The sequence below is a fragment of the Oryza glaberrima genome, chromosome 2, assembly GCF_000147395.1.
Source record: "Oryza glaberrima chromosome 2, OglaRS2, whole genome shotgun sequence".
In the NCBI taxonomy this organism is placed as follows: Eukaryota; Viridiplantae; Streptophyta; class Magnoliopsida; order Poales; family Poaceae; genus Oryza; species Oryza glaberrima.
Window position 1 is genome coordinate 22,430,064 of NC_068327.1, and position 106,366 is coordinate 22,536,429.

Sequence of the window (106,366 nt, forward strand, 5' to 3'; positions counted from 1 at the left end):
AATATATACAAAAATTGGTGGAGTCGGGTCGGCTGACACAACAACGATTAGAGCCCCAATCGTCATAATTTTCGTCACTACGAACACACTCGCCTACGCATAGACCTATAGTCCCGATTATTTCAACTTAGTCCCGGATTGGATGTTCCGGTTTGTAACCTGGGACAAAAGGGGTTACAAACTGAGATTAAAGATAAGTTCCCTAGCAGTGTTCGGCCTAGGCCCTCTTACGAAAATCAATTTACTGATGTGCTCTAAATGTTGTCCCATTTTTACATCCATACATCAACTAGGTCATTAGTAGTTGGTGCAGTTCATGCGCCTAACTCCTGTCTGTGCTTATTTCTCATCATTTTCAGATGCCCTAAAGCTAATCGAAAAACACCGTCAAACTATATCCAGAAACATATATAGTTACACACCCCTCACTATACGATGAAATAGTTTCAAGAGAATTAATTTCTAAGATATGCAAGTGTTAAAGGAGGGCCACAACAAGCTCTATCTTGCCATGTGCAGCATGCCTTTTGCAAGTTAGAGTTCATGTTGTTCATGACGTAATACTATAGCTAGCTTCATCGTTTAATTAACATTGGAATAGTGGGCATTGGAAATGGAGCTGTTAGAGATACATTGGATTTCCGTATAATCCACCGGACAATTGGTAAAGCTGATAACATGATTGTACTTAGCGAGGGGGCCGAGTCGAAGGTCGGTGCTGGTGTTGAGAGGCCATGCTCAAGGACCCCAAACACAACGAACATTCATGTACTTTGCCTGTATTCCAAAACATATAGCACACACAAGATATGATACACAGTAAAAACCTGATTAGAGCTAAGCTTGATCGATCGAACTAGGTATGTCTAGGGGTGTGGGAGGTACTGGGAATGCAGTCAATCCAACATATACAAAGATTGGTAAAGTCGGGTCGGCTGCCACAACAACAATTAGAGCCCCGATCGCCATAATTTTCATCACCACGAACACACTCGCCTACGCATAGACCTATAGTTTAGTTGAATGGCTGAGCACGTACGGAGGGAATACATCGTTCACCACTCTCCGTTGCCGATTGCAGTGAAGGGGATGACCGGTCTATCCACAGTGGTTGTTTGAGATGTGATTGTAGGGCAGCCAAATTTGATTTTTTTTTTTTTGTTTTAAGTTAGATTTGTGATTTTTCTTCTGTTCACTTGTGAATGAATGAACATGGGATTCTGGGATGTGATGAACTGATACGATAGCACTTGTGATTAGGATTTAGTTTGTGCAATTGTAGTAATTGAGCCGGCTAATAACTTCTTTAGTGCCTCCGGGGGCATCGGTGCCCGTTCTTAGGAATCATTGGTGTTGGTTTGGACACTTATAACCGGCATCTATAAACACTATAGGTGTTAGTTGTGTAACTGGCACTGATGATGTTTGTCATCAACCCGCCTAAGGGGTGCCAGCTGGAAATTAAAATCTAGAAACTATGAGGATTTCTCAATCGACACCAATATGCTTTTCCATACTATTGCCCAGGGACCTTGGATATACTCTGTCCTATAACATGCCATTGGAAATACAATGATTTCTTTAGTTTTTTACTTATGTTTATTTCCCTCAGAATTAACTAAAACATACCACTGAAAACACCATGAGCTTTTTAATTTAGTTTTTATTTTTCTGAAATTTAATAATTTCTAGATATGAAACTGTATACCCATCTTGGGCTATCACACTAGTACAAAATGATTTTTGTGAATACCCCTTTAGTTTTACAAGCGGACTAAAAAAAGACCTATTTGTGAAAATTCACTGACGATATTCCACTACTGGAGAACCGATCTTTGCCCGGATGGCAAAAATCACATTCGTCCCGGTTTGAATAGGAACCGGGACTAAAGGATTTTTAGTCCCGGTTCAAAAGCCCAGCGGTACTTTTTGATCTTTAGTCCCGATCAGTAACACCAACTGGGACTAAAGATAATTTTTAGTCCCGGTTCAATAGCTGTCAGGCCCTCAACAAACTTTAGTCTCAGTTGGTATCACGAATCGGGACTAAAGATCATATCTTTAATCCCGACATCTCTTGCTCTCTCTCTCTCTCTCTCTCTCTCTCTTACTTATCTCCTCAGCATCGGCAGCCGCGTGCACGCCTTCTTCTTTATCCCCTCCTCGTCCACCCCTCTCCTCCGATCCCCTCCTCCCCTTCCCCTCTCCCTCTACGCCGACAGCGGGCAGCAGCAGCGCCCTCCCCTCTGCCGGAGGGGAAGCGGCAGGTGGCAGCGCACGGCTCGCCGAGGGCCCTCCGCCGGAGGGGAGGCGGTAGTCGCCGGGCGCAGGGTAGGCGGCCAGGTGCGCGCGGAGCGGAGGCGGTAGGCGGCGGCGCACGGCTCGCTGAGGGCCGTCCACCAGAGGGGAGACGACAGCCACCAGGATAGCACGGTGCGGCGGGCGCGCTGGCCGGGATGGTGCGATGAAGGCCAGTGCAGGCGGCGACGACACTGGATGGTTTTGTTGATGATTTTGTGGATGATTTTGTGATGTAAATTTGTGGATGAGTTTTAGATCTTTTTGTGAATTTGTAGATGATTTTGTGTTGTAAATTTGTGGATGATTTTTAGATGTTTTGTGAATGTGATGATTTTGTTGTTGAGTCGGTTCGAAATCAATATGCAAGGAGAAAAAACATTGAAAAATAAAAGAAAAAACCTTTAGTCCCGGTCCCGGTTGGTAACTAAAGATGGTAGCGCCAGCCACGTGACACTACCATCTTTAGTCCCGGGTTATTTCAACCTGGACTAAATATGCCCATCTGTAGTCCCGGATTGGACATCCTGGTTTGCTACCCGGGACTAAAGGGGTTGTAAACGGGATTAAAGATGAGGTCCCCAGCAGTATTCTGTGTTCGGCCTAGGCCCTCTTGTGAAAATCAATTTACTGATGTGCTCTAAATGTTGTCCCATTTTTACATCCATATATACATCAACTAGCTCATTGGTAGTTGGTGCAGTTCATGCCCCTAGCTAACTCCTGTCTCTGTTTATTTCTCATCATTTTCAGATGCCCTAAAGCTATCCAAAAACACCGTCAAACTATATCAAGAGACACAGTCTACCTCTCCTTGTTACACACCCCTCACTATACGATGAAATATATAGTTTCAAGAGAACTAATTTCTACAGAGATGCAAGTGTTAAAAGAGGGCCACAACAAGCTCTATGTTGCCATGTGCAGCATGCCTTTTGCAAGTCAGAGTTCATATTGTTCATGACATAATACTATAGCTAGCTTCATCGTTTAATTAACATTGGAATAGTGGGCATCGGAAATGGAGCCGTTAGAGATACATTGGATTTCCGTAAGATCTACCAGAGAATTGGTACAGCTGATAGCATGACTGTACTTAGCGAGGGGGCCGAGTCGAAGGTCGGTGCTGGTGTTGAGAGGCCATGCCATTGCCGGGCATCGAGGGCTCAGATTGGAGCGTTGAGCATGGCAGCGGCTGAGGATGGAGGATGGAGAGGGTGTAGCGCACAAGGTGCCTCCAGCCCTTCACCGTGAACAAGACGGACGACATCACCCGGCAGTCCACGGTAGCAACGCCTCCATGCCTTGCAGTTGTGTGTTGATCTTCGTTTTGAGTCCAGCGCATATGCAACAGAAATCTTGTCCAATGGCAGCCCCAGAAAACCACAAGTTCAGATGTATACAGATTTAGGCTGATGAAGTTAAGCCGATGCCATGATGTGTCATGTTTATCGCTCATTACTTGTGTAAAGTAAGGCAAAGAATTATATAAAGCCACTAGAGAAAACCTCAACAAGGGATGTTGGGGAATAACCCCATACTTAGAGTGTTGTATAAACTAATGTATAAAGAACTAAAATACCCCCAAGAGGAGGTTGTACATATATAGCAAATCAAGGGTAAGAATGTAATTTCCCGTTACATATGAATAAAATGAGCCCTTCAAGGGCAAGAGGAGGGGGATCTCTCCCCATTCTATCCACCTCTCTCAGCCTTCATCCCCTTTCTCTATCTCCTCACAGGCCAAGCTTGGGCTCGCTCCCTTTGGAGGGAGGCCCTTGCCATCCTTGTTGCGCTTTGTTCCAACAATGGACATAACCCTCATAAGATGCAATAAGGAAAACATGCATGAACCCAAGTAATAAAAGAAGTTATCATTACTTTTATAACCCCTATCTGTAAGATATATAGCTATGGGCTATGAACTAATACAATCTTTTCTACTTACCATAACCTCATCAGCCAGCACAATTATTATATACCTACCCTCCTATCCTCTCCTCTCTTAAATATGTAGGGCTATTTTGGTTTGGATACCCTACTAAAATTTGTTAAAAGGGTAACAAAACAAACAGCTCCATTAGAACATTGATTTGCCAAAATTTTGATGTTTCCACGAACTTGTTTCTTATAGGCACATTTTGGCTTTAACCAAAACATCTAGGGGTGGGAGGTACTGGGAATGCAGTTAATCCAACATATACAGAGATTGGTGGAGTTGGGTCGGCTGCCACAACAATGATTAGAGCCTTGATCGCCATGACTATCATGACCAAGGAGGCAGTCACCCTATGCATAGACCTAACTGATGGCTGAGAGCGGAGAGAATGCATTGACCGTAGTGGTGGCGTACGTTAGTCGATGACAATCTATCACTAAATGTATGCCGTTTCTAAAAAATAAACTTTTTTCTCTTGTACCTTAATTTTCTAATTAATGATACTGATACTGCTCTTGTATGTACATATTTGAAGTAAGGTATAGTTTCCAATATGAAATCCTACAGACTCACAAAGCAAACCATGTGCCAGTTCCTTCTGATGGCCTTCATGACGAGCAAACCATATCACCACAGTTGTATTACACAGACTATTCTCTGCCGTTGAAGTTAAGCCACCATCATGATATACCCTTTTCTTTCACAAATTGGCCATTTTCAAAAACTTTTTTCGAAACTAGTCCTTGCAAAAAACTTCAACCAAAAATAGGCCGCGAACTTAGCGCCATGGATCTTGGCGCTAAGCTCTAATCCGAGGTGGCATGAATTTGCTGACTCATCATTGATAATACAAAGTTTCTACATATCTATACAAAGTATATACACACGTATATATATTTTTAATGTGTACAAAAAAATGACATATAAAAAATATACATGTATATAAACTTTGCATACACATATACAAGCTTTGCATACGTGTATACAAACCTTGTATATGTACATATTAAAAACCAAGAGAAAAAAACACGAATACAAACTTTGTATGTGTACGAGTACAAAACTTGGTATACATACAAATACAAACTTTACAAACATACATCTTAAAGAAAACCGGAAGAAAAAAAGAAAGAGAAACCCAACAAAACCGGAAAAAACCAAAACAGAATGAGAAACCGAAAAAAAACAAAAAAGGGGAAAAACTCCCTCCGTGCGACGCGCCGTCCACCGTACCCTCTCCGTGTGCGACACATGTCTAGTCGCGCAGGGGAGGGCGCGCGCGACTGGCTGCCAATTAGCGTTTTCGATGTTTGGTGGAGCTACGTACTAAGACAGGGCACGGTCTTAGTACTAACCATGTACTAGAGTCGTTGTACGCACAATGTCTAGAGTCTAGACGTCTTGGTTGAGTAATGATATGCATTTCTACGCTAGGCTCAGACCGGTGCAACTGTAGTTGACCAAAAGACCCGCAGCTTGATGGTTCGGTCCATGGCATAGAGATTTGTCCTGGCTCAGACACGGCACGACATGACCAACCGTTGAGTCGTGCCTGGACCTCTTCTTCAACATGGCGTGCCGGCCCAGCATGTCATGGCCCAATGATCCCCCCCCCTCTCCCCCCCTCCCCCCCTCCCATGGCCATAGCCTATCGGCAGCTAGCTGAAAGAGATGAGGGATGAAAAAATAGACTTATTTCTATCATATTAAGGCAGTCTGCAGTCTAGATAGGGCATGCACCATATGTCACACAGCTTACACCTCAACATACCTTGGGCCTAGGAAGCATGGGGAATACTGTAGCCGGGATGCAATATGGTCACCAAGAACAATTGATATGGAATATGCCCAGATCACCTCATCTCCCAACATTACTCACCCTTGTGTCCAATGTATGAATGAATGGCGAGCACCAAGCACGCAGCACAAGACATTGCCGCCCTCACTAATGCTGCCTACGGAGACAACACCAAGCCTAGGTTGTCTTTGGCTCTGTAAATCAGCCCCAATCCCCTTGCCGCTCAGCAAGGTTTATTAGGTTACGGTCGATGAAAAAATTACGAGGCTATAATTATGGTCAAGGAAAAAAACAACAAAACAACATGATATACAACACGGCTATAAGCTGAAATTAAACCACCGTTGTATAACATTGGTATATATATTTATACTCGGTACTATTTCTTTCAAAGTAAGGAAGATGTTATTAGATCCTTAAAGGCTTGTTTAGTTCGTAGCCATATATTTTCACACCAACCTGTAGGCATGTTGCATGTGCTACAATTTAATATCCCGGTTTTTGGTTGGTTTGTTGAAATTTGATGAAGCTATACATGTTGCATTGCTAGTATAACTAAGGACCCATATATATATGTGATACACTCAATTAATTTCTAGCTGAATCATGCTACATACTTGTGACCAACAATCTACACTTTGTGTGCAAACCTAACAGCCAGCCTCCACATCCAAAATGCATATAGCCATGGATTTTGAGTTTATAAAAAAATAGTCTTAAATCAGTACGTACAACATGACTTTTGAGTAAAACATGCACTAAATAATTATGTGCTAATTAGTTTTGCTGTTAAATTTGTAACCCCTTTTACGGTGGACTGGTAGTACGAGTCTTAGAGCAGGTACAATAGTGAGCTTATAGCCTGCTTATACGATTTTAGCACGTGTGGCAGAGAAAGAAAGCTTGCAAAGAGAGAAGCGAGCGACTATTAGGCCTCCTTCAATGGTTGAGCTAGTGCACTAGCTCATGCTTGTCCACCTCATACAAGAGATAGCAAAAAGTCTACCTTTTAATAGGTTGTCTCATAGCACATTGTTCAAAATGCTTTGGGTTCCACAACCCCTCTCACATTTTGTTTAGGAGCTTAGCTCTTGAAGAAGAGATAGTGCACTCTCTCTCTCCTTATCTTCTCTCTCTTCTACATCATACAAAAGCTGATGTGGAGATTTATGAGCTAGCTGACTCATCCTTGTTGGAGGAGGCCTTATGTCTAGCTCTACACGTGAGTCTAGCTAGGCACTTTGCCTGCCATGGGCCCACCTGCCCTCACAACAACCAACGGAAAAATGAATAGACTTAAAGTAATGGCTGGTTTCTTGGGAGTAGAGATTAGCTTCATTAAAAGATGAAGTATTCGCTGCTCTTGTATGTTGTTGCATGCTGTACTACTGTCCAGTACTTAATTCTCAGACTTTCAGAACCAACATGACTAGTAAGCCCCCCGTTCTGGTCAAGGCAGCTTCGTGTATAGATAGCCATATGGCCCGAGGCCCACGGCCCAGCCCAAGTCACGTTAATTTGGTCCGGCCCAAGCACAGCACGGCCCGATTGGGGTCGTGCTCGTGCCGGCCCAGCCCGACAGCCGGGCCGCGCTTGTGCTGCTCTCTCGGCACGGTGGGCCGGCACGCACGACACGATCAAGAAAAATAGTAGAGGCACGTAAAATACACTTAATTAACCATATGAGGCAAGGCCCAAAAACATGAGAAATACAAAATAGACTTATTTTTCAGTCATATGGACACAACCTATAGAGTTTAGGGAGGAAAAGTAGACTTATTCTGTGGAGAAGAACGATGAGCTATCGTGCCTTCAGGCCAGCCCGGCACGTCCCGAGTCTTACTGGGCCGTGTATGCAGCCCGTGGGCTGGCACGACATGGTCTGGCATGTAGGTCGGGCCGTGCCGGTCCGACTGACCTCAGCCCAAGCCCGTATCAGGCGGCCCATTTGGCCATCTTTAGAACGCATCCTCTTCAGAGCAATCGATCGAGCTCCAATGTAACTCGAAATGGCTCGCTGATCATGATGCTGGGCAAAGCTTCGTCTTCCACCCTGTGCAATATCCTCATATTAACTCTACTTCTTAGCCTAGCTCTTAGCACTTGCATATCGTCAGCCGAAGAGCAGTATGTATATTTACCCAAACATATAGACTGATCAGCCCTGATCAACGTGCTCAACACATCCAAAACTCAGATACACACATTCATATGTTATGTGTTTCAGATTTACTACTACTCTCTAATTCTTCCATACGAAGAGAGCATACAATACCATATGCATCAGCGACAAATATTTCTTAAGATAACGAGAAGATACGAGGAAGAAGGCCAACGTACAGGAGACACAAAAGGCCTATACATTGTGTCCACAACCACAAGTGAAGAAGCAAGCGCCTGTCGATCGATCGCGAGCTCCCTCGCTCCATGGACACAAGCCACACAACTCCAACGGCGAGTACCTCTCTCCGGAGCCATCCGCCGATCCATCCACACCAAACGATCATCATGATCACTGCGCCACTGGACCGGCTCCTGGACAGCACGCAAAGTGTCTGAGCAGTTCTTCACCAACACAGAAGTTCTTGTAGGCGGTCATGTTGATTTGTGTGATTCTTTGATTCCCAGTGCCTCCTAGTCCCAGTGAATGGAAAATGAGCATGTACGTACACAACTGTGATACACTTTTGATCGATATTTTACTTCACTTCACCCTTTTGGCCATCTACTGTATATAGTTTTTGTTGGATATATAGAGTATATATCACATGTAACTGCGTGGTTGGTTTTTGTATTGGGAAGAGAGGATCGATCAGAGAGCGTGTGTAATAAATAATGCTAAGGTTATGGTAGCTAGAAAGGTAAAGGCGAAGCGAGCTAAATGTACATAGCTTCACTACTAGAACTCACCATGTCCCCTATTGTTTTTTCTAGTAGGGAATGAGCTGAAACTAGTAGGAAAACAAGTTCCCTAGGCCTTTTCGTAGGGAAAACTTCCATGGGAAATTATTCGCCGGGAACTAGATGTGCCCTACGATTTCAATTGTAAAAGCGCAGGGAACGAAAAGGATCCCTAGGATTTGAAATGGTAGGGAACTTGGCTGACATGGCATTGTATCCAGTATGTAAAGTAACTTCCCCTAGGTTTCTAAAACTGTAGGGATCTATTGTTTAATATAAATTTCTTATTTGTGCCATATCACAATTATTTCCCTTCAAAATGTTATAATAGTAGGGATATTCGTTTATATGCAATATCTGAATTTAAATTAAATAGGCAATCCACTCAAATTTGAAATAATTAAATGGGTAATGTAGATCACTAATCTGAGAAACCAAATCAACCCAAGCTCACACAAATTTTCCATGAATAACTATTACTTTGATAAGTCACATGCCACATAACCAAATTCATGGAAAATAGAGTCATAGTTTCATAGAAATTCAATACATAAGAAGTCATAGCCTCCATCAGGTTCCAAAATAGAGGGCTTGCAGCTAGCTAATATGAAACAAAACTATCCAAGAACAAAGAAGCTGCATTCAACACTTGCATCAAGGTTCACACTTCGGTGCAATTCTTCCAAACATTCTAAAATCAAAATGGGCCAAGCTCTTCCAAAGGAGGAGAGTAGTTTCCACCTGCACTGCCAGATGCATTAATATGCCCTCCAAACATGCCTAGAGAAATTCTGGCCAAAGTTTCTTCTGGATTATCTTCGCCAACTGCAATACCACCATTATTCTCCTCTCTAGCTGCAATCCCACCATAATTCTCTTCTCCGGCTCCAACAGTTGCAGTCCCAGCATGATTCTCTTCTCCAGCTCCAACAACTGAGCCACTACTACGAGCCTATCCAACACAGAAATTTGAAAGCACAATGGATGAAATTTAATGGTTTTCATGTAATTGTAACAAATGGTATTGAACAAAACATTGATTTGCAGTAGTAAGTATAGAATAAACTAGACGATGAGCATAAAGACCACTGAGACATTACACTATTAGTATCAATTGATAAATATGACACTGCTACACTTGAATGGTTGCATATGTATAGTAAACAACACTAAAATGACATTGAAATTGCTGGATATTGCAAGTAAACAAAAATCTATCTCTAGGACACATATGCAATATTAATAGAAACATGATCACATACATTCACCGTAGATTGATCTGCAGAATGATAAACTCCGTATGTAGGTGGTGGCGGCGGCGGCGGTGGATGTGGAATTGCAACAGGTAGAGGCATTCCAGTATGCTGGATAACACTCTACAATTCAAATATTTAGCACACAAAATTAAAAACTAATGCTTTAGAACTATGCTAATAAAAATGATAGGTATATGACAGATTGCACCTCAATAATAAGTTTTATAGTGTTGTTGTAGCTGTCTTGGCCACTACTCCACTCCAGCACTCGTTGTGCATATTCCTTTGCTATACGAGCATCCTTGATCAGCCTTGCTCTTTCATGGTCATCTTCTTCTTGTCGTCGACGCTTGTTAGCTGTTGAAGATGTAGATCTTCTCTTGATCTCAGCCATGGCCTCGCTATCATCAACCATCCCATTAAATGTTGCCCATTTTCCATGTGGTCTACCGCAAGAACATTCATATAAGGCCCTTGAGTCAACAGGGGAGTTCATCCAATCAAAGTCTGGACCATTCAACTCCGTTGCCTTGGTTTTATATCGCTCCTGTTCAGGTAACCATCAGTTTTTAAAATATTAGACTGTAAATGTGGAAACTATTGAAAATTTCAGAAAATTACCAAGCATAAAGTGGCTTCTTCTGTGTTCAGTGTGTTAGTATCTTCAGGATTTGATCCCCTGTGTGTATGAACCCATGCCTCAATTGTAGATACTTCTCTCCCAAATTTTTTGGACTTCATAATCAAGGTATCAGTGTATAATGCATAAAAAACCCACCATCATAAAATGAATAAAAGTTTAAAAGTTACCAGTTTTTGTCGTACTGTAGCAATAGAGTTGGATCCTCCTCTATGAGGCTTAAATTTAGGGGTCTTGCGGTTGGCTCGGTTTGTTTTAGATTTTTCGATCCATTCAGGATCAACCCAAACAGTAGCCATTGCATCCCAAGCCATTTGATCACACCACTCAGGTTGATGTGCCAAGTATTCTTCCTTGGAGAGGTATCTTAGCCCTGCTCTCTTGTCACAGATCTGCACTCCTTCAACCTTACGACAGTGATCCATTATGGCTTGAATTCGAGCATAATACTTAAGCCATCCCAACAACACACCGCAACACTTATGAACATGCACTTTTGCAGCACGCGCCTGATCTTGGCTTGGTTGATGTTTGAACCTTAGCTGAAACAAGACAAATATAGAAGCACCAAACCTTAGAACATGTTTTAGCTAAATCTTGCATGCATACAAAAATGCAAAAACTTTGAAAGAGGAACCTATACAGCCATAAATGATATACTATCCTGCAGGACATTTTTTTTATGACAAGTCTGCTGTCTACATATTATTTTAAAACGAAATTGTCTGCATATGTTTAAAACAGTAATGAGAAGATAGTAGGAGTAACAAATAGAGAAGAAATATAATAATACCCAAAAACCTTCTTCAACCACATCAGCTTTGCTTCTCCCATTTGAGTCCTTGTCTGCTTTGTAGTGATTCCAAGTTGTAGCAATCACTGACTTGCCTTTATATTGGACTATGCCAGGATAGTTCTTCTTTAGTAGGCAGGATAGAACACTTGCTGGCCTTCTTCCCTTTCCTAAGGTTGGAATTTCATGCCATTGTCTACAAAAGCAAAATAACTTCTGTTTAAACAGCAGAGATAAAGCTATGTTCCAGAAAACACATTGCATGATGAAACCTCACGTTTTCCCTTCAGGTTCAATCAGTGGACGGTCTTCTATGTTGGGGATAATAGGTGGAAGTTCTGAACAACCTCGCAAGTGAAAATTCATCTCATCTTCCACTTCATCTAAATTGGGATCATCGTTCTCATTTGAAATTGCAGGACTATTGGAAGATGACCGGCTTCTTCTTGAGCTTCTTGTATTTGAAAGTGTCATCCTGTGTATTTTAAAAATATTACTCATAAATAACTTCTGTAAATAAATGTCATAAAACAAAAGAACAAAAGCGCACATAATAATCATGCAATTAGAATTGGGAAATGGAATATAACACTGTATACATATACCTATTTATTTATTTATTTATATATATATATACAGCAAACTTAGAAACCATCAGCTTCTTCTTGTCGGTAATAGTAATCATTCATTTCAGGAATTGATTCATTGTCGTCTTCACTTTCTTCGTCTTCAGATACTAGGTCATTGTCTTCACTCATATCAGTACTCCGATTATTTATTGTTGACAGGTCTTGTTGATCAGTGATCTCATCTACATCAGTAATGACAATATTATCCAGACCTTGGCCAATGTCTATGATGAATTCACCTTCTAAGCCATCTTCTTGGAAGATATCAACACAAGATGGGTCACTGCTGTTATAATCATCCAACGAGGTAATAGGCAAGCTTCCTAGGGGTCTTACTTTGTATGCAACCCACCATGCATTGAGATTAGGACCAGTTGTACATGCGTATGGAACATAATACACCTGTGATACTTGACTAGCAAGTACAAAAGGTTCATCCGCGGGATTGCATGATGCATGTGCAACCTCGACTAATCCAAATTTTTCTAAACGGCGTACTCCATTGACAGGATGAAACCAATGGCAATCAAATAAAACGAGCTTGAAATTTTCATCACCATCAAATTTCAATTCAATAATGTCCATTATAATGCCATAGTACTCTAGCTCTTTGCCTGTGTTATCATCGATTCCAACAGCTAGCACCCCTGTGTTGACAGTAGTTAGATTTCCTTTGGATTTCTCATACTTTTAAGACCGAAATTTATACCCATTAACTTCATAAATATCATATGACTTGACCTTTAGGCCAAATCCACGTGATAAACGACGCAAATCATTATGTATACTAGCGTCCTTGGAACACTGCAAAATTACAAACAAAAAGTAAAAAACCTGACTTTATCTTAGTTGTAAGTTGTAAATGTGTATCGATAGGTTACCAATTTTTTGAACCTCCAATAAGTTTGGTTTTCCATTACCAACTCCGTTCCATATTAATTTATCTAGCTCCTTCTGATTTGGTGGTCTTGAGCACATCCACTGTTCTTGTTCAAACTTCCTAATAATGATGCATTACGAAACACATTTTATAGCAGAATTAATATCTTATTTACAAATTTAGAATACTTACTCAACAAATCCATCCATTTCACTCATGTTTGTGTATATGTATATCATTGCTTTCTTTTGTTCTTCAAAAGTTAAAGTTCGAGAAATTCCTCTACCGGTCTTCCACCCTTGAACTTGGAACAGGCTAAGGTTGCTTTCACTAGCAGGGCCAACTTGAGCATACCGATGTGGACGATTGCGTGAGCTAGCAATGAGATCAGGTAAGAACAGTGATGTAAAGTGCGAGATCTCCTCTACAAGATAAGCCTCCACTATTGACCCTTCAACACGAGCCTTGTTGCGAACCTTTTGCTTCAGTTTTTTAATAAATCTACATAACATGACATGTTAGTTTGTCACCTAAGATAAAATATGACTTTAAATTGACAACATGTGGAATTTTAGTTACCTCTCAATTATATACATCCAACGATACTTTACAGGACCTCCTACTCTTGATTGGTATGGCAGATGTATGATTAGATGCTCCATATAATTAAAGAAGCATGGTGGAAATAATTTCTCTAGTTTGCATATTAGAATTGGGATATTTTTTTCCATCTGAAGCATTTGAGTTGGATCGACCTCTTTAGCACAAAGTACCCTATAAAAATAGCTTAGCTCAGCTAATGCTTCCCACACGTCTTGATTGACAAATCCCCGGATCATCACAGGCAGCAGCCGCTCAATAAATATATGGTAGTCGTTACTCTTAAGCCCATGTATTTTCAGTTGCTCCATGTTGACCCCTCGTCTTATGTTTGCTACATACCCATCCGGAAATTTGATCCCCATAAACCACTGCATGATTTCCTTTTTTTGGGCTCTTGTCAAGCAATACTGCACCATTTGGCTTACTCAACAAGGTTGAGGTGAACCCTACTGCACATATATACGGTGCTCTAGGTTTCTCCCATTTACCATTTGGCTTCTCAACAAGGTTGAGGTGAACCCTACTGCACATTAATTCTTGGTCAAGGCGAGCCTTCACATTATCCTTAGTCTTGTCACTAATGTCAAGACAAGTACTCCAAATAGCTTCAGCGACATTTTTTTCATTATGCATGACATCAATGTTATGGCGTACTAGAATTGTTGAGAAATATGGCAACTCCCACCAGATCGGCATGTGAGTCCAATTGTGTGTAGTCCCATAACCTTCAAAGGAATTATCAAATGTATTCTTAATGTAAGCTTCGACCTCTTCCCCTGTCAATCTACGTGGAGGGAGGTCATGCATTACTGTATCCTTACTAAATGCATTCCTTTGACCTCTAAATGGATGATTGGGTGGGAGGAATCTTCTATGACAATCAAACCAGCTATACTTGTGCCCATTATGTAACCAAGTTGTATGAATATCTGCCATACATTCTTGACATGACAAACCACCATGTGTTGACCATCCAGAGAACATGGCCAATGCTGGACCGTCATGGATTGAAGTATGGTAGGCTGCCCTCATGTTAAAATTCTGCTTCACAGAACTGTCATAAGTGACTACTCCTTGCCATGCTTGCTTGAACTCATCAACTAAGGGGCGCATGAAAACATTCAAGTTCTTACCAGAATGGTTTGGCCCTGGGATCACTAAGCTTAAAAAGATGTTCTCATCCTTCATATAGAGGGTTGGGGGTAAATTCAAGGGTATAATAAAAACTGGCCAACAAGAATATTGGGCCCCAAATCCAAATGGATTGAATCCATCTGTAGCTACTGCAAGACGAACATTTCTAGCATCTAGTGCAAAATTTGGATTGTGTCTATCAAAGTATTTCCATGCTTCACCATCAGATGGGTGTAACATGGTGTTAGGATTGGCACGAGTACCATCCTTGTGAAACCGCATGTGCTTGGCTGTTCCGCGTTCCATGTACATCCGCTGCAATCGTGGTATAAATGGCAGATAACGCATAACTTTGCGTGGCACTAGTTTCCGTTTTCTCCCTTTATGTTCCTCTTCAATAGCTACATAACGATTTTCATTACAAATATCACATTTTTCTTTAAGTGCATCCTCTTTGTAGTATATCATGCAGTTATTTATGCAAACATCTATTTTGACATATGGCATTTTTAATCCACTAAGAAGATTCTTGCACTCATACAAGTTGGCTGGCATCTTGTGACCTGATGGCATTATATCACCAATGAGACTAAGCAAATTATTCATGCACTCTGAAGATATATTATGCTGTGATTTAATTCCCATCAGGCGTGTGACTGCTGTTAGGCGTGACACTTGAGTGAAACTATGGAGTTGCTCTTGTGAAGCAGCCAGCATGGCATAGAATGCCTTGGCATCTGCTGTTGGTTCGTCCTCTGAAAAATCTGTATCCATTGCATCACCAAAATTGCCTAGCATGTCACCTAGGGGGTCAGCTATGTTATAAGTCTCCTCTGGTTCAAACAACCTCACAGGATGCTCTCCATGCTTGATCCATCTAGTGTAATCAGGCATGAATCCTCTTTGACAGAGATGCATACTCATCACTTCTTTCTTTCTTCTAATTCTATTACGGCAAATTGAACAAGGACACTCTACTCCAAATTTTTCTGCATTTTGTACTCTGCCAAAAGCACGATCAACAAAAGCATTTGTGTTGCGCACCCACTCTTCAGAATGGCAACCATTATCATTCCATCCACTATACATCCAACTACGATCTTCAACTCCCATTGACATGATTAATTTTACAGCAACAAACTGGAAAAAAATATTTTTTAGCTACATGTGCCATAAACAAGACATATTTTTTTAAAGATTATGGGAAAGACAGATTATTAAAAAAAATTTAGTTGTGTACACAGAAATCAACATGTGCCAGCTATTATTCTATCAACAACTTGTACTAGGCAAAACATTACTTCTTTTTAAAAAGAGACTCACTGCAATCCCAAAGAATAATTATTTACCAACTTCATCAGACCCAAGCATAGAGCAAATAAAATATGACAATGGAGATCACAGAAAATATTTCAGTTTCGATAAAAAAAAATATTTCAGTGGATGCATACTTACTTCAAGGTTCGGTTGGTGCAGAGCTTAGATTAATCTGTTGTTGACTATCTACTGTGTCTTCTCTTCTCTTGGATTTCTTCACCTCTTCTTTTTGGAGAGGCAGTATGCTGCAGCCTGCAGACCAGCAAGACCTTCTCTTCCCTCGTACGTGCTGTCTCCTCCTGGATTTGCTTGGGGACCTAAGGGATTGCACAAGAAACCTGCTACTAGTTGTTGATTTGGATTTTGCCTATACGCTTAGTGGATGGGAGGGGATATGGGGATGGTGAAGAGAGGATTTAGGGGTACAGATCGAAAGTGATTTTTGGGTGGAAAGTTTAGGGATTTGATGGAGGGGAGCTGCGGGAAGCAGGGACGACCTCAACTGATGGCAGGTGGTGGAGCATGGCCGCTGATTTCGCCGGAGAAGGGAGAGATTTGGTGGCGGCTGCTGATTTCGCCGGAGATGGGAGAGGCTTGGGCAGGAGCAGCTGTGCCTGTGGAGAGGAGAGAGTGGAGAATAGATAGGAGTAGTAGGAAAAATAGAATAGTGAAAAAAAATAGAGTGGAGACCTGGGTAGTGGAGGGAAACGAAAAAATGGCGGGGACACCAATTTTTTTGGAGGCAATTTATTTTAGAGCTAAATTTTATTGGGTTAGTTCCTTATGGTTTTCAATCTTGTCGTAGGGAAACATTGCCACCTAGGATCTTTCTCCCTGCTAATAAAGAAAAGGGCAGAGCATGGTGGGCCCTCCAGTTGTTTGCTCCCTACGAATTTTGTAAAATCCTAGGGAACAAAAATTTCCCTACGTTCATGGAATGATCCGGTAGGGGTATGTTTATTTCCCTTGGCCTCCCCACACACTAGTAGGGAAACAATTAAACGGTAGGGAACATGGAGATTTCTAGTAGTGCTTCTCAATCCTTATTATCTTTTTTTTTTCGTAGAGCTTTTGTTTAATCCTTTTGGCATGACACAGCTATTAATCTGTAATCAGTAATGGTACCTAAAAGATCTCAAGATCAAAGTCTTCACTTAATTAAATGCATATCGACCAACACTGGCTCCTAATTCAGATTTCAGGCTCTATTACTATTAGTACCACCTGCTTACTCATGTGCTCTGAATATTTTTCCCATCTTTACATCAGTAGGCTAGCTCTAGTGAATTAATCTGTAGTTGGTGGCTTGGTGCAATCCCCCCCAACCCCACACACACGAACTATATCAAGAACCAAAGCCTACCTCGTCTCCTCTAGTTACACACACCCTTCACTAATATGATGAAAAAGATTCAAAAGAATAGTGAGAGATACAAGTGATAAAGAGGAGCTCTATCTTGCTGCCATGCTATGCCTGTTGTGCAAGCTAGAGTTCAGATAGAAGCCAAACATAATGCTAGCTAGCTTCATCGTTCCGTATAGGAATGGAAGGCGTTGGAAACATAGCCATTAGAAATGCCTCCGTGTTTTGGTAGAATCTCCTAGATATGGTACACATGACAATATAATGTCGAGCACTTAGCAAGATCCTAGTGCTGGGACCAGAGATGCCATGGCAATAGCTTGGGATGAAGGTTGTAGTATGGATCGAGCCTAGATGTGTCGTGGATAGAGCAAGGAGAGGGCCGGCCGAATAGTGCACGAATCGCGCGCCTGCACCAAGAACAACACACATTGGGGCTGATCGTTTGTGCTGGCTACAACACCGCAGCTGCAGCCAGCCAGCTCTATGCAAGCTGATTTGATGTAGCAGCAACAGGACGCAGCTTGCTGGCTGCAAGTACAAACGATCAAAGCCATTGTTTGTTTGCTTGTCAGTACATCCATACTAGACATGCCTTATAGTTTGAACATGTTCTCCATTTCGAGTTGAGTGATGTCAGTAAATTAGGAGACAACAGACAAGTATATTTCACTCATCCAGGCAATAATCCACTAATCCCTACAGGATGTGTTCTCCGTCCTTCTTATCGCTTGTTCCATGCGCCCATCACTTTTTTTTCTATGGCAGAGAATTACATCCTAGTCGTTGTGTGTCTAGAATATGGCTGTGTTTAGTTGATGGCAAAGTTTGGATTTTGGTTGAAATTGGGGATGATGTGACTGAAAGTTGTGTGTGTATGACAGGTTGATGTGATGGAAAAGGACTGAAATTTGGATCCAAAGTTTGGATCTAAACACAGCCTATATATAGAGCCCATAGAGAAAGTCTCGACAAGGGACAATAACTCTCGTGAGATGCAATAACCACAGCATGCACCAAATTAATGACTATATATAAACATGTGGTGGTTACTTTTGTTTCATTTCATTAAGGTACGAGGGCTTCTTATTCCACGAGAAAATAACAAAAACACATTTTCATTCTTTCATATACTAAGCATTTTTAATTAAAAAAGAAAATATTCCATGCTAAAGGATTCGGGTCCATAACTAGAAAGTGCCCTGCCCTTTTTTATCCAATGCCGATGACCTATGTATAAAAAAAGGAGAAAGTTATTTTTCATTTTCTATTTAGTTTTTCTTAATGAAATTGAAAATTTAAACTAAAGGGCAAATACAAATAAAAACAACTTTGCTGCCCATGATAGATTTTTATCTAGACGGAAGAGTCCTCTTAATATTTACCATCTTTTCCATCCTATATTTGCCACTAAAACCTCAGCATACATATATGCCTGATCTCCAATCCTCTTCTCTCATAGTATATACAGACACCAAACATGTGCTTCATGGGATCAATAAAAAAAAAATCTAGTAGCTGTCCAGAAAGAAAATAAAAAGGTCAAGTAATCTTGTACTACAGTTCTACAGACACCCCTGATCCTTCACTGGGACTAGGAGGCACCAGGAACCAAAGTATCACCCATAAAGAACTGATCAGCTGCGAGGCGACGTCTCGATAATCTGTACTCAGCGGATACGCTAGTACTCGTCCGGGCTTCACGAGAACTATGCCACCGGCTGGCATGACGTCCGGCCTCCGCGGCTTCTGTTCTTGCACCGATCCGTGGGAAGATCTGCTAGCGCCCTCCGCCGCTTGTATATGTGGACGTTGTGACACGACTGATCGATGGTTGCTTGCATTTCGGTGACGGGCTCAAGAAATAAAGAACATGAAGTTGCTATCTTTGTCTCGGCGAAGTTACTGCTCTCTCCGTTTTATAGTATAAGTTGTTTTGATTTTTTTCATTGTTAAATTTTTTAAAAGTTTGACCAAGTTTATAGAAAATATAGCAATATTTTTATATAAAATAAACGCATTATCAAAATATATTCGATGTTACATTTTATGAAATTAATTTGATGTTATAAGTGTTACTGGGTTTTTCTATAAATTTGATTAAACCGCAAGAAATTTGATAAAGAAAAAAGAATAAGAAAGACTTAATTATGATATGAAACATAGGGAGTATTTCTTTGTGGTCAGTTATGGCCATTGAAAATTTCAAGATTAAATTTTTGCCCTAATTAAATCCATATCAATCATCACTAGCTTGTTCTTCAGATTTCAGGCTCAGTTAATTTTAAGGAGAAAACACGCCAATCAACAGAGCATAAGATTTAGGGTCATTAAAATAAATACTCCATATTAGGCATTATTGGTAGAGACCTAACTGTTGTATGAGTTGTTTAGATGGTTGGCTCTTGATGATGTGGAAATTAGGCTTAGTACTTTGTGATGGGCATGCTCTTATGGTTATCCATAAGTTAATTAGCATAAAGATATAGTTGGTGCAATCCTTCTTGTCAGTGCTTTTTCTATCACTTTAAGAGGTTCTGAAGCTAGCCGAACCACCAAATATTAAGAGGCACCACTTATGTATCTCCTCTCCTCCTTGTCCGGCCGCCTTTCACTATACCCAACACCCAGTGAAAAATATCCAAAATAGCAATTAGGAGATATACAAGTGATATAACGAGAAAGAGCTAGCTACTCTATCACTCCATGCACATACCTTGTCTCAAGCTTGAGTTCAGATACACTACTCGACGTATAGTAATTGTTTCATCCCAATATCGTTCGATATAGGAATGGTAAGCATCAGAAATGCAGCTGTTAGCCCAGCAAGAAAACAGTGGAGAACCCCTCTTCGTATGGCACCCGTAATGGTTTTATGTCTCGCTCAGCGAGGGCCCTAAGCAGAGTGTTACGAGGGACTGGAGTAGCAGCGGTCGCAGGGTGCGACTATAATCGATCGAATTGCTGATCCTCCTGCATCGAGGACAAGGTGACAATAGTGGACCGTCCTCCAACGCCTTGATTTCATTTGGGGCCTTGGGGGCTCTCCGCTCAAGATGATCATAACCGGCGCATACGTTTGTCTAGTAGAGCAGGCACAAAAATACCACGTCAGATTCTTTGGTGTGTTGAAAGAAAGAGAGGGTAAGAGCAGGTACAATAAACGGTTTAAGCAGGCGATACCCCATCCAACCTGGCCAAAGTGATGAGCTGGATGGAAAAAACCAGGAGAGTGGGTGGTAGCGGACGACTATATCACCGACTACACACAAACTCCAAGAAAAAAGAAACTGTAGAAAAAGCTTATCCCATAGTTCCGTGTGGGTCTACGCGAGGCAATGCGCGGTACAGACGGATTAGGCGTAAAAAAATAATAATCAATTCATTGGTGCTTGTGCGTATAACCAGCAGCTGTACATACACCCATCTTCTAGTTATCTCTATCGCTGATGTGGTGTTTTTTACCGCCGGTAGTCGCCTGCTTTATTAAACCTGCTCTAAGAGAGAGAAGGAATGCGGGCGACAAAATAAGCGCTAGCTGCATCACATTCCTCCACACCTGGTGAGCCCCATTTCATGTTCAGCTCTTAATTTGTGATTGGTGAAACCATGTTAGCCTGCGCACAAGTGTTGGCACGCGAAATTGATCCGCGCAACAACACGATACTGACCGTGCTTACGTGACGATCACCGGATGCTTTCCGAGCAAAGCAATAAAGATTCCTCACTTTCGTGGAGGAGAACCGACCGTTTTCCAGCGCAAAACGGCAAAGATCCACCAAACCCTAGAGCTTGGCAGTAGAGAGAAAAAGCACGGGAAAGAGAAAACAGAATTAGATGAAAAACTAAATAAGTAGATTAATTTTGTTCGATTCCCTCCTTCCAATCAGCCATGCACCTGATATATATACAGGCGTGCTCCGGTCTTTAGCAGATGTATTCAGCCCACGTATATAGAAAGTACCAAGTAGCGATCAATTCTCTAAGCCGAATACAAAACAAACCAAATCAAACAATGCCTTATCTCAGCTGACATGCGTGCCACCTTGTATTCCCTTCCGTATAAGCTTCGGCGTCAAAACAACCAGCCTCATCTCTGCACGATCCATTGGTCTTGATATAGCCCAAACCCATGTTGTTCTATGCATGATCCAATAGGCCCACTCAACTGCAGCATACGTATACGGAATCATACGGCAAAAAGACCCGCATAACGTATATGCACCTCCATACAGATATACAGTACACGCACAGCCTTGTGAAGCAGACCATCATGCATGAATCTTCCAAGCCATCAATCTGCTGCTGCTCTCCAGATAATATAGCATCATACCTGCACTTAGAAAACAAAACCAAACTCCTAAAGAATATATTCAAATCATCTAACTACTCATTAAAAATAATCTGGCCATTTGAACTACCTAATCGGCCAAATTACATTATTAACAACAAGACAGGAGGGCAAAGAGAAAAAGTAGGAGGGAGAGAGGAGGGTAGGACCCACTGTATAGTCAATTGTATAGTGAAGAGATTAGAGATATCTATTGTAGAAATTATCTCTAAAACTATCTATAGATGACATGTATAAAATTATAGCTTGTAACTAATTGTACTATTAAACTTGCTCGTAGTACGCCATAAACCAAAAATTGTAACTCGAGACTCCCGTAGTCCCGTATGTGTCTAGCTTTTCAGCAAAATTATTGATTAGTGAGTTCTAACATGTGCAAACCTGCAGCAAGTTCAGGCTGTGTTTAGACACAGAGGTGTAAAGTTTTGGCGTATCACATCGGATATACGGACACATATTTAAGGTATTAAATGTAGTCTAATAACAAAACAAATTATAGAATCCGCATGTAAACCACGAGACGAATTTATTAAGCCTAATTAATCCGTCATTAGTAAATATTTATTGTAGCACCATATTGTCAAATTATGACACAATTAGGTTTAAAAGATTCGTCTCGTAATTTATATGCAATCTGTGTAATTAGTTATTTTTTCGTCTGATCGACGGCTTGTGATGTGTTTTTTCCTTTGTCCAAAAGCTTCTTTTTTTTAGTAAAAAAAAAGCTTCTCTTTTTTACCAATACTGGCATACATAAATTCTCTTGCAAACTTGTTACGAACACTGACATGGAGCCACGTCGTGTCTGTGTCTTAATTCTTCATTAAATCAAAATCTTGATATTTTTGTTCGTAAGAGCACTGCTCTGCAGTAGCCAGTCAATCAATGCTATGTTATTATTCATATTATTGGATTTTCAATCAGCCGATATGACATCTCAGCGGCGTTGTCCTGCAGTATGCTAGTTTTGCATCTGTGATTTGAAGTCGTGCACCCACTTCTCATAGCTCTACTGATAGTAGAATTAATTTGGAATCTTCGATCTCATGTGAACAATTTTGTGAGATGTGTGATTGTTGTTCCTACCACGCAAGTTTTTCTATGGAAAAAGTACGAATTACCCCCCGAACTATCGCGGTCGTCCGAATTACCCCCTGAAATACAAAACTGGACGAATTACCCCCCTCGACCCAATCCGCAGTGGTTTTGATCCTACGTGGCAGTCCAGTCAGCAATTTATTTATAAAAAAAATAGGTGGTCCCACCTGTAAGTTTCTTACTCTTTTTCTCTCCCAATCTCTCACTCTCTCTCTCTTTCTCTTCAGCTGGGCAAGGGAAGGGCGCCGAGGTGAGGCTGCGGCGGCGAGGCGAGGCGGCCGCAGCAGAGGCAGAGGAGGCTGCAGCGGCGAGGTGAGGCGAGGCGAGGTGACGGCGGCGCAGGAGGCTGTGGCAGCGGAGGAGGCGAGCACTAGCGGAGGAGGCTGCGGCGGTGAGGTGAGGCAAGGGGAGGCTGTGGCGGCAGAGGAGGCTGCGGCAGCGAGGTGAGGCGAGGAGAGGCGGCGGTGGCGGAGGAGGCTGCGGCCTCGGAGGGGAGACGAGCACTCCGGCGGCTAGCGCGGAGTAGGCTAGGTGGAGGACTCCGACTCCACCGCGCTCTTCCGCCGCCCCCTTGCCTCCTCCGTCGCCGCGCTTGCCTCCTTCGAGACGCGACGGCGGCATCACGCGGGCACACTGGCGCGGGGTGACGGCGACAGACGGCACGTGAGCGGGGCTCGAGGCGACGGCGATGACGGACGACGGCGCGCGGTGCGGGCGGGGCTCAAGGGGAGATGGCGACGGCGCGCGGCGCGAGTGATGGCGATGGCGACCGCCCCTCCTCGAGTTCCTTCGCGGGATCGACGAGCCGCCGAGCAAGCTCGAGCTCCTGCATGCGGGATATACGAGCCACCGCTGCATCCTCCCCGCGCTCCGCCACCGCCCGCACGCCGCCGCCGCCACGTCCTCCCCCACCGCCGCCGACCTGTTTGAGAGAGAGAGGAAGAGTGAGAGAGAGAAGAGAGAATGAGGAGATGACAGGTGGGTCCCACATTTTTTTATAATAGAGTGGTGACTGGACTGCCACGCATACGCCACGTAGACCAAAACCACCGCAGATTGGGTCGAGGGGGGTAATTTATCCGGTTTGCATAGTTGGGGGTAAAGGATGTCCGGTTTTATGGTTCAGGGGATAATTCGGACGACCGTGATAGTTCGAGGGGGTAATTCGTACTTTTTCCTTTTTCTATCTGCTCCACATTACTCCTTTGCTTGTCTTTAACCTCTCTTAAATTGAAACCTACTCCACTTGATTTTCCGAAACAAAAAAGGCAAGATATTTGCCTCACTAGTCCTCTTTCTCACCTACTTCAACTTCAAAGTCATCAGCAGCTATCCATCTGCCTCTTCTTCCTACACATACACCTAGTTCTGCATCTTTTCTAAACGGAAACCATTCCTTGATACAATCTTGAGCCGAAATAATCTTCAGTTCTCACAGACCACACGAGCTGGATTGAGGTTGGGAGGCACCGAGAATGCACCTATCAGCTAAGCACATCATGGGAGCGCTTACTTCTAATCTGTCCCCATAGGGCATGCCAATCCAAAAACACCAGGCATAAGTCCTTCCTTCGCATCAACTAGTGTTCCTTGAGATGGGGACATGCCATGCTACTAAACCAGTAGCATCTTCCTGCTTGGATCGACCGTTGCAGTTTCTGGCGATGGATGTTGTTGTGTTTGAAGCGAGACAAGCTGGGGGTACTGTACGCGTTGTTGCTCTTTGCTAGGGTGTTTGACAACGATGGAATGATTTCTATGCCTTGCCTCGTAGCTTTCGGCATGTGGTGCTGGGAACTAATTTCATACTCACGTAAAACGGAGTAGTTAATTTTAAATATGATTTTCTAAAGCAACTTTCGTATAGAATTTTTTTTAGAAAACGTATAGTTTAGTACTCAAACGTATAGATTAGTACATTTGGGAAGCGTACAGACAGAAAACGAGCGAGCTTGAGTTTGGAAGATAGAGCAAAGAACAGGGATCCTTAACCTCCGCCTTCGTTCTCAAGATATGGATAATGTCTAGAGGTTTATAACGAGTACGTCTATGCTCAAGTAATGTTGTTGCAGTTGAACTCGTAAAAACAAGATCGAGTTGCCGTGTAACTAAATATGAGAGAATCTCGTATGCCACTGAAAATTGTCCTAATTCCTTATATGCTATTGGTCCAAATTTCTACATCCTCTTATATCACTCCTATCTGTTGACTGTGTGTTGACCGTTAACTCCTAAGTAAAAAAGACATATTTGTTCTTCTGAGTATATGAAGCTGGAAATGCATAGTCACTATTGGTCCAAATTTCTACACCCTCTTATATCACTCCTATCTGTTGACTGTGTGTTGACCGTTAACTTATAAGTAAAAAAAAACATATTTGTTCTTCTGAGTATATGAAGCTGGAAATGTATAGTCACAACTATCAAGGAACTCTATAGTCCACAAAATCACATATCGGTCCATATTCTGTAACATTGATTTTTTTCATAAGCAGTAAGCGCCGCCACCACCATCCACAACAGCAAGAGCACTAGCAAGCTCTGGCACAAACGTAATTCGATCATCAATGGCTTGGAATCAGCTCCTCTTATAGAGTTACGGGTAGTGGCGCGAGTCCCTAACTGGTGGGGCCACCCTTACGGTCCCACATGTCGGAGGCACATGTCCCTACGATACGCCAAAGGTGCGTAATCACAATGGCATACATGATATTATATGAATTAAAAACAAGAGCAGTAATACACAAACTATAGACAAAGTCCCACATGTCGAAGTATGTTTGTCATGTTCTCTCAGCAACTTGAAATCAGTTTTCTAGGTAACACTTTGTTGTAAATATATACTCCATATTTTACTAAAGATGAATAAAAATCGATGCTCCCATTTGAGGCTCAAAAAATAATCATCATGTGCCAATTTTCGGAGCAATTTTTACAGTCCAAATTCCAAAAAAATAAATTAATAATAATAATAAAGAACACCTTGATGCAGAGTTCTCACTTCTCAGCCGAGAGAGCAGAGCAAAGCAACCAACGGTCAAGAACTCCAAATCCCCAAACCTCATACACGTGGTCCATACACCGGAACAATCCCTGCCGTCCATCCCTCTACGGACGGCGAGATGCTGCTCTCGGTCCACGGATCACGCCGTGCACCGGCCATTTCAAAACGCGATAAGAATCCCCCGCCCACGCGCCGCCTCTCCTGGTCTCCCCCCCTCCCGTTAGTTAGAGCCCACAGCCATAGCCATAGCCACCTCCAAGCTCCAAACCCTAGGGATCTATTCCACCATAGTTAGGTGATTCTATCGTAGGGGAGTTAGTAGTCGCCGCGGGGCCCGGATCGGAAGGAATCGGAGAAGAGCCGAGCAAATCGTAGGTTGTTTTCGCGTTTTTTTTTTTTTTGGTTGGGTGGGGTGGTGTTTGTTTTCTTGGGTTTCTTTGGGCGATTATTTTCTTTTCCTGATGCGTGATGGTGTGATTCTGATCTTTTGCAGATCTGCGGGAGGGGATAGGATTCGCGTGCGGGGGGTTGCAGCGGCAGGAATCTGAAGGTGAGATGGCTGAATTTTGGGAGATTTGGTTGGTTTTTTTGTGGGGATTCGTTGGTTCGTGTTCGTTTCCCCCAAACCCTTCTGTGTTTTTTTTCTGGGTCATTTAGTTGCAAATCGATGGGGATTAGAGGATTTCAGGACGAATCTGAGTTGAAAAAACCGGAGCTTAGATGTTTTCTGGTGTTTCTTGGGGGCAATTTCTTGTCTTGGTGGTTTTTTTTTTCTTTTTACTTGGAAGAGGCAGGAGCCAAATCTGAGCCGCGCAGAATTTGTGCGAAAAATCTTCATTCCATTAGTTGCTCATGAGTTCTTCTCACAGATCTCCAGGATGCCTGAAGTGAGGAATTCCGGCGGTAGGGCGGCGCTCGCCGACCCCTCGGGTGGTGGGTTCTTTATCAGGAGGACGACGTCGCCGCCGGGAGCCGTGGCGGTCAAGCCGCTGGCTCGGCGGGCCCTGCCGCCGACGAGCAACAAGGAGAACGTGCCGCCGTCCTGGGCTGTGACCGTGAGGGCTACACCCAAGAGGAGGAGCCCCCTGCCCGAGTGGTACCCGAGGAGCCCACTCCGCGACATCACGTCAGTCGTCAAGGTGATGAACCATTCCCGTAGGCTGTGTGGTGGGTTGGATGTGCTCTGAATCCTGTGAAATTGGTGTGGTCGTTTTTTGTGTGCTGATATCATGTGTAGGACTTCAGGTTTTTATTATTTTGATGCATGGTGTGTTCTTGAGGATTTGTGTCAGTTATCATGTTTAGGTAGGGTATAATTGGTGAATGGTATGTTCTTGAAGATATGATAGTGCTAAGATTGGTGTGCACGTGATTCTGGAATTGTGGTGGTCTTGTGTTCGAGGTTGAATTCTTTACAGATAGTGAATATCACTAGCAAGAGTAGCAGTCTAGGAAATTAAGGTGTCCTTCGACTACTACTGATGATAAATATGCATTTCTTTCTGCTTATCGCAACAAAGTCCCTGAATTTTGTTAGTAAGCATTTCAATCACTAAAATGAGGAACACAATTGCTTGATACTATAATCAATTAGTACCTTTTTATACTTGCAAAATCATATCAGACTATAAATGAATTAGCAATGAGGGACTTCACCAACCGATGCTTCTTCGCTCTTTTTTGTATCTTCTTCGATCTGTCTATCTTATTTTAGGTGATCAGTAATTAGATGACATACTATGCAAAATTTCAGGGAAGTTCAGTGAAATAACAGGCTTAAACTTTGAATGCTCTTCTGATGTGAGTAATCAACTATGACATGTCTAATTTGTTGTACTTGTTTGGTTGTACACACTTGGGGAATTCGGTCTGTTATAACATGAATCATCATAATTCATGACAAATTTGCATTATATGTCGTGTAGCCCACTCCATGATATCACATCAGTCGTCAAGGTGATGAACAGTTCCCATGGGCTTTGTGGTGGATGTTCTCTGAATCCTGTAAAATTGTGTGGTCATTTTGTGCTAATATCATGTTTTAATACTTTAGGTTTGATGCATGGTATGTTCTTGAGGATTTGTGTCAATATATTGTTGTGTTCAGGTTAGGTTATATTTGATGCATGATATGTTCACGGTGATATGGTAATGCTAAATGTTGTGCACATGATTCTGAAATTGTGATTAGGCTTGAGTTGAGGATGTCTTGGTTACCTATTGTGAATATTACTAGCAATAGTTGCAGTCTAGCAAATTAAGTGTCTTCTGGCTACTGCTGGTTATAATTGGGCATCTTTTCTGTCACTGCAACAAAATGGCTGAATTTTGTTAGTAAGAAGCAACGAGGGACTTTCTTCTGAACAAATGGTGTTTTTTTGTTTTTTTCTTTATCTGTTTTGATATGCCTATCCGTCATTTTAAGTGACCAGTAATCAGATAAAATACTGATTAATTTTCTGAAAAGTTCAGTGAAATAACAGGCTTAAAACATGTAAATGTGCCATTCATCCATTTCATGTCTGTTGCATTTCTTAATGATCTTCTGATCATGTGAGGAATCAACTATGATATGTGTGATTCGTTGGACTTGTTGGTTGTACACTTTATGGACTAAAACTAAAGAGCCACCAATTTGGGGGATTGGGTCTGTTTTATCATGAATCATAATTCATGGCTGCTTTGCATTATAGAGGTAGGTGCATTTTTTAGTTATATACATTTTTTTCAATGGTGTGCACCGAAGGTAATAGAGGATGAGGAAATACCTCAATGTTGGAATTTGTGCTATATAGAACCTTGGCAACAGCCTAACTTGCTTGCCTTGCCAGTAGTCATATCTTTTGAGATTCACTTAACCTGAAAAAATTGAACTAAATGTATTCATCAAGCTGTAGTTTACCGGGTGCGATTTCAGTTTGGCTTTGCTACAGTGCTTTCTTCTGTTCTTCTCCTGTTAAATTTTACTCAGTGTTCGATAGTTTAACAGATACTTTCCTGTTAAACTTTAAGGATAACTTTTTGAAGTACTTTGATTGGTACATATTCAGTACTCCGGCTTGTTGTGTATATAGCTGCTTAAATACAAAACAGCTCCTTTTTGGCCTTGATGAAATTCTTGCTAGCTGATATATTAGTCCTTATCTTCATAGCAAAAATAAGTGTATTTTCCGCAGTGTCAAACAACCAGAGTTATATATCTCATTTTATTATAATACCAGTTAATCCAGATTTCACATTTTGCTTCAATGTTGTCATTGGGGGAAAGAGAAAAGGGGTTTTGTTGTTCATTTTGTTGTACATAGTTCTATGTCATTTTTATAGTTATTCATGCCTTTTTTTCCCTGTAGTTGTATTTATGCTCATATGTTGAACATATGCTTGTGCAGTACTGAGTCGTAGCAGGATAACAATGCTGATACATCCTTCAAGTTAATGGATATAATCACGCATCCATGACAATATGCTTATAATTTTACCTACCATTTGCAGGCAGTTGAGAGGAAAAGTCGCCTCGGAAATGCTGCGGTTCGGCAGCAGATCCAGTTGAGTGAAGATTCTTCACGATCTGTGGATCCAGCAACTCCAGTACAAAAAGAAGAAGGTGTCCCTCAAAGCACACCAACACCACCAACTCAAAAGGCCCTGGATGCTGCTGCCCCTTGTCCTGGCTCAACCCAAGCTGTTGCAAGCACATCAACAGCTTACTTGGCCGAGGGCAAGCCGAAGGCATCATCTTCTTCTCCATCTGACTGCTCCTTTCAGACACCATCCAGACCAAATGATCCAGCTCTTGCTGATCTCATGGAGAAGGAACTGTCCAGCTCCATAGAGCAGATAGAGAAGATGGTAAGGAAGAACCTCAAGAGAGCTCCGAAGGCTGCTCAGCCTTCCAAGGTGACCATCCAGAAGCGCACCCTGTTGTCCATGAGATGAGATGAGATGAGATGAGCTGATCACACTGTCCAGAGGAGAGAGTGAGGCCTGCTCAGGCCTGCAACTGCGAGGTTTTCCCACTTGTCTGCTGCTTTCTTAGCCGCTAGTCCTAGCCAAACCCTTTGCATCAGCTGCTCTTCTTCCATCCCTGCTGTGATCCTGGGCTTGTTGAGGCATGGTGCTCAGTTTTGTGTACCATTGAGGGGGATCTCTGCTTGAGGACCCTGGGATATGGGGGGGTAGCCTAGCTCTCTTCTTGAGGGCATAGATAGGATTAGCTGTTGATAATACCATTCGTCGTACTGGTACATGCTTACTGCAGCAGACCTTCAACTGTGTATAGCTTCTGTATATTTACTGCACGCTCCATTGAGACATCGACAACTGTTAGTAGCTAACAAGACAAGATTTTCTGTGACTGTTATTGTATTAACTACAGTATGGCACTTCTGTCGTAGAACATAACTTCTCTTTGGTGTGAACATTGTGACTCGTCGCATAACGTCCTGATTTACTTGATAATACAGTATTGAGCAGTAGAAATCATCAGAACTTTGCACGTTGTTGGTGATTTCCCAATGGAAATTATACTGCTTTACTAGAAAATCATAGAGGCCTATCTCAGTTTTGCATGCTTCCAAGCTGGTAGCAAGATTCAGTCTTTAAGATTGTCTTGGTGATCAACTGTCATTTTTCCCTTTTTTTGGTTGAAAAGGTACCACGATCTAAATAAAGATGGGGATTTTATTTGGGAGAAAAGGCGGCATTGAAATATTTTTTTCCGTAACCCCAATTTTCTGTTTCAACCAATGATTTTTCATTGAAATATATCTCACTCGAAACGATTTTTCTTAGCTATCACTCGATTTTTTTTTACCGTATGATACACGCTGAGATGTGTGCTAGATCTGTTATTTATTGCATCATGGCATGGCAAGCATGGGTATATTTAGCACAGCTCCAATTCCAAGAATCAACAATTCCAATGGAAAAGATGATCAAAATGACTCGAACACCTCAATATATGATTTTAATTCAGGTAGGAGGAACACCAGTCTGATTTATCTAAGTTGAAACAAGCATACACTGATCGTATCAGTTTTTTCCATATGTTAAATAAGCAAACACAAAAGATACTGAAAATGAACAAACACAAAAGAAGTGGTCTAATGTGCACATGGGAATCACTTCTTCTTTCTCAGCCTCCTGGATGGCAGGCTTCTCGTTTCTCAGCATTTCCACCTGTTCAGCTTCATACACCTTCCTAGCCTGCCTCCTCTATCAAGGACCCCAATGTCCTTTGCTTCTCAATCCTCTGTGTTCCCTAGTTGGAGTTGGGAACATTTCCAACGATTTGGCATGATTAATTAAGTATTTTCTATAGATTTTCTTTTTGCAAAAAAACACATCATTTAGCAATTTGGGAAGCGTGCGCGCGAAAAAATGAGAGAAAGCAGACTAAAGAACACGGCCACATGCAAACACCATTTCTTTGTAGAATTCTAGATTCTCGAAGAAGTGCCCTGAAGGATCCGATCTTCATATTTATGTGCATCAGCTTTTATAGCTCCTCTGTTGAAAACAGCTGAAACAAACATGCTTTGACCTATTGCTGATTTGCACTTTCGGAAGGGGAAAAGAAAATTTGGGGCACCCATATTCTGAATTTTGGGAGGTTTCAGGATTTTTATCACGATTGTTGAACGAAATTTTCAAACAATATTTAAATCTGGGCAAAAAAAAGGGAAATTTTGTCCAGATTTAGCAGCAGATCACATCATCCTTTTTGCTACACAAGAGAAGGGAAGAGCAACCGAAGCAGAAAATAGTGACTGGCAGTTGCTGTTAGCTAACACTACGATGATTTCATGCTCTCTAATAAAAGAGGAATTATTCGCATGGGCGAACAAAAACAAGGCGAATACTTTTTGAAGGCGGAGGCCACCTGGACACTGGCGGTGCTACAAGATGCACCTGATAGTGTAGTGACAAGTGGTCTATAATTTCAACCCTAAAGTCTCATGTTCAATTCTCGACACACTCATAATTTTTCTTTAAAAAAGTATTTAGAGGGGTGTCTCTCACTCCAAATCTCGTTTTTCCCTTTTCACCAGCGGTGAGCCGGTGATACCATGCGCCCGGCCACGCAAGAGACGGTTGCCGCCGTGCCGGTGCCGGCGCCGGAGACGACCGCCGCACGCATTCCCCTACGCAACATCACCAACATCTTTGCCATTGGATTTTGCATGCAGCGTGTGCTCTCCACACGATTACACTGGCGCTCCATGTCAGGCCTCCACGGAGAAGGGCGCACGCTGCGGCAGAAACTGATGCAGGGAAGGAGCCGCTCGCTTCTGATCAGAGCACGGAAACGGAAGCCTGCGCACTATACTGACTGATGCCTGCTCGGCTCAACCTGTCGAAATCTCTGTGCCATCTCTGCCGCCTCCGGTGAGAGCTGTCCAGGGCCTCCTGGCTCGGTGAGCATGCATCCCCCACACCGCCTCCTTTGCTGACCGCCACCCCAACGGCGCCGCCGGCCAGGAGCCCAGGACAACCACGGTCTGGATCAGCAGCGGCATCAACCGCACAGGATACATGTTGGCACTAGGTTATGTATAATCTAGTACCAGTATGTTATATTTTGGAACGGATGAAGCAGTTCATTATACAGTATTACATCCAGGAGATACACCGACATTGCGAGAAACTGGGAAACACAACTTATGTACGATCTACAGAGATAGGGAGTTCAGGGAACGGGGGAAATCATGTACAGGTAAGCGAACCTTCAGAGCCCGTAGGAGCATGCCATGAAAGTACATACATGGTCGGTTGCAACACAGAAATCTGTCGCCCACTTGGAGGCAATGCACTGGCAGAAGATCGAATCATGTAACGCCAAGAGATTTAGTTCTTTTTGACCGGTCGATCAGGTTGGGAGCCTCTGTGGTGGGACCAACAGATTGTGCTCCCATGCGGCTGATCATTCTCCGATGCAGGACGGCCCACGAGCTAATGTAGAGCACTGTGACTGCATTTGGAGATATTGTCTTGGAGGCAAATCAAGATTGTTCCATGACACCGCTACTCCGAGTTTTTGATAGACTCTTGCTTTTGCGATAACACGAGCAAAGATGAAAACTGAAGAGGATAACAAGAAGTTAACTTTTGCCAACAGACTCAGATCTGCAACTGATGCGTAATGCATATAGCTTTCCCAATTATACGCCGAGATGGAGGTCATTCTAGTAACCGAAGATGGAAGGGAACTAACCTGAGTACCGGCAAGTATAGTATGACAGAAGGGATGTGCTGCACAGGAAACAACTCTCTGAGATGAAGGAATAAACTTGTTTGCTGCAGGTTTCTTTTCATCGGAGCCTCTTATTTCCTCACTGAAACATGGAATGCCAAGTGAGAATAAAGACCAAAGAAGATTGTTGACAAAATGTATGATTGTGTAAATTAAGAAGAAAAGGAAAGCAAATATCAGCTCACTTGTAGTCGACATGGCATGCTGAACTTGTATCTGGATGAAAATCCAGTAGATGCATGCCAACAGTATTGGAGGCAGATCCAACTGCATAAATCTGGATAATGTAAAGTGTATGTTATGCATCTAGCTCCAATGTGTTTCAATGCCAGATGAGATATTTATTATTATGACTACAGTGATAAATGAAAGTGCCTTATTCAGCATTATTGAAATCCTTTTCACCTTGCAACAAGATATGCAGGTTTCAAATTTAATAAAAAGAATTGCATGTGATCTATAATATTCTTACTGAAGATGTCGGCAACCAGGTCGGTTTTCTATGTAGCTTTTGCCACATGAAGTTCATGTGCTCCCTAGTAAAACAAACAGAAGAGAACAACAAAACAATAGGTCCAATTAGCAAAGGTTACTTTGACTAAGAAGATTTGTGAAGGCAGAAATAATCTACTTACAACCAATCAGGAGGAGGGCAGTGCAGGTGACTCACACTGAGGGTGTTAATGTTCAAGGCTCCAGACCTAACATGCATATGGAAAAGATAGTCACTGAGATCTAGACCATAGCACAGAACACTTAAACAAGTAGAAGAGTAATTAAATATGTCACCCGAAAGGATGGTGGATGGAAAATTCCAATAAGTCAACAAAGTAACCTTGCTTTACAGTCAGATAATTAATAACAGTGCAACACACTACTTACCAGCCATTGTCAAGATGGAAGGCTAACTGATATGAGCAACTAGGGTTGAAGTCTATTGAAAGAATTTCACTCGACACAATGTTCGTTTGGTCCTGAAGACAGTGATCAAATATGTTAAAAGAAAATAATATATATAGTAGCAAGGAAACCCCCATTAGATGATATACCATCTATCTCACATATAATGAAGGTGCCAATTGGAGGATGAGTTATAATAGCTTCAAACAAGCCGTAGAAACCATGCCCTCCATTTCATTACTTGAGATGTGTCATTTTGTTGTTTTCCCTCCATACTAATTTTAATCCCAATGGCAAGAAATGAACTTATTTTAGGACAACAGAAGTATGTCCAGGGTTTAGGTACTTCCTGATATGGCAAAAACTAAGCAAACTGCCAGTTCGCAGCAAGAATACATAATCTGACTGGTTTAAAGCACTAAATAAATCCCCAGTGACCTCCCTTTTCAGCTAGATGTGCATAATGACTGTTAGATTTGTTCCAAATATCAAGATTTCAAAATTTTCAAAAGAAAAAACTTGACCCAAGAGAATTGACAAGTTAACATACATATAGTTTTTTTTCTGGTAAACAGTTTTCAGAAGAGTAAACAAGCTCAAGAGGGATATATCATTGCCGTTTGGCGTTCTATATTCTACTGAGTTACCGCAAGTCAATATCATCAAACTTAATAGTTGCATGCAAAACAATAGCTAGCATTAATTCTAAATTTGGGTATTTAATAAGTACTCTATATGAATTTGATAATTCACATCTCACCGATACTGTGACTACATGAAACATCTAAATGCTCACAAGAATGGAAACTTGCAAAAGGAGAAATTAATTTCCTCATGCGCAATCATAAGTTTGTTTTTGTTTTTCATACCTTTAGCGATGGAATTTTGCCCAACAAAGTTGATATCTTCACTGATGATAATTGTTGAACCTAGACCCAAAAGAAAAAATCATGAACAGAAGTTTGCTATTCTGAATATATGATCATAAAAATTATCAAAATGAAGATCAAGTAGGATGGTGCGATACCGCATAAAAATGAGGAAGAGCTAGCAGAGTACCTCATTATGGCTTTGAAAAGCAGCTGATGCCCTCCCTCCACGGAGATCCCAGGCATGAACGGTGCCCTCTTTAGTTGCAGCAAACATGGTCTAGAAAATAAACTGTCAGCCTCCATCTATGAATGGCCCAAACTTTAACACAAATAACCAAACTTCTTTTTACATCTCTAAAATTCTGTAACACTAAGTTCAATTTACAAGCCAAGTTGGAAACTCAGAATCTTAAACAGAGATAGGTCGATATGAGAACATAATTCAGAAAGCTAAAGAGGCAAAGAGCTTGACACTGCTAAATTAGCGTACCCGGTTATCTATATTTAGCTTGACACTGCTAAATTGAGATTCTGGATGTCCTATGAGCTCAAGACAGTGTTTTTTACTTAGCCGCATGTCCCACATGAAGACCGCTCCATCAAGGCCAGATGCAAATAACCTAAGGAAGGAGCACAAATAAGCATAGCATATTAGTAACAACATTGTTTCATTTAAAAAACAAGAAGAGGGACGCTGTTGGCAATCTCTGTAGTAGCTTGCTTTTACAAACCAACAACCACCATAAGCAGAATCCAGTCAATCCACATACCCTGGCTATAATCCTATTTTCTATATTAACATACCCCATGCCCACCCAAACAACAAAAGAAATATCATTGCAATGTGCAAAATTTGTAGAATTCCTGGGTTTACATAGTATTGTATGTACAATAGGGGTTAAAATTATCCTCAACTTCTAAATTAAGAAAGAACACAATATGCTGTCAATCACAGCCAAGCTTTACATCAAATACTAGCTAGCAATAGTTTATGCATTTACGGTTGCATTATTTAAAAGAAGCAAACATAATTGGCATGCCAAGGGTGAACAATACAAATTTTGTCACATACCATGACTTATCATCTGAAGAAAAAGCTACATCAGTCAAACCTTTGCGGAATTCAGAGAGCACAGGATATCTGGATCTTCCTTTCCGTAAAATCTAAATTATTAATAACAGAAGGTCGGTGAGTTAAAATTGGCAAACAAAGCAAAGCAAAAGTATTTGATCTAGAGTTACTAGAATACAGTTCTTGTAATGAGAGAAGACAAAACGAACTATAAATGGGAAAAGGGCACTTACTTCAGTTGGCGTGGACGAGACACAGCCAATATCAAACAGGAGAACCATGTCAGTTTGTCTAGATACACAAACTATCTGCAGCATGAATGCAATTATAAGAGATAAATGATGGAGAAGAAGATTTGCCACTGATGGGACATAGCCAATATCAAACAGGTGTCCATGTTATTTGGTATACATGTACAAACTATCCTCAGCAGGCATACAACAATAAGAAATAGAATGACAGATAATACAAGACACGGTTCATCCTTACAAAATGAACCCATCAATGTTAAATCGACAAAGTACTTTCTGATCTGAAATAAGCTAGAAATCTAAAATACCACACACATAAAGATTCAGCTTGTGCACAATTACAGACCTCATCTTGATTTGCTGGATTCCATCGGACAGCACATAGGGGCATTGAGTTTGATATATGTAGCAAATAGTTTGATGATTCATCTGGCAAACCTACCAACAAACAGTAAATTGCAGAAGGATTATGATAAATACAAAGGCAGAAAGTTATGGAGAACCTTACAAAAAAAAGCAACTTATCAAGAAATTATAACAACTTTTGAGAAAGAACATTTGGAGTGCCACCTCTCACTCTATCCCTTCTCTTAGAGTATGTTGTTGGAAAATGAAACAATGCATTGTTCTTGCCTGGTTATAAACTTTGTAATTGAAACTGTTTGTCTCTTTTCCTTTTTTGTACAAATTGTTTACCCAATTTATAAAATTAACTGCTGGGTGCGCCTAACTGTAGTTTCATTCCAAAAAAATGGAAATGATGCATTGGTCACCATTGCAATTCTTTTGGTGTGCTCTCAGATGCATATATTCCAACTAGATGTGTAGAAGTTTGAATGCTGAATTGCATCATTTTGTACCAACAATAATGCAGTAACAAAAACTACAGAAGTGTACCCATATTCTTGGAAAAAGAATTAAGTCCTTAACTTCAATATCACATTGACAAGAAAAGGCAGGTCTATCTCAGTGACAAGGAAAAGCAATTTTATAAACACATAATGGTTTGTGCTAGAAAGGAAATATCCACATTTTAAAACTACACTCACACTCTTGGTCTGCTTATGTATAACGGTTTGAGTACTTGCTTATGTATAAGGGGATTCCGACATGTCTGTGGACTTGATATAATCCAATTTAATCTCTTAGATGGTCAAGTTGGGCTCTGTTTTAACTTACCCCGTGATGGACCATATGTGGAGCAGTATAAGGTCTCAAAATCATGCACGGTTAAACATCCCGAGGCTGTAACTGATGCAAGGTATATTCCCTGCCAATCAGAAACACAAGAAATGTGTGTAAACATTTTATATAGGAAAAATAGATAAAATGTCATTTCAAACATTATAGTTTAGATATTCCATCACAAATTTATGCTTAGAAACATGCCATTACAAAGTTGATGTGTTCACCATATGCCATTGGATATCCAAATTGACCTATTTGCCCCATTTTTCTTGCTCTCTCCTCCCTTTCAGTCTCTCCACCATCTCCCATGTTCCCACAGTTTCCACATTTCCTCCACTCCCATCTCCAGCACACCTCTTGAGCATGGGAGGTGTGCTGGAGACATGAATTGGATCCCTCAAAGTTGGAGGCTGCCGTTCAAGATGTGGACGGCCTAACGCTACAAGACAAATTGGAGTTAACATGGACGTGCTGCCAACAAGGGAGCCACAAGGACAGATCTGCTAGCAAAGTCCATGGCTGCCGGTGCTGCAAGGAAGGTGCCAGCACTTTGCAATAGGTGCGTTGCATGCAAAGGACCGTCGTCCACCCTACCCCAATGGTGCTGTCGATCCTCCTCCAATGCTGCCACTCTATCTCAGCCACCTCCTGCTAGACTCAGATGACAGATCTAGTAGAACCAGATGGCAGAGGCAGCTGCACTATCGTAGTGCATACCGTGGGCATGGAAGCCAAGTAGAGAAAGGTTGGGAGGAAAGCAACGAAGATGGGGTAATTAGGTAAAATGTGCACACCAGTAGCTCATAATGGCATGTCTCTTACTAGAAACTATGCGATGGCATTGGCATGTATGAAAAAGGAAACTTTTAATGGCATTATTCTAAATTACAACGTATTATTGCATAAATATTGTTTTTCCTTTTACATAACAATATGTAACAATAGTCTTCAAAAAAAAATATATGTTCCAGCCTACAAGCAATTGCAGTAGGCAGTCATGCTAAACAAGGAAAATTGAACTGACATTTCAACGCTACCTTTTTATCAAATTCCATTGCTGAAATCCCCTCTCTGCCAAAAGAAAAAAAAAAGGCAAGGTTATTAGTGTATTAAAAGGATGGCTACAAACAGCAGAGTGAAACTCTAGGAAGGAGATTATAGCAACTAGCCAACTACTTTAAAGTTTAAAATTGTGCTTTTATAATGAAATACAGCAAATAACATAAAATAAAAATGCTGACCTTACTGCTTGAAATCCCAGGACTGAATCGTTAACAACTCGATTCATCTGATAGGAGCAATGGTAGAACTCATCGGTCAAATAACGAACAGGGATTCAACATTACAAGGTACATAATGAGCCTTGTCGGTAGAAATAAGGTAGGGGAGAGGCACACTAAAAATGATTTTTAAAAAAGCACAGGATGAGCATTACATATGTTGTACATCGCTCCTGGCCTTCCATGTAGTAATTGTGACTGAAGGTCCTTATCTTCCCAACATAAAAATAAATAAATTAATCAAAATCCAATAAAATATATTGCAATAAAACATGAAAATGGTTTTCCTTAAAAAAAAGAACTGGAAAACTGGCATAGTAACAACTAAAACCACCCTCCTTGTTGTCCTGCAGAATTCAAAACTAAAACCCTGCTATGATGGCATACACGGTTCTGCCATTCTCAAACAAAGATACTGTGCTAGGATAGTTAATAAAGTACATGTCATAAGCTCTATTTCAAGTTATACCTTTATGCTACAGGCTGATTCATATTACATCTATAGAATTGTACACGAGTTGAGATGGTCTCTTAAACAAAATTTTCCACATCTCCAGCAGCGAGCATAGAGCCATAAGCACCAATTTGAACCTTGGAGGACATTGACACAAACTCTTGATCTACTAAATCAAAAAGGGCCATAGCTTTGTTTTTTCGAGAATGCGCAAAATATTTGCGCATCTTTGTATTACGATTAGGAATAAAGTCAACAACTTACAAACCAACCCGGACAGAAAAAAGAAACAAAGAGAAGGTTACAAAGGTGATATCTCCCGGCATAAATTTTGCGACCCTAATGCTGATTGTCAACTCCGGGAGCAGACCTGCCGATCTCCACAAGGCAGCCTCCTCTGCCGCTGCCCTAGCTACGTCCGGCCACGAGTGCTGCTGCTGATAGAACACCCTGTTGTTCCTTTCCTTCCAGATGGACTAGGCAGCAAGCACGACGACGGTATCGAACCCGCGCCTAAGCTGTTAGGGACCCCTTTCCTGATGCCTGACCACCAGCTCAGGAAAGAACATTGAGCAACCGGAAAGAGATCAGGGCGACCAATGACATCCTATAAGTGCTACTTCGCAAGTTCTAGCACTTCTACCAGCTTATTGCAACAGAAGAAACATAAGGGAGCAGCTTTGCTATTGGAATCTACAACCTATGATTAGCATTACTAAAAAGAAACAAAAAAGTAAATATGTCGTTAGCCGCTCTAGAGAATTCCAGTTCCAGTGCCTAACTCATATGCAGTAATCCCAGTAGTGAAAACAACTTCGTAATAACCAACACGGAAACAAAGCAAATGCTCTTTTCCGAGATTTCTGTCACCTCGGAGAACGAATCGCGCAGGCGAACGGACTCCCGGTGCCGAAACCTAGCGTCGATGCGGCCGTCCAGCTCGGCGGCGACGCGGCTCCACCGGTGCCGTCTGCGGATCGAGATAAGGTCAGAGAAGCGAAAAAAAAAACGCAATCCAGTTCAGTAACGGGTGTACTGAGATCGGGGAAGGGGGGAGCACCTCGGAGGAACCGGTGCCGCCGGAGCATCGCCGGAAGGTGGAGGCGCCGCCACGAGGAACTTCTCCATTTGGTAGGGGCTTAGCTTTGGGAAGGAATCGTCAAACGAAGGCTTCGATTTCCTGCGGCGAAGAAATGGTTGTAAATGGAAATGGAGCAAACCAAAAAAAAAAAACAAAAATCATCGAAACGGAGGCAGCAAAAAACATCCAATCCAACCTACGCGCGCAAGACCAAAAGGAAGCCGTCCGCCGCCGGCGCTGCCGGAGCTCGAGCCGCCGGAGCCCACGCCGCCGGCCGCCGCTGAGGCCGCGCCGCAATGCGGAAAGCCTAGGGCTGTTTGGAGCCTAGGGCTTCGTTTGAATTTTGGAAGGGAGGAAAGCAAAAAACCCAGCAACACAAAAAATGGGAAACAAAAGAAAAGGATTTGAAAAATATAAAATGTATGGATGGACTGTAGAGCGGTATTTACAACATTATATCAATTTCAGGTTTTTATTTTTAATTATTAATTTAGATAAGCAAAATGCAAAGTCCTAGCTTCTACATCAACTATGGTGCACTAATAGAATTTGCCATCAATTAAATATACCTGAACAAAAACGAAAAGGAAAACTAATGTAGAGGTAATCTTAAAATAGAGAATGTAGTTTAGTCACAGTGGTCGTTGTTCCAAATAGCGGGATAGAAAAGAGAAACAAAGAATAAATATTCTCCCGTTTTAATTGGAAAAAATGTATTGTAAACATGATTTTACCGTTGTTAGGTGTTTTTGCGCCAAAATAACACGTAACAAATAAAAAGAGACAAGGTATTATTGTTATTAGCATATTTTAAAATTGACTTGTCACTCTATTGAGATTCAACGGTATTTTATCTATGATTACATCGACTTATTGATCTGTTCTCCCACGCTCCTATTTCTTGAGTAAAACATACCGGAAATGAATAACCACCGCCTCTAATTCTCCATCCTTCGCATACACAACGAGTATCACCTCACCTAATCATAAACAGTTACAAGATACAATAAAAACCCCTTTTATCCCTGTGCGTTATCACCTTTAACTCATTTATCACATATATGCACCTCACTGCCACTCATATCGTCACTAATATATATTAAATATGATTGTACCATAGTTTTGAGTTTTCGCGCCAAAATATGACTATGTATTATTGCTATTAGCATATTTTTTAAATCATTTTTTCCATTCTATTGAGATTCAACAATATGTATCTATCGTTGTATGCACTCATCAATCCGTTCTCCCTAATCTCACTTCCCTCCTGTAAAACATACAGCTATCCATCATTACTTCACCCCTTCCCTATGCCCTGCCACATATTAACCTCTCTACATGCCATGGGATCACTGAGAATTTACCGTGCCACGTCAGCATTTTTTTAAAAAAAAAACCCTAAGTTTTTATTAATAACATATTGGTTCTCACCAATATTGTCCGTTCGATCTCGTAGTAGGGTCGATCTAACCATCCATGTTCCTGCTGTGGCGGCCCTTTCTTAGTTCGTCTTATATACCACCTCAATGCCACTGATATCGTCATTACTCACTCTATCCCGAAAAAGATAAATATAGAATTGAATGTTACTCATTTCCCTTCCCTCATGTAAAACATACAACCAACCATCACTACTTCCACCATTCCCTGTCTCCGTTTTATATACCACCTCAATACCACTTATATCTTCATTACTCTATCCCGAAAAAGACAAATATACGATTATAAATGTTACGATTTGTTGTATTATGTTACAATCATATTCAGTTATAAGTTGTTTTTTTTTTACGGAAGGAGACGGAGCAATCACTCTTATTAGATCATACCTTCACTATCGTTTGCATACTTGAATCTATAAGGGCATCCACAATGTATACCATATAGGGGATCTTAAGCTTCTAGAGTGGGCATTATACATTGTAGAAGTAGTCCTTATAGGTGCTCTTAGGATGAGCTATCCTTATGCATAAGGACCACCCACAAGGAATAAAAAAATTTATCTTCTTTCCTCTCCTGCTACTGTCTCTCTGTCCGGTTGGTTGCTAGTGGGGCCCATTATAGGGTGCAACCAGGTCTTACCATTGTGACATCTAGAAACAACTAAAGAGTTGGTTGCTAGTGGGGCCCATTATAGAGTGCAACCAGGTCTTACCATTGTGACATCTAGAAACAACTAAAGACTACTGACACAGGGCCCACCTATAAAGACCACATCTTCTATATACATTGCTGATGCCCTAAACCTCGTACTCCTACCGACACCCACACTCCATAGGGATGTCCAAAATCTGGCCGAGCACGCTGATATGTTACTAATCCGCTATTACCTTGTTTTGTTGCGAAATCGGCCATCTGCTTTTACTGTTTGCAACCACAGCAATCGCCCTTCTTTTATCAGATCATCTTGTCTTATACACTAATGCTGCAGATCAAACTCATACATGCTTTTTTGTTTAAATCAATATATCCGTAAACAAGTTGAAACAAATTGTAAACAACCGAAACGTTAAGGGCAACTCGTCAGCATTGCACCGGCCTAAGCGGCATGCATCAAGCACTGAAAGTTAAATAAGTTAACCTCGCGGAAACAAGCAAAAAAAAATATCAAATAGACACCAGTACACAACTTGCAACGCAATAGCTTAATTATGGCTCAAATGTTATGCATTGCACATTTGAGTAGGTACGGTAACCATGAACCACCAAAGTAGATAATCCTTCTCTTATCTTCTCATAATATTTGAGAGGCAGACTTCAACAGAAATGGAGAGTTCACTACCCGGGTACAAAATTCAGAAGTACAGAAACACACTAGGCAAAAAGACTTCCTCAGAACTTGAAACTTGTACCGACTAACTTAGAATGTCATCTCATGGGGCTTGTCGCCGTCCCTGAGAGAGAACCGGGCACCAAGATAGGATTTCAGGTCTGGGACAACCTCGATAGCCTTGATCAACGCAGCATCCACAGCCTTCTGGTCATCCTTCTTGAAGTCGGGCAGATTCTTGGTTGCCTATAAGATTCAACAGAGAATGGACAGGTGAGTTAGCATTGGAGCTAAACCGGTAACTGGCCATGGAGGAATGCCATACAGAATCAAGACATACCTCCTTCTCTGTCTCAAAAAGTTCACCCTCGGTCTTCTTGGCCTTTGCCTTCTTGTCCCGGGCAAAGTACTTGTCATCAAACTTATCCACCTTAACACCAGAGATGTCAACCTTCGTAGATGTGGCAATGACGTAGGCCTGGTTCACACGGCGGATGGGCACTCCATTGATCTTAAAAGGTCCTGAAGGAGAACAATAAGAATTTAGGCCAAAATCCAGTGCTTTGATTGTAAAAATCTGAACCCAACCAATTCATTGATTGTAATCAGAGCTTAACCAATTTCCTGGCTTAGGTCAGATCCCATCAAAATGAAATTAACTTGATTAAAACAAAGTGAGACTATTACATTCTACTAAAAACATCTAAATATGCCAGAGGGAGAGTGGCAAAAATATACAATTCCCTTTTTGCATTCAGTGTGCATGTTATATGGAATTTCCATTACAAAAAACAGCACAATCCATTTTACATCTTTGTATTACAGATGCAAATTTCAGCTCAATCTATATCAATGAGGCAAAAGATTCCTAACAAAACAATATTTGCCAAAATACTATGATGGATTGATTGTCCCTGCTTGTTTGAAAGACCAGCTCTTATGAGCAATTCAGAGTAGGCACTAAAATTGCGGTTTAGAGAACATAGTAACATCAAAAGTTTAGTAGTTTTAGCCCTACATTTTTTTTTGAGTTATTTGGTTTTATTTCTTAATAATACAGTTGTTACTACTAACAATTAACATGACTCAATCGCATGGATATGAATAATACAGTATCTATTAGGGAAATGAACACTCGATTATAAATTGGGTAATAAATCTCACATTTGCATCAGATATAAATCGACATAAGCTACAGGTACTGATTTCACAATTCCCGAACTAAATAACAAACGAAGTGCAACTATACAAAATCAATTCATAGATCCGCACACTACAAGCTTCCCAGATGGCACCGCCACAAGCCAAAATCAATCATCGCAGTATCACAGGGACGGGGAGAGGCGGGAAGGGGTTTACCGGTGATGAGGAGCAGGCCGGACTTGAGCTGCTTGAGGAACACGACGCGCTTCCCCATGTACCTCCCGGCGAGCAGGATCAGCACTGTCCCCGGCGTGATGGTCGACCTGCATCACGGAAACAAACAAACAAACAGATAAAAATCACTCAGGAACACCGATCCATAGATCACGAGCAGCCGATAGTTGGTCGGATGGCTGAGACCTGAGCTTGGTAGGGTTGGCCTTGCGGGTGCTGGGGGCGCGGGGCTTGACGTCGTCGGCGGGGTAGAACTTGGGCTCGGCGGCGGCGGCGGGCTTGCCGGCCTTGGGGAAGGCGCCGCCGTTCTTGGCCTTGATGGCCCAGAGCCCGCGGCGGTGGTAGGTGTGCGACCGCGACGCGCGCTTGATGCCCTGCGACAGCTTCGACGTCGGCGCCATTGCTGCGGGGAGGCGCTTCGCTGCGGCGCGAGAGAGAGGGTGGAGGCGGCGGTGGGGTGGGAAGGAGAATGGAGGGGAGGGTTTGGTCGCAGGTTTATATACGTGCGGCGGCGTGGAGGCGGAAACCCTAGCTTCTTGGGCTCTCCTGGATTTTGGTCTTGGGCTCGTTTAACGCAGCACGTATGCACGCGGTATGTTTCGGCCGTGGAAAAAAAGTCCACTTGACGTCCCTCGAAAAGTATTGATTGCTTGACTCTTAACCGCAAAACTGGGTATGCCTCCAACTTGTAAAACTAAGTACAAAATGGACGTAATCTATATTTGGTTTACGGTTGAGGGATGCAAAACCAGATATAGAGTATACTCCAACTCGTAAAACTAATGTAAAATAAACGTTTTTTTTATATGATTGAGGGATGCAAATGAAACTCAGACATATATCAGGGACGCACATGAAACTAATCCGTCCGTTTTGTTTTGCTAAGTTCACAGCCCATAATAAGAGCGAAGCGTTTGCTCTAGACAGATTTTTACGGGTAGATGTTTTCCCCCTCGTTATTTTGACAAAAAGTAATTTCAAATATTTTTTTATTACCTCACGGCTATCCTTGGTACTTACTTTCGGTTGCATGATCTTGTCTGATAGGGCATAAAACGACATATAAGCAACAGAAGAAAAAAGATTTGTTGGTAAACTTTATGTTTGTGTTATTGCAGTTTAAAAACCAACATAAAAAATAAACCTATAATCAACTTCAAAATTAAGTTTTTAAATTTAAACTTTAGAACTGACTTATGAGCAGAGCGCCAAACGATGGAAAGTGACTCTTTTTTCCCCTTCCTATAAGCTTGCTCACATCGGGTCCTCGTTTTCGGCCCTGTTTGGGGGAGCTTGTCCCAGCTGCAGCTTTTCCCAAAAGCTGCTTCTGCTAGAAGCTTGTCCCAAACAATCCACAGCTTCTGAGAATCTATAGATACAAATTCTAAAAAATGAACTAAGAAGCCAGAAGCTGACAGCTGCTTCTCAGAATCTTAAGCTCCCCCAAACAGGCCCTTCAAATTGTATTGTGCCAAAAACATGGTAAAACAGTGGTAACAAAAAAACATAACAAGCAATAAGCACATATAAGTCTACTAATGCGAATTATACTTTTAAGCACGAGACGAGATGGAGTTAGGATAGGACAATAAAATCTTATTCATGTAAATAATAGACTCATGGTGTCATACAAGAAATTCCACGAGATATAGTAAACAAAACTCGTGTCGGGTGACAGCGAGAGCAACTAGTTTAACGGGGGTTGATGGTTCAATCACTATAGCTGAACTAGTCCTCCCCTTTCCAAAGTTCAGCAAATTCATCAGGCTCCAGAGTGTTCTCCATCTCGTGCATCTTCCTCCTCACCTTAGCCTTGACCTTCTTGGCATACTGGCCGGCCTTCTTCCGCTTCTCTAGTGCACGGATCTGATGAAGATAACAAAATAAACATATGAACTACACGTGCAGTCGTGCAACATGAGGGTAAATGATTTGTTACAGTTGAATCAAAATCACAATGCTTAGACCAATCAATGAACAGAGCAAACACAACAGCAAAAACTTTTGTTGGTCCATTTAATGATACACAAAAGAAAGCGTAAGCATGACCAGAACAAACAAACCTAGATTGCTTTAACATTTTCAGGTGCTCACCTAAGATGCTCAGAAATATGTATTGTACATACACAGCAATCAATTGGTGGTAAAAAAGGGATACCTGATTGGGAGACACATAGAATGGATTCTCGTACAATGTAGGGCCACCGAAACTACCGCCAAATATTTTGATTGGGTTCAAACAGAACCTTGGGCCAACCTACACAGCAAGTTCGATCTCAAAACTGAAACTAAACTTGGAAACATAAAAAAATATTATACAAATAGAAGCTATGCGCCTTTACCTCAACAAGTGTCATCTTGTCCAGACCTCCTTTATCAACCTTGTCAATCTCATTGTGGGGAACAGAAATCTGACAAAGTTGATCATACGGTAATATTCAGACAATGCTAGGAACTTCTATTGCTTGTAACTGGCAGGAGTTAATGAAAATTAAGAAAACAAACAGACTAATATATTACCTGATAATTTCTAAACCAAACATGGTCATCAACGATAGAGAAGACAAACACATGGTCATGAAAAGGCTTTGCCTTTCGATGATCTTTTGGAGTAGCAAATATCTGCAGAGCACATAATAGTTAGTTTCTTATGTTTTTTAGGGCAAGTTTGTTTCTCAACTGCTTTACTAGAAAAGAAGCATGTATAACTTCATCACGGATTGCATTCCCCCAGTTCTCCATAAAGTTCATAACATGTGAAAGCTAAAACAACATTCATATTGGCATCATGACCAAATATTAATTCTGAAAACTGACAGCATTAAGAAAAAGGTGTATGATGGAAAGTACTAAAAAATTGTGAAGTCTAAGAACCAGATTTTTAAAAGGATTACACTTTCTTAATCAAAGTTATCAACATGTCAAAAATGGATGTAAAGTGTTTCATGTAGACAGTACAGCAGATACCTACAGGCTAGTCCATAAACAACAGAACACTCTCAATACTTGTGAATTGAATTCACAAACTGGGTTCTACAAGTACAATAAGACATTATCAAAAAACATGTATTTAATTCAACTACTCAAGTTTGAACGCTGTTACCAGGCAAAAAACCAAGACTAAAGTCACAATAAGTTGATAAAGATTAGTTATTTAGTCTAGTGCATGATCAACTTGTTCATTGATAAGAATGCATGTAGAGCAAAATAACATATCAAATCAGTCATGCACCTGGGTTAGCATTTCTTTCACAAGCTGCCAGTGAGGTTGCCCATCAAAATTTGTAGAAAATGTTATAAGAGGCCGTGACCCTTTCAGATGGTTCCCTGTAAGTTTCAACTCCTCCATGGTGTGAACTGCATGTAGACATTACTGGACATTTAGGCACTGATGGAATAATGTCCATAATCTTGTACAGATTACAGCTCACAAATACTTGACATACTTACCAGCATTAACTAGAAATTTCACTGATGGTCCTCCAGGGGACTTGACCATCCAAAGGTAAAGATCCTTCTGTTTTCTGCACTGTAGTATACATATAGAAGAAGTTCCACCATCAGAATTGCAATACTAAGGTCTAAACTGAACAGAGAATTTGAAGCTCCAAGCTTTATTATCATAGTGAAGTAGTAGCTCAGTAATCTTCGCAGCAGAAAAGAAATATAGAATTACTAAAGAGTGAAATTGTTTTAGCGCTAGAACTACAAATCACTAGCTTAATGCATGTTAAGAACAGAAGTACAGAACGATTCAACAGCTAGTGATAATCCTATTGCATGCTTCTCCTATCAAGCACGCAACCATCAGCGCATCAAAGATGAGGCCTGAAGCAACTTGAGATCGTAGCAGTATATGTGTAAATATATACCTCGAAGAAGAGGCAGCTGGAGCAGCTCCTGAGCTCGAGCAGCTCGTTGAGCGCATTGCCCTTGCTCTGCTTCGACTCGACCTTGCTGTCCTTCTTGGCGTGCGGCAGCAGCGACACCACGTTCTGCATCAGATGCCGATACCTACGAGCAAAACCCACCACCCCAATCCCCCCACAAAAACAACACATCCACACATCAATCGATCTATCTGCCGCCACATCACACCGAACGAAAAAAAAACGAGCGCGCGGTGCGGCGCCACTCACCGGTAGTTGATTCGGCGGGAGCAGGTCACGAGCACCTTCTCCTTGTTGCGGAACGGCGCCGCGGCGGCGGCGGCGGCGGCATCCTCTTCTCCCTCAGAGGCGGGCTTGACCTCGGCTTCCTCGTCGTCCGCGGGCTTCTCCTTGAAGCCGAAGAGGGTGCGCTCCGGGCGCTGCGGCGCGAACTCGTCGGACTTCTCCACCGCGGCCGCCGCATCGGAGGAGCGCTTCCGCTTCTTCGCCATGGCTGGGGCTCGAATCGCGGCGGCGGTCGCAGCTGCTTCGGCGGCGGCGGCGCGAGGAGGAGAATGGGGGTGTATATGCTTCGCGGAGGAGGCGAGCGGAGGGTTTAAGGTCAGAGACCTGAATTAAGTGGGCCTAGCCCATGTTCGCATCTAGTTATGGGCCGACGCAGTGCGGCCCACATTTTACGGCTGGGCTCCAACCCTCTCAGGTCAATGGGCCACCACGGCCCATATATGGTCGACACAGCGCAACGAACGAGAGGGGGAATGTGGTGAATAATCCCACCTCGCTGGCCGGAGGAGATGCGGGGTGCGGCTGGTGCTATATAAGGTGGGTGAGGTGCAACGAAAAAACTTGCCTTAAACTAATGAGTAAGGAAAACAAAGCGGTGCGGTGAGAGCCGCTCGCGGTGCGGGACTCTAACCCTGCACGGCAATTTTTGCGAGGGGAAGAGGCTCGCGCGGGTATTGACACTGCTTACTTCTGCAGGACTTGCCTGTGCGGGCCTCCCTACCCACAAAATACCAAATCTAAATTTAGCTATAGTTAATTAAATAGAACTCTTTTTAAAAAATTTCAAATTTGATTTGTAATAAATTATAGTAACATTTAAAATAAAAACAAACATTGTATTAAAATATGTTTAATATAAAATAAAATTAAATTGTAGTACTTCCTTCAATTTAATGTGAGTTATTTTAGCATTTTTTATATTCGTATTGATGTTAATGAATTTAAAGAGATTTATATGTTTAGATTCATTAATACCAGAGAAAATGCTAGAATGACTTAGATAGTACTCTCTTCATCTATTTTTTATATTTTTTATAGTCATATTTTATCTTAACACACTGATTAGGAATAAGTAATTCTACATATTTATATTTCTCGATGCCCATAAAGCCAATCTTGTGTGTAAGAATAGAGATTTATGCATTAAATCCGAGAAAGTCATTAACATGATATGTTATTGAATTGAAATATACCTATCAAAAATATTTTTTTAATTGGGAAATATGACTATTAAAAATAGATGGAGAGAGTAATATTTTTAATAAACAAATACTATATCTAAATATATTTAATTTTAAATTTAATGATAATGAAACTAACTTTGTATCGTACTCCCTTCGTCTCAAAAAAAGAATCTAGACTGGATGTGACTAGAATAATGAATCTGGACAAATGTATGTCTAGATTCGCAGTACTAGAATGTGTCACATCCAGTGATAGATTGGTTTTTTATGGGACGAATGGAGTAGATGTTAGCTATTTTTTTCTATAAATTTGATTGAATGAATGTAAGCTAGTTTTTCTATAAATTTGATTGAATGAATGTAAAGAATTTTGACTAAGAAATAATATGACACGGAGTAAAACGGAGAGAGTACTTTCTCTCCGAATTGGTTTATTTTGCTGTAGTTAATACTTTTTCTTTAAAAATTGTTAGCTTGATATTTTTTACCTCCTTAAAAATCATCTCTTAGGTAACCTTAAACTATAAATATTCTTTTCCCAACCCTTAATCTAACATTGAATAAAATAGCTATTATAATTGTTTGAAAACTATTTTTTATTTTGAGCATTTCTTAAGCTATACTTATGCTTTCTTATTTATAAATGGTTAAATCTAGTTGAAGATCTTCACTGCTCACTGCGGGTGTAAGGGCATGTTAGGTTGATATTTAAATCTGTTAAGCCCATGTTGTTTTGCTGTCACCTCTTGAGCCGGAGAAGTCACATGATCGATTGATCAGTGATTGGTCCGTCCGTCCAAAGTGCTTCAATTACACGTACAAATGTACGATACATGCACCGCTGTAGTAACACCGAATTTGTCTGTGACAGATATAACCCCAACGTTTCGATCTGTCACCAAAGGGGCGTTTAGATTCATGGGTGTAAAGTTTTGGCATGTCATATTATATATACAGACACACATTTGAAGTATTAAATGTAAATTAATAACAAACAAAATTATAAATTATGTCTGTAAACTGTGAGATGAATTTATTAAGCCTAATTAATTTGTTATTAGGAAATGTTTATAGTAGCACCATATTGTCAAATAATAGAGCAATTAGGTTTAAAAGATTCGTCTCACAATTTACCTATGAATGTAATTAGTTTTTTTTATATTTAATACTTTATATATAAGTTCGAAATATTTGATGTGACAGAGTGAAAAATTTTGTCAGGATCTGGACAAGCACAAAGGCAAACTACACTGCAGCATCGCACCGACGCGTTGCCTTTTTCACGAAGCTTCGCACCTCTGTGTTTGTCTGTGGCTCTGTTTCATTCTCGATTTGCGATGGGGCACCCTGTGGTACCCGATAACAACATGCTACCAAACCCGAAAACCGTGCACCACCATGATTTGGTTGAGGTTTCGAACGTGAAAGTACCGGTCAACCGCAAGTAGTGGCAAAGAAACAAGTGCTCCCAAGATTTTAAAAGGGATTGCCAGGATTTCAAATATAAGAAATTAAGAATGTTGCACTTGTGTTCAAGCCTTTCAAACTTAAAATCAAGTTTTAGAAGGTTGTTAACGAGCGTTCGATCACCGTCAATTTTCAACGCAAGTTTAATCGTTTAACCTATAACCAAGTTTCTCATATGATCTATGGGAGATTACCGTTACCCCACAATAAGACGGTTATCACGGTAACCGTTTGGTTACCGCTAAAGACCATGTGAATTTTATCTTCTAAAATTTAAATATCAAAATTTAAATCTTATGACAATATCGCGATTACTGTGGTTATGTCGTGGCAATCGCAGCACGATAAGGCGTGGTAAACATGCTCTTTTGACTTAAATAAAAAGAAAATCACGGGAAAAAAACCACGTTTGACAATAGAAATATATAATGTCTACAACTATGATGATTATAGCATTCACATATAACATTCACGAGCATCAAACATCGATTTTGGACCAATGTTGCCTTTTAGTCATGCCAAAATATAGAATTAGCTTTATTTTTATAAAGTTTTGTCACCAGATATCATTGCAAATCATGTATTGATCCTATAAATTTTAGGGGAATTTATCCTTTTTTTCATAATTTGGATCCGAACAAATTTACCAAACCCTACTTCCAATAACTCTTAACATACCCTCACAAATAAGGACGGTTTAGCAAACCTTGCCTACAGCTAGTAAGCCATAAAATGGATTATTAATAGAAAAAATAATGGATATACTATATATATCCATGTTCTTAACGACTTGAAAGCCAGAATAAAACTACGATTAAAAAAACTTACAAATCAACTCTAAAATTTAGTTTCACAATTCAATTTTTGTATGCAATTGATAAGTCAAAAAGCAAATGATGGTACTGCAGAACTGACCGGTGTGTTGGGCTCTTTGGTTGCATGTATTATTTTGCCAAACATTTTGAGCTAAGATACGGCACGCCACAACTTTTGTGGCTAAGGAACTGTTAGCTATGCAAACTTTGGCTATGAATAGTACACAAGCGAGGACCCTAAGTTGAATGTTATGGCACATGAAAAGTGTAAACAAACCAAACGTTGGGTTAAGTTGATTAAACCTGCGTGCTAATGTTATGGCAAACTAAGGCTATAAATCAAACAACAACTAGTCTTCAAAATGGCATATAGATGATGTATGGTTATTTATCGTAGAGGCGATGCTACACTAATGGATCTTCCGCTTCGGTTTGATGTGATCCAAACATAACTGGCATAATGAATGGTCGCTAATTTTAGAGATTCTTCTTTCTAGTTTTAGAAATAAAATGACTATATGCAACTTATAAGCCACTAGACAACACAATGGTTTTATAGATTCTCGCATCCATATTCGAAAATGCAAGTGTTATCTCTGCCTTCAGGCTTGTGTTATACTAATTGATTTTCTTGTTTTGAATTAAAATTACGATTTTGTGACTTGCAATCCTTGTGACAATTGGCTGACTTCTTTAAAGTCGGCTGGAATAAATTTCTTCATCTAAAATAAAAAAAAGAGAATGCACCATGCATTTTGGAACTACTAAGAGAAAGTATAATATGAGCTTGTAAGCCAACTAAATACCGAGGTGGAGCAGAGAAAGAGGAGAGAAGACAAATTAACCATGTACTACCTCCGTTTCACAATATAAGTCATTCTAGCATTTTCCACATTCATATTGATGTTAATGAATCTAGACATATATATCTATCTAGATTCATTAATATTAATATGAATGTGGAAAATGCTAAAATGACTTACGTTGTGAAATGGAGGAAGTATTAATTCTAAAGAGCTAACTATTATATGGGTGGGCTGAGAGAAGACTATAAAGAATCTTACATACAACAAATCGGCTGTATTATTAACTTTGCTCTAATAACCTGTTAAGTTGGGATGATGCTGATTTGGAATTTTACAACACCTTTCTTTGATTGCTGAGGCTGCCAATAAGAAGGCGACGCGAGCCAAAAAAAAAAAAACGAAAACAAAAAGGCGCAAAAAAGAAGGAAAATATTTTAGCCCACACCCCCTTGCGTGGCCCCCACACCCGGCCACACCCCCTGCAAGGCTGCAACTGCAAAGCTCCCCACGCCACGGTTCCACCACCTCCACCTCCACCACTCCATCCATCACCACGTCTCGCCCCTCGTCCATTCCTTTTTCCCTCCCTCCCTCGCCTGCCTCCACCTCCACCTCCACGGGCGTCGCATCACAACGCAGGCGCACCCCCAGCAACCTCCTCCTCCACCACCGCAGATCGCGCTGCGAATCCGCCCGCGGGCGGCGGCGGCGGCGAGGACGCGAGCCCCAGAGGAGTACGGAGGAGCCTTCGATCTAACAGGTGCGCGCCGCGTAAGCCTTCGCCTGGCCTGGCCAAGCTCTTCCGCGCGATTCGCGTTTCGCTGGGGAACGCGACGCCGCGGCCCGCCCGCGTGGGTAGGTTCGGTTTCACCGGGCGGGGCGCTCGGATCTGCATTTGGCATGGGGAGGGATGGTTGGATTGGATTGGATTGGATCGTGCGTGGGAATGGGATCGCAGCGATCTGCGCGCGCGGGGGTGTGTGGCACGGGAGCGTATTTAGTTGGTTGTTTTGTTTGGTGGTTATTTTAGATGCTTGGTTGAAATCTGGCTGAAAGGCACCACGAATTCCCTTTACTTCTGGTGTTTATCGAGGATGCACAGCGGTTTCGACGAGATGATCTTATATGAGGCTGATCGTACTGGAGATGTGTTCATAGCATCCGCTCTGCTTAGGATTAACCAGTTTAGAATACACGGTCTTATGGATTCTGTGATTTCTGCGGAGTTAGTGCCTCACAGCAACGCCATTGCTTATATCAGATATCTTAGTGGAGAACTGTGCCAGCAATCGGGTTTACCTGTGGGTGACTAGTCACACCCATTTTGGTTCACTTGGATACTTGGATTACCCTTAAATAATTAATTAGTTACAGAGAATATGGGTTCTCCTCTTTTTAACAAAGAATTTACGTTTTGTTTGCTGGTCCTAGCTTAATACTATGTTATCCAATTCAGACAGGCCGAAAGTAAAATTTCAGCTCATTGCATGACATGGCTTATTACTTCTTATTTTCTTACCTTTGTCAAATGTGGTTATCCTTAACTGCTGGGTGTGCCATGTGCAGTTGCTATGTTAAATCTTCAGATTAGTAAAAATCCTAAACGGTAATTGTATTAGGGCCTAGGTGATGGAGCTTGATAACCTTGTTTGAGCAGCTAGTATTCCTTTTAATCTTGTAGTACACAGATATAGTGCTATACTTTTACAATTACAGTTTTACTTACTGCATATTGGAGCTTCACTCTTTCTTTTTATCTACACAGAAATATTTGTAAGAGCGCACTGACAAAAATTAAACAGTGGATTTTCATTTATATTCGTAGGGGCACGCGGAAAAAAAAATAATGTGGAGGTTCAATCCCTTCGGGGGGAAAGTACAAAATGGATTGGAAGGTCGCACCATTGATGTTGGCAACATTAAGATTACAGTACGCAATGCTATTGCACAAGGAGGTTTCTCTTGTGTATATCTGGCATCCGACGCAATGCATCCATCAAAGCAGTACGCAATGAAGCACATCATCTGCAACGACTCAGAATTGCTTGATCTTGTAATGAAGGAGATCCAGGTGATGAACCTCCTCAAAGGGCATCCTAATGTGGTTACACTAGTTGCCCATGATGTTTTTGATATGGGCCGCACAAAGGAGGCACTACTTGTTATGGAGTTCTGTGAGAAGTCCTTGGTTAGCGCAATGGAGAGCAGAGGTACTGGTTATTATGAGGAGAAGAAGGCACTTTTGATTCTCAGAGATGTATGCAATGCAGTTTTTGCTATGCATGGTCAGTCACCACCAATTGCACATAGGTATGTTGAAAAAAAAATTTAAAGTATCAAAGATAGTTATATCTCATCGTTGCTAGAACGTTTTATGTGCTTTTATCAAGTATTTGAAAGTACGTTCCTGCAGTAGTTATGCTGTTCTGTTTTACTGTTTGATTAGATTACTTGAATTCACTAAGCAATTGCTGGTATATTAGCAAACTGTGTATGTACTAAATTTATGTTCTGTTGTGAAGTGCGGAACTCCTGCACCTTGTAGCTTGTCTATTTTCTCAAGGCTGGGCATATGCAAACAAATAATCAGTTAGGGTTATTCCAGATTAGGTGTAAATGAGGGACCTGGTTTTATAGCAATCGCTTTATTGTTTATCACCTACATGCATCTTACATTCTGCCTCTTTTCTGATTCTTTAGGGATCTGAAAGCTGAAAATGTTCTTCTTGGATTAGACGGTGCATGGAAATTATGCGATTTTGGAAGCACATCAACAAACCATAAATGCTTTGATAGGCCAGAAGAGATGGGGATTGAGGAAGATATCATCCGGAAGCATACAACCCCAGCATATAGGGCCCCTGAGGTAAAGAAACAATTGCCCGTGGAGTAATTTAAAGTTTTTAAAACCTGTGTAACCCCCAGTGACCCCATGGATGCATTTTCCAGATGTGGGATCTTTACAGAAGAGAAGTTATTAGTGAGAAAGTCGATATCTGGGTAAGTGTAATTATATTCACAGCAAGTACTATTATATGCTATATCCACTTTAATTATTATGCTGGCATATCTACTTAGCATTTAGATACATCTTGGTGAATCACACTGTTCTTAATTTTTGAAATCTATATATTCATCCTGCAATGCATTATATTCAAACCAAGGTGAATTTGTTTATAAAATTTTTTTGAATTGACATTTGGCAGGCCTTGGGGTGCCTTCTATATAGAATATGCTACTTCAAGTCTGCATTTGATGGAGAGTCCAAGTTGCAGATACTTAATGGCAATTATCGTATTCCAGAGCAACCCAAGTATAGTGCCGCTGTCACAAAGTTGATCAAAGATATGCTGGAAGCCTCTCCAAATGACAGACCTGATGTCACGCAGGCAAGAGCTTTGATTGATTGGCCATTCATCTCCATGATACTAGGTTAGTCATAGACTGTTGCATGTAGCCTTAGGAACCACATAAGCATATTTTTCTAAATCTGATGTTAGGCTTTGTACATTTGACAGGTCTGGTTTCGTGTAAATGAACTACTACCTCTCGAGTTACAGAAAAATCTACCCGATGGAGCTTCGTCAGGCATTTCCATGAGTTTGCAAGATGAAGGTATGCTGAAAGACATGCTATTGGCACTAGAATGCACTTCATTATTCATGTGGGGTTGCTTCAAATGTATGTGGGCCATCTTCAAATAAACATATTTTTTGGTATTTCTTATGCACTCGTATATCTTTTTCTCATCAGGGAGCTTTTGGCATCCTCTATGATTTGTTTGGATGTTATGATTATGGGCATTGCTTCACTGCATTTGTCATTGACCTATTTTCTTGTCCTATAGGCTAAGCAACCTTTCTGTCATGACCTACCTTCTTGTCCTCTAGGATATACAGCCTTTGTGCCATGCCATCATGATGTGCACTGCATGCTAGAATAAACATTTACTGTTCTAGTCTGATTGTTAGTTCTAAATATTTTCTAAAAGATAATGTGATTGGTGGCTGAGGTAGGCTTACTGCATTATTTTGCTATTGTCAATTCAGACAGAAGCCACCAAATCATGTAAGATTGCAATAATTTGTTTGCATAATTGGAGCCTTGTCTTGTTTTTTTCTTGTATAGGTGCTTATAAAAGAACACATGTGATGCCTAGAAGGAACCCGCCTCCTCCTCCAAGAGAACAATCCAATAGTTCGTTATCTCATGGAAGCTCAAAGGCAGGAGATGCACCTCTAGGTGCATTTTGGGCAACACAGCATGCACAGGGTTCTCAAGTTGCAGATAATAGGAACTCTTTGTTTGATGAGGAACCAATAAAACCATCACCTTCATCAAAGCATAACCAAAGCAGAGGGGATATCAGCATCAGTGCCCCTGGAGATAGACATGGTCGTTCTGGCCAGGCTGTCCGGGGTACACCAAGTAACTCTGTATCAAACAATGGGCTTGCAAGTGGTGCTAACACAAATCTGTTCATGGAGTCACAAAGTTCTTTGAAAACTAAAGAATCACAACCAAAATCAGAGAAGGATCCCTTCAACAGCTTTGTCGCTGATTTTGAAGCAAACAATCTCCATTCTGGGACCAATGTTGCTAGTAAGGAATCTGAGCTTGAAGCAGAAGTGTCCAATCTGAAGGAGCAGTTGAAGAAAACATCATCAGAGAAGGCCGAGATGACAGCCAAGTTTGAAAAGTTGTCTGCAATATGCCGCTCCCAGCGCCAGGAGATTCAAGAGCTCAAGCGCACTCTTGCCGAGACTACACCTCCATCAAGCAAAGTCAGCTCAAGATTACCAGACTCCGGGCCACAGGTTCGTGCTCCGTTTGTATATCTGGTACAACGTATTTAACCTATTTCTTAATTCTGTTAGAATCTTACCTGAGACTTGCATTCATATGTAGCGTAAGGAGAAGATTGAAGGAACGGTGTGGGAGCTTGAGCAAGGAATGCTCGCAAACTCATTACCTAGCTCTGAAGCCAAAACATGGCAGGCATTCCCTGACCCCAAATCTCAACCTGCTCAGGTCAGACCAAAGGTTGATCATTCTACCAATGGAGCGCAAAACCTGGCAAGGAACGCAAACTCAAGACAATCACCAGATGGTTGGGGTTTCGGGCCAGATAGTTTCAGGACATCACCAGGGAGTACTGCCGCTCAGATCAACAGGCCCACTGCTCAGGGGAGTTCCTCCCAGAGATTCAGCTCAGGAGCAGCGAAGAAAGTGGAGCAACCATCAGGGTGGGCCGGATTCTAACTTCTCGTGGCCATTCGGCAATTGTCCATTCTCATTCCGAACTACAAGCTGCCCTATGCTGCAATTGCGAGTTGAAGATTGATGAGTGTGGCTATGGTTCTTGCCCTGGCGTAGGGTGCCATGATTGGTTATTTTCAACATTGTTCATAGTTGGTCAAGCCGACCTAGACATTGGTGTTCTGCGGCCGTTTTGCCAATACCTTGTCAATAAACACATCTTCAAATCTAATTACAACTTCTGTATGTACTTTACGTGTGAAGCATGAACACGTGATGGCAATGAGCCCTGGCACAACGCACAACAGCCATGCCATTTACATGCTACCTCGGTACTCCATATTCAATCCTTATCCGCAGGGTAATGCCGTGCTAATCTCACCGTCTTTGTAAGATGTATACAAATGGATTGCTCAATGTTTTGCCTGTTGTAATCACAACGCATATTGAACCGCAAGCTAACAGGCAGCGTGACGGAGCTACTGGGTGACTGCTACCTCGGAGGCAGGCTAGAGATTTCTACTTCAATTAATCAACTTACGCGCCCATCGATAATAATTTATGTGTTCTTAGTGATAAAAGTAAAGGCTGAAAAATAAACTTTGATAAAAAAACCCTCAAAATTAGCTTCAAATTTAATGTGAAATATTTAAATTTTGGCTTATAAGTATAAATATAAACGAAAAGATGAGGGTATTTGTAGTATTTAGCCCGGGAGAGCGCACAATTTTTAGTACGATCAGTTTTCCGCCCATCATTACGCCTACTCAAGTGCTTACCTTGTGCAACTCCAGTACCATGAGAAACCACACCAATTAACTTAATCAGAGTTATGAGAAGAATGCATCAAATGATCAAATGGAACATGATTGTCAGTCACACAAGACTTTCACTGGTCAGGGAAGCAAAAGACTGTTTGGCTGTTTGCATAAGCTTCTCGGTGAAGTTGACGATGGTGAGGTGAGGCCGTGAGGCTAACGAGAAGCTTCGCTGTTCCAACACCAGGGGGATTCAGCGGATTCGTGGACACCCAGAGGCGGGCTCCGTGCCGGCCTGCCCAGCTGCAGATCTCGGATGTTTCCCTGAGACAAAAACAGAGAAGGAAGAGGCCCATGTAAGATGGGCTTTCAAGTCAGCTCAAGCACCCACTTCTCACTACCGATCTCCTCTACAAGCACTATTCCCTCGATTAGTACCATACCGCTTGCCGAACGACGCCAACACCAGCTTAAATACGCGCTTCCCACCATCTCCACCAGCCGGGCTCGGTCGCGCGTGCCTGTTACTCCAGCTTTCGGAGGGCTAAAGAGTTGGTTGTTGGGGTTTGTGGGCTCGAGCCCATGGCAAATCGCCGGGGTCGAGGTCCGCCGAAAAGAAACTCTCCCTAAATCGGGACGCGCGCCGGCGTGCCCTGGAAGGGGAAGTTGCCAGGCCGCCGCCGTCAGATAGTTGCATGGGAAGAAAAGGCGTGGGGGCGCTCGCGCTCGTGTTGGACCGAGGTCACCTGCTGTGTGCGCAGGCCGGTCGTTGAAAAGAGGCCCATAAGAGAGAAAATGGGTGCTCGCTGATGGGGTCGGGGACCAAGAGAGAAGGGCCGACCCGGTTGAGTTGAGGAGGGGGGCCCCCCGCGAGAGAATTTTACCAGCAGCTGGTTGCGCCCAAGAGTTGGGTCGGTGCGCGTCGAGCCGGTATAGAGGGAGATTAGGCTTCGGAGTAGGGGACTTGGCGTATTTGGTCCAGGCTGGTCGGCCTGTATAGGCTGGCGGGTTAATTTGGGTTTGGGGCTCTCTACCTCAAGTCCAGAGCCCGATAGTTGTGCAGCTTTGGATTTCCACGGAGCCGGGTTCCCCCCCGGGACTCATGGCAAAGGACAGTCTCTGTCCGATGCACGAGATGAGCCTACGCTTTTCGCCACCCTGCTGCAAAGCCTTCTTCGTGGTACATGGGTTCGCCCACTTAAACCCCCACTACCAACTCTTTTTGTTATTTCTTTCTCTAAACCACACCTCATCGCAACTCTTTTGTTATTTTTGTTTCTCTATAGGTGCCAGCTGGACAAATCTAATCCAACGACAGTTGAATTGGGTGCTGTTGCACTGGAGTATGGCCCAAGATGCCAACTCTTTTTTCTTCATTTGTTCTTCTGAACCTCTATATATTGTTTTTGATACCAGCTACTTCCTCTGTTTCTATATAGTCTTTCCGTTTTTGGCAATGCTAAAATGATTTAGATTATAAAACGAAGGAATTAGTTCCTAATTAAACATACCTACATCCACAAGTTTCGTGATGATTATGAATTGTGCTAACAGGCATGCGGTTCGCAGTGCTTCAGTTAAGCACTATATGCCTCACCATGCATTTCAAACGACATTCGGAGGAACAGAGCAAGCATGCATGTTGCTAAGCATTCGTGTGTGTACTAAGCCGCATGCAGCTTGCAGTGCTTCATCACTTCGATGCATGCGCGTATCACAGTTTGTCGTTCGTATGTGACGACACAGCATATACTCCGGAGTAGTATATTAGACCAATAATGCATCAAATGTAAAATTCCGGATCCCTGTCAACTTAGAAATTGTCAGGCGTTAAGAGCTAAGACAGCATATGCAAAATTTGAAAATTCAAATAATCCATTCGATTAAAAAGATGAAAGCAAATTGATCTCCACTGTAGTAGCAGCCACACCGTACCACACCACGACACATCAATCACAATGTGTGGGGGCAGTGGGAGACATCTCAGTTCGGAATAGAAGACGACTCGATCGCAAGTACTCTCTCCGTTCAAAAAAAAAAAAAAGATAAACACTGGTTTCCGTGTCCAACGTTTTACCGTCCGTCTTATTTAAAAATATTATGAAAAAAATTAAAAAGATAAGTCACGTATAAAGTATTAATCATGTTTTATCATCTAACAACAATGAAAATACTAATTATAAAAAAAAATTCGGACAGTCAAACGTTGGCACGGAAATTCAGGGTTTGTCTTTTTTTTTTTGGACGGAGGGAGTAGGCAAGCTGCTGATTATCATCGATCCGCCCACCGTCATCTCGGAGTGCGCCACTGCCAGAGTTTAGTCCCCACATCGGTTTCCGGCGCGGAATGCGCGCCCGATAAAGCCGCGGCCATCCCCCGGTAGCGCAGGCTTGTCCAACGACGGTTGAATTGGAGGGCAGGAGAGTTGGCGAGTGACAGTGTTTAGGCATGGTGCGCGCCCACCGTGATGGTACACACCGTGATGTCTGTTCAGGTCGTCGGCGATTAAGTTCGTTTGCGCTCTTGTCCTCGACGTATACCACGGTCTCCGGTCGAGCCTATGGTCGGCTAGGTCTTTTCATATAGAGGAGGTCCCATTGTAACCTACCCTCCTCGCCAACTCTCTTTTTTTTCTTACTTCTAGTTACTAAGCAAAATTTTCCATGATCAACCGTTTAACTGGATTCTGTTTGCTCAGATGAGTTACTTCGCTCACTACTACTCATCAATTGAGTAAGTCAGAGGCTCAAATGGACAAAAACAGAGCCAAATTATGATTAACTTTAAGTATTGTTCATGTATTATTAATCAACAAATTAACTTTTGTAATGCAAGTATATTTTAATATTTTAATTGATGCAGTGCATCAAACAAAAGTAAACACCCGCTCCCGTTTGAACATTTACTGTAAGTAAACCTCTCAATTGTAGTACTCCCGTATGTGACTGCATGATGGTACACACCGTGGTAAAGGTGATTATTACTGCATCATGCGGCTAATCGCGCGAGGGCTTCGCCGGCGTGCTCCCCGGTGGACTGCCTGAGCCGCCGGTAGTCGTCGTAGCCGAAATCCCTGAACCGGCGCGGCCGCTCGGCGCTCACGAACGCCTCCGGCGCGCGCACCACGTCGTCCTTGGGCGCCAGCAGGAAGAGCGCGATGGAGACGCGCTGCACCCCCGCCACGCACCGCACGCGGTGCCTCACGTTGTGCAGCTCCCCGTTGCTCCACGCCTGCACCCGCGCGCCAAACTCACAACACGTACGCGAAACCAGACAAAGATCATATACTCCCTCCGTCACAGAATATATCAACCTAGGATGAGATGAGACCCATCCTAAAACAATGTATTTAGATATTAGTTATGTCCAGATACGTTGCTATATTCTGGGACGGAGGTAGTTCTATACAAGTAGAGTTCGGCACAGCGGCATCGGAATTTGTCATACATACCGTGGCGACGTCGCCGAGGTTGACGAGGAACGTGCCGGGGAGGGGGTCGACGGGCGCGAACTCGCCGGTGTCCGGGTCGGCGACCTCGAGGCCGCCAACGCGGTCGTCCTCCTGGAGCACGGTGAGGAAGCCGGAGTCCGTGTGGACCTGCACGCCGGTCTTCCCCACGGTGTCCGGCGTGTAGTTGTACCTGTTGATACGGAATTGGCACGGCCAGTCGCCGAACGAGCAGTCCAGGCCGAGGCTCGTGGCCAGCTTCGCCGCGACGTCCACGACCAGCTCGTGCGCCTTCTCGGCGTAGCTCCTGATGGCCTCCCTGCAACAGATCGAACGATCGATCAGAGTGATGGACCAGCGAGCGCGCACTACACTACACTGTCTGCGACGGAAATTACCTACCTGGCGTGCGGCGGCGCGTCGAGGCAGGAACAGAAGGCGTCGACGTCGGCGGGGGACGCGGCGTCGTAGAGGCCGAACGCCTCGTACAGCGGGTTGGCGGCGCTCGGCGCCATGTAGCCGCTGCCGTGGATGACGTCGGCGTTGCGGCGCTTGGCGTCGCCGGGGAGGTCGAACAGGGCGCGCACGGCGGCCCTCATGCCGGCCTGGAGCTCCCGCGGCACGCCGTGGCCCGACACGCGGAAGCAGCCCAGGCGCCGCGCCGCGTCGCGCAGCCGCGCGGCCTCGCCGGGCGCCTCGCCGGCGAGCCGCAGGTCGATCACCGGGATCTTCGCCGCCATCCGGCCCTGCGCGTGCGTGGTGCCGTCGCCGGTTTGTTCACGTCGTCTGATGGAGAGTGATGGGTGTCCACGGCATCGACTTGATGATGTGCTCTGTCGCGGGCGAATGAGCCGAATTAGGCTGTGTTTAGTTTTGGATTTTGGTTAAAATTGGAGATAATGTGACTGAAAAGTTGTGTGTATATGATAGGTTGATGTGATGGAAAAGAACTGAAGTTTAGATCCAAACTTTATATCTAAACACAACTTTATATCTAAACACAGCCGTATTGGCGCCGCGTACTGACCAGTTAGCACTCGCTGTCTGGGCACTGAATCCGTGTGCTCCAAATGCAGACGAGCACGACAAGTCAGCGAGCAAAGGCTGCTTCTGTCTCCCATGTCTGTTACGACATGATAACGTGTTCCACACTTTCGGTTCTCCACTTTCGCAGAAGACGATAATAGACATCACTATGGGATTTGAGATTTGAAGCCGGACGACATGCCAGGCTACCAGCTCTTTCATGTCTTTCTAAACGGACAAAACGAATGATCTTCAATGTTCAACAGAAACAGATGCATGTTCAAACGGAGCCTACTTCAATGATGTAAGAGGGGTCAGAGAATAGACAACAGTCATCCTATTCACCATAAAGCAACGAAATTGACATGAGAAATTTCTAAACATGCTATACACGTATACAGATTGTTAGTTACATTCATAAAACTTGTGATGCGTAACAGGCTGCGCAATGGGTTATATTGGTATTGAAATCTCATGGTTGTTCTAGGCACTGGAACGTCCATGGACGGTGTGATCAGCTTTTCCATCTGTAGTTAGACTGAAGTGTCTGCTTCTGTCCTCTGTACCTTATGGCTATTCCATCTTGGATTTCTTGGTGAAAATATTAGCAGCTGATAAGCAGGTAATTCCTAGCAACACCACGGCTATGACAAGAACTACAGAACAAAAAAAAAAACAAGAAATATATCAACACAAACTAGATCTCACAAAAATAATTCGTAAATAGACCGTGAAACTGGATGATTTCAAGAGCAATTGTTATGTACTTCATCCGTTTCATATTATAAGACTTTCTAACATTGCCCACATTTATATATATGTTAATGAATCTAGACATATATGTGTGCCTAGATTCATTATCTATATAAATGTGGGCAATGCTAGAAAGTCTTATAACCTGAAACGGAGGGAGTATGAAGAAAAGAGATGTCTGAAAAGTTTGAGATAGATATAGACAGCATACCAGCAATTGTACCAAACAACAACAGAGCAAGACGGTGCCGCACTAGCCATGGAAGCTCTGTTTCGAGAGCGCAATGCCGTTGGTACGAATGCCCTTGTTTTGTAATGGCATGTGCTTTTGATGGATCCAGTTCAGATATAGGAAACTCCACACCACCAACAGAGTTTCCCTCTACATCTCTTAGTTCGAGTTTAATCTGGGGAGGCACTGCATTCCAATCTATTTCGATTGCTCCAAAGTTTGGTTGACCTGATAAATGCAACAGCAAAACACCAATTGATAAAGTAATACACGTGAGATCAAATACAGAAGAAATAAATTAGATGGACACATTATTATGCTCATGGGTAAATCTGCCCTCTTGATACTTATTCAGTTATTTGTTTCGAAGAAAGGAAAGCTTACCATATGTGCATGATTTGTAACGACAGTTAGGGCTAAAGACTCGCAAGGTAGTTGGTGTCAACAAAGCCACAAGTCTCATAAGTGGTTGAAATACTGATGGCACGGAATTCTCAACAGATTGGGTAAGACCACTTGAGGTAATATCATACAATGGATATTGAGCTCCACAGTCATAACGAGAAATTTCTCCAAAATGAACATCACCGCTGATAAATAACACTCCATTTCTCTGCACAAAGTCAACATATGTTCCATAGAAATAACAAATGCATAAGATAAGTATCCATTTTAGATGATACTCCCTCTGTCCCAAATTACAAGGCCTATTTTTTTACACGGTCTTCAATGACATACTTCGACCATTAATTTATGCCATGTTATTTTCCTAACGAATATGAAATAATATGAAATTAGCATCACATGAAAGTACTTTAAAATATAAATCTAGTGATATAACATGCATAATACTTAGCATATATATGGTTAGTATGATTGTTAGTCAAAATTTACCGATTTTGATTTTCCTTGAAAAGAGGCCGTCCTATAATCTGGGACGGAGGGAGTATTGTCTATTGATAGATCGCAAAAAGAAAAAAATTTAACACAGCTATATAGAAGAGAAAAGGTAACTAAACTTCACAGTGTATTACAAGAAAAGGGCACCTGCTTGCCAGGAGAATTTTTTTTTTCTTTTCGCATTCTACATAGGCCATATATTGTGAATTGTTGATAAAAAAATGTTTCTAAAAATAATGCAGGAAGTACGCCAGCTACTACTAAATCAATGAATTTTACTTTAGCACAGGTAAAGGAGAACTGAGTTTTCAGTAAAGATTAGAATCAAGGAATAGCTTGTCTGCATAGGAAAGTAAAGTAAGCAACCTTACTGCTATCGATCAGTCTGAACAGTCGTTCTCTTTCCCTTGGAAAGCGTGCCCATGACTCCACATAGAACAAAGGTCCAGTGGTGGCAGATAGATTTGATATTACCTGCAGTGCATAGGAAGAAAATTGTATTATTTTGAAACAATTCTATCACATGCAAGATGAAGAATCAAAGGCAAAACATAAATACAAAGAGGTGAAAAATAGTATTGTTACAACTATTCAATCGAAAGCAACTATAGATTGAAGATTTTATCAAAAATTATCTATGTAACAAATGATACATAACTTTAGCTGGGAATTGGGATACTATCATCTGCCACGAAATTGTCCAAGATGGACAGCTGGCTATGTTTGCAAACCCCAGACAAGATAACAAGTTTTATCATATTGCCAGTTTTCTTTATGTATGATGTTAGTTTATGGCATTCACTATGATTACTCATTGTTCTCTGGCAGATCCATTTTTTAGCCAGTATTCTAGATCCGCTCTTTCAATTAGGACAAGGCAGACAATATCTTACTTGTATTGAAGATCCAATGATGGTGATCTCTGATCGAGGACCATGCAGTTCCCTCTCCAGCCATTGCCACTGAGGATCTCCCAGTACAGCTCCATCACTTGATAGAGGGTCTCTGTGATATCTGGTGTCCAACAGAATTACCTATAGTAATGTATGGCTATCTTTTAATACATGTAAAGTAACAATGGAGCAGTGCCTGCAACCAGTTCTGCAAATGGGTGAAACTTCTCAACTCATGTACTAGTTATATATTTGTTGTGGTGCGTCACTATATGGATTTGAACTGAATAGTTTCACCCAACATTAAATCTGTATGTATAGGAAAACAAATATCAACTAGACACAATATACATCTGTATTCAGTATTCACATAGTACCAAGTTGCTGTAAACCTTGATATCACATACTACCACATTTTAAAAGATGCTATGAATTCCATTTAAGGAGCTGAAACAACAAACCAAAGACTACTGATTAACAAGAAGTTGCAGCACAGGGCACTTTGTAATCCAGAACAAGAATGGCAAGTGCAGAATTCACAGTGTGATCTAAGAGATTGATATGTAACATGGTTGCAAATCATAAGGTTAACAGGGGAACATGCCACATATGGAAAGGAGAACTGATACATTCATGCATGGGGATGCTTGCTTGAACAAGGGGTTTCCAAGAAAAACAAAATTGGCAGAAAAAATTGGACACGATATAACTTTACCTTTACTCGTTTTCCTTCAGGGCCAAACATGTAGGAGGCATAAACACCAGCTTGCTGCCTCCTAAATAAACAAGAAAGAGAGCGCTATGAGATTTCTGATGGTTTACAACTATGTATTCAGACCGTAGAACCTACACAGGTATGTTCATATATGTTGTGGAAAAAAAAACAAAAAAGAAAGAAAGAAATTTAACACAATAAGAAGAATAAAGGCAATTTTAGAATACAATAATATAAATAAATGACATCATAACAAATGAACATTAGGAAAATAAAAATCAGTTCAAATATTCCCAAGTACATACCGTGAACTATCTTCAGCTTCATCCAGAAAATCTAATAGAAGCCTTTGAGAGGTCACCTTCCCACCAAACTCTTTTCCTGCATCATTCAGTCCATAATCGTGATCATCCCATGTTCCAATAACCTGCAAAATTTAGTGAATGATATGATATTGACATAGTGTTTCCAACCACTAAATTTTTAAAAGAGGAGCTGTTAAAATTGGAAATGATAACAATGTCGCAAAATCTCAGTTTGGATGATACAGAAACTGTCCCAAACATGATAAAAGTAACAAAATGAACAAGCACTCTTGTTTGCCATTCATCCTCAGTTGGATCTTATGATCCTTTCTAGCATGGAAGTGATTCATTAATTCTCCTGCGCCTGTATGATCAAGGACGTGGACTCATGGGAGAAATGAGCACCTATACTTGTTTGTAAAACACCGGTGACAAGATCCCACATGTCATCACGAGCACCAGACACAAAGCTCGAGGTTTCAACGCGTAATTACCAATGCAGCAAAAAAAAAACAAAAAACAAAGAAAGAGCGGCAGCGAGTCTTGCACAAGCTCTCACCTGAGCCCTCTCCCTGAGCTTGGCGTACCCGGGCTTGGCCTTGGCCATCTCGTAGCGCCTCCGCAGCTCGGCCTCCGTCGACGGGTAGAACCGCGGCACGTTCCTCCACGGCCCCACCGTCCTCTCCCTCCCGAACACCCGGAACGGCCTCTTGTTGTCGCCGTACACGTTGTCCCCGAGCCAGATGAACACCTGCGGGTCGAACCCCACGACGGCCTCCCACACGGGCTGCACGCACACACACACAGAGAGACACAAATCCCATCAGATCATTGATCCGAGATCAGGGTGGCGAAGGGGGGGCGCATTTCGTCGAGCACCTGGGGCGCGCTCTGGTTGGCGCAGGAGCCGAAGGCGATCCTGGACACGGCGGCGCCGGGATCGGCGCGGAGGGAGAGGGAGCGGGAGAGGAGGAAGAGGAGGAGGAGGGGGAGGAGGAGCAACGCCCGCGTGGAGGTCGCCATTGGCGGAGGCGGAGGCGGGCGGGCGGGCGAGCGAGGTCGGGGCGGAGGAGGAGGAGGACGGGAGAAATGGTTGGAGCTGGGGAGGAGACGGGTACGGGTGGGGGGATATTCCAGTTTCCAAAGGCGTCGCGTCGGATCCTGGCCGGTGTTGGTTAGTGTACGTGTGGCGCGGTGAAGGGGCAAGCGGGTGGCACACGGGAGGAAGAACCGAAGAAGCTCTTGGAGAGGTACTACAAGAATGGCCGGTTTTTTTCTTCTTTCTTTCTTTGTTTTTCTTTTAATGCGTGTTGGAACTGTGTAGAAATTCACATGTGTCTTTTCTACCTAACGGATGAATATAGGGCCTGTTTAGTTCCCCGAAAATTTTTCAAAAAAACATCGATTGGATACATATATGAAGCATTAAATAAAAAGAAAAATTAATTGCACAATTTGCATGTAAATTGCGAGACGAATCTTTTGAGCCTAATTAGGCCATGATTAGCCATAAGTGCTACAGTAACCCACATGTGCTAATGACGGATTAATTAGGCTTAAAAGATTCGTCTCGCGGTTTCCAGGCGAGTTATGAAATTAGTGTTTTCATTCGTGTCCGAAAACCCCTTCAGACATCCGGTCAAACGTCCGATGTGACACTAAAAAATTTTCATTTCACCAACTAAACATGCCCATAGATTATATATACACCTTATGTTTTTTCAATGCGTTATTTTTTAAATAAGTTCATTTTTGCTCCCCAATATGTAGTAAATTAAGTTTTTTTTAATCATTATGTATCAGTTTGTAAAAGTAAAAAATGTATTGGCAATAGATAAAGCGAGTAATAACTATATTTTGGGATTTGAGAAAGTGACTGTATCCTGATTTTTTTGTTTTATATTGATATGTGTAGGAGGAGTGAAAAATAAACTTATTTTGAGACGAGTGTGTATGCATGTTTCGTGAACTCCTATTTAAAAAGAAAAAAACTTTCCAGGTCTTGAAAAACCTTTTTAGAACATATTCTTTTTAAGTTAGTAATAGTTGATTTCGTTCATTTGCACATTCGAATAATTTCACAAATCATTCATTTATTGTTTCATTTTATTCAACACAAAAGAACACATAAGCAATATTTATTTCCCGTATGCTATTTTACCTTAAAAATATACTAAGAGGTTTTAGAGGGAAAAAAAGGGCAAAATTTTGGTACGAGGGATTAAAATTGTTGCATAAATAAATAGGTAGTCTTTGAAATTTAGGAGGTTTTATAACATTATGGCTCTATCGTTTTTGTGATTGGAATCAAGCAACTTCGTAAAGATGTCGCTAAGAAAGCTGCAAAAGGCATCACGCTGTTATGAAGCTCAAGGTTTCTCTATCCAAAGCTAGAAAAACAGTGTACTGCTAGTACTCAAACCTCTGGAGCCCCATCAATTGACGTAATAAGTCAAACAAAAGTCAGAATTTGAATTTTTAAAATTGAATTTAAGATATTTCTAACGTAATTTCCTTTTAGCATTTGCTTACGAGGAAATATATAAAGTTTTATCTATAATTTATTTTTTTCATAATAAACCGTTTTGACTTATTAGGTAATATGGGAACCAAAAAGGCTCTTAGGCTCTCTTTGTTTAGGCTTAGACTTATTGGCTTAGACTTAAGTCAGCTTATTGGCTTATATGATTTATAAGCCAGTAAATTTAATGTCCTAAGTTTAGTGGTGGAGTCATACATCTATCTTATATAAGCCAAAAAAGCTTCTCCAACCTAGCTTTTGGCTTAATAGTGTAAGAGTGGCTTATGGCTTAAAAAAGCCAAACAAAAAAGCTGCTTGTTTGTTTAAACTTAGACTTTTTGACTTATAAGTTGGCTTATAATCCTAAACAAAGAGGCCCTTATACTTATCGCCAGTTTCTTAGAACGGTGAAATAAACCAAAGTCAACTCAGGGACAGAATTCCTGGATCAAATATCAGTAAGCTAGACTGCTGGAGTGAGCTCAACAAGAGACAAAATTATCTGCAGAATTTATGCTACGGATGTAAACAGTCTAGTAGTTTCTTCAGCGCAGGAAAGCTGTACTGCAACGTTGCTTACGGCTACAGTATTGTAGTAGCTTCTATGCAAAGCAAACGAAACAACCAGAGCAGTGACTAGTCTGCTCATCTCTCTGTATGATCTAGGGACAGCAGAGCCAATTTCCGGCATCTGATTCCAACAACATTTTCTCTATGATCTACCAGCCCTTCCAGGCTCAAAAAGATAATATAAATAGCACAGGGTAATCCATACCCTGAGAGCAAGTGTCTACTGTTTATAGATAAGGTAAGGCGTTAAAAATGCAAGCCTGCAACTAAATACAGCCAAGAGCTTTGTTGCATACAACTCAGAAACTCGAGGCATTTTCAACACAAGTACCTAAGTTACATCTTGTCTGGATTTTAACCACACAATAAAGGTAAGCACATGCATCAGTTTATGTTTCCCCAGATAGCTTTCCCTGATAACCTGATGTCACCTTTGTTGCTCGTCATCCTTGCAAAGGTGTTGGAGTATTTCGCTTCCGGCATTAGTCTCCGAGCAAAAGGATTCTAGTGGGCAAGGAGATGCATCCCATTTCGAAGGCTTAGAAACAAGGTTCTCCACTATCACGCATGTCATGTATGTATCACATATGTAAGTTAGTACACGAATAGGTCACACAGGCTCTCAAACAGGTGGGAGAGACTGGCATCTATACACATCAAGGAATGTTGGCCATGGAGCGCCTAATTTCCTTGGAATGGTAGCAGCGCAAAGGCAAGAGCATCCATCATAAACCCAACCTAAACTCTGCCAGACATCATGAGAAAGTTGCCTTCGATCCTGCGAGATTTTGCAACACTGAAATGAGATCTGTAAACTGGATAATTCAAGGGAGTTGCCACTAAAATCCTTAAGAGTATTAATCATGCCACTTTTTGTGAAAAAAAAAGAATAGAACGCAAAAAATACAGAAACAATTGTGAGCTTCTGACTGACGTAATTTCTGAAACCTAGTGGGGTTTTTTTTTTTTACACTAGAAGGTTTTTGTAACACAATGAACTTGGCAACACATTTCAATCTTGTTGTTTCAGTGAAAAAATAGAAGAGTGGTTTGTTTATTCAAGAAATTACAACAGTGATGATCTGATACAACCTTGTCTACAATGTTTAGAACTTAGAACAATACATTTGCAGATGATAATGACTCGAACTACTTGGAGTTGCAATGAAACAAGAAAACTTCACTCTTTTTCTTCAGATATAGATGAGACATATACAAGCATGTAAACTAGAGAATATGAGTGTTGGCCGACAATCTCTTACCTTCAGTTTTTATAGCATGGAGATCTGCTAGATGGCGCATTGTTGGCCTCCCATGAGGGCAATTCCAAGGGGACCTCAATCCTGTCAAATTCTTAAGTATCTGAAGTGCAAAAGAAAAATGCTCCATCGAGTTAGATTCTTAAGTATCTGGAGTGCAAATGCAAGAGGGCTTCATTGAGTTAGGTTCTTAAATATAAAGGAATAATTGTTTCTAGGGAGTAGTGAGCACTGATCACAACTAAATCATGACATTAAATTTCTGAATAGACAGAAACCATACAAGGTTTGCACTTCTTTTATAGGAGCTCATTTGGAGGTTACTTCATCGAAAGCTAATTTACTCCAAAAATTATCCTTAAAAAACAATTTGATCTGTGGTTACCTTCTTCATCTCAGTTTTTGTCAATGGATCACCTATCATGGTAGACATTCGGCAAGCCCTCGAAGCCAACATAGCACGAACCCTTGAAGGACAAATAGAATCAGTTCTGTCGAGCTTGTAACTGCTGATTATTGAACAGTCACCTTGACTGTCAGCAAGCATGGAGATTAACTCCTTCACATCTAAATCAAGGGAAATTAGAATTAAACCACTTTTCAACGCACATAAAAATGTACATTTCAGACATGAGAATAAGTGATACCTTGAGCACCAAATGTAATATTCTTGCTGAAGGGAACGGCTTTTATAAAATAGCGGTTGCAAGGTGAAGCATGCAGATCTTCTGCTAAAACAAAACCGTTCTTTCTGACAGATTAAAAAAAATAGCAAGTAAAGCTTTGCTCACTCTTAATTATAAACTACTCACTCCATTCATAATATAAGGCACAACCACCTTTTTTTCGATGTTTCATAATATTAGGCATGCATATGCATGCATGCATGCAATTAACTAGCACATCCCTCTCCTCTATTTCTTTTTTAAAAAAAAAATCACACACCCTTAAAATCTCTAATCCCATTGGATGCATGCATTGTATTTATTGGAGTGATCCCATTGGGTTTATGCGTTAGTGGTAGTTGTGCCTTATATTTTGGGATGGAGGGAGTATTGTTGAGTGAGAAAAAAACAAATCGTGCATGATTCCAGGTGTTATGCACTAAGTGGGAAACAATTGACTGACCGACATGTTAATTACTTCCTCTGGTCATAATATTTGATGCTAAGGACAAGATTTGGTTAAACTTTTTATATTCCAACCGTCAATTTTATATGACTAGAATAAGTTCATAAAATCTAATAAGTTTATGGTATTATGATAGTAGTACTTTTTGAGGCAAATCTGCGTACACCATTTCTTTTGTTTTTAAACTAAGCATTTGAGAAATTATCAATGTCATAATTTCAAAAGTTTGAAAAATCTTGTCCTAAATGTCAGTCAAATATTTGTGACCGGAGGTAGTAGACAGAACTGAGTTGTAATACGCAATAAATGTAATACCTGATAGTGCTCATGTTCATAGAAACGATAACTTCTTCCTCTGGTGATAGGTCAAGTCTCAGTGGTCTGTATTTGAATACAATCAGATATACAGTACCAGAGATACATAACAAAAGGTAATAATAAACCTGATTTCAACATTCTGAATACAAACCACAAAACACCCTACCATTCAATAGGTACTGAATGAGTTCAATGTACCAAAATAACAGATGGAAATGATAAGTTTTGCTTACTCACTGAAGGAGAGGCTGTATGTTTAAAGTTGTTGACTGTGAAAGGTTCTCAAAGTTGTACTTCTCATCAGCAGCATGCTAGTAAGAAGAAAAAAACATTAATCACCAGACATGACTACATAAGGTATCTTGAAGGTGCAACCCAGATATCCAGGGGTTTATACAATACTATGACATCAATTAATAGAATATGTATAGACTATAGAGAGATACCTGATCAACAATAAATAGGTCCTGGTCCAGCTTTCCAATGATAAAACCAAGATTAAACTGCCCAACAACCTGAAGGTGTACTAGTTATTTAGTGTTCATAAACTTCTTTAGCAAAGTACTGCAAATAGAAATATAGAATTCATACAGCACTTTTTTTAATATTTCATCCTATTTAGAACAATGAAATCACACCACTCAAGTAAAAAACAAATGTTCACAATAATAAAATGCTTTCAGATAAAATTAACAAAAGACAACATATGTCTTGCGAGGAACTTGCAAGAATCACACGACCTATCGTACTTGATAGGGCCATGAACAGAAGCAAGCTATCAAAGCACCAAAATTATACAACAAATAACAGTTATATAGCTGGCTGGTCCCACTAAAGAAACAAAATGTATTGGTACAACTTAATTTCATGATTGACAAAAGTCATTGGGGTTCCTCCGAAGCACTGAGCTACTGAGTATATAACTATAAAAGAGTTCTTTTTGAAATAGCACTTAAACGACAAAAAGGAAAACACTCGGGCAGGGAAAATAAGCAACATTATCACTTGGATAACAAGTGTTCTTTCATTGACAGTATATTAGCAGTATAATCTCACAAGGAACCTTAGAAAACTGATAATATTCAAATTTGAAGTTAAGTCAAGCACCTCCATTTCTCCAAAGTCATCTTTACTGAAAAGCTTATCTAACTCGCTGGTGGCTGCAGCTAAAGAATTCGATTTTCCCTCCTCGTTATCTGGTACATAGTTATCCAGTGTCGCAGCTTTATAACACCTAGGTAGGAAAAATAAACTAGTAATTCATAAAGCCCAGCGCCTGGTGAAAACATAACTTTTCTATAAAAATAGTTTCAAGTGCTACCTTGTTGATTTCTCAGGAAAACTTCCTTTTTTTGCATGTGATATCATAAAACTATGCCTTCTTCTTCTTCTAAGATCAGCAAGTGTAAATTGCATAACTGGATAAGATGATTGTCCAGAATGTGCTGCAGTGTCATGACCATCATAATGAGCATCAGGCAAGGAAATATTTGTCAGTTTATTTTGGGGTTCCACTTCTGAACATCGACTGGGAGCACCAAACTTGGAATGGCATGGATCATGCTGGTTATCCTGCGAGGATTGCAGCATTTCATTGTATAGTAAATCTCATCAACATATGTTTAAACTAGGTTCTCTTTTCTTTGAACTGGACACATGCCCAATCACAATTTAGCCAATCAGAAAAAAAGCTATTCTACAAACATTGGAGTACTTGTTTAGTGATCCAAATTAAGCAGAAGTTAAAATAGCTAAGAGTAGATTGAAGATGACTTGTGACAACAGATGAGAAATTCACCATGAACTTCTTTAAAAGATAAGATCACAAAGCATACACACTTAACAAGAATGCCCAGAACAACCAGTCAAGGCAAATAAAGCAATAAAAGTAATAAAAATAAAAGATAATGGAGAAAATTGAAGAATTCACTCCAAAAAATTCTACCTTACCACTTCAGATTCTGTAGCGTGAACATCACATGGACGCAACTGAGGCACTTCATCACGATGAGAAACAATATTAGGTGGTTCAGAATGCTGTGGTGAATCTTCTGGCATCTCAGGTACAAAAGATTGCAGGGAATGGTGCCGCAAAGGATTTGTTCCTTGAGGTGCATTAAACTCTGGAATATTAGATACTCTTGAGGTTAGTGCAGTTGGTGAATTCGCTCCTAAATCTGTTCTCCTCACTTGCTCCAAGCATGTTCCCCTCCTCAGCACTGGAGCTTCAGAAATAAGATTGCAACTGTCTTCGTGTTTCCTTTTATTTTGTGATAGAAATTTCATAATAGAAGGTTGAACAGCACTTGAAGGAGAAGACTTTGCAGCAAGCCCTGTTCTAACATGATTTGCTTGTGCTGGATAACTTTTTACTCGTGTAGGCGTCTTTTCTCGTTGTTCATACCGGTAGGCTGAAAGCAAAGTAGATCTATCAAGCTGAGCAGGTGGGCCTCTTGACAAGGGGCTCACATCTTTGGGTGTAGATCCAGTGGCTACCCTTGTTGTCACTGAAGAAGGCACTTTCTGATTCTCTGGTGTAACCTCATCATCACTATCTGTTTCATCCATGTCATCGTCATTTTCAGGAGCTGAAACATTCTCCTTTTCTGTTAAACACATGTCTTCATCAGACCCATCGATGGCTGGGTCCATTTCCTTCCCAGGATCTTCAACGCTGTTGATGGAGAAACTGCATTGTTGAGGGCAGTACAGATTCTCAATACCTTCCCGTAAAGATAGCAAAATGGCATGCTCAGATGAGAAGAAAATTTTTCTCTTATCAGGCGCAACATTCACATCATAAGATGTGGTTGGAATACAGAAATTCAATACAGCCACAGGGTATTGCTTGGCATTTGAGCTTCTGTACAGCTCATTGACAAGTTTGGAAACCTTTGGCATATCCACAGGTCTGCCATTAACATAGAAGAACTGTTTATCCCCTGAATTGCGACCGCTACCAGGTCCAGGTTTGGAAAGAAAGCCATCAACTTGGCAGCCTTCTGAGATTGTCACATTGAAGGGCTGCAGGCACTTGAAAGTGTTCAGACCAAATACGGTAATGATATTATCTTTCAGTGAACTGCTCCCTTGAGTCCTAAGCACCGCCGATTTAGAATTCTTGCCAACAGTATTTGTGCAAACTAATCTGACCCCTTTGGCAATCAACGCATAGGCCTAATTAGGGAAAGAAAAAAAATAAATCACAGTTCTTAGCAGAACCAGAACGAAACATGTGTAGAGTAAAACAGCAGAGTGGTATAAACATGTGTATCAGGAGATGAACTAGATTCTAATAACATACATGAGCTTTACGCAAATTGAAATGCCCGCAAAACGAACATGGACTAATAAGATGGGCAGCTCACATTCAGCAAGGAGATCACTTTCCCGTACTCCTTCCGAATGTTCCTGCTGAACTCCTTGCTCCGGACCGGCAGCGTGGAGAACAGCTTCTCGACGGTCACGGCGGTCCCGACCGGCCGCGCCATCTTCCTCTCGCCGGTCACCACGCCCGAGTGCGCGAACTCCAGGCGCGTCCCGACGGGCTCGTCCTTGGTCCTCGTCTCGACCGTCAGCTTCCCCAGCGCGCAGAGCGAGCTGAGCGCCTCCCCGCGGAACCCGAAGGTGGCGACGGAGGCGAGGTCGCCGAAGTCCGAGATCTTGGAGGTGTGGTGCTTCAGAGCGAGCGCCTGAGAAGCGCACATGGCGGTCAGCAACTAAATCGCGAGAGCGAAGCAGCAAATGGGAGAGGAGAAGAGGGGGGATTCGTGCCTGGAAATTGGTGGGGGAGATGCCGGTGCCGTTGTCGGCGACGGTGAAGGAGTCCTCGCCGTAGGAGCGGAGGGTGACCTCGACGGTGGTGGCGCCGGCGTCGAGGCTGTTCTCGACGAGCTCCTTGACGGCGGAGGAGAGGTCGAAGATGACCTGGCCGGAGCAGATCCGGTGCACCGCCGACTTGCCGATCGGCCGTATCGCCGGCGACGAGCCGCCGGCCATCCTCCCCCCTCCACCTCGACCCGCCTAAAACCCTACACAGCGCGGGGTTTTTCCCTTTCTCCTCCTCTTCCGCGGGGGGCACCGATGATGATGGTGGTGGTGGTGGTGGCCATCCGCAGCCGGAGCCGGAGGCAAACCGTCCCGAGGGCCGAGGCCCATTAGCCTCTCAGTTGGGCCTCGATGCGGCGGGTGTGAGTGAGCCGGCCCAGCCAGCCGCTCGTCGAACGGCCGACAAATTCGCTACGCCAACCAAACCGGAACGGGAATAAGCTCATTTGAGATCCCTTGGAGCTGTTCACTTTGATGTCATTTCAAATCATACTATTTTTTTTAAGTTGCATATGTTTAGTTTCTTACCAAACTTTGATAAATATATCAGAAATTTGGCAACTGCATAGTAATAACTAAAAATTAGCAACTGCACAGCAATGTGTGTGAGTAGCATGTATGTTGGCAACAAAATGAACGCATCCAAAATAGCCATCTTGCCAAAATTTGACAATATTGCTAACCTTACCAAAGTCTTGGCATTGTTAAAATTTAATATGGTTTATTTTGGCACCAAAGTGAATAGCCCTTAAATCCAATTTTCATTCTTAAACAGGAAAACCAGATACTCTCTCCGCAAAACTATGTCACATCGTAGGTTCGGTTTTTAGAACGAAGGGAGTACAACGGATTTTCTAACTTACAAAACAAGTGCAAATAGCAAATGAGATTCTTCCATAATATTATCATCTTATTTGAGTGATGTGATACCTATGTATAATTTGACTAAAGTTTTCCTTTAACATGACGTGGCGAATCCAACTATGCCGCCGTGGCCTCACCACCTGCCGAGCCACTTCCGCGGGGGGGTCACGACTCACGAGTCGCCGCCGGGTCAGGTGGAGCTGCGTGGAGGGGGAGGCCGAGGTTTGACCGCGCGGCCGCCGTCCAAGGCAGAAACGTGCCGTTTTCGCGTTGGATTCGGTGGCCTCTGCGCTGTCACACCCACCCCCTTCCGGTTTGTACGAATTGCGTTGGCGAGGGCTGCTAAAGTTTTGCAAAGCCGGACAAAATTGAAGGGCGTGAACGTTGATTCTTTTTCTTATTTTTTTTCTGATGAGGAGGAAAAGAACGACGTTGCAATTTTACTCATGCATTGTCGTTTATGAGCAAATATTTTTATAGTTGTACCTTTTTTTTTCAGAGACTGCAAAGTTGTTTTGTTGTTCGGGACGTTAATACGGAGTATATACTATATCTACCGATGTTTGGACTTTCTTTGAGAAGATATATACTAAAGCTCTTAGTTAAACGGATGACTATATCTTGTACTTTGGTCCTCATACACCTTATATTATCTTTGTAATAACTAGTTTCATACACATTATATTGCTTGCCATTTTGGGAAAATTTGTCTAATGATATCTAAAAAGCGTGGCAATTTACTGCAGGGCATCGTGAGTACTAAAATACAATATCCACTTAGGCCCCGTTCGAATCCACCGTAAGGAGAGGATAAAGTTTCGGATATTTGTGGCACGCTTTTCAAACTACTAAACGGTGTGTTTCGTACGAAAACTTTCTATATGAAAGTTATTCTAAAATATCAGATTAATTCATTTTTCAAGTTTGTAATAATTAAAACTCAATTAGTCGCACATTATTATCACATCGTTTTGCGTGAAACACTTAATCTTTATCTTCAAGAGATTAAAACACCACCTTAGCAATGACAAAACCCAAGAAAATTATACCTTCACCTTTCTTGTTCATTCTTCTAATATTCCTCTTGCGAAGGGGTACCAGTCGCGATGGAGTTGATTTGAGCCATTGGGCACCGCCTCATGTGGAGTGGGCCTTGTGTTTGCCGCGGTAGTGGTGGAGTAGCCTTATAGGAGCAGGTCTTATGATGTCAAAGTGGTTCTTAGGTGGTGGCTCTTAGGTTAGGGAGGATGGAGTAGTGACCGGTTCTATAAAGCCAGCTTTATCCATAGACCATTCTCTTCACCGAGCCACGATAGGGCTAGTTCGAGCATTAGAGTTCGGATTTTGATAATTGGCAAATCGAGCACTATAAGACTCAAAGGTAACTAGATATGGCAACATTGTTGTCATGCTCACCATCAATGCCATCTTGCGTGAATGAAGAAACATGAGGAAGACAGGGAGAGGAGAAATAATGCCAATTTGTAAGAAGGGTAGCGAAGCCATTTTAGTCAAATTCTCTCTCCAACTTTATTGGAAACATTATCTTAATGGCCTTTAGACTGCACGAGTAGAATATGACAATTGTTCGGTGTCTTTTAGCAAATCCATTTTTTTCAGAGACCACCAGTAAAAACCTAACTTTTTTTAGTGTTATTGTGAGTACAAAATTTGGTAGTCGTTGGTGCATGACTTAACTTATCAATATTTAAATTTAGTGCCTATAAATATTACGCATAAAAAAATGTGATTCAGTACAAATTTTATGAGATCGAATATATTCATCGTTATGACATTCATATCTTTAAGCTTTTACAGTGATGCATGCGTCTTCTTGCGTATTTCATTGAGTAAAGCCTCTCTTTTATTTACCCTTTTTCTAGTATTTTTTCTCAATCTATAATGAGTTTAAATTAAATCATCACGGGAAGTACAGCGCTATAGTACGGGGTTGTGGCCGGTGCACGATTCTAATATATTGGTACTCGCAAATATTATATATAAGTATACTTTAATAGAATTCCAATAATAATACTAGAGAGTTACGTCTCTTTAAATCACACGACAGAGTGTGATTTATGTCATATGGGTTTTTCAAATTATATGCCATATACAGTGTGGCGTTTTCAGGCCCCAGGGAGTGTGTCCTAGCTTCTCGCTCAGGATTGTAATCATATCTCTGTTTCCTCGCAAAATCATTAAGTCATTTCCACTTTGGTGCACCTAAAAATTATTAGGACGATTTATTTTCAAAGAATATATCGCAACCGTTATCTCTCTCTTTCTTCGGTCACAAGAAATACAGAACATGCTTAACGAAACAAAAACGTTTTCTTTTTGCAAGTGGAGAATAACAAATTAGCAACAACAAGCTGGGACATGTGAAAGGAATCCAAATAATATACCCGGATACTAAACGAATTTCCGAATTCATCGAGGACCGGAAACAAACAAGTCCTCCGATATAACTAGAGGCAGGCTGGCTTTCTCCAATTGCAATTTTGCAACGAGAGAGAAGAAAAGAGCTCGAAAAAAAAAAGAAAGAAGAAAAACAGAGCGCGTAAAGAGAAGCGAGAGAAATCGGAGAGGAAGATGGGGGAAGAGGCGGCGAAGCAAATGGCGGAAGCCCCGGGCAAGATTGAATCCATGAGGAAGTGGGTCATCGACCACAAGCTCCGCGCCGTAGGTAAAATATCTCGTGAATTTTTCCTGGGATTTCGATCTCCTCCGCGCGGATCTGCTACTTTTCTGTTGTTTTTTTTTCTTTTCTTTTCTGATGTACGATTTGCTACATGCGTCACCACCAAATCCCCAATCCATGCGTCTTCCCGATAGAAGTTCATCGGCTTTCTTTACATGATTTTATCTCTCAATCTTGCGAAAAAAAATTATGTAGTGTATTCTATTTAGGATTCCCCTTTTCCCCAAATTTTGAGATTGATTTTCCCCTCGTGTTTTTGGATATTTTCTAACTATTTTACGTTGCTTATGTTATGTGTTTGTGAGTGAAGGTTGCCTATGGCTTACTGGGATCAGCAGCTCGATTGCGTACAACTGGTCGAGGCCCAATATGAAGACTAGCGTCAAGATCATCCATGCAAGGTTTGTGCCTTTGTCTCATCTATCTTAGCTTCAGGCTCGTGTCTTACCATGATTAAGAATACACGGATTATTCATCTTGAGAACGCTTTGTAGGCATTGTGATTTGTGAACATTAGCACAATAAGATAAAAGGATTTTGAACCTTGCCATGATAATTAAAAGGTCGATTGAACATAATGTTTGCACAATAGAAAAGTGATTCTGTTGCACATGCCTTCCAGATTGATTCTGAGTTATGAAGTGACTTGAGCAACTTCGATTTCAACTGAAACCAGACAGAATTGCTCCAATTGGGTCATCGATGAGCCTGTAGGAAGGTTTCAACGTATAGTGTAGCATTGTTCAACAGACTATAGACAGTTTGGCTACCATTTACCATTGCCAGCTGTAGTTGAATATGGAGCTATGGATCCTTCTTTTATTCCATTGGCATGGTTTGGAAGAACTTTACTTCCAGTTAATTGTAGAGAGTGTACTTGTTTTTTTTATTGGGACTAAAAGCTAGTGATTATTAGCAGGCAGCCGGGGACCACTAGAGATAATCAAACCACGTAGGATATTATTATAGTCCACGGGGTTCATAATTTGTTCTTCCTGAACAGTAGGTCTTTTATTTGTTCGTTTACAATTATCCCGCCAAGCATGTAGATATAAGACCTGTAAAGGTTCACTGTTGAGGCTTTTCTCCTCCTCTTATCAATACAAAAGTGGCAAAGTTTTTGCCCTTCTTTCAAAAAAAAGGGTAGACTTAAGAATGCACCATTATTTATTTGGTGAATTATTTGATTTTGTTGATTACATTCAACACTGAAGGGCTTAGTTATCCTTTAAGGTTGCAATGCAGACCATTCTGCAGGAAACGCAGGAAACTTGAAATTTAGGAACTTATCTGTTTAACTTGATATTCTACCTAGGTGGCTATGCATATATAATTTTATGACAAAACGTTGCTTGTAATTACTATTTTTATATGTCGCTAGCTGTACGAAGTAATTCACGTGACCTTTTGTCACTAAGATATCTAAGGTTGGAAGTGTATCAGTATTATTATGGACTGGTTTTCAAAGATTCCTTGGTCTGCAACAATAGCTTCGTTTTTTTGTGTATAGTGCACTTACAATTATACTAGTCCATCCGATCCAGCAAGTCAAAACTTAGATCAGCAGAAATGCATTGTCCAATTCCATATATAGCTTGTACCTTGTAGCATTTTTGTCCTGTGAAAGTGTGCACCCTTCACTGCTGGCCCTCATAATTTTCTCTGTTCTGTTCCCCATTTTTTTTGGGCTAGATTAGATAGGTGCATAAAGCAATGACACCTAAATAGAAGCCATGTACATACGGACCACCTTCTTTATTTTTGAACGGTTTGATTACTATTGTTGAGACCAGAGGGTTAGAATTCTAAGTTGCTATTTTCCAACGCATCTACTAGCGATATTACCACCTCTTTTTTGAAGTCAGTCAATGTAGTAATGCACTGAGTCATGTATTAAATCTTTGAAGTTCTGTTTTTCCTCGTAGATGTAAAATTGGCACGACCTTAACCCCATCTAACGCATTGGGTGGCAATATCAGATATTTGGATCTGAATGCCTGTACCTTTTCATGTATGTAGGCAGTTTATGTACGATTAACTACATTCCATATGATTATACACCAATGAGTTGTGACTAAAGTCAATCATGCTACAAATTGACAGCCCACATACTTAATTAATATAACTGTTATTATTGCAGGTTGCATGCTCAAGCCCTAACACTAGCAGCGTTAGTGGGATCTGCAATGGTAGAGTACTATGACGCGAAGTACGGCACATCTGGACCGAAGGTGGACAAGTACACAAGCCAATACCTGGCGCATTCACATAAAGATTAAGATCTTCATATTCGCTGTTGGATGGCGGGTTATTTTAGGTTCATTTTGGGGTTCCTATGAGCTCCCCATGATGATTATTTTGTCTCCTTAACTACAAATGAAACTTGCCAGGGCATTCCTGAGCAACGAGGGTGTAATACAGGGTTGATCTGCATAGATCAATTTCAGATTGCGATATGTAACCTCACTTGCTGACAATCTTATATTATTATTTTTCAACGAGGAAAAGTGTTCCTGTCTTGCATTGAATCTGTCTTAGTTTTCTGCAGTTGAATCTGCCGTAAGATAGAATGGTCCACGGATTTTGTTCTTACTGTTTGTAATGCAGGAGCATTCCCCACCCGTATTCGCATTTTCAAACATTCTTAATCGTTACATAGTTGTAGATGGATGGCATTTTCAAACATTCTTAGCTCTTGATGAATGGCATTTTCAAACATTCTTAGCTCTTGATTGGTACAAACTATGTAATTTCAAAAGATTTTGTTGTAATTATGCAACTCTGGAACTTCAAGATCTTGTTGTAATTAGGCAACTCTGTAACTTATTTATTTTGCTTTTATAAAGTATGGATGAAGCTCAATACAAAATAAAGTTACAACTCTCGTGGTTGCCCTACGGGGAAAGCAGCTGCTGTGCCTGTTCTCAGTTTGTTCAAGGAGCTTTTCTACAAAAATCAGCATTTTACATTATAATCTGAAAAGGAAACTAAATTTTAAATTCTTGAATGAATACACGAACCAAAGAGAGACAAAACACATGCAATTATTAAGAGGTTCTTTGTTTTCTTCAAATTATCAGAACACGGAACGTACTGTCTTTCCCTATGTTTGTAAGTTTCTTTTAGGGCTGCCTGGAGCAAACATGAGTTCTTTTAAGGGCTATCTGGAGCAAAACATATTTGAACGAGTGCTTTAACTCGTGCTGATTAAAAATAGACAGAATGCAAGAGTTACTGAAGGAGTATGAAGAAAATCTCTGAAGATTCCATTCCAAAACTATATACATATGTTCAAGCAAATCTATAAATCCTGCAGACAGAAATAACCTGAACAAGAATTAATAGATCTCTTCTGCTCTTCTACGCAAGGATGACAAAAGGAGGTTGTAACCAATGACGCCATCCATCTATCTGACCACCAGTGTAGAGGACATCTTCAACAGTAAATTCATTGCAGATTCAAATATAAGAATCACAAAGTGGTGGAAATAGGAATCCATGCTACCTACGCATTCCTAATTTCGCCTAAGCTGCTGTGGGTTAACTCTTGATTCCAGCTTTCTCAAATTGCGGGCGATAGCAGCTTGCTTTTGGCCAGGAATGTAGCTCTTCCGTTTACTGCACAAACTACAAAAAGTTAGTTTTTGTAACAACACAAGCATCTGAAAGGGGGAAATGGCATGTGTATGGCATTAAGCTAGAGAGCCAAGGAAGAAAATTGCAAGTTTAAACGAACACACGGACATAATCCAAAGTTTTGTGTGATCTTTCATAAGACATTTTTGTTTGAAATAGGCATGAAAAGAACCAATTCTTCAGATATTGTATCAAGTTCCGACCAGTCACACTTATCTCCTATACCTGTTATTTAGAATATGAAAATAAGAGAAAGAGATATAAAACCTGATAAATATAAGGCCTGCTGTAAGAACCATTCCTCCAATTGCCCATGAAACTCTTTCACTAGCAGGCATTTCTCTTGCCCATCTGCGAAAATCTTCAAGATTCCAAGAGGCCACATCACTTAATACTGGACGCTCTTTTGAAGATGTCCATGAACTAGAGATGGCATCAAAACTTGCTTTCCCACCATAGCAGAAAGTGTCATCCACTCCACCCGAGGTGGTCTCCAAAGCTTGCACAGAGAAACCAGCAGAGCGACATAGCTCTGTGCCATTAGAGACCCATTTATGTGCTTTGCCACAAAGGATGTCACCTAAACCACATGGAGACAATGCCTGATAAAGCAGCAAGGGGGAGATATCAGAACCGAACCACAAAATAATATCCAACAAAAATATCACAAGAAAGCAGAGGCACAGCTACTTACAGTTCTGCAAGCAAAGGAATCAAAAAAGAGAGGAGCTACCGTAGCTATAAGAAAGTACAAAAGCAATTAACATGCCACAACTTTAACTTAAAAACTCCCGTGGCATGTATATTGGTGTAAGCACGATTAATAACTGTTTATCTATGATCAAATTTCACCTAATATTATCTAGATCAAACTATGAATTATGAAATGAGCAAGTATAATCTGGCAACTGCAACTGTCCTTGTAAAGTACCACATCGGTATAGCAAGAAAATTTTATTTAGACACAGCTTAAAGAGATGCCCTTTACCTGTGTTTTCACATCGATAGCGAAGTACGCCTCTGAGCAAGCTTTGAAAACCATGTCACAGAATGATGCACATATAACTGGAGGTCCAGGCCTAACACCCACCCGTGGATCACAAATCGAACACTCGAGCAGTTCCCACAGATGAAGGCATTCTTGACTACCTTCACCAGTCGATGCAAGCTTTCTCACTGAGAGCAGGGCAGAAAATGTCTGGGACACATCGCAACACGTGTTCTGCCGGAATACTCTACATAGTGCCAGATCTCTGCGCCCCTTAGCTGCTCTTCCAGGACGCTTACCTTCAGATGAGAAGGCAGGGAATCGTCCACCAGGCGAAACACATACACCTTTCTGTTCTCCTGTGATGCCAGACAATAATGATTTTAGTCATAGAAGTATGACTACCATGGTTTTCATTTGCAGAGGCTCAAACAATAATTAAACATGCCTAAATTCATTAACATAAACTACTCCATTCGATCTCAAGCCACAATGTTCATAAAAAACTATAGATTTCACTCAAGTACCACCTTGGTGTCCAGGTACCATTGCTCATCCTACTCCTAGCAGGATGCAATTTGAAGAAACTGTGATATTTTCCCCTAGTAAAGGCTGGTAATGACTGATAACATCCATCAGAAGTACAAACAAAAATTCCTAAGCAGTAATTCCTAAAATGCAAACAGGCGGCGTTTACCATACACCAAATTCCACGCAGCTTAACTCAATCTACGAGCCCACAGGGACCTACGCTACTGTCTCTGGGTAGAAAAGAAACACACACCCAATTTCAACGACCAAGCACAGAACGCATCACGGATCCACTCAAGGGCACCACGAACCGTCCAAGTAACAAACAAACACATACAGCTAACGACCAACACAAGCTACAGATAAAACTAAGCAAGAACAGCACCGAGATCGGAAGAAGAGTCGCGGTGGGGTGGCGATTGTCCCGTACCAACTGACGCGGCTGGCGAGCAGACGAGGAGCAGCAGCACCAGGACAGGGAGAAGGGCGAGAGCACGACCCGTACGCGACGGCGCGGTGGGGCTCATCGGCGGCGACCTCCCCGGCGGCGGCCGCGGCCGGCCGTCGTGCGGCGGCGTCAGGGCCGGGATGGGATGGGGAGAAAAAAAAAACAAAACAAAATTCCGCAGCCCACTACTCGTGGATTCGGCTTGCGGCGTCAATCCGGGCCGGAAAAAGTCAACAAGCCAACCGTGCCGCATCTCCCGAGCCACCACAGCCGTTCGATCTAGCGTTGCGATTCGGGCAGTTCCGACCGGCATGGGCCGCGTTGCTGGTCCTGGACAAGTTAATGGGCTGGTCGCAGCGGGAGGCCCACCTGAGCGACACAGAGATATGAGTAGGCTGTAGGGACCCGGACCTCCCTACCACGCCTCGTCTGCTTTGGAGAAATTTGGATATATGCTATTGTCAAAAGTGAGTTTGAATGTTTTAAAATATGCATCATGTTGATTCCTTACCTATTACTTTAGTGATTGTGTGAATTTAGACAAATATAAAGTAAATTTTTAATCTAAAAAATTAATTCCAGAAAATTCTACCCTTTTTTTTTTTGGTCGTGATTCAGATTTACAGGAACATGAGAGAATGGCTAGGGTCGAATGGTAGTTTTTTTTAGCTTTTAAAATAGGATCAAATACGCAACTGATGTTTTTTTTTTCAATTGATATAAATTTTGCTGGTACTGTTGCTGGCCGCAGAGTGAATTGCTACTTGGGCCGCAATGTAGAATTGCTACTTGGGCCGTCCTACCAAGTAGGCAAGCACACTGCTCGGGAGGTCGGGATTTTCTTTTCTTTTTTTTTTTCCGTCGCTTCTTCGCGCCGCATCCCCTCGACGCCGGCGCCGCCGCTCTCGTGAGCCACCGCCACCGCCGGCGCCGCCGAGCCTCCCCCTCCGGCAAGACGTCTCATCCAGGCCTCTCCCTCCCCCTCAGACGCCGCCTCTGCGCCTCCATTCTCGAGATCCGAGGTGAGCCCTTCTTCTTCCTCTTCCCCTCTCCTCTTTTCTCCAGGGTTCCGCAGTGACAGGACGGAGGAAGCGGGAGGATGCAGGAGGGGAGAAGAGCCTCGAGGATGCATCGTGCTCCTCGCTTCGTCCACTTCCTCTCCTCCTCCTCCTACTCCTCCTAGTGTTGCGTTGAGTCGGTGACACATGGGACCTCACTCCCTGGTTTGCTTGCAGCGGCGGATTGCTAGCTCCTTGGATGGCAGTTCTAGCTTGTAGTTCTTATTTGACGAAATCGTGATCTTGTGAATATTAACATGGAACAGTTGTAGCTCGTAGTTCTTTGATGAATCTTGATCTGGTGAGTATCAACATGGAAGGAGTGGAAGCTAGGTCGCTCGCTGCTCACTCTACACAGCAGCATGTTTTCTGATGTTTTACATTTGCTGAATACTGTCAACATAATTGAACTTTTACTTTGTCATTACTTGGTATATCCACAGTTTGTCTCGTCTTCCACCTCCAGCCACCGGATTTAGTGCCGGTCATGGTTATAGCTTGATTTTGAGTCCTAGGATGTGTGTGATTGGTGATTCGCCACCAGTGGCCATGGGGTGGAGGGGCGAGCAACGGGCGTAGCAAGCCGAAGAGCCACACTTGTAGGAGGGGGCAGGGGGACGGAGCCGTGGGTGGCCGGCGAACTGAATTGCTAGAGCCAGGCACGTCGTCCTCAAGGGCGCGTCTCGGCACAAGGTGCAGGTACAATCCTCTAATGTCATCTTCCCGTAGATTCTCACTCTTCAAGTCTCAGTTCCTTGGTTGTCACTGGAAAATCATACTACGAAAATGGAATCCACTGTTGTGTTTGTTTGGTGGCATGCATATGTAGATCAATATAGCAAGTTCAATCGATGTAGGCTCGTCTGGGACACTCAAAATGAAATGATTTTGCAGAATTCATTTGAAAATTCTCTTTTCGAAGCGAGTCATAAAGAGGAATATGCATGTTTTCCCCCCTTTTCTCCCTCTTTTTTCGTGATCAGGTTAGTGGAGAGACCCCCCTCTGCATTGTTCAAGACTTCAGACTCGCTACTAAAGTGTGCACACCCATTGCAGCTTTCAGGGCTTCACCACTGCATAAATTCTCAACATATGCTTGTGTTTTTTTTTACTGTCAAGTGTCAACGTCTGTGCCTTTTCCCTGACTGGTCTCATGAATTTCCCAAATACTAGAACAGTACAGGATCATGTCTTCAAAGAGAGGAGGAGGTGGCCGCCGTGGTCGTGGCTGTGGCCGTGGGAGAAGTGCTTTGGCTGAAAATGACATGGACTTTCATGAAACCTCCATACCTTCTTCCCCAAGTACTACTTCTGATAAAGAGGACAATGTTGAGTTTACTCCGCAGCAAAGCCCACTACCTTGTCTTGTAAGCCCATCAGTAGAGCATGTATCCAACACATTACTCAATCCAAAGATCAACCACCGATCGGACGCAATCTTCGGTGATCAGGTTAATCTAAGAGCAATTAAGTTTTGTCATAGTTGCATGAGTAACAAGTTCTTGTAGGAAGAATAAACTTTGCAGTCTGACTGAGGTCAATGTTTTTTTGCAGGCTGTGGAACAGTTGAAGTTGCGACATCACAAACCTTTAAAATTTCATGAGAGATACCGTCCTTATTTGAGGGATGCTGGCTTGCTTGGGCTCTCACAAATTTGCCAGAAGATGCCTCAGTTGGACAAGGCATTGATCACTGCCCTTGTTGAGCGTTGGAGACCAGAAACTCATAGTTTCCACCTGGCTTCTGGGGAGATGACAGTTACACTACAAGATGTCTCAATGTTGTTAGCTCTTCCTATCGATGGTCGTCCAGTTTGTTCTACCACTGATCATGATTATGCGCAGATGGTCATTGATTGTCTAGGTCATGATCCAAGAGGACCATCAATGCCTGGAAAATCTTTTCTGCACTACAAATGGCTAAAGAAGCATTTCTATGAATTACCAGAAGGGGCAGATGATCAGACTGTGAAGAGGCATGTTCGAGCATATATCCTGAGCCTTCTATGTGGGGTGCTATTTCCAGATGGAACAGGACGGATGAGTCTGATATATCTTCCACTGATTGCTGATCTTTCTCTTGTTGGGACATACAGCTGGGGATCTGCAGTGCTGGCCTTCCTATACCGTTCTCTTTGTTCTGTTGCTTCCTCCCACAATATCAAGAACATTGGTGGTTCATTGCTTCTCTTGCAGCTTTGGAGCTGGGAGCGCTCCCATGTTGGCAGACCGTTGGTCCGGTCTCCCGTGTGCCCAGAGACAGACATTCCACAGGATGTGCTCCCAGTTGGCTTTCGTTGGGTAGGTGCTCGCACACAAAGTGAGAATGCTACACGCTGTCTTAAGCAGTACAGGGATGAACTGAACCTGCAGCGAGCAGATCAGGTGAAGTGGGAGCCGTACTTGCACGTTGAGTCTGCAAGCTTGCCACTGCTTTGTACAAAAAATGCAGACTTGTGGCTTACACAAGCTCCACTAATAAATTTTCCACTAGTCGAGATGTATTTGCCTGAGCGAGTGATGCGGCAATTTGGGCTTCGCCAATCCATTCCACCACCTTTTCGGCCTACACTACAGGCGCTGCATCGTATTAGTCGACGTGGCAGAGAACGTGAGAACTGGGAAGAGACACATCATGAGTACATTCAGGAATGGGAAGCCCGCCGACAGCGCATATTTCCAGAGTCAGAGCAGTATGACCCGTCTTCTTATGAGGAGTACCTGCATTGGTACACAGGGGCTACACGGCGGTATCTTGTACCATCAATCAGTGATGATGTGGAAGCAGGACCTTCATTACAGCCTGATGACTCCATTAATCTTCATTATCAAGCCAAGGCTCCTATGATCCGCAAAGCAGTAAGCCATATTATCTATTCAGTTCCTACGATCAGTTTCTAAAGTTAATTGGACCTAAATTTGTTTCAGATACACGTGCTGTCTTTTGCAAGACTTCAAATAGTTTTTACAAGCAGTCCATGCATAATTTAACTAATATATTTAACTTGAAGGCTGCTGATTGTTGTAGGTTGATAAACTGCATGGTATGGTAAAGAAGGCCAAGATAGCCATGGCGTCCACAGCTGATACAACCACACAAGCCTTGGTCTTTGAGTTTCTGCATGGCTTTCAAGATGTTCTTCACGACCTTGGTGAGATCAAGGAAAATGGTGGTTCAGCTACTAGTCCACATGTTGAATCAGCTGCCACTCAAGACATGCCTCTACTTTTGCTAGAAGCTGAACAGAACATTGTGGATGCCGATCAAGAAGCTCAACACCAGGAAGAGGAAGAGCTTCACATGGTGGATGATGCAACAATGACCCTCGAGCCTATGGATGAGGAGAACAATGATTTCAACAATGTCATCTGTCCATGTCCTTCACTGGAGTTGGAGGAACATTGTCACTTAGCTACACCAGCCATCGATGAGTGTAATACAGCCACTCCTGCTCCAGACTCTGTAATTCCACAGCAGAACACTGATTTTGATCAAGATGGACATCTGGAAAATCCTAATGAAATGGACCAGATTGAACTGATGGTGGAACCTATATGTGTGGATCACAATGATTCCGACAATGTGCTCTCATCCAGCCTGTCAGCTCAGGCACTGGAGGAGAATTGTGAAGTAGCAAAGGCAGTCAATGGAAATGTCGATCCAACCACCCAAGTTACTGGCTCATCTACCCCACAACAGGACACAGATGTCAAACTAGTTGCTGAACAGGAAAACCCAGGCACAACAGAGGGCAACTAACTATAATGGTGTCCCCTCATCTGCAGAGGAGACAGGCGATTCTGATTTCACCCCTCATCATGTCACCTTTGTATAGTGACTAGTTATGTTTGCCATGTTGATTTTTTTGACATTAGAAGTTCTTTTTTTTGTATTTATATTCATTGATGGTAGTATTCTGCTTCATCTCCAATGTAATATGGGAATGGATATATTAAGCCCTAGTGTATACTGTATACTACCTCCATCCCAAAATGTAGTTACCTAGTACTCAACTGGACACCTCCTAGTACTATAAAACTGGACAGGGGTGTCCAATTTCGTACTAGGTAGCAAAATTTTGGGATGGAGGTAGTAATGGTTTTCCTTAGAAGATGCTTAACTTTATAATTGATGAGCATATTAGTGATAGTGACAGTTAGATGGATGATGCTGCATCTACTACTGGCCAATATGATCAGCAAGATAAAGATTGGAGCTGCTTCATATCTCCACTTCATCAAATTTATAGAAGGTAAATGATTCTTTATTATCTAGTATGAAGGTGTACACTGAACTTGTTGCTGCACTGTCTTTAGTGTTAGCTAATATAACTTTTGCGCTTTTATTAGCTGTGCCCTTCTCATATACCTATGGACTACTGAGTCAGCAGTAACCATTTATAGTACTTGTGTGTCATACTGATTTAAATGAACTGTGCAGGTATTTGTTACGGTAAAGTGCTTTAGAGCTATTCATGGTAGATAGGTCAAATTTCTTCGATTTCGAGGTACATCCTTGATGATACTCTAGTTTGCGTTGTTGGAATCATATAGCACACTACAGCTGCCTAAATATTTTAAAGATGCATATGATTTTTATCTAGGATACAGAAAGCATGTAAACATGCTTATTTATCGGGCAACCATTCATACAAAACCTCCGTATTTGAACAACATTTTCCTAGCTACCCAGGTTGGTGTTCTTCTGCAAAGTTCAATGTTGAAATCTGCTCTTACTGGAAGTTTTAATCAATTGCATTTTTATTTGAGACCTGAGTAAATATGTAAGAAGTTGCAATTGACAGAGTGCTGGGCTAGATGGGAGGTTGATATGCAATCAACCACCTTTTCAGCCCAACATGTTAAGTGTATTCAAGATTTAAGTAGATCTGTCCTTTTGTGCAGATTAGCAATTTTGAATACCTGATGGAACTGAACACTCTTGCTGGGCGCAGTTACAACGACATTGCACATGCATGTTTGCTTCATAACTCTCATTTTCTGATCTAATAAATCTACTACTGTGTTTAAATGATCACCAGTAATTTATGCAATACCCTGTTTTTCCATGGATATTAGCAGATTACCACTCCAAAACATTTTGGATCTGGAAGATCTGTCCGGCGTCCGCATACTGAGATCTTCCAAAAGTGGATTCTGTACCTCATTCCTTGCTGCCAATTTGGACCTCTTCTGTGCATTTTTTTTCTTTTCCATTCATTTACTCTGGGGATGATATCTTGTTCAATAACTGCTGATAGTGATACTTGAAAATTTTCAATGCAGCCGGTTGGCGCTCTGAATCCTGCATGACTGGAGAAACCCCAAGAACATTACTCTAGTTTCAACGACCCAATCATCCCAAAATTTCACCTACCGTTCACATTGCTCCTGTCCTGGCATGGTACCTTTTCTTAGATTATGCATGTTTTGTGTCAGCATTTTGCTTGTGTGTTGCCCCTTTTGTTTGGAGTTAGATTAATTTATTGTCATCCCATTTGATTAATCGGTTCTCTACTGTTCATCAACGACAATCCCTTCAGGTGTTATCGTGCTATTGGTTGTTGACATAGCATCTACTGCAGGTGTTATATTATCTTGTCAGGATAGAGCCTTTTACGGCCCTTTCTATTCAGCAGCAATGTGGCAGGTTTGGTCAATATGATCACACACGTTTTCTTGTATCAACAGAACATGGAACAGTGTCCTTGAAGACATGAATAATGTAAAAAAGTTAGTGAGTTTTGTTAAAAACTGTGCCCTCAATTCACTGTGGTATATTGTGCATTGCTTAGCACGGAAGTCTAATCAGAATCTTTGGTGGAACCTAATTATGGTGATTATTTCTGTAGATTCCAGAGATATTTTACCTTACTGAGTTACACTAATGTGAATTTGGTTGACTTAGGGTCAACTCAACTTTCTGGAAAGCTATGTAAGTTATTTCATTCTGTATTACAGGCTCCGTGGAATTGCCTCCTTGGTCTCAACCCTGTTGATTTCATATGTAAACACAGGAAAGCTCTTGAGAGTGATCATGTCTCCGCTCATTTGCATGAATGGATCGACCTAATATTTGGGTATGTTATTTATGTGTTGTTCCTTTTTGTTGCCTCCTATGAACAAAATGACGTTTCCCCATGCTGATATTTTGTTATCAATGTACTTCTCTTCTCAGTTTTGCTTTGGCTAACACTCACCTCATAATGAATCGACGAGCTTGCGTGGCTTGATTTGTTAAAAAAATGATTTTAAAAGTGAACTCGACTCAACTCTCTAAGACTCGAGTTGGCCCCGTTCGTTTCAGTTTAAGATTATTGCAATCTAGATTATTGAGCCAAATTACTATAAACTGGACTATAATAAACCTACGTAGAGTAAGTTGTTAGATGTTTATTTCTTTGGATTATTAGTTATTTGTTAGTTGTTAGCCATCTAATAATCTAAAAAAAGCACCTTATAGTAGATTATTAGATTATAGTAATCTGGTTTATAGGTTGTAATAATATATCATAATAAGCTATTTGTTTGTTTCAACTTACTCCTAATAACTCAAATTATAATAATTTTAAGCTAAATCAAAAAAGCCTTAGTCCATTAAACTCATCGAGGACACTTGTTATCCGTACGAGACGTGCGGGGTGGCTGCGCACTACGCCCTCTCGTGCAGGAGGCCGTGGCGCTGAGCCTAGCAAAACTGCAGCCACTACAAGCATGTCGGAGGAATCCCGTCAGGAGACGGCCGACTCTCTATCGCCATATTTCCATTTGATATGCATCTGACACCGATACGACATCAGCTTGACTTCGGTGCCGCCAACCCAAGGAGCACCCTATTAGGCAGTAGCAGTGTAAGTCCCTCGTTTGAGTTACCTTATATGCCACGTAGAACAAATGCACATAGAATCCACTCCTCACATAGCGCAAGTTACTTCACGGGATTCCCAAGCCAACCACCCCCAAGCCAACCACTTTTTTACCTTTCCCCTTTCCCGGTGCTTCTCTCTCCCATTTTCCCCTTTTACTGGTGTTGAGCCGAAGCGGAGAGGAGGCGGCGTCGTCAGGCTCGTCCTTGCTTCGAGCGGTGGTGACGACGGCGCCACGGATCTGGAGCGGCGGCGGCGGAGGCGGCGCGGATCTGGAGTGGAGCGACGTGGGAGGACGACGCCACCGCCGCTCGAGATCCGCAACCGGGGCGATGGCCGGCGGTGTTGTCGACGGGTTGACGATGGCGTCGTCACGGGCTGACGGGAGGGAGGCGCGGTCGTCAGCGGCGGCGGTGACGTGGTCGTGGCGGGCCCCGGTGGCGACTCCACCAGCTCCACGAGCTCCCCGGTCGGTGCCCCTCCTCTCCATTCATGGCGGCACCCGATTACTCTCCCCTCAACCCTCAGTGGCACCGGCGCCAACACCGTCTCGCGCGCGGAGAAGCCTAGAAGGCCGGCGGTCGAGGAGCTCCCCCGGCGACGCGGCGATGAGCATCGAGCGGAGCAGCGGGCGGGCCTTCTCGACACGGAGCAGCGACAGCGTCCTCTGGCATCTTCAGCAAGCGCCGAGCGGAGCAGCAAGGGGCCATCTCGACGCAGAGCGGTGGCGGTCCGGAACTCCCTCGTTCCGAGCGGCGACGGTGACGGACACATCAGCGCCGCCGGATTTTCTCAGGTGGGGGACTTGGATGAGGCTTCACCAGCTTGGGAGAACAACGGCGGCCACACTAGTCGGCGCTACAACATCTCCAACTCTTCTCCTCACCGAGTCCTCACCAAGTGGGTCCTGTGCCAGAGTTTTTTGCGCGAGGTGTTCGTTACTTTGTCTGTGTGTTTAGATTCAAAGTTTGGATCTAAACTTCAGTCATTTTCCATCACATTAACCTGTTATATATACACAACTTTTCAGTCACATCATCTTCAATTTCAACCAAAATCTTAAACTCTTTTTGCTAAAATAAACACAGCATTTGTTGAGATATGGAGAACCCAACGTAGCTATAGGCCCCACCTGCTTTTTCCATCACGTAGACGAATTCACGCGCTACGTAGGAGCACTATCAGCGTAGGTGTTTCTCAGGCATCCTTTCCCCTAGGCTGTCAGGGAGACCGCAGAGGGTATGCAAGAAGTGTCTGACTTGGTGGGCACTATTATGTCCTTTGTTAATACGAGGAGAAGAGAGTGTTATTGATTGTGTTAAACATATCTAGTAGACCACTCTAAAACTATAATTTTGGAGATAAATTATTAAGCTAAAATTATATACTCTTCTAAAAAAGATAGAGTAATCAACAAAGACATGGAGTATTTTAAAAAAGAGCATTGTCGCCGTTAATTACGGTCATGATCCGCTTCAAGAGGAGAGGGTCCAAGAGTGTCCCAGCCTTGGCCCATCTTATCCCTTATTTACAGCTAATCCAGGACCAGCAGAGGATCAGGAGAGGAGACACGTATGTACACATATCTACACGTATGTGGGCCCCACGCAGATGAGCTGCCACGTACTCCACTCCATGCTCGATTGAATCCATTCTCCAAAGAAAGGGATCTAATTAATCAACCAGTACATTTTCATTGGCGAGTGAATAATAAATTATTATTATTATATGATGAATCAAGCATCTTGATCTTCCCCAAATCGTCGTGCTTGATCTCTTCTGCTTTTCGTTTCATTTGTGCTAATTAATCTACGTGCGCGCGCGCGTACGGCTGGGCTGATCGATGATTCGATCGATCAGTACGCGAAGCCACCGGCGCCGGTTTGCTCGCGCGGTACGGCCGCCCGCCGCCGGCCGGCGCGCACCGCGGCGCAGTTGCCGCCGCCGGCGGCGGCGTCCTCGTCCATGAAGATCTGCTTGCACCGGCAATCCACGCTGCAGAACGCTCTGTCCCCTCTGCATATATATAGCCATATACATCCATATTCAGCAGTAATATAATACTCCGTACTAAAATATAAGAAATTTTGAAGAGGCGTCTAGTACTAACTAGTAAGTTTATCCAAATTTATAGTATTATAATATGCCTTCAAAATCTATTATAGTACTATGGAATGGACAGAGTAATCAACAGAAGAGGCAGCTTAGATGCATGCCATGGATGGAGACGGACGGACCTGTACATGTAGATGTCCTTGCCGTCGGCGAGCTCCCTGCGGCAGAGGAAGCAGCGCTGCAAGAAGGAGCTCATCGTCGCCGTCGTCGCCGTCGCCGGAGAGGAGGAGGACATCGTCTTTGGGTGGCTATGGAGGGTGGCCTTGCTGATGATTTGGGGAGGCCTCATGTTGGGGTGGTGGTCGTTCTTGTGTGTCTCAAGAAGGACACTCAAGCCGGCCATGGAAGAACACACACCAACTTAAAACCAAAGACGATGAAAATTAATAGTCAAAATCTCTCTGTGTGTGTGTGTGTGGTTGAGCTCTTGTGCTCTCCTATGGCATCAAGCTCTTCTTTTGTTTTTTTGTTGGGGATTTTTCTTCTCCCTGGAGAGGGGTGGTGTGTGCTTTTAAAGGATGAAGTGCGTGTGGGGTGCGCTGATGGAGCAGGTTAAGGAGGCAGGGTTTTGATCGATTGGGATAGTGGGATGTCACTAACACGGTGTTTTGCATTTTGAAAATTCTAAGAGGATGAAAATGTAGTCGAGTGATATTAGGGGTTATACTGTTGAAGTTGAAATCTGACCATCTGCATAGGTATTGTCTCATGTCACCAGGATTTGTTTCAGGAGAGATCGGATTAAAATGAGTTGTTAGGGAGAATACTGTTGTAGTTGAAATTGGACCATGTTACTTAAAGGTTGTCCACACCATTAAATTTTAAGCCTCCCCATCGTTTGCCCTACAACTTACAAGAGCAAGACTAATAATACAGCCGATTTGTAATAGTTAGCTCTTTACAATTAATACAGAGCCCACTTGTCTCTCTCATAGAGTTTCTTGGTTCTTGTGTCCAAGCTGGTTATAAGTTTACAGCCCGCTTCTCCTCTCTCTCCTCTCCTCTCTTCTCCACCTCAGCATTTAGCCGGCCTACAACCTATTATTATACTTGCTCTAAGTTGTTATGTCTTTTTTTATTGTATTTTATTTTTCAGCATTATCTTTTAAATTTCTAATGACTTATACATAAAAAATTGACCCATAAATTATCTTTTAGTAAGTTGTACGGCTTACAATCATCATTAGACGAATCGATCGACAACACAACACAAAATTTGCTTTAGGACATCAAATTAGATGATGAGTTGTCGACTAGGCTAACATCAAATTAGTCTCAAACAATGTAATTACATAAGCTATATTAATTATAAATTAACATGGAATTTTTAGGAATTTAAAATTTAGTCACACAAATTAAAAGTGGTGATCTGCGCCTTGCATAAATCATTTGTGCAGCACCTATATTTGGTGGCCAAGTCCCATCCCATTTATAACCCCAATCTTGCCGGTAGCATGTCAATCAAATTTGCCATGTCCAACCTCTAGCCCACATTTTAAGCTAGGCATCGACAAGATTAGATTTAGATCACTCTGGTTGATCATGAGCTCCACTCCAAGATAATATTGAGTATAAGCAAGTAAGCGCCACTCTTTTTTATCTCCACAGTGGAGTCCATTGAGTCCATGCTCACTTAATTAACTTCCCAGTTGCTGAAGCATTTCTGCAAGTACTCCAGTGTTTAGCACTCTAATTGGAGCATGACCATGACCATGCTGATCTAGCAGAAAGAAAGATCAATGGAGGAATTGAAGAGGCTTCACTAGGCAAAGAGTCCATCAACCAGCAGCACAGTGGCCCAGGCAAGCCTGGCTCCTTTCACTCTCCTCCCTCCACGTGTACTGGGGAGGACTCCATTGTCGCTTGCAGCGTGCAGATCCACTGTGCCCTCATGTGCTGTGGCCTTAATTGGTCCGCTCTGCTCAGAGCAGGTGCTATAGCAGGCTAGCCAGCTATATAAACATATTTTGAAAAGAGAAAGGAAAAGAGGGAAGAGCAGCAGGCTGTAGATCTGTAGCTAGCTATAGCACGGACTTCAAGACGTAATGTATGTATGACATGTGGGACTAGGTATTAATAGTATAGTAAACAACTATTGTATGAATTAGCTATTATATTGGCTATAGATGATTTAGAGCCAGTAGTAGACTATACTATTAACTTGCTCTTATTGAGGCATCCCTACCACGTCCGATGGTCATCTTCTCTGCCTATTCAATTTCGTCGTTTGGTGATGTTTGTTTTTATTTGGGTCATAAGGAGTACGAGTGCTACAGCGCATCAGTACCCTTGTGGTGTACCACTGTACTCCTTTTGGTACCTTCTAAACAAGGTTCATTGAACTTGAAACCATATGGTTAGGTTATAAAATTTTTAGTGAAGTGCTCAGTTTATGACACTTTGGTAAAGGGGAACTCAATGTAACGCGCCGTGAAGTCTTCCACATATTTTACTCGATAAAATAAATTACTACAACGTGATGACGCGGGGCATATTTTTAAAGTAGTTTTGATACATTAATATTCTATTATCAACCAGAGAAAATAGATACCCCTATAATTAACAGAAATCATCGACATACATAACACATAATTTAAGAAAGGTCACAACATGTAAGGCTTAACCATGTTATGGGGACAAATAAATATCTCTGTATGGATACTGTTAGCGTGGGTGTGTATTTATACCGGACGCACGAACAAAGCCAAGAAAAGAGGGGCAAAGAGCAGCAGGACAGCACACAGATGGGGCTACGGAGTTGGGTGGTCGGAGGATGCAGGTGCAGGAGGCAGTGACCTCCAGCCCGCTGAAAGCAAAGATACGTACGGACCAGTCATGGCGCCGTTTGTTTGTGCACTTTGCCCTACGTGGCGTTGTCACCCATGCCTCCTCTGCCCATTGGCTTTGGCCGCTGCCTTGGCACTGGCAGTGGCTGCTGCCCTCTGTTGGCTTCAGCTGATCTGGGCTGTGTTGGCAACTTGGCTGGCTGGCACTAGCTTGTTGCAAGGTAGAGGAGATCAGGTTGCATCTATTCTTCTCGTGCCATGAAACTAGCAGCTCTAGCTACAAGTTTCAGGGTTTTGTTTGGAAGCATAATGTCACACTAGTCTTATGCTCGGTGGAGAGTTTATTAGGCTACCTTAGGCCTTAGAGTGTGTTCTAAAATGATTTCGAGATTAGCTACTTTTCTTATTCTTCGTAAACATATTTTTCGAAGTAAACGGTATGTTTCATACAAAATTTTTCGATACAAAATTTTATTAAAATAAATTTATTTTTTGAATTTGTAATAATTTAAACTGATTAATCATGCACTGAAGGCTTGCCTCGTTTCGCATCCCACTAAAAAGCTCAGCACAACTAGCTGGTTAGAAAAAATGTGGCTTGCTTCCTGTAACACCTGGCAGCCACAACCAACACTTGTGAGCGTAACCTTAATTAGTTTTTCTTAATAAGGGATACAAGTTTACACCCTCTGGAACAAATAAATTTTATATTATTTCTATAAAAATTAGTTCAGTTCATATGGAATTTCTCTAAAACTTCTCCATTCAGAAGGAGATATTAGTTTTCATGGACCAGGAAATCTTCCCCCATGTAACTACTTGTTTTTTTCCTTTGCTTCTGCAAGGTAGAAGTGATATACTATGTTATCCAGTTGTGTGCCACCTATTCACTTGACACTTCTTATCAACTATTCTTCGCTTATGCGAGACAAACACTACCTCTTATCGATTAGACACGACCAAGAATAGGAGTCATTACGTGACAAAATTATAGGGTGATGTGTCACTGTAGCATTAATATGGCTAATACTTGCCTACTTTGATGAAAGTAACAACTAGTTCCTCTGATTGGGGGCTATTAGACTAGGGTCCACTGAATTATGTTTGCGCTGTGTCATGATTCTATAATAATTTGTCGTTCAATTAATTATATCCTTTGATATTCGGACATAGCTACGGGGACACACGATGATTTGTAAATTATCGGATGGCGTTTCATCCAATGTACAAAAATATTTTAGATGTTTTACCGCTCAATGAAAAAAATTCCAGTAAAAATGTATCCGATTTTTCAATATTTGATAAAAAAAAACTGTTTCACCACTTAGAGAAAAATGTTTCAACCAGATACAACATTCAAACAAACTTGTTGCAACACCCAAGAATCGAAGTGTGCAACATACAATCGAAATAGAGTGAAACTTCAAGTACACCAATGTGCAACATGAAAAACAATAGGTCGCAACACCCAAAAAAAAAAACTCCAAAAAGAAAAAAAATGCCTACCTCCTACATTCTTCTACCCCAACCAATGGATTTGCCTCCCTTGCTGCAAGAGCTTCTGATTTTCTATCGTGGGAGCTCTACCGCCGCCTTGCCAACTCCTTCGAATACAGTCATCGTCGCCTACGGCCTACCGCTGTCCTGTCAAACTTTCCTCCATGGAGGGGACCAGTAGCGGAGATGAGGAAGAGGAAAAGGATGGAGGCCAGGGTCCCACCACAACAATGTCAGAGCTCTCGCTGAAGATTTTGGCTACAGTGGTAGACGACCCTGCGCCTGTATATTGGGCTAACGAAAAATGACGAGAGAGAGAGAGATAGGGGAGGGGCAAAGGGGCTTGATGCGTTCAATGGAGGGGGGGGGGGGAAGAGAGAGAGAGAGAGAGAGAGAGAAGGGGTGGCGGGGCTTGACATAGAGTGCGTTTGATATTTCTTTGTCATCGGACGTCTTACACGTTTTTAATATCCATCGGTATTTATTTATAACAAACTTGCAAAGAAAATTTGCTATAACCACAATGAAAAAAAAAGGTATGCTTCACTGGATAGGGTCCAATTCTCGGTTCCCATGATCACACATACATGCAAGGAGGAGCCATGAATTTACTAAACATAGGGCAATCTTTAAACTTTCTATGAATTTTTGAAATAATTTACAAGGGAATAAGGAGACAAGCCTGGGACACAAGCCTAATTATCTTAGGCTTGTCTATGCCCCTGCATACTTGTATATGTTTTTTTTATATAATTCTAGCAAGATCATAAATTTATTATTGGTGCTCATCTCTTTGAACATATGTTTTATAATGGAAACTTTATTAAACTCAACCAATTATGGTTACATAAAGGTGATACAACCGTAATAAGAGCACTTCAACTTCAGCATAATTGGACATATATTAAGGGGCACATTCATAGTGCATAATCACAAAAAAATGAAATAAAAATATAGTAAATTATCTATACTATTTTAAATGATGTTAGTGGTGGTGGCCGAGATTATCTACAACACCATAAACAGACACGTGGGACTACAAGTATAAGGTCCCTACAAAACGTGAATGGCCCTAGAATTGCTTATTATAGAAATAGTAATGGGTTACACACAAAACCTTCAAGTTCACCTTCCACACATAGATGAATCCAATCTTGTATTGTTCAACCGTATAGCTCGTGAAAATAGACAAGGGTAAAAAGAGGTGGTCTAGCAACATATTTCAGTATGGCTACCTTCGGAGATGACACTATGTGTTTAATCGACTAACAATGCTATAAACTTGTAGTTTTTGCTTTTACTTTCATCTCTTAAAACATTTGTTACAGGTACACGGGTCGTCAGCTAGTTTGTTGCAAAACAAATTAAGGTGAAACCTCAACATTATAGACCACCCAGCATACCTTAATGCCTTAAAATTTCCAATTGAAGATCCGAATACATAGTATAGCTACATTAAAATTTGTTTAAAAGAGATAGGGTTTTTTACCTATAAATTATTTTTTCTTCATTGTTTTTTTACGGCTTATCAGCCATGACTTAAACAAACAGAGCCGATAATGCACACCATCTCCGGTCACAAATAGGTCATGTTTTGAACCACCACACACTCACCAGGACACTAGTTTAATTACAAACTATTAAGTATAAAACTATGAAAAATATAACAGTTATAGTTTTGAAGCAATTTATGATCAATACAAATCCATCTTTATCATTTTTAAAAGTTAAATCCAAACATTCAACTATTGCTTCCTGAGTTCCGACTCGTCTCACATCCAATATCTGGATAGGTTGGTGATGTACCCTACATGTATGTATCATCTTTTTCAACACATCGTCCTCAAGAGTACTGACAGTGCAATCACGGATTGACACTAGTACCAAGTAACTTTTACTCAAGGCCCTGTTTAGCCGAGGTTCCGCCACCTACAACTTTAGATTAAATGAACTAGTAGCCGAAAGCTGTGAAACTTAGCTTTTCCATATTATCACAAGAGACTTTCTCTGGTACTTGAAAATCACGTTAACCGTTGATTAGGTACAATCCCAATGGTTTACGATACAAGGTACCCATAGAAAGGTACTTAAAAAAGGTGGGCCAGGTACAAAAATAGAGATTAAGTGGGAGGGTATATAGGTAATTTGTCCCCTGGTATTATATCAATCTATCATATATGAAAAGGAAATGACCGTAACATATATAAGTTCTTCGATTCTTCTCGAATTTGTTTCGTTACGAAGTTTCTAATATGGATCACATGAAATTGTGAACAATTACGGATTTATTTTGTTATGAAAATTGATCTACACAGAACGGGGAATGTCATATTATTTGAAGTTTTGGTAGCTCATTCATGGATTAATTAAGACGTGGTCGACACCGGCATGCTCAAGTCATCCAAAAGATAGAGAAGAAAAATGCCTTCAAAAGACTAGCAGATGTGATACTGTGAATGACTATAGATTTATGTAATATTCCTATATCCTAATAAGTAACTATTATAATGTCCCTGAAAAAAAAAGTAATAATGTAAGCAACAACAACGAGAGATGAGAATTAGTGAGCGAAAGTAATACAAGAGCAACAGTTAATAGAGTAGGGGCTAGCGGCAAACAATCAGGAAGAAGTTAGAAGTTGTTAGGACTGAAAACAATTACTAAATTACCCATCGTCGTGTTTTTTCTATTTCTAAATTCACCTTTAGCAATCAACGGTTGATATTCAATAGTTTGAAAGGTATGCTGAGTACCTCCCAAGCACCTTAAAAGATCTCTTATCACAAACTAGTTATTCATTAGTTACTTCTTAGAATATCTAGTTCCTTTAAACAGAGCCTCAAATAAACTCTAAAATGTTATATATCTCTTGTATTGTAGAGCATTTTTTAGGAGAACATTTTCTTCTACTTCGATGTAAATATTTCTTTGATGAAAAAAAATTCTTTTAACAGTATTAACATCAACATGTGAATTAGTTCCTCGCACAAAATGTTAATTACACTAAAAACCATCCAACTAAATATACTTACACAACACGATATTACGGACTTAAACCAAACGAGTATCCTCAATAAAAAACCAGAAGAACAGTCATCACGAGAACGGATTGGGATCCTCTGTCTTCAAAGACACCGTGCTTTTATCACTGATAAGTGGGTCCATGGTTTATTAGGTCCACGTATCAGTGACAAAGACACCTACCTTTGAAGGTAGAGGAGCATGATCCCACGAGAACAAGTTCAAAGGAAAATCATGGGTCCGCGGCTGGAGCCAATTTGCGTGCTTTTATTTGGCAGTTTGCTTCGCACCAGCTGCAGCACTACGCCACAAAGAACTGAACAAGGGCATCACATCACAAAGTGGTGCTCACCTTTGTGCTGTGCTTCTCTTTCTGTCCTTCCTTTTGGTAGCCTGTTTAGGCGATCTGTTGGCCTCGTAACGTTCTGTTTGATCTATATGATTGAGTAAAATTTTACCACAGATCATCTAGTCGATTTATATATATACTGGCACTGCCAACAAATTTAGATACGTAGTCAAAATGACGGAGGTAGTCTAAACTAAAAATCTTGAAATAAACTTAGCAAATATTTTAAAACAAACGGTCTAAGCAATACAGTAAAATAAAGTTTCTTAAGGAAATGTATTTCTCGAAAGGTAGAGTAAATAATCTGCTTCAATAATCTAATAATTTAGTGAATAGGCTAAAAAGAACATAGCCTTAGCTAGAGTGATTCCTCCAAATCCATAGAGTGTTCGAACTCGGTGACAGAACCAGGAGGAGGGTTACGGAGTCTAAATGGCACATAAGGGTTATTTGGTTGTTAGTATGGGACGGTCTGGCTCGTGTTGTTAGCGACCATTTTTACCAAAAAAAAAAAAGGAGAGAGATGTAGGTGCATGAACAATATACCGCTATGGTAACTGGCTCTAGCTTGCCGCATCAGTGAGGCGGCTCCACATCACCCTCTATCATGCATATGTAAATTAAAATGAAACAAGGGTTGATATAAAAATGTAAGGGACGGAAATATATAATATTTATAGGTCCCATTAAAAATAGCATGTATTGTGAAGAGAGTAGTGGCTTCAAAGTGTCTTCATCCTATGAAGTGGTAACAATTAATTTTGAGCTGGCTTGGTAGTTGGTCAAAAACATTTGCAGATATAAAATGATGGTAACACGAAAAGGATGCAAAGGTAAGTTTATGCTTGCTAGGTATAGTGCGGCACAAATCGGATATGATGCAGCGCTACCTTGATGCAAAGCACACACCACGTACCTGACTACCTGGCCTACCCCAATTGGAATAAAGTAATGGTAGCCGTCTGCCCCTGTGGAGGAATACAGCACACAGAAGGGATAAAGCAAAAGAAAATAAATATAATCAACATCAGATATATTATACCTGAAAAAAAAAGGTAAGCCAGAGAAAACCCAACACAATCAGTGAGAAGGCGACTGAATGAGAGTAAATACGTTCTTCATTGAGCATGATGATGATGATAGCATTCATCTAGTGACCACAAACCATAACTAGCCTAAGGTGAACAAGCCAATGCCATTTAAAAGGTCTATATCTTGATGATATGCACCTAAATACCAATAAATAGTACACCACTAACGGTGATGGATTGCCAATTCTAAGTACTCCCTCCGTTCCATTTAAAATGTATTTATAGATTTCTGTGTTCAACGTTTAACCGTTCATCTTATTTAAAAAAATAAAAAAATAATTAGTACTATTCATGTTTTATTATCTAATAACAATAAAAAATATTAATTATAAAAAATCAAATAAAATGGCCGGTCAGACGTTAGATATGAAACCTATTACTACACTTAAAATAGGATGAGAGAGTAGATGGTTAATTAATATCCCATTGCTGCTTTCCCCAATTGCAATGCTTCATCCAATAGGCAATCCCAGGCTTTCCCAGCCATCGTTTCATGGCCGATACAACTTTCTATCCTTCTTTATGCTAAAAGCCTTGCAAAGTTGCAATCTTCTAGCAACTCGGCCATGATTAGCCACCACCAGGAACTACTTTCTAAAGCAGAGCAAATTCGTGCTTAAGTAGTTCTGTTTACTGCATACATATAAAAATTTAAAGAACCAAAAACAGAGGATAAATACCACTGTAAAAGTTGTATTTGGGTGATTGCACTTGATTCGAGCAAAAATGAAGACGCATAAGTGCTCAATCATCTTGAGCAATTTTGTTTATACTAATAACTGGATAAACAATCGCAATAAGCATCTTAAGCAACATACGATTTTTTTTATCTACTTATTTTCTTGAGAACCTAGCTCTTATTTTTTAAGAATTACATATTCGGGGACATGTAGCCAGATGGTTTGTCGACTGGGCAGCTGGGGGAAATGCCCAGTCAAGTTGCCGACCCACTGGCAAGAAAATGGACTGAACATTTTGCTAAGATTCAGACAGGGAAAAAAACATATACTGGTTCATTACCATGATCTTACACAAAATCTGAACCAGCTTATCTTCATTACAAACTTTTTTTTTAACGACTCGCACGAGACGGTGCAAAGTTCTATCGATAGAGCAGAAAAAAATTATAAGATTACAACCCTGGGAGGTCATAACCAAGATAAAGGAAAAAAAAATTATACCACCCACACACCGACAGCGCCAACACACAGAATCGCGAGAAGGCTAATACCGGACCGACCGCCGCTAGACGAACAGCGGAACACAAACGGGAACGCCCAAAAAAAGGCCCTTACAACCAACACAAAGCCCAACTCTATCTAGAGCGTGATTGCCCTAATCGTTCGAGTGGTTTCGGTAAGGGGATGCCTGAACGACGTCTCCAAGGAGAGAAGCGACGGAAAACCGCTGCCGCCGTCCGTCAGGGGCTCAAAAGAGCCAAGACTGGACTTTCGCTAGGCAACCACCCTTGAGGGATGAGATGGCACGACAACGCCCTCGGGAGGGGGAATGAACCATCGTTGTCGGTCCGGCCAAAGCCGGGCTGGGTTTTC

At 41.8% G+C, this 106,366-nt stretch overlaps 13 protein-coding genes, 1 non-coding gene and 1 pseudogene across 21 annotated transcripts; 6 read left to right on the forward strand and 9 right to left on the reverse strand.

Annotated features, from left to right (window-relative positions):
• Positions 1 to 9,633: 9,633 nt before the first annotated feature.
• On the reverse strand, positions 9,634 to 10,607 carry LOC127762736 (uncharacterized). Its single transcript, XM_052287209.1, has 3 exons — positions 10,401 to 10,607; positions 10,199 to 10,312; positions 9,634 to 9,888 (listed from the first exon to the last, which is right to left on the reverse strand). The coding sequence occupies exons 1-3, from the start codon at positions 10,605 to 10,607 to the stop codon at positions 9,634 to 9,636; spliced, it is 576 nt and encodes a 191-aa protein (XP_052143169.1).
• A 15,615-nt stretch (positions 10,608 to 26,222) lies between these two features.
• On the forward strand, positions 26,223 to 30,358 carry LOC127762733 (protein POLYCHOME-like). 3 transcript variants are annotated; one of them, XM_052287206.1, is made up of 4 exons: positions 26,223 to 26,379; positions 26,498 to 26,554; positions 26,874 to 27,143; positions 29,497 to 30,358. In XM_052287206.1, exons 3-4 carry the CDS (start codon positions 26,883 to 26,885, stop codon positions 29,938 to 29,940), a joined length of 705 nt encoding a protein of 234 aa, XP_052143166.1. In that variant the 5' UTR covers positions 26,223 to 26,379; positions 26,498 to 26,554; positions 26,874 to 26,882; the 3' UTR covers positions 29,941 to 30,358. The 3 variants fall into 3 exon arrangements, with proteins under 3 accessions (XP_052143166.1, XP_052143167.1, XP_052143168.1); XM_052287207.1 differs by having other exon boundaries at positions 26,223 to 26,375; XM_052287208.1 differs by lacking the exon at positions 26,498 to 26,554.
• Positions 30,359 to 32,514: 2,156 nt separating this feature from the next.
• On the reverse strand, positions 32,515 to 40,702 carry LOC127762732 (uncharacterized). 2 transcript variants are annotated; one of them, XM_052287205.1, is made up of 19 exons: positions 40,555 to 40,702; positions 40,334 to 40,453; positions 40,144 to 40,243; positions 38,975 to 39,031; positions 38,781 to 38,827; positions 38,577 to 38,610; positions 37,531 to 37,621; positions 36,698 to 36,789; positions 36,334 to 36,408; positions 36,101 to 36,192; positions 35,519 to 35,648; positions 35,216 to 35,305; positions 35,026 to 35,085; positions 34,139 to 34,230; positions 33,892 to 33,957; positions 33,729 to 33,792; positions 33,442 to 33,533; positions 33,218 to 33,338; positions 32,515 to 33,084 (listed from the first exon to the last, which is right to left on the reverse strand). In XM_052287205.1, exons 2-19 carry the CDS (start codon positions 40,399 to 40,401, stop codon positions 33,028 to 33,030), a joined length of 1,428 nt encoding a protein of 475 aa, XP_052143165.1. In that variant the 5' UTR covers positions 40,402 to 40,453; positions 40,555 to 40,702; the 3' UTR covers positions 32,515 to 33,027. The 2 variants fall into 2 exon arrangements, with proteins under 2 accessions (XP_052143165.1, XP_052143164.1); XM_052287204.1 differs by having other exon boundaries at positions 32,516 to 33,084; positions 40,551 to 40,702.
• A 2,275-nt stretch (positions 40,703 to 42,977) lies between these two features.
• LOC127764557 (60S ribosomal protein L6-3-like) lies at positions 42,978 to 44,967 on the reverse strand. Its single transcript, XM_052289450.1, has 4 exons — positions 44,685 to 44,967; positions 44,481 to 44,587; positions 43,462 to 43,643; positions 42,978 to 43,367 (listed from the first exon to the last, which is right to left on the reverse strand). The coding sequence occupies exons 1-4, from the start codon at positions 44,897 to 44,899 to the stop codon at positions 43,212 to 43,214; spliced, it is 660 nt and encodes a 219-aa protein (XP_052145410.1). The 5' UTR covers positions 44,900 to 44,967; the 3' UTR covers positions 42,978 to 43,211.
• Positions 44,968 to 46,025: 1,058 nt separating this feature from the next.
• LOC127761261 (ribosome biogenesis protein BRX1 homolog 2-like) lies at positions 46,026 to 48,962 on the reverse strand. The gene is made up of 8 exons (XM_052285531.1): positions 48,638 to 48,962; positions 48,371 to 48,512; positions 47,949 to 48,027; positions 47,731 to 47,855; positions 47,019 to 47,120; positions 46,841 to 46,909; positions 46,657 to 46,755; positions 46,026 to 46,364 (listed from the first exon to the last, which is right to left on the reverse strand). The coding sequence occupies exons 1-8, from the start codon at positions 48,877 to 48,879 to the stop codon at positions 46,227 to 46,229; spliced, it is 996 nt and encodes a 331-aa protein (XP_052141491.1). The 5' UTR covers positions 48,880 to 48,962; the 3' UTR covers positions 46,026 to 46,226.
• A 272-nt stretch (positions 48,963 to 49,234) lies between these two features.
• On the forward strand, positions 49,235 to 49,392 carry LOC127764870 (U12 minor spliceosomal RNA). Its single transcript, XR_008016009.1, has one exon. It is a non-coding gene; the product is annotated as a U12 minor spliceosomal RNA (small nuclear RNA).
• Positions 49,393 to 53,463: 4,071 nt separating this feature from the next.
• Positions 53,464 to 58,626, forward strand: LOC127763389 (uncharacterized). Of its 2 annotated transcripts, none has more exons than XM_052288075.1 (8): positions 53,464 to 53,705; positions 54,748 to 55,255; positions 55,646 to 55,811; positions 55,895 to 55,945; positions 56,152 to 56,334; positions 56,464 to 56,560; positions 57,074 to 57,762; positions 57,854 to 58,626. In XM_052288075.1, exons 2-8 carry the CDS (start codon positions 54,792 to 54,794, stop codon positions 58,205 to 58,207), a joined length of 2,004 nt encoding a protein of 667 aa, XP_052144035.1. In that variant the 5' UTR covers positions 53,464 to 53,705; positions 54,748 to 54,791; the 3' UTR covers positions 58,208 to 58,626. The 2 variants fall into 2 exon arrangements, with proteins under 2 accessions (XP_052144035.1, XP_052144034.1); XM_052288074.1 differs by having other exon boundaries at positions 54,771 to 55,255.
• A 2,711-nt stretch (positions 58,627 to 61,337) lies between these two features.
• Positions 61,338 to 63,399, reverse strand: LOC127762014 (2-oxoglutarate-dependent dioxygenase DAO-like). Of its 2 annotated transcripts, none has more exons than XM_052286352.1 (3): positions 62,814 to 63,399; positions 62,415 to 62,730; positions 61,338 to 62,212 (listed from the first exon to the last, which is right to left on the reverse strand). In XM_052286352.1, exons 1-3 carry the CDS (start codon positions 63,149 to 63,151, stop codon positions 61,952 to 61,954), a joined length of 915 nt encoding a protein of 304 aa, XP_052142312.1. In that variant the 5' UTR covers positions 63,152 to 63,399; the 3' UTR covers positions 61,338 to 61,951. The 2 variants fall into 2 exon arrangements, with proteins under 2 accessions (XP_052142312.1, XP_052142313.1); XM_052286353.1 differs by having other exon boundaries at positions 61,342 to 62,194; positions 62,814 to 63,394.
• Positions 63,400 to 63,673: 274 nt separating this feature from the next.
• On the reverse strand, positions 63,674 to 68,450 carry LOC127762012 (uncharacterized). The gene is made up of 9 exons (XM_052286351.1): positions 68,115 to 68,450; positions 67,795 to 68,022; positions 67,236 to 67,357; positions 66,931 to 66,991; positions 66,216 to 66,356; positions 65,689 to 65,796; positions 64,807 to 65,035; positions 64,402 to 64,650; positions 63,674 to 64,093 (listed from the first exon to the last, which is right to left on the reverse strand). The coding sequence occupies exons 1-9, from the start codon at positions 68,256 to 68,258 to the stop codon at positions 64,011 to 64,013; spliced, it is 1,365 nt and encodes a 454-aa protein (XP_052142311.1). The 5' UTR covers positions 68,259 to 68,450; the 3' UTR covers positions 63,674 to 64,010.
• Positions 68,451 to 69,964: 1,514 nt separating this feature from the next.
• Positions 69,965 to 77,112, reverse strand: LOC127762011 (DNA mismatch repair protein PMS1). 2 transcript variants are annotated; one of them, XM_052286349.1, is made up of 12 exons: positions 76,809 to 77,112; positions 76,403 to 76,726; positions 74,985 to 76,211; positions 74,356 to 74,606; positions 74,142 to 74,268; positions 73,481 to 73,549; positions 73,272 to 73,345; positions 73,032 to 73,097; positions 72,233 to 72,336; positions 71,971 to 72,152; positions 71,589 to 71,688; positions 69,965 to 71,104 (listed from the first exon to the last, which is right to left on the reverse strand). In XM_052286349.1, exons 1-12 carry the CDS (start codon positions 77,031 to 77,033, stop codon positions 71,082 to 71,084), a joined length of 2,772 nt encoding a protein of 923 aa, XP_052142309.1. In that variant the 5' UTR covers positions 77,034 to 77,112; the 3' UTR covers positions 69,965 to 71,081. The 2 variants fall into 2 exon arrangements, with proteins under 2 accessions (XP_052142309.1, XP_052142310.1); XM_052286350.1 differs by lacking the exons at positions 69,965 to 71,104; positions 71,589 to 71,688; positions 71,971 to 72,152; positions 72,233 to 72,336 and having other exon boundaries at positions 73,268 to 73,345.
• Positions 77,113 to 80,210: 3,098 nt separating this feature from the next.
• Positions 80,211 to 82,934, forward strand: LOC127763438 (uncharacterized). Its single transcript, XM_052288140.1, has 3 exons — positions 80,211 to 80,412; positions 80,738 to 80,828; positions 82,568 to 82,934. The coding sequence occupies exons 1-3, from the start codon at positions 80,319 to 80,321 to the stop codon at positions 82,704 to 82,706; spliced, it is 324 nt and encodes a 107-aa protein (XP_052144100.1). The 5' UTR covers positions 80,211 to 80,318; the 3' UTR covers positions 82,707 to 82,934.
• Positions 82,935 to 83,662: 728 nt separating this feature from the next.
• LOC127763437 (uncharacterized) lies at positions 83,663 to 86,216 on the reverse strand. 2 transcript variants are annotated; one of them, XM_052288138.1, is made up of 4 exons: positions 86,013 to 86,216; positions 85,052 to 85,410; positions 84,331 to 84,665; positions 83,663 to 84,054 (listed from the first exon to the last, which is right to left on the reverse strand). In XM_052288138.1, exons 1-4 carry the CDS (start codon positions 86,107 to 86,109, stop codon positions 83,943 to 83,945), a joined length of 903 nt encoding a protein of 300 aa, XP_052144098.1. In that variant the 5' UTR covers positions 86,110 to 86,216; the 3' UTR covers positions 83,663 to 83,942. The 2 variants fall into 2 exon arrangements, with proteins under 2 accessions (XP_052144098.1, XP_052144099.1); XM_052288139.1 differs by having other exon boundaries at positions 83,663 to 84,045; positions 86,013 to 86,215.
• Positions 86,217 to 86,868: 652 nt separating this feature from the next.
• On the forward strand, positions 86,869 to 93,684 carry LOC127762277 (serine/threonine-protein phosphatase 7 long form homolog). The gene is made up of 4 exons (XM_052286721.1): positions 86,869 to 87,052; positions 88,262 to 88,539; positions 88,643 to 89,947; positions 90,117 to 93,684. Exons 2-4 carry the CDS (start codon positions 88,276 to 88,278, stop codon positions 90,846 to 90,848), a joined length of 2,301 nt encoding a protein of 766 aa, XP_052142681.1. The 5' UTR covers positions 86,869 to 87,052; positions 88,262 to 88,275; the 3' UTR covers positions 90,849 to 93,684.
• Positions 93,685 to 93,956: 272 nt separating this feature from the next.
• LOC127762278 (uncharacterized) lies at positions 93,957 to 94,987 on the forward strand (annotated as a pseudogene).
• A 320-nt stretch (positions 94,988 to 95,307) lies between these two features.
• LOC127762279 (FCS-Like Zinc finger 15) lies at positions 95,308 to 96,570 on the reverse strand. Its single transcript, XM_052286722.1, has 2 exons — positions 96,192 to 96,570; positions 95,308 to 95,970 (listed from the first exon to the last, which is right to left on the reverse strand). Exons 1-2 carry the CDS (start codon positions 96,410 to 96,412, stop codon positions 95,811 to 95,813), a joined length of 381 nt encoding a protein of 126 aa, XP_052142682.1. The 5' UTR covers positions 96,413 to 96,570; the 3' UTR covers positions 95,308 to 95,810.
• Positions 96,571 to 106,366: the final 9,796 nt, after the last annotated feature.

Coding starts and splice junctions, on each gene's coding strand:
- LOC127762733 (XM_052287206.1), top strand. CDS start 26,883: ATGCCTGAAGTGAGGAATTCCGGCGGTAGGGCGGCGCTCGCCGACCCC. Junction 27,144..29,496: donor ACATCACGTCAGTCGTCAAG/GTGATGAACCAT, acceptor TACCATTTGCAG/GCAGTTGAGAGGAAAAGTCG.
- LOC127763438 (XM_052288140.1), top strand. CDS start 80,319: ATGGGGGAAGAGGCGGCGAAGCAAATGGCGGAAGCCCCGGGCAAGATT. Junction 80,413..80,737: donor CCACAAGCTCCGCGCCGTAG/GTAAAATATCTC, acceptor TTGTGAGTGAAG/GTTGCCTATGGCTTACTGGG. Junction 80,829..82,567: donor GTCAAGATCATCCATGCAAG/GTTTGTGCCTTT, acceptor TTATTATTGCAG/GTTGCATGCTCAAGCCCTAA.
- LOC127763389 (XM_052288075.1), top strand. CDS start 54,792: ATGTGGAGGTTCAATCCCTTCGGGGGGAAAGTACAAAATGGATTGGAA. Junction 55,812..55,894: donor CAGCATATAGGGCCCCTGAG/GTAAAGAAACAA, acceptor TGCATTTTCCAG/ATGTGGGATCTTTACAGAAG. Junction 57,763..57,853: donor TACCAGACTCCGGGCCACAG/GTTCGTGCTCCG, acceptor ATTCATATGTAG/CGTAAGGAGAAGATTGAAGG.
- LOC127761261 (XM_052285531.1), bottom strand. CDS start 48,879: ATGGCGAAGAAGCGGAAGCGCTCCTCCGATGCGGCGGCCGCGGTGGAG. Junction 48,028..48,370: donor CCAGCTGCCTCTTCTTCGAG/GTATATATTTAC, acceptor TGTATACTACAG/TGCAGAAAACAGAAGGATCT. Junction 47,856..47,948: donor GAAATTTCTAGTTAATGCTG/GTAAGTATGTCA, acceptor GTCTACATGCAG/TTCACACCATGGAGGAGTTG.
- LOC127762012 (XM_052286351.1), bottom strand. CDS start 68,258: ATGGCGACCTCCACGCGGGCGTTGCTCCTCCTCCCCCTCCTCCTCCTC. Junction 67,358..67,794: donor AGCTCAGGGAGAGGGCTCAG/GTGAGAGCTTGT, acceptor TAAATTTTGCAG/GTTATTGGAACATGGGATGA. Junction 65,036..65,688: donor GACTGATCGATAGCAGTAAG/GTTGCTTACTTT, acceptor GACTTTGTGCAG/AGAAATGGAGTGTTATTTAT.
- LOC127764557 (XM_052289450.1), bottom strand. CDS start 44,899: ATGGCGCCGACGTCGAAGCTGTCGCAGGGCATCAAGCGCGCGTCGCGG. Junction 44,588..44,684: donor GCCAACCCTACCAAGCTCAG/GTCTCAGCCATC, acceptor TCCGTGATGCAG/GTCGACCATCACGCCGGGGA. Junction 43,644..44,480: donor CGGCCTGCTCCTCATCACCG/GTAAACCCCTTC, acceptor GTTCTCCTTCAG/GACCTTTTAAGATCAATGGA.
- LOC127762736 (XM_052287209.1), bottom strand. CDS start 10,607: ATGGTTGATGATAGCGAGGCCATGGCTGAGATCAAGAGAAGATCTACA. Junction 10,313..10,400: donor CTATAAAACTTATTATTGAG/GTGCAATCTGTC, acceptor TTTGAATTGTAG/AGTGTTATCCAGCATACTGG. Junction 9,889..10,198: donor CAGATCAATCTACGGTGAAT/GTATGTGATCAT, acceptor TGTGTTGGATAG/GCTCGTAGTAGTGGCTCAGT.
- LOC127763437 (XM_052288138.1), bottom strand. CDS start 86,109: ATGAGCCCCACCGCGCCGTCGCGTACGGGTCGTGCTCTCGCCCTTCTC. Junction 85,411..86,012: donor CTCGCCAGCCGCGTCAGTTG/GTACGGGACAAT, acceptor CTGGCATCACAG/GAGAACAGAAAGGTGTATGT. Junction 84,055..84,330: donor GCAGGCCTTATATTTATCAG/GTTTTATATCTC, acceptor AACTTTTTGTAG/TTTGTGCAGTAAACGGAAGA.
- LOC127762279 (XM_052286722.1), bottom strand. CDS start 96,412: ATGGCCGGCTTGAGTGTCCTTCTTGAGACACACAAGAACGACCACCAC. Junction 95,971..96,191: donor AAGGACATCTACATGTACAG/GTCCGTCCGTCT, acceptor ATATATATGCAG/AGGGGACAGAGCGTTCTGCA.
- LOC127762732 (XM_052287205.1), bottom strand. CDS start 40,401: ATGGAGAAGTTCCTCGTGGCGGCGCCTCCACCTTCCGGCGATGCTCCG. Junction 36,193..36,333: donor TCTCGTCCACGCCAACTGAA/GTAAGTGCCCTT, acceptor TTAATAATTTAG/ATTTTACGGAAAGGAAGATC. Junction 33,793..33,891: donor TGCCCTCCTCCTGATTGGTT/GTAAGTAGATTA, acceptor TTGTTTTACTAG/GGAGCACATGAACTTCATGT.
- LOC127762014 (XM_052286352.1), bottom strand. CDS start 63,151: ATGGCGGCGAAGATCCCGGTGATCGACCTGCGGCTCGCCGGCGAGGCG. Junction 62,731..62,813: donor GACGCGCCGCCGCACGCCAG/GTAGGTAATTTC, acceptor GATCTGTTGCAG/GGAGGCCATCAGGAGCTACG. Junction 62,213..62,414: donor ACCTCGGCGACGTCGCCACG/GTATGTATGACA, acceptor ACGTGTTGTGAG/TTTGGCGCGCGGGTGCAGGC.
- LOC127762277 (XM_052286721.1), top strand. CDS start 88,276: ATGTCTTCAAAGAGAGGAGGAGGTGGCCGCCGTGGTCGTGGCTGTGGC. Junction 88,540..88,642: donor ACGCAATCTTCGGTGATCAG/GTTAATCTAAGA, acceptor GTTTTTTTGCAG/GCTGTGGAACAGTTGAAGTT. Junction 89,948..90,116: donor CTCCTATGATCCGCAAAGCA/GTAAGCCATATT, acceptor TGATTGTTGTAG/GTTGATAAACTGCATGGTAT.
- LOC127762011 (XM_052286349.1), bottom strand. CDS start 77,033: ATGGCCGGCGGCTCGTCGCCGGCGATACGGCCGATCGGCAAGTCGGCG. Junction 73,098..73,271: donor AACATACAGCCTCTCCTTCA/GTGAGTAAGCAA, acceptor ATTCAAATACAG/ACCACTGAGACTTGACCTAT. Junction 71,689..71,970: donor CAAAAACTGAGATGAAGAAG/GTAACCACAGAT, acceptor TTTGCACTTCAG/ATACTTAAGAATTTGACAGG.